This window comes from Muscardinus avellanarius (assembly GCF_963383645.1).
Source record: "Muscardinus avellanarius genome assembly, chromosome: 12".
Classification (NCBI taxonomy): Eukaryota; Metazoa; Chordata; class Mammalia; order Rodentia; family Gliridae; genus Muscardinus; species Muscardinus avellanarius.
Genome location: NC_137798.1, coordinates 12236137 through 12346122, shown reverse-complemented (window position 1 = coordinate 12346122; position 109986 = coordinate 12236137). Strand labels below are relative to the sequence as shown.

At 51.4% G+C, this 109986-nt stretch overlaps 3 protein-coding genes across 4 annotated transcripts in view; 2 read left to right on the top strand and 1 right to left on the bottom strand.

Annotated features, from left to right (window-relative positions):
- Positions 1-7923: 7923 nt before the first annotated feature.
- Positions 7924-46761, top strand: DUOX1 (dual oxidase 1; the record flags this gene model as incomplete). The annotated part of the gene is made up of 34 exons (XM_080707026.1): positions 7924-7970; positions 10199-10305; positions 12233-12316; positions 12478-12642; positions 13687-13874; positions 14101-14302; positions 14426-14592; positions 14975-15035; positions 15587-15683; positions 20244-20334; positions 21556-21658; positions 21898-22070; positions 22892-23067; positions 23180-23298; positions 24373-24510; positions 25120-25233; positions 26351-26550; positions 27409-27594; positions 30222-30447; positions 30709-30802; positions 31052-31227; positions 33653-33722; positions 33956-34081; positions 34481-34659; positions 35024-35254; positions 35704-35803; positions 36062-36111; positions 38139-38266; positions 42635-42788; positions 42911-43143; positions 43309-43467; positions 45687-45842; positions 45939-46067; positions 46639-46761. The coding sequence occupies 34 exons, from the start codon at positions 7924-7926 to the stop codon at positions 46759-46761; spliced, it is 4752 nt and encodes a 1583-aa protein (XP_080563152.1).
- A 2588-nt stretch (positions 46762-49349) lies between these two features.
- On the bottom strand, positions 49350-71636 carry SHF (Src homology 2 domain containing F; the record flags this gene model as incomplete). Of its 2 annotated transcripts, XM_080707971.1 has the most annotated exons (7): positions 49350-49536; positions 53158-53277; positions 53417-53588; positions 54596-54736; positions 56449-56655; positions 60074-60215; positions 71142-71636. In XM_080707971.1, 7 exons carry the CDS (start codon positions 71634-71636, stop codon positions 49350-49352), a joined length of 1464 nt encoding a protein of 487 aa, XP_080564097.1. The 2 variants fall into 2 exon arrangements, with proteins under 2 accessions (XP_080564097.1, XP_080564098.1); XM_080707972.1 differs by lacking the exon at positions 54596-54736.
- Positions 71637-96093: 24457 nt separating this feature from the next.
- SLC28A2 (solute carrier family 28 member 2) overlaps positions 96094-109986 on the top strand; it is a gene marked incomplete at both ends in the record, with an annotated part of 31634 nt that continues 17741 nt past the window's right edge. The window contains 3 exons of the mRNA XM_080707025.1: positions 96094-96110; positions 105946-106042; positions 106141-106229. Coding sequence (XP_080563151.1) covers positions 96094-96110; positions 105946-106042; positions 106141-106229 — 203 coding nt within the window. The remainder of the gene's footprint in view (positions 96111-105945; positions 106043-106140; positions 106230-109986) is intronic.

The window sequence follows — 109986 nt, the reverse complement described above, 5'->3', positions numbered from 1 at the left end:
CCTCATCCGCGAGTAGCTATGAGGATCCAGGTCCCTTTGAGTTCTAAGGCTGGGATTCCCCTCCCCCTCCCCTCCTGCCCTCTCCCAAGCTGGTCACCTCGCCATCTCTCAGGGGGAAGACTGGTGTCAGGCAAAGAGAGGGAAAGACAGCTTTAACGTTTCATCCTCTCTTTGGGGCAAGTCACACAACCTCTGAGTCTCAATTTTAGCATGAAATGTTTGCTTTTTAATTGAGCCTTCAACTCTCCCATCCCAAAGGAATACGCGTCAGTCTTCTCTCCATTCTGCAGGTCCATCCTCCTGGGCTCCACTGACCATCAACTGCTCCCCTCCGCCTCCCCACGACTCCCCAGGTCCTCTTTGCCTGCTGGTTCCTCCTTCCAAGGCTAGACTCATGTTTCTCCCATTTAAAAATGTACACGAAATAACCTTTCCGTTCTGCTCTTTGGGATTCTCTCCCAGCTACCATTTTATCCATTTCACATCCAGATTCTTTCAAAGAATAGTTTATGTTGCCATCACCATGGCCTCAACCGATGGCAGCCTAAGTTTTCCCCATCCTCGCCTTTTCCACGAGGGCACTATGCGATCCATCCAAAGAGACGGTCTCATTTCTCAACCTTCTTGAACTTTCTAGGCATTTGACACTGCAGGACACATCCTCTCTCTCCATACTTCTACCCATCGGCTCTCCGTAGCACCCGGATCCACTGCTCCCCCTGCCCTTGGTCATGCCTTTCTCGGCTAGTTCTTCATCCCCCTTAAGTGTTTACACTCCCCAGGAATCTGTCTTAACCCGCTTTTTTTTTTTTTTTAGCACTATTCAAGATGCCCTGGGCAAGCTCATCCATTCCCAAGACTGCTCATTCTCAAATGTCTCCCTGGGTTCCAAAGGCAAAGGGGCCAACTACTTTATGGATTTTTTTTTTTTTTTAATGTGGATGGATGTTCCTTTGATGCTCCAAACAAAACAGGCTCCAAGTGGAATTCACTGCCTCCACCCTGTTTTTAATTCTCTTTTCTTTGTCTCTTTGGCAGCATCACCACCCATTAATCAAATAAGCTAGAACCAGGACCACTCACCACTCACACTGTTCCTGAAATATCCAAGCGTTTCCTTCTTTACTGCCTCTACCCTTATTCAAGCCTCGTCTTGGCTCGCCTGGTGCCAGAATGATTTTTTTTGTGTGTGTGTGGGTCTGGGGATGGAACCCAGGAGCATTTGACTCCGAACTACACCCCCTGCCCTATTTTTTATTCTTTATTTTGAAACCGGGGCTCAATGAGTTGCAGAGGGCCTCACTAAGTAGCTGAGGCTGTCCGCGAACCGCGATCCTCCAGGTCTCAGCCTCCCAAATGCTGGGATTACAAGCTTGCACCACCACACCCAGCTCAGAATGATTTTTTTTTTTATGGTGGTACTGGGGTTCCTGGAAACCCTTCTACTTCCGGGCTACACTCCCAGACCTATTTTATACTTTTTTTTTTTTTTGTGGTACTAGGGGTGGAACCCAGAGGCTTTCTACCTTTGGGCTATACTCCCAGACCTATTTTATATTTTATTTGGAAACAGGGTCTCACTAAGTTGCTGAGAGCCTCACTCAGTAGCTGAGGCTGGCTTCGAACCTGCGCGATCCTCCTGTCTCAGCCTCCCAAGCACGGGGATTACAAGCATGTGCCACCACGCCCGGCCTTTTTATACTTTTTTTTAAAAAAATTGGAATCAGGGTCTCTTAAGCCAGCGAGGCTGGCTTCGAACGTGCACGATCCTCCTGTCTCGGCCTCCCAAGCCTGGGGATTACAAGCATGCGCCACCATACCCGGCCAGAATAATTTTTTGAATATTCAAATATAATAATTTCTCTTCTCTACTCCGGACAAAATTGAATCTTCTTACTGTCATATATAAAGTGCTCATGATTTCCCCTCCCCCTAGCCCCGTGCCATCTCTCCATCTCCGTCCAACTTGCCCAGCCTAATCTATGGCCAACTAAACTGACTCTAACAGGCTCTCTCAAGCCTTCCTGCCTTTGCAGATGCCTGGTATTCTCCCACCTCCTTGGCAAATACTTTTTGCAACCTTCAAGTTTCAGCTTGCTTTACCTACTCTGTGAAATTTCCTCTGATGCCACTGGGCTGATGTGGATATTTCCTACCCAAACATTCGGACTGCATTTTGAGCCTATCTCCACGATCGCGGCAACTACACTGTATCCTAATTGCTTAGACATCTGTCTCTCCATCAGACTCTAATCTCCTTTGTACCCCCAGCATGTAGCATATACTAACTGGGCTCTGGATCAAATGTCTGACTAGAGTTCCTCTTCCCACAGGTGGCTTCTGCTGGTTTCTTACACAAGGGGGAGCTATGCCATCACCCTATACTATCACCCTGAGTATCACTAATACAGGGCTGGGCAAGGAGGGATGACTAACCCTCTGAATTTTTAGTGTCTCGAAAAGTTTTCAGAAAACCTCTTCCAATATTGGAGTCCCCTAAACTAGCAAAGACCCAAACATGAATGTTCATGTTTAACTGAATCTGAAACATACATTTCAACCCTAGCTGAACATAAAGCAATTAAGAGAGGCCTGGCAAGGTGGCGCACATTTGTAATCCCAGCCCTCGGGAGGCGGAGACTGGAGGATCGTGGTTCTCAGACAGCCTCAGCTACTTAGTGAGGCTCTTTGTAACTCAGTGAGACCCTGTTTCAAAAAAAAAAAAATAAATAAAAATAAAAAATAGGGCTGGGAGTGTAGCTCAGAGGTAGAATGCCCCCCGGTTTCATCCCCAGTACAGCAAAATAAAAAAAAAAGAAAATAATAATAATAATAATAATAATAATAATAATAATTCTGAGTTGTTTTGTAAAATATGTAACATTGATTCTAAAGTAGATGTTTATTGGTATACAAATTTTTATTTATGATAGCTAGATTGAAGCCATTATATTTTTTTGAAAGGTTATAGAAGGAAGGGCTATAAAATGTAGACTGTCTTGATTTAAAAAATAGGAAGAAGCTGGGCGTGGTGGTGCACGCTTGTAATCCCCGCACTTGGGAGGCTGAGACAGGAGGATCGCACAGGTTCAAAACCAGCCTCAGCTGGTTTAAGAGACCCTGTTTCCAAATAAAATATAAAATAGGTCTGGGAGTGTAGCCCCTGGATTCCATCCCTAGTACCACCAAAAATAATAAATAAATAAATAAATAAATAAATAAATAAATAAATAAATATAGGAAGAAGCCGGGAGTGGTGGCGCATGCTTGTAATCCCAGCATTCTGGAAGGCTGAGACTGGAGGATCGGAGTTTGTGGACAGCCTCAGCTACTTAGTGAGGCCCTATCTCAAAATAAAGAATAAAAAAAAAAATAGGGTAGCTCAGAGGTCGAATGACCCTGGGTTCCATCCCCAGATTTGCAAAAAAAAAGAAAAAAAAAAAAGAGCCAGGCAGTGTCTCACGCTTGTAATCTCAGCGCTTGGGAGGCTGAGACAGGGTAGGGGGGATGTTGGGGGGGTGTTACACAGGTTCAAAGCCAACTTCAGCTACTTAGTGAGACCCTGTTTCCAAATAAACTATAAAATAGAACTGGGAGTATGGCCTGGAGGTAGAAAAGCCCCTGGGTTCCACCCCCAGTACCACAAAAATAAAAAATAAATAAAAAATAGGAAGAGAAAGCAAGATTGTTGATGGCAAAGTGCCCGTGTTACCTGATAGAATTTCAAAGACAAATATTTGCATTGTAAGCAGATAATAATGTTATGAAAAAATGAAAATACTGTTATGTCTATTCGTCAGGATCACATATAGTGTTATTCCTGCATTTATTTTAATGAGAGCTTATAAAAAGTTTTACAAGAATGGCTCATTTTTCTTAGTGTGATACTTCAAAGGAATACCAACAAAAGGTTTTCTGTACCTTAAATAGAGAAGGACATTGTTAACTTTTTTCCAGTTCTCCAAAATATCTATTAAAGATAATGACAGCAAAATGACAGTTGGCAAATAAAATTTGCATTGCTAATCTCTTTTGTTTCAATCTCACAATTTAGGTCTTCATTAATTTTATTTATATATATATATATATATATATATATATATATATATATATTTTTTTTTTTTTTGCAGTACTGGGATTAGAACCCAGGGGCATTCTACCTCTGAGCTACACCCCCAGCACTATTTTTTTATTCTTTATTTTGAAACAGGGTCTCACTGAGTTGCAAAGGGCCTCACTAAGTAGCTGAGGCTGGCTGCGAACCATGATCCTCCTGTCTCAGCCTCCTGAATGCTGGGATGACAAGCGTGCGCCACCACGCCTGGCTTCATTAATCTACATAGCATAGTTTAAAGTTAACTTTTCAAGACCTTGATCCTATTTAGTTTTATTATTATTATTATTATCATCATCATCATCATCGTGAGGTACTGAGGACTGAACCCAGAGGTGTTTTTGGAAACAGGGTCCTGCTAGATTGCCGAGGTTGGTCTCAAACCTGAATCCTCCTGTCTGTCTCAGCCTCCCAAGCACTGGGATTACAGGTGCACACCACCATGCCTGGCTGGTTTTCATTATTAAGCCAATAGGGTTTCTTCATGAAGAAGTGGGACTGAAATGAAAACCTCCCACACCCAGAAATCCTGCTTATTAATTATTATTATTATTATCATTATTATTATTATTATTATTAATTAGTGGTACTGGGGTTCCTGGAAACCCTTCTACCTCCAGGCTACACTCCCAGACACCTATTTTTTTTATTTGGAAACAGGGTCTCTTAAGCCAGTGCGGCTGGCTTTGAACATGCGAGATCCTCCTGTCTCCGCCTCCCAAGTGCGGGGATGACAAGCGTGCGCCACCACGCCCGGCCTCTGCTTTTTTTTTTTTTTTTTTTTTTTAAACAAAACTTGTGTTTCCACCTCTCTCCCTGGCCTGACAAGTAGGGTCTGACAGTAGAATTGGTCCTGGTCTGACCACAACTCATGTTTATAATATTAATTTGATCCACTTATCTCCTGGTTCACCACCAAGCCTGATATATATCCACAGTATACACTGATATAAATAATCAGACACAAGACACACTTATGTAAAGAGACGTAGGTGTAAGAAACGGCACCCAGACTGTCACACTCTGTCACATACACCCGTGTCACTTCATCAGAAGCCCTATTACAACAATCGGGGTGCTCCCTCCCTGGGATGGGTCAGTTCCCGCACTGTGGGGGAGGAGAGAGGCGCTGTTCTCCCTGCCTGGACCCCACTCCGGTGTTGAAGGCTTGGCTTGGCTTGCTTAGTTGTCCTTCAGACACGGTTGTCCGGGCCTCACCTACCCAAAGCGTGAAGCCGGGTTTGGGCGCATGTTTCAGGGCTGGGTACAAGATAAAATACAGTCTTGAAGAAAACTGCCCTTAGTTTCCTAACTAAGCCAGTACAAGCTGCAGTCTTCCTCCTTCAAAGGCCGCCTGCTCTAGGCCTGCCTTACAGCTCCATGGGACTTTCTTCCTGAAGTCTCTTCCTGGCCAGCAGAGAATAAGGACTATTGATCCCGTACCAAGGAGGAGTGCGTGGTACCTAAGGTCACCCAGAGCTCTGGGGTGAATAGCTCCTGGGATGTGATGGTTTAGATCTCTGGTTGTGGTAGAGCCCCATTAAAAGTTTACAGCTCCAGCTGACTAAGGGGGCCTTGTCAGGAGCTCCTGTCCTAGTCATAAGGAAGAGGCGTGTGTGTGAGTGTGTGTGTGTGTGGTGTGTGTGTGTGTAATGTATGTGTGTTGTTGCACTAAAGAAGCAGTTAAGTGTCAAAATAGAACAAGATGTGAACAGTGGGTGGAGGCAGTATTCCCCCGAAAGGGCTGATGTGGTAAGAAGTTCATGCAATGTAACCTATCCAAGCCGGGCATGATGGCGCATGCTTGTAGTCCCAGCATTTGGGAGGCTGAGACAGGAGGATACGGTTCCCGTCCAGCCTCGGCTACTACTTAGGCCCTCTGTTTCAAAATAACGAATAAAAAATGCGGCAGGGGTTGTAGCTCGGAGGTCGAATGCCCCTGGGTTCCATCCCCAGACCCGTAAATAAATAAATAAATAAATAAATAAATAAATAAAGAAAGAAAGAAAGAAAGAAAGAAAGAAAGAAAGAAAGAAAGAAAGAAAGAAAGAAATAAACGCCCACTTGCTCCGAATTTGGTTTGGGTGGACTCAAGGAGAGCGCCCCTAGGGGCGGGCGCGGGAGCAGCACTTCAAGGCCCTTCCCAAACCTCCGCGTCGCGCAGACCCAGGCCCAGGCTCCGGCTCCCACGCGCGGACCTTGTTCTCCGCTGTGTCCTATTCCAGATGGCGCCGCTCACCCCTCGCCGTGGTACCTCACCTCCGCGCTCCCTGGGCGACGCGGGCGCTCTGTCCCCCAAAGCGCGCGCCCTTTCTCCGGGCGGGGCCCCTTTCCAAGCCCCGCTCCTCTTCTAACTCAGAGGCCAGGGTGCGACTGAACAAACCAGGTATGGGGTGCTTCCCCAGCCCCCACCCCAAGTCCTCCGGACACTCGCAAGGCCACGCCCGATGCGTTGCCTCCAACCGGCTGGGCAGGGGAGGCGCGGCGCCCCGAGAACCGTGCAGCCGGCGGCGTCCCCTCCGCAGCCACCCCTTCCCCACTGCTCCCCCGCCCCAGGCCCCGCGCCCCAGCAGCCCCAAGGTCATCAGAGCCAGGCGACTCCGGGCTGGCGGGGCGCGGCAGAACCCCGAGCCCCCCCCCCTGCGAAGCCCAGGGGCGCGGGCACCACGGGGGCCGGGGGAGCGAGTGCCTTGCCTTGACCCCTGGCCTGATCCTCTGCGTCTTAGAACCCAGACCCGACGGGGCGGAGAGGATCTGGGGGCGGCCCTCCGCCCGCACCCCCGCTTCCTTCGCCGTCGGTGGCCCCTTACTTTGGAGAGACTCACGGCCCCTTGGGCCGCCCACTGGCCGCGCTCGCCGAGCCCTCGGGACACCCCCCACCCGAGCCCGGGAGCCCGCGCCGTCTCACCTGGAGCCCGGTCCCTGGGATGCGCCTCGGCGGGTCCTGGCGCTCGGCCTCCTTCCCGCCCCGCCCCGCCCCGCGCCGGGGTGCGGCGTCCCCTCGACACCCCAGCTCCGCCCGCCCGCCCAGGCTCGGGCTCAGAGCTCAGCGGCGCAGGACGCGAGCGGGCCGAAGCCCCAGCCCTCGGACTACGCCAAGGTCAGACCCTGGAGGGCTTCTTCTGGCCCCAGCGCCTGGGCGCCCCGGGGGAGGGAGGGAGCTTCTTGCGCGGTGTAGGGAGGGAGGGAGGGCGGGAGCCCCCCTCGGCCACGCTCTTAAGAGAAGGAGAACTCTTGCCCCTGCACCTCCCATCTTATTCTGGGGTTAAAATGGACCCTCTTAGGAGCTGTTCTCTGCCCCAGCAAAGTTTTGAGAGGCTGGGTCCTTCGGGACCTGGGAATGCTGGGTGACCTAGTTTGCTTGGGCCTAAAGGATCTCAGCCTGGCACCAGCACCCCACGACAGGAGGCAACGTGAGCTCTTGGGATCCAGGATTTCTCCTTTGGCCTCCCTAGGGTCCAGGTTGGGACTTCTGTGGCCTCATCTTCCACCCACCCCAGGGCCACCAGTGTCACCCTCTAAGACCTCCGGCTGGAAAGGTGGCCATGTGGAGCCAGACCCAGGAGGCCCGTGTTCTCTGCGGGTTCTGCTACTGCCTGGGCCTTCGCTGCCCTGTCCCAGGTTTGGGCCTTCACTGTAGAGAAGTTAGGACACCCACACTACTGTATAAATCCTAAGGGCTGCCCCACCACGAGGAGTGGTTACTAAGCATGCCCACCTCCTGTCCAGGCTCCCTCACACCCTGGCCTGAAAGCCTGCTTTATGCCCTTAGGGGTGTGAGGCACATTCCTGTTTAGAGTCCCGCAGATATGAGGGTAGGGGGCGACACAGCAGTGCCCGTTAGGGAAGGACCACGGTGGGTGGCTACTTCCAAGCGCCTGGCCACTAGCCAGAGCTCAGTTCCCCACGTCTATAAAAGGCCAGCACCGGGAAGACTGTCGCTAGAATGAGTGGAATAATGAACTTTTAGGCTGCAACAGGACCTAGGTTGTTTGTTTTAGTGGTACTGGGGGTGTAACCCAGGGGCTTTTCTACCTCAGGGCTACACTCCCAGACCTATTTTATACTTTTTTTGGAAACAGGGTCTCACTGAGTTGCAAAGGGCCTCACTAAGTAGCTGAGGCTGTCCTCGAACCTCGATCCTCCGGTCTCAGCCTCCCAAATGCTGGGATTACAAGCGTGTGCCACCACGCCTGGCTTGGTTGTTTTGTTTTGTTTTCGTGTGTTTAGTAGAAGATGGGGAGTGGGGACAGGCTGCGTCCTGGGTTCTCTCATCTGATTAGATAACAGAACAGGTGCCCTGAGTTTTGGCTGGAGTAGGGGCTCCTTTAGGAGGCTTTCACTGGCCTTAGGGTCTCCAAGTGCACTCCAGAGTCCCAGCCTGAGTCCCCTGCTGCCTCTGTTTCCCTGTTGTCCCTGGGTGGTTTGTTGGCCTGTGGAGGGAGAGCCGGAAGCCAGCGCTGGCGTGTGAGCACCCGGGGCTGTACCCCTTCTGTGTACCTGGCGGAGCCAGGCTCCAGCCCACTCTCTCTGCATCACATTTGCAAAACACCTGTCACTTCTCCTGCCTCCAACTCAACCTCACATCTGACCCTGGTACCATGCTGGGAAGCGAACAGTACAGGTAGACTTATCCCTATAGCTGGAAGAGGAATCTGATAGCTAAGTGTCTGGCCGAAGAGCCCACAGGGGCCCGCAGCAGCAGCACCGAGACCAAGCCCTGTCTCCCAGGACCTCAGCAAGGCTCCATCCAAGAAGTGCACTCTGTGGGCAGCGGGCCCAAAGCAAGGCTTTCTGATTAATCAGAATCCGAAGTCCTTAGGGTGGGGTTTTGTTTGCGTTGTTTCTCACTCTCCAGTGCCGACACTGAGTTCTGGCACATAGTGGGTGCTCATCAAATATGTGTTAAATAAAGCTGGGCATGATGGTGCACGCTTGTCATCCCAGCACTGGGGAGACTGAGACAGGAGGATCGCGTTCGTGGCCAGCCTCAGCTACATAGCGAGGTGTTTTGCAAATCAGTGAGACCCTGTTTCAAAATAAAGGATAAAAAACAGGGCTGGGGGTGTAGCTCAGAGGTAGAATGCCCCTGGGTTCCATCCCCAGTACCACACACAAAAAAATTGTTAAATGAAGCTGGGCATGGTGGCGCACGCTTGTAATCCCAGCATTTGGGAGGCTGAGACAGGAGGATCGTGGTTCACGGCCAGCCTCAGCTACTTAGTGAGGCCCTCTGCAACTCAGTAAGACCCTGTTTTAGAATAAAGAATAAAAAATACAGCTGGGGGTGTGGCTCAGAGGTAGAGTGCCCCTGGGTTCCATCCCCAGTACCACACAAAAAAAAATTGTTAAATGAAGCTGGGCGTGGTGGCGCACGCTTGTAATCCCAGCATTTGGGAGGCTGAGACCGGAGGATCGCGGCCAGCCTCAGCTACTTAGTGAGGCCCTGTGCAACTCAGTGAGACCCTGTTTCAGAATAAAGAATAAAAAATACAGCTGGGGGTGTGGCTCGGAGGTAGAGTGCCCCTGGGTTCCATCCCCAGTACCACCAAAAAAAAAAAAAAAAAAAAAAAAAGTTAAATGAATGAGCCTTGAGACAGAATGAGTCTCTTTTTCTTTGCTATCTACCCTGCTGTGTGTGTGTGTGTGTGTGTGTGTGTGTGTGTGTAATACTAGGGACAGAGCCCAGGGGCATTCTACCTCCATGCTCCACCCCCAGCCCTATTTTTTTTTATTCAAAAGTGACACTTATTCAAAGAAAAAGAAATGACATGATGTCCATCCCTTGGCTCCCTTCCCTGGTAGCAGGGCAGCCCCTTTCAGACGAGCTCAGCACCCAGCCCTATTTTTTATCGTTTATTTTAAAACTGGGCCTCACTGAGTTGCAAGGGGCCTCACTGAGTAGCTGAGGATGTCTGCGAACCGCGATCCTCCTGTCTCAGCCTCCCAAGTACTGGGATGTCAGCCTGTCCACCACCGCCCGGCTCTAGCCCCTGACCTTGATCCGAAGGGCCTGCAGAAGCCCTGTGGACAGGATTCTTCTGAACAGGTGGGCTCATTCTCTCTGTCGTCTCTTTTTTCTAGGGTCTCCATTTTGAGGTGCTCTACCACCGGGGGCCCAATGATCATGTTCGTCGTGGGTTTCAACGTGGCTCTTGCATGGACCTTGCTTGGGCCGTGGACTCCTCTGGGTACGTACAGGTTGGATGCGGGGCATCCTCTGGGGTCCCCCCAAAATAGCAGCTGTTATATTCATCTCCGTGTCCTCAGTCCCTAGCTGACACAGTGCCCTACACAGCAGGTGCTTGTTTCTAGCTATGAAATATACCTATGGATGATGGGATGAAAATCATCCCCAAATACACAGAACGGGGTACCTTCAACTTGGGTTAGCAATTTCTACTTCATTACTTGCATTTTGGGGGCTCTTTCTACTTTTATCTTCTCTCTTTTTTCGTAAAAGAAGGGCTTCTGACTCAAAATAGAAAAAGACTGAAATCAGACACCCAATACAATAAATGATCTTGGAGTCAGATTGGCCCCAGAACTCGAGGGTAATAACCGGTGTTTTAAAACAACATAACCAAAAGCCAATATACAGCATGATCTGGAAGAGTTTCATCTTGTTATCTTCCATTTTGAACAGTCTCCTACAATTGGAGGCCTCTCTCTCTGAGGTCTGGGTGTCTGAAAAGGCGAAGTGGGCTCAGGGTGCCACAAATTAGGTTAAAAAGAGCAAATCTCTTCCAGATACAGTGGCACAGGGCACGCCTATGATCCCAGTACTTGGGAGGCTAAGATAGGAAGATTGCAGATGTGAGGCCAGCCCCAGCAACTTAGGGAGACCGTCAGCAATTTAGCTCAGAGGGAGAATGCCCCTGGATTCAATCCCCAACCTTTCCCCCAAAAAAGCAGGTTCCTTCCTGATCATTAGGGATGGGAGATGCCAAAACAAGAAGCGGAGAAATTTTATGGAATAATTTGCCCTGGCTGGAGGCGACGAGATGGCAGCATGTCCCCTGCGATTCCTTTGCCAGAGACGCTCTCCTGTCTCCCTCCAATCTTCTTTCCTTGGCCTTGAGGTTCCTCTTCTCCCCAGACCTTGACCCTTATCCCCAAGATGAACTCTCCCCCAAAGGCTCTCTCCTTGCTTTGCTACCAGTTGGTCTTATTTTAGAGACCACAGGCATGTGGCTGTCCTATCCCTGCCCAAGTCCTGGGTCCTCAGCAGGTTCTTTGTTCAAACATCAGGGCCTGAGTCATTTTCCTTCCTTGACTCCATGGTGGGGGGTTGGTTTTCAGTGTGCTGTGGGCAGGAGGGGAGGTAGGAGCTCTTGCCCTTGTTTTGAGGACAGTCAGAGAATGGATCCCCCCACTGGCTGATAAGAGAGGCTTCTAATTTGGGAGAAAGAATGTGGCTGGACATCCATTCTACTGACCAGAAAGATCCCCACCCCACCTTTCCACTGCTCCCCTTCCTCTGCTCTGCCCAACAGCCAAGTGCTCCCTCCGGGATCCGAGTTTTTGGAGAGTACAATATCAAAAGCGGGAACTCTACAGTGGGACAAGATATCCCAGAGGGGGGAGGGCTGAGGTCATCCAGATGACTGGTCCAGTCCCAGGCCCCACCCAAGAAACTGGGAAAAAAAGACTGGAGTGCCAGCACCGCACCCCTGCCCTGGGCTGTGCTCAGCTGGAGAGGACCAGCCCCTAGACCGCCCCTGCCCAGGGACAGTCACAGCACGACTTGTCCTTCCCAGGTATGGGGTGTGGCTGGCTCTTCCTCTATTGTGATGTCCTAGGGCTGGAGATGGTTTTTGATGTGCTGTGACCACCAAGGATCTGAAGCCCCAAGGGAGCAGAAGGCCCCTGTATTCCCCCCCCCCACACACATTCTCCTGTATCCCGGCTTCCTCTCTGACACCATTGATCAGCAGCCGCTGAGCGGTGCCTTCCCCACTGAGCAGCCTTGCAACGGGGCTTTAGTTTGGACATGGTTTTGCCTTTATTTCTTTATCTGTGCTCCGTGTCCACCTTCTGCTGCCCCAGGTGCCGGGCCCACCTAATCTCTCAAGCGCAGCCTTGCCCAGCTGCCCTCTCCCCCACTTTCTCACACAGGAGCTCAGAACCCCATTTCCTGGGAGGTGCAGCGATTTGACGGGTGGTACAATAACCTGAAGGAGCACAGGTGGGGCAGCGCAGGTGAGTGAGCGCCAAGAGGGCCCAGGGCGAGCCGATGCTGGCAGTATCAGCACAGCCACCCATTTCTGCAGCTTTAGGATCCACGGTACAGGGGATCCCGGGAGAGAGGGAGTCAAGGGCTCTCCCCGAGGAGTCACCTTGTCCTCACCTTTCCCACCCAGGCTCCCGGCTGCAGCGTCTGGTCCCAGCTAGCTATGCGGACGGTGTGTACCAGCCCTTGGGGGAACCCCACCTGCCCAACCCCCGACGCCTCAGTAACACCGCCATGCAGGGCCCTGCGGGGCAGGCCTCTCTGCGGAACCGCACCGTGCTGGGCCTCTTCTTTGGTGAGGACCTCAGCCTCTGAGGAAGCGAGGCCAGCGGGCTCAGCCGGAGACCCCTGTCTGGGCAGGGTCTGGGAACAAGGGCAGCCATGGAGGCTCTGGGACCAGAGATGGAGGAGGAAATGGGATAGGGTGGGAATGGAAGCAGAGAGAGAGAGGACCCAAGCTGAGGTGAGGGCTCATAAATTGGGGGGGATACAAAGCTGACCCACGCAGAAAGAGGAGGGATGGAGAAATGGAAAGAGAGGATCCTTCCATACTGGGCTGAGGGGCTGGGAGTGGGGCCAGAGCAGGATAATAACTTGATGAGGACTCTTCGTAAAAGCATGTCTCTCCATTCACTCCTAGGCTAGGACGAGGAGGGCTGGGGGGAGGTCAGAACAGGGGAGCCAGGGTGGTCTGACTCCAGTGAGGCTGATAGCTAGCCCTGCAGGAACGCCTGCCGCCCGCCTGCCTACCTGAGGATGCCCATGCCTGCTCCCCTGTCTGGCTCCCTCGGAAGCTGGCAGGCCCTCCAGGGAGGCTCCCGGCTGTGCGTGTTGGAGCTGGTGCTGAGTGCCCGCCTGCCTAGGCACACTCACAGCACCTCCCAGTTACCAAGGAGAAGCCCAAACTGATGACAGGAGCTGGGATCAGGTGTAGGCACAGTGGGCCAGGAAAGACAAAGGAGAAGCACAGGTCAAGGCTTGGACATGCCTTGACGGCTACTGGCCTTTTTTTTTTTTTTTTTTTTTTTTTTTTTTTTTTTTTGGTACTGGGGGTGGAACCCAGGGGCATTCTGTCTCTGCGCTACACCCCCAGCCCAATTCCTTATTCTTTATTTTGAAACAGGGTCTCACTGAGTTGCAAAGGGTCTCACTAAGTAGCTGAGGCTGTCCAGAAACAGGATCCTCCTGTCTCAGCCTCCCGAATGCCGGCATTACAAGTGCCACCATGCCTGGCTGGCCCTTTTAAAGTTTCAAGAGAGGGAGGGGAGCTAGACACCTGGGTCAGGGGGAGACTTGGCTTAGCTGACCCCAGTACCCCTCCTTTCCACCTTGTGTGCAGGCTACCACGTGCTGTCGGACCTGGTGGCTGTGGAAACCTCCGGCTGCCCCGCCGAGTTCCTCAACATCCGCATCCCGCCAGGGGACCCCGTGTTCGACCCCGACGGGCGCGGGGACGTGGTGCTGCCCTTCCAGAGGAGCCACTGGGACCCCGAGACTGGAAAGAGCCCCAGCAACCCCCGGGACCTGGTGAGGCTGGCGCCTGAGGCAGGGGAGGGCTGCATCTACCTGGCAGGTGGCCCTGCGGCGTGGACCCGAGGCCAGGGGAGGGCTGCATCACACGGGAAGGTGGCCCTGAGGTCTGGGTTCCGCAGGAAAGACAGGATGCGCCCCCCTCCCCACCCACACCCCCGCCTGACCCTGACCCTCTAACCCCCGGGCCTCCGGACCCCCTGTCCCCTCCGGTGCCCCGCAGACCAACCAGGTGACCGGCTGGCTGGACGGCAGCGCCATCTACGGGTCCTCGCACTCCTGGAGCGACGCGCTGCGGAGCTTCTCCGGGGGGCAGCTGGCGTCGGGGCCCGACCCCGCCTTCCCGCGGGAGTCTCAGGACCCCCTGCTCATGTGGACGGCGCCCGCCCCCGCCACCGGGCAGCAGGGGCCGCAGGGGCTGTACGGTGAGGCCGCGGGAGGCGGCGCTGGGCTCGGGGTTTGGGGGTCAGCGCAGAGATCTGCGAGTCCGCCCCCCCCCCCCGGGTCACGCCAGCGCCTCTTCTCCCCTGCACCCCGCGTCTCTGCAGCCTTCGGGGCCCAGCGAGGAAACCGCGAGCCCTTCCTGCAGGCGCTGGGCCTGCTCTGGTTCCGCTACCACAACGTGTGGGCTCAGAGGCTGGCCCGGGAGCACCCGCACTGGGAGGACGAGGAGCTGTTCCAGCACGCGCGCAAGAGGGTCATCGCCACCTACCAGGTCTGCGGACCAGCCCCGGAGCGCCCACCTGCCGCCCGCCGCGCGTCCACGTCCGCGGGAGCCTGGGCCTGGGGCCCACCCTGGGCCTCCCCCACCCAAGGCCCCCCAGGAGGGCCCCTCCCCAGAGAGCTGACGCTAGGAGAAGCCCCTGCTCAGGAGGAGGATGAGGAGGAGGGAGTCACCTATGGGAGAAATGTTGCTGTGCTTATTATTGAAGGACCCCTCACACCTGTTCTTGGGATGGGGAGACAGGCCTCTGGTACCCCGGTTTGAGCTGCCTCTCCAGTGACTGTCCCTACCCAGTCCTCATCTGTTGGGTTCAGATCCCCCTGGCCCCGCCCTGGCCAACACTGCCTCCCCTCTCCCCTCTCTCTGACCCCAGAACATCGCCATGTATGAGTGGCTGCCCAGCTTTCTGCAGAAAACACCCCCGGAGTACACAGGTGAGGGGCTGCAAAGATAATGTAGGGGAAGGATGGATGTTTGTTTGTTTATTTATTTATTTATGTTTTTCGTGGTGCTGGGATGTAACCCAGGGGCTTTCTACTTCAGGGCTACACCCCCAGATCTATTTTATATTTTATTTGGAAACAGGGTCTCACTAAGTTCTGAGAGCCTCACTAAGTAGCTGAGGCTGGCTTCGAACCTGTGCGACCCTCCTGTCTCAGCCTCCCAAGCGTGGGGATTACAAGTGTGCACTGCCACTCCTGGTAGGATGGATGTTTTAAAAGCCAAATTCTAGTGCCGTGGTCATCATTGTCGCTGCCTCCTCCTCCTCCTCCTCCTCCTCCTCCCAGGGGCATTCTACCTTTAAACTATACTCCCAGCCCTATTTTTTATTCTTTATTTTGAAACAGAGTCTTATTGAGTTGTGGAGGGCCTCAGTAGCTGAGGCTGTACGCAGACCGCGATCCTTCTGTCCCAGCCTCCTGAATGCTGGGATTCCAAGCGTGTGCCACCATGCCCGGCTTCCTCTCTTCTTCCCTTGTCTCAGGATACCGTCCATTTCTGGACCCCAACATCTCTCCGGAGTTTGTGGCGGCCTCCCAGCAGTTCTTATCCACCATGGTGCCCCCTGGCGTCTACATGAGGTGAGAGGGGGCTCAGATGTTTGTGTTTGGGGAGGAGTGAGGTCGTCCATGGAGGAAAATCTACCCTCAGGAACACTCCGGACAGGGTTGTCGGTCTGAAGTGTACCCATTCCTTCAAGAAATGGTGAACCTAGAGGTGAAAGCTAAAAATAGTTTAAAGATACAGCCGGGTATGGTGGCGCACTCCTGTAATCCCAGTACCTGGGAGGCTGAGGCAGATGGATCGCAGGTTCGATGCCAGCCTCAGCTACTTAGACTCTCAGCAATTTAGCGAGACTCTGTTTCCAAACAAAAAATAAAACGGCTGGGGGTGTAGCTCGGAGACAGAATGCCCCTGAGCTCAATCCTCAGCACCAAAAATAAATTAATTAATATAAAAAAGTAAAGCCAGGCATGGTGGCACACACTTGTAATCCCAGTACTTGGGAGGCTGAGACAGAAAGATTCCAAGTTCGTGACCAGCCCCTGAACCTTGTGAGTCCCTCTGCAATTTAGTGAGACCCCGCTTTAAAATAAAGACTAAAATCAGGCTGAGGTTGCAGCTTGGAGATAGAATACTTCTGTGTTCAATCCCCACTACCACAAAATAAATAAATAAATAAATAAATAAATAAATAAATAAATAAATATTAAAATTAAAAATAAGTATTGTGTTTTAAAAGCACTTTATGTCCTTTATCCTATAGTTTATAAATATTTATCCCCCAATTAAAAGCAGAGTACTAGAGGCTCAGAGAGTGTCATAAACGCAGCATTCTGAGCCCCACTTCTTGGCACTCTTCTAGGGACGTTCTTAGCTAAAAGCACAGGGTGTGAGGTTTACAAGATTTTGGAAGGAGCTTTAAAAATATGTGCAATCTGCAGAAAAATATTGGCTCAAAAATGAATCCACAGGGAACTTTAAAATAAAAATATACACATTTAAGTAAATGTATGTAAAACATAGCTTGTTAATATACTGTATTCTTTTTGCAATTGCATTATAATTTAACACAATTCATAGGTTAGATTTTCTTACTCTATAACAATATCTGGATATATCTGATGATAGCCATAAAATCATAGACAATTGAATTATATATAGATAAGTATTTTTTCTTTTTTGTGGTACTGGGGATTGAACTCAGGGGTGTCCTACCTCTGAGCTACACCTCCCCCAGCCTAGTTATTTGTTATTTTGAAACAAGGTCTTGCTATATTGCTAAGGCTGGTCTTGAATCTGTAATCCTCCTGTCTCTGCCTCCCAGGTACTGGGATTACAAGCATGTACCACCATGCCTGGCTTAGATAAGTATTTTATTTTATTTTTACAGTACTGGGGATGAAACCCAGGGGCGATACCCCTAGCCCTATTTTTTTATTCTTTATTTGGAAACAGGATCTGACTGAGTTGCAAAGGGCATCACTGAGTAGCTGAGGCTGGCTTCGAACCTGCGCAATCCTCCTTTCTCAGCCTCCCGAATGCTGGGATTACAAGCGTGCGCCACCACGCCCAGCTGGATGAATATTTTATTTATTTATTTATTTATTTATTTATTTATTTATTTATTTATTTATTTATTTTTGGTGGTACTGGGGTTCCTGGAAGCCCTTCTACCTCTGGGCTACACTCCCAGACCTATTTTTACATTTTTATTTGGAAACAGGGTCTCCTAAGCCAGCGCGACTGGCTTCGAACCTGCACGATCCTCTCCTGTCTCTGCCTCCCAAGTGCGGGGATTACAAGCGTGCACCACCATGCCCGGCTTGGATGAATATTTTAAAAAGAGCAATTTTAAATATTTTAAAAACAAGCATATAATGTGAAGTGTAGTGGCTCATGCCCAGTTATTCAGGAGACTAAGGCAAGAGGATTACTTGATCCAGGAGTTTGAGATCAGTCTGAGCAAACTAGGGAAACCTCATCTCAAAGAAAAAAATTATATATAGCATATAGAAATATATATCATGTATGGTGCACACCTGTAATCCCAGTACTTTGGAGGCTGAGATAGAAGGATCATAGGTTGGAAGACAGCCTTACTTCCGCAAATAGTGAGACTCTCATCAACCCAGTGAGGCCCTGTTTCAAAATAAAATTAAAATAGGCTGGGGTATAGCTCCAATATAGACTGTCCCTGGGTTCAATCCCCAGCACCACACACACACACACACAAAAAAAGAAATATATACTATATATCATATATATAATACATAGAAATATATGTATACATGTACGCCCTCCCAACATAGAGTCAAAGAGTCAATCAACCTTGTACACAGACACATACATACACACACACACACACACACACACACACACACATATATATATATTTTAGAACTGGGATTGAACCCAGGGGCATTCTACCTCTGAGCCCCAACCTCAACCGTATTTTTTATTCTTTATTTTTAAAAATTTTCTTATTGGTACATTGTAGTCATCCATCTTAATGTAGTGCAAAAGGGTAGAGGCATACATTCACACATCACTCATTCAGTCCTGCCCCAATTCCCATCTCCTCACTCCCTCCCTCCCTCCCTCCCTCCTTCTCACGTTTGGCTTAGTGATTGACTCTGAGATGTCTGTGAATGCACATCGTGTACATTAGGGAGTCCCCTCTCCCCCCTCCCATCCCCCTCAGTTAAGTCGCCTTATTTGCTCATCTGTGGCTTCTCCTTCTTCGTCTAGACTTCCTCCCATGACCCATTCTCTCCCTAGCTTCCGCATATTAGGTAGAGCAGCCGATTTCTTATTTTTTGTGACTGACTGATCTCACTTAGCGTAATGTCCTCCAGAGCCATCCATTCCCTGTAGATGAAGTAACTGTGTTCTTCTTTATGGCTGAGTAAAATTCCATTGTGTACATATCCCACAGCTTTGTAATCCATTCATTTACTGATGGACAGCTTGTCTGGTTCCATAGTTTGACAATTGTTCATTTGTGGCTCTGAACATAGATACGCATGCATTGGCTTGGTAGTTTGGTTTCCATTCCTTTGGGTAGATACCCAGAAGTGGTATTGCTGGGTCATTTGGTATGCTCATTCCCATTCTTCTGAGAATACTCCATACTATTTTCCAAAGTGCTAGCTCTAATTTGCAAACCCACCAACTATGTCTTAGAGTTCCCACTTCTCCACATCCTCGCCAGCATTTGCTGTTGTTTGTGTTTTGAATGATGGCCATTCTAGTTGGAGTTAGGTGAAATCTCAGGATTGTTTTGATTTGCATCTTTCTGATTGCTAATGATGTTGAGCATTTTTTCATATATTTATTGGCCATTTGACTGTCTTCTTTTGTGAAGTGTCTATTTAGTTCACTTGCCCATGTTTTGATTGGGCTATTTGTTTTCTTAGTGCTGAGTTTCTGGAGTTCTCAGTATATTCTAGATATCAGTCCTCTGGTGGAGGAGTAGTTGGGAGAAATCTCCCATTCTGTCGGCTCTGTGCCGAGGTTCCTGACAGTTTCCTTTGCTGTACAGAAGCTCTTCAGTTTCATGCAATCCCACATACCGATCTGCCCTTTAGTTTCTTGTGCCTTTGGGGTCTTAAGAAAATTTTTACCTCACGATGGAATTTTACTCAGCCATAAAGAAAAACACAATTACGTCACTTACAGGGAAATGGATGGAACTGGAGGACGTTACGCTAAGTGAGATCAGTCAGTCACAAAAAAATAAGAAATCGGATGCTCTCTCTAATATGCGGAAGCTAGGGAGAAAATGGGTCATGGGAGGAACTCTAGACGAAAAAGGAGAAACCATAGATGAGCAAATAAGGCGACCTGAGGGGATGGGGGGGCATTCCTAATGTGCATGAGGGACATTCACAGACACATCAAAGTCCATCACTGAGCCAAACGTGAGCCGGAGGGAGGGGGAGGGGCTAAACGAGTGACGTGTGCACGTGCGCCTCCACCGTCTTGTACTCCATTAAGATGTATGACTACAATGTACCAATAAATTTTTTTTAAAGTAAATAAATTTTTTATTTTATTTTATTTTTATTTTTATTATTTTGGTGGTACTGGGGTTCCTGGAAACCCTTCTACCTCTGGGTTACACTCCCAGACCTATTTTTATATTTTTTTATTTGGAAACAGGGTCTCTTAAGCCAGCGAGACTGGCTTCGAACCTGCGGGATCCTCCCGTCTCCGCCTCCCAAGCGCGGGGATGACAAGCGTGCGCCACCACGCCCGGCTTTATTCTTTATTTTGAAACAGGCTCTCACTAAGTTGTAGAGGGCCTCACTAAGTAGCTGAGGCTGCCCATGAACCTGCGATCCTTCTGTGTTAACCTCCCAAGTACTAGGATTACAAGAGTGTGCCACCATGCCTGACAAAAAAAAATTATTTTTAAATTGCTTCTCTACAGAAAATGTACAGATTTTCTATGGCTGCATTTTTAGATGTTTGGTGGGATGTAGGGAGAGACCTTCCAAAAGTCAGATTGTCCAGGACACTGCGATCAGGTGGCCTGTCCACATTACCTCCGCAGGGAGGTGACGGCCTGGGTCTCTGGCTCCAGCCTCCAGAGCAGAGCTGACACCTGACGTTAGGACCCACTTCTTGCTTTTTAGGAATGCCAGCTGCCATTACCGGGAAATCCTTAATCAGAACTTGAGCGTCTCCACGGCTCTCCGAGTCTGCAACAGCTACTGGAGCCGAGAGGTCAGGGCTGGGGGCGCATTTGTGGGCGGGTGTGTTGTGTGTGTTTGTGTCTGAGTGCGTGGGTGAGTTGGGCAGTCTGGATGAGGCAGGCAGCTGGGGTTTCAGCCAATCATCAATTAATCAATCAACCAGGTTTGGGGATGTAACTTGGAGATAGAGTGCTCCTGGGTTCAATCCCCAGTATAACACACATAAAAAAGTCAACCCCAATGCTCTCCTCAAGGGTGTACGAGAAGCTGTGAGGCCCGCGCAGGCATGATGGTGCGCTCATGCTCCGTACTAGGTTTCCGTCTCCCTTGACAGCTCGCGGTCCCCAGAGGCCCTGGAGCGCACTGGCCATCCCACCCCCTTAGACACACCCAGGGCAGCGTGTGTGCACGGGAGGGGTGGGAGGGGAGAGGGTTCAGGCCAGTGTGGGTGAAGAGCATTCATCTAAAGAAAGTCAGATCCTCCGCATAAAGTGCCCACAAAGGCAGGGGAGAAGAGGAAGGCACGGAATCAGCCATGGGGCTAAGCTGATGGGAGGAGCTTCCATGTCCCACTAATCTCAGTTCCCTTTTGTTGCGTGGTGCTGGGGATCTAACCCAGAGCCTGGAGCACCCAGGTAACCCCTCTACCACCGAGATGCACCCTTAACCAGAGTCCCTTTTTACTAAGGGGAGTTCAGAGAGGTCCTGTGACTTGTCCAGGGATACACAGCTGATTAGTAATGGAACAAGGATAAAGACCTAGATATTCTAGTACTTTTGCCAACCAGTGTCAAATTTCTCAAGAGAACTATTAAGGTTTTTTGTTTGTTTGTTTGTTTGTTTGTTTTGTTTTTGCAGTACTGGGGATTGAACCCAGAGGCATTTTACCTCCGTGCTACACCCCCAGCCTGATTTTTTTATTCTTTATTTTGAAACACGGTCTCACTACGTTGCAGAGGGTCTTACTAAGTAGCTGAAGCTGGCTACGAACCCAGATCTTCCTGTCTCAGCCTCCCAAGTACTGGGATTACAAGCATGCACCACCATGCCTGGTTTAGAAGTTAAGTTTTGAGATCCCTGTGCTTGTAGACACCTGGATTCAGCAGCATGGGCTTTGGGTGGGGCCGTCACTCATCCCAATCACAGAGCTAAGCTGCAGGGGAGGTGTGGGGCTCCAGGAATAAACAACAGGCCTGGGTGGGCCCGAGGATGGCCTCGTTAAACACATCCCTCTCCTTCTCCCCACCCCAAGCATCCGAATCTGCAAAGTGCTGACGATGTGGCCGCGCTGCTGCTGGGCATGGCCTCGCAGATTGCTGAGAAAGAGGACCACGTGGTGGTTGAGGATGTGCGAGGTGAGCTGGTGCCTGTCCCTGCAGGCTGTGGACTTCTGGCCCTGGGAGGAGGCTCTGGACCTTCAGAGCCAGACAGGGAGGGGTGTCCCGGGCCGGGATCCTGCATTGCACTCGCTGCTGACCGGGCGCCCTTTCTGTGGCTCGGGCGCCCTGGGCTGGTGGGGGTGGTCTGGGATGGAGGCCACGTTGTTGGCCCTGACTCTTTCATTCCTTCTGACCCTCTGTTTTTTCATTCCCAGATTTCTGGCCTGGACCACTGAAGTTTTCCCGTACAGACTACCTAGCCAGCTGCCTGCAGCGGGGCCGGGACCTGGGCCTGCCATCTTACAGCAAGGCCAGGGCAGCGCTGGGCCTGCCTCCCGTAACCCGCTGGCAGGACATCAACCCTGCACTCTCCCAGAGCGATGGCACTGTGAGGAGGGGGCAGGACCTAGAGGTGGGGTGGGAGGGCCAGGGCAGAGACATGGGTAAAAAGAGACAATGTATGAACAGGATTTGATTTTTTTTTAATGTTTTTAGCCTGGCACAGTGACATACCCCTGTACTTGGGAGGCTGAGACCAGAGGATCACAGGTTCCAGGCCAGTGCACAGTAACTTTGAGAGACTCTGTTTCAAAATAAAAAATAAAATAAGTTGGGAGTATAGCTCAGAGATAGAATGCCCTTGGGTTCAATCTCTAGTACCATGCTCGCTCACACACACACACACACACACACACACACACACACACACACTTTTTTGGGTCTGGGATGGAACCCAGGGGCATTCTACCTCAGAGCTACACCCCTTCCCTATTTTTTTATTCTTTATTTTGAAACAGGGTCTCACTGAGTTGCTATGGGCCTCACTAAGTAGCTGAGGCTGTACATGAACTGTGATCCTTCGGTCTCGGCCTCCAGAATGCTGGGATGACAAGCGTGCACCGCCACGCCCAGCAATTTTGTACCTTCTGCTGTTGCCCTTTCAATTTTCATACCTTTTCAAGAATGGATTACGTATGGGATTGGCTGTTAGTTTTAATCCCAGTGCAGGGAATAGGCACTTAAGCCTGCCGAAGGTTCCCATAAACGAGTCAACTTATGTGCAGTACTCAGAGCGGTGCCCGCGGCATAATAAGCCCCCTCCAGGAGTTAGTTATGGCTGTTGTCATCCATCACGATTATTCCTGGGCGCCACCTCTTGGCCCAAGGCTGTGGGGTATCTTCACACACGCCTGCCCCTGTCGGTTCCAGGTGCTGGACGCCATAGCCACCCTGTACAACCGGGACCTGTCTCTGCTGGAGCTGCTCCCAGGGGGCCTCCTGGAGAGCCATGGGGACCCCGGGCCCCTGTTCAGCGCCATTGTCCTCGACCAGTTTGTGCGGCTGCGCGATGGTGACCGCTACTGGTTTGAGAACACCAGGAACGGGTAAGGCCCACCTTGGGCTAACCTTGTCTGGGCCGCAGCCTCACTGGGGCCCAGGACTTGGGGACCTGCACCTCTCTCCCACCGCCCCAGCACCCCGCCTATCCCACCCCAGGCTCTTCTCTGAGGAAGAGATCGCAAAAGTCAGGAACACTTCCCTGCGGGACGTGCTGGTAGCCGTCACCAGCGTGGACCCCAGCGCACTGCAGCCCAATGTCTTTGTCTGGCTTGCAGGTGAGTGGCCGGGCGTGGGGGTGGGTTTCGAGCCTCCTCCCTCCCCAGCTGTGGTCTGGGCTCTGCGAGGTGTGGCGCAGCGGGACAACAGCTGCAAGCTGGATGTCAGCTGTGGTCCCGCGCACTGCCGGGGCCCTGGCTCTGGGCGCGTGTGCAGACACCTGCAGCTGTCTGGGCTCCCTCTGCACAGCTCCAGGCTGAGGACAGGGCCTGGCGAGGACCTCACGTTCAGTTGGGAAGGAGTGGGACCGGGCGTAGCGGTAAGAGACAAGTGCAGATAGCTTACCCCACAACAGTGATGAAGGAAACTGTCTACGTGTGTGTGTGTGTGTGTGTGTGTGTGTGTGTGTGTTTATGTTCATTTCTTATCCTCACTTGTTTCTTTAGTAGACAAATGCCACAGGCATGCTGTAATGACACGGTTGAGCAGCCCCTTCCTCTCTGCTACCCAGAGCACCCCATTCCCCGTTTTTTGCGGTACTGGGGATGGAACCCAGGGGCATCCTACCTCTGAGCTATGCCCCCAGCCCTGTTTGTGTGTGTGTGTGTGGGGGGTGTCTCGGGATGGAACCTAGGTTCCGTGCTACACCCCCCTGCCCTATTTTATATTCTTTATTTTGAAACGAGGTCTCACTGAGTTGGGGAGGGCCTCACTAAGTAGCTGAGGCTGTCCGTGAACCGCGATCAACTGGGCTCAGCCTCCCGAATGCTGGGATTACAAGTGTGAGCCACCACACCCGGCCCCAGCCCTATTTTTTATTCTTTATTTTATTTTATTTGTGGTACTGGGGATGGAGCCCAAGGGCACCCGACCTCCAAGCTACACCCACAGCCCTGTTTGTTTGTTTTTTTTTATTCTTTATTTGGAAACATGGTCTCACTGAGTTGTGAAGGGCCTCACTAAGTAGCTGAGGCTGGCCGCAAACCCGCGATCCACCTGTCTCAGCCTCCCAAATGCTGGGATTATAAGTGTGCACCACCACGCCCGGCTTCCCCACCCCCTTTCTTCCACCCTGCCCTACTCAGTGACCCTGTGCCAGAGCCTCAGGGCTCTGACCTTTTCTGCCTCCCCAGGAGACCCCTGTCCGCAGCCAAGACAGCTCAGCACCGACGGCCTGCCGGCTTGTGTCCCGCTCGTGATTCGGGACTATTTTGAGGGCAGTGGATTTGGCTTTGGGCTCACCATTGGGACCCTGTGCTGCTTCCCCTTAGGTAAAAGCAATGGGGGGCCGGATGGGCTGGGTCAGGTGTGCCTGCTGGGGAGTGGGTTGGGGTGGTTCCACCTATGACAACAAGCCATACAGAATACTGTCCCTATGGGCAGGTAAAGAAAACGTTAGGGAAGGGGGCACAAGAGGCATTTGGCCTCCAGAGAAGTCGGGCTTCAGTCTCCTGGGATCCACCCAGACCTCTTCTTGGTCAGGAGCTTGAGCGGGGGATTCACAGTCCACAGCTATTTGCAGAAGTCTGGGCCTGGAAGCTGTCAGGGGCAAATTCTCACTTGTCAGCCCGAGCTGGGGCAAGTGGAGTTGCTCTGCAAAGGCTTGGGACTTAGTCTTGGGCAAGGCTGGGTCTGGGTGGACCAGCAGCCTGGTCCCCCGAGTCTAACCTATGACCTGAGGACTCTGGACTTAGCCGGTGGCTGGGGAAGGACTGAGAGGAGGAAGGGGGGAGGCAGGGCAGGTATTTGAGGTGCCACCCACACTCCCCAAGGGATGCAGAGCAGCTAGGAACGAGGACGGCAAGGGGCTCTTGCCACCGAAAGGAGGCGGGAAGGGAGCCTCCCCTCCCCTGAGCATCCTCCTGCCTCCGCCCTCCCAGTGAGCCTGCTCAGTGCCTGGATTGTGGCTCGGCTCCGGATGAGGAGCTTCAAGAGGCTCCAGGGCCAGGACCGCCAGAGCATCATGTCTGAGAAGCTCGTGGAGGGCGTGGAAGGTAGCCCGGGCCGGTCAGGGTGGTGCGGGGAGGACCAGCCCAGGGCCACATCCCCACTCCAGCCCCGGAGCCCAAGGAAACAGCCTCCTTGTTGGGCTGTAGGAAAGCGCGGGGCAGGTGGGCGCCATCACAGTGGCATTAGGCAGAAGTCGGACCTGCCAGTGATCCCAGCAGGGAGAGAACATGGCAGACTGGAGGAAGAGCCGTAGACCCGCCTCGCTCTCACAGGGTTGCTGTGACTCACAAATCCCTGGGCTGCTTTGTGGTGTCTGACACTGGAGCTGCAGGCAGCAGAGGAGTGATTAAGGGAGATCTGGAGGGAGACTGGGATTGGAATTTTTGGTTCCACCACTGCGGGCTGGTGGCCGTGGGACCTTAGGCAGACACTTTTAAAATTTATTTTATTTTTTATTTTTTGGCGGTACTAGGGATGGAACCCAGGGGCATTTTGCTTCTGAGCTATACACTTAGCTATGTTTTTAATATTTATTTATTTATTTGTTTGTTTGTTTGTTTGTTTATTTATTTTGCAGTACTTGGGTGGAACTCGGGCATTCTACCTCCGAGCTACACGCTTAGCTCTATTATTTATTTATTTATTTATTTATTTATTTATTTTTGCAGTACTGGGATGGAACTCAGGGGCATTCTACCTCTGAGCTACACCCCCTGCCCTATTTTTTTTAATTATTCTTTATTTGGAAACAGGGTCTCACTGAGTTGCGGAGGGCCTCACTAAGTAGTAGCTGAGGCGGGCCGCGAACCGCGATCCTCCTGTCTCAGCCTCCTAAGTACTGGGATCACAAGCGTGCGCCACCATGCCCGGCTTAGGCAGACATTGTAATCTCTCTAAGCCTTTCTGTAAAAACAGAACTAATAATAGCACCTACTTCAAAGGTTGGTGATGAAACGAAATAGTTGATGCAGAACACTAGGTCGCAACACACAGTAAGCATTCAGGAACTGGGAGCTACTATTCTCCTCTTGGGTTGGAAGCACAGTAGGACTGTCAGGGAGGGGGTGACGCTCAGTGCCCAGGGGGACACGAAGCCGCCGGGGACACCCCAGCCCTGAGCTCCTTCTGCCTCCCAGCCGACCCAGCCTCGTCTCTCCCCAGCTTTGGAATGGCAGGGCCACAAGGAGCCCAGCCGGCCTGTTCTGGTACACCTGCAGCCAGGACAGATCCGCGTGGTGGACGGCAGGCTCAACGTACTCCGCACCGTACAGCTGCGGCCCCCGCAGCGGGTCAACCTCATCCTGTCCAGCAACCGCGGGCGCCGCACCCTGCTGCTCAAGATCCCCAAGGAATACGACCTGGTATGGTCCAGGTGGCCTGTGAATCCTTGTCTGCGGCTGCAGCCAGGGAGGCTGTCAGGTGGAGGAAGAGGCACTGGGCCCAAAGATGGGGTTTCTGGTTTCCAGTCCCCGCTGTAGTATTGGATAGAGATGGACCTGCACACATATGGCATGCTCTGGGCTTGCCAGATGGCATGGCTTCCTCTTCTTACTCCAGCAACCACAGGAGGCCTCCTCCTTTTCTGAGGATGCCCTTGCAGGTCCTGGATGGGAGAACTTGGGAGAAGCTGAGCCCTCTCTCTTCGCCCACTATTTCAGGATCTAGTGAATTTCTAGGAATTTTGGAGGGGAGTTAAATCGGAGGCTAATTGTGGACTGTGATTCTGCCTGGCTCAGGTCTCCTTCATTCTCTTGCCTTCCTGCTTCCCCTCCCTCCTTCATGGAATCAAGAAAGGAGACAGTGGGGCATGGTGACACACACTTTTAATCCCAGCATTTGGGAGGCTGAAACAGGAGGATCAAGGTTGCGGCCCGCCTCAGCTACTTAGCGAGGCCCTTTGCAACTCAGTGAGACCCTGTTTCAAAATAAAGAATGAAAAGTGGGGCTGAAGGTGTAGCTGGGAGGTGGAATGTCCCTTCGTTCCATCCCCAGTACTGAAAAAAAAAAGAAGAAAGAAAAAAGTGGGCTTTGTACAGGAGCCTTCCAGTGCTAACCCTGCACCTGTAAGCAAGCCACTGTGTTCTCTTCTGTAAAAGGGGATATCAAATTCCTTCTGCAAGGCCACACCAGTTGCCCCGCAGACTAATGCATACAACTGCGAAGTGCCTGGCCTCAGAAGGTCTTGACAGCCATGGCTCTCACTCCGGCCGGCCCCACAGGTACTGCTGTTTAACCTGGAGGAAGAGCGGCAGGCGCTGGTGAACAGCCTCCGGGGGGCTCTGAAGGAGAACGGGCTGAGCTTCCAGGAGTGGGAGATGCGGGAACGGGAGCTGCTGCGGGCGGCCGTGACGCGGGAGCAGCGCAGCCACCTCCTCGAGACCTTTTTCAGGCACCTCTTCTCACAGGTGTGTACGCGGATCAGATCAGATCTGTCGTGGGCGTGCCTCAGGAGGCCACAGGGTAGCTCCAGGGGGAGCCAGGAGTTCTGAGTTCTCCGCTGAGGACCCACTCCGTTCGGATTCTGGGCGAGTCACCAGTCATTACTGAAAGGAGGCGTCCCTGCCCCATTGGCGTGCCGTCCCCAGCCGTGAGACTCCAGGGAGGCAGTGCCCAGGAATGAGGCAGGGCCAGACAGGCAGTGTGGGCACGGTAGCGGCGGCATGTATCCACGGGTTCTTGTTCTTAGCCGTGTGTAGAAAACAATAGCCAGAGCTCCTCTTTTTTTCTGTAAGCTTAAGCAATTTTATTATTACAAGGGTAGAGAAATAGGACAGGACTTAGATTAAAGCATTACGTCATAGAGAGTGACATAGTGGGGTGACTTGAGAATAAGTCACTGAAGTTTTTGGATACAGAACAGTTTTATACCAATCATCTTCTGACCCGACTAGATCTGCCCCTTCAGGGGCAGGTCTTTTGATGTGAGGCTTCATTCCTGTAGGCCCGCCCTGTCTCAGGTACAGACCCCAAGCCTTTTGTTACACCCAAAATGTGTTAATTGAGTCTGAGATTTCTTGAAGGCTTTATGGCATCCCCCCCCCCCACATCCTTGGGGAATTTTGCTTGTCTTTAAAATGTAAAAGGCCCTGGGTTCCCTCTCCTTTCTTGCTGATCACCCTTGGTCCCTGGAACTCAGCAGGGTCCCTTCCCTGAGTGCCTGCCTGCACCCAAGCTCTGACTTTCTAATTCCAAAGCTATTTTCAAATACATTTTGAAGCCATTTCCCAATACTGGTACAGGCACGTCACCCTGAGCACCCTGGTTCACCGTGCTTGAGGGTTGCAGATAGGCCACTGATGTCCACCTTGAGCACTTCTGAGAGATATTGGGAGGACAGGAAACAAGATTTTGGGGGGTACTAATGGTAGAACTTAGGGGCATTCTACCCCCAAGCTGCACCTTTAGTTTTAGTTTTTAGTTTGAAACAGGGTTTTGCTAAATTACTGACGGTCTCACTAGCATCCTGAGGCTGTGGTGTGTGGTGGTGAACACTTGTAATCTCAATATTTGGAAGGCTGAGACAGGAGGATCACAGGTTTGTGGGCAGCCTCGGCTACTTAGGCCCTCGGCAATTTAGTGAGACCCTGTTTCAAAATAAAAAAATAAATAAAATAGGGCTGGAAGTATCGCTTAGAGGTAGAATACCCCCGGGGTTCAATGCCCAGTTACTAATACACACACACACACACACACACACACACACACACACACACACGACACGGACACGGACACGGACACGGAATTGGGGATTTAGCTCACCCCTGGGTTTATGCCCCAGTACTGAGGGGAGAAAAAAAAAAAGAAGAAGAAAAAGAAAAAATGATTCAGGAAACATATGGTCTGGGAGTTCAGAAAAGATAGCAAGCCTTCAGGCTGGTATAAAGTCATGATGGAGGTGAGATTTGGAAGGAATCACAGTTGGAAAGGTTTGGGCTAAAAGCAAGTGGCAGGAGGAGCAGAGCCTCTCGTGGAAGGCGGCGTGTCCGAGGAGGAGCAGGTTTGGCTGGCTGGGGAGGACTCGTGTGGGAAGCCGCTGTTGCATGAGCCCCAGATTTAACCCTCGAACAAGTTGAATGCTGGGTATGCTCAAGGACACAGGAACTCCTGCCAGGGCCCTGGAGGGCCTGGGCACCTCCAGCGGGGCTGTACTGGAAGGTGGGGAGCTGCGGGATCCTGGGAGTGGCCCGATCTCTGATAGCGCCTCTTCCCGTGCAGCTTTCAAAGCATTTCCTCACAGCCTTTCTTGTGGACTCTCACAGTAGCCCTGTGAGATCCATAGACCAGGTGAGAAAAGGAATCCCAGACACGAGGAGCTGGCCTGAGGGCATGCAGCCGGCAGTGGGGACAGGAACGCAGGCCTCCTGCCTCCAGCCTCTTGGGTTCTTTCCATTCAAGAGCCTTGTTTGAAGCTGCAAAGTTTACCTTAGGGAACCGCAACCAGACTTGAACTACGCCGTCAGTTGATAGGCAGGAAAGACAGGTACCATGACCTGCGGCTCCCGTCCGTCAGTGTCTGCCCAGGGCAGCAGTAGATGACCTGGAATGGGAACCCTCCTTTCCCAAAGCCAGTGACGTCTTCTCCTAGTTAGCACAATTAGATGTAAGAGTCAGTTGACTCTGGGGGTCCAGGTCGGCTTAGGAATTCCAAAGGAAGAGCCTGGGAGAGGGAAGGCTGCCGGCGTACAAGACCACTCCCATCTTGGGCCGCCTCTGTTTTCTCTGCACCTCTGCTTTACCCTGTCTCCGAGCATTTGGAGAAGGGTAGTTCACATCATTCGCGTTTTCTTGGGCTCAGATGAAGACACATTTGGGAATTCTTAGCTCCAATTTCAGGTCGCCCACTTGGGTCAAGGGCACGCCCCTTGTTCCATCAGCGAAGGCCAAGGGCCAGATTCTGCAGTCCAGACATGGCCCCAGGGACCACCCACAGAGGTGCTCACCGAGGCTCACTGGACAGACCCCTCAGAAGGTGGCCTTCAAGTCAAGGAAGCTTTGTCTCCTTCTCTCTGTCCCTCCACTGTGGCCTGAGCAGGTGCTGGACATCAACCAGGCCGATGCGGGGGCCCTGCCCCTGGACTCATCCCAGAAGGTGCGGGAGGCCCTGACCTGCGAGCTGAGCAGGGCCGAGTTTGCCGAGTCCCTGGGTCTCAAGCCCCAGGACATGTTCGTGGAGTCCATGTTCTCTCTGGCTGACAAGGATGGCAATGGCTACCTGTCCTTCCGGGAGTTCCTGGACATCCTGGTGGTCTTCATGAAAGGTGAGAAAGGAAGAAATGATCACCCTGACTGGGCAGAGGCTGGGGACGGCGGCTGGAATGCGCTGAGCTGTTGGAGGTGAGAGGTCCTGGGGCCAGGTCTCCAGCCGTGGCAGGCACCTGGGCATGCCCAGGATGGGGTCAGGAAGCAGAGTGACCTGCTGCTACGTCCAGCATTGGTGGTTATCTGGTTCATGGTCCCGCTGGCTCTCCGGGGGTGTAGGCAGATGGGCCTCAGCCCTCACGGAGTCCCCCTCCTTCCAGGCTCTCCTGAGGAGAAATCCCGACTCATGTTCCGCATGTACGACTTTGACGGGAACGGCCTCATCTCCAAGGACGAGTTCATTCGGATGCTGAGGTAGGTCCTCTGGGACAGCCAGAAGAGTAAGCCGGGGAGGGGCTGCTGGGAAGTGAGGGGACATGAAAGGGGGAGCAGAAGCGTAAAGACGGGGGATCCTCTACCCTGGTAACCAGAGACGGTCAGAACTAGCAGGGAACTCCAGAGTCAGCCAGTCGGGGCCCCGGCAGGTGTGTGCCGAAGACCCGGTGGGATGGATGGCCACTGGGCCCTTGCGTCTGGGCCTCACGGCTCTCTTCCTGACCCCAGGTCCTTCATCGAGATCTCTAACAACTGCCTGTCCAAGGCCCAGCTGGCCGAGGTGGTGGAGTCCATGTTCCGGGAGTCGGGCTTCCAGGACAAGGAGGAGCTGACGTGGGAGGACTTCCACTTCATGCTGCGTGACCACGACAGCGAGCTGCGCTTCACACAGCTCTGCGTCAAAGGTGGGGCCGCTGGCAGGCGGGGCTCACTTAACCTATCAGGCACGATGCCCACATCCATTTAGGACTCCACAATAATGCTTTAATTTCTTTTAAAATCAGAAGTAAAAAAAAGTGAGTATCATAATGAAAAGGTAATAATGTATTCAGCCTAGCTTATATTCCTTTTTATACCAACACAATTATAAGATATATTTTTTTTTATGTAAAAGTGGCCCAAGGAGGTAAGAATGCCTAGGACCCATGACAGTGACTTGCTGGTGACCCATGACATGACAGCCTTGCTGGTGACGGGGCACCATCAGGAGATGGTGGCTGCAATTAAGCCTCCTGGGCCTACTGTCCAGGACAAGAAAGAGACAGTGTCTCCTGGTTACAGCCCTGCCAGGCCGGGCATGTCGTCCCGACTGGTGTGTCCGGCTGTGGGGGTAGGGTGGTGTCTCTTGGAATTTTACTTTATTTATTTATTTTTGACTGCCATATCCCCCGGCTAAGTGCTCGGTAAATGTTTGCTGAGTGCACCAAGACTCAGTTCTGTTGGCCTTTCCCCAACTCCCTGCCCCAGCAGTGTCGGCCTCAAGCAGACTGGGGCTGGAATTTTAAATTTCTTTTTAAGTCAGAATAAAAAATGAATATAATAACGAATAGGTAACCATGTATCCAGGATCCATTAGGAAGGCTGTGTGGCAGGCAGGGACTCTGTCTGTGACCTGCTCCTGCTTCCAGCTGCTCCGGTGACTTCTCTGTTTGACATTCTCACTGGGGCAAGTTGAGACCAAACCTAGTCGCTCCTGGAATTATGAGAACAGGGGCAGGGCAGCCTCCTGGGGGACTGGAGCAAGTTAGACAGGACCATGAGCCTCTGAATAGGCTCCCCTGAGCCTGGAGTGAGGGGGCTGAGGTAGCGGGGACCCAGTGCAGCTGATTCTTAAGCTCTCTCTGCCCCGGGCAGCCAGGGCAGCAGCACCTGAGCCTGGCCATAGGGGCGAGGGCGGGGCCTGGAAGTGAACCAGCCCAGAGTCCCCAGACAGCAGCCTGTATGACTAGGCTTGGGGCTGAGGAATAGGTACAAGGTTACCATTGCGTTTTATTCTTTCTTTCTTTCCCTCTTTCTTTCTTTCTTTCTTTCTTTCTTCTTTCTTTTCTTTTCATTTCTTTTTTTTTTTTTTTTACTGGGTATTGAACCCACATTCCACATCTGGGGTATACCCCTCCCCCTTTCTATTTTTTATTATTTTATTTATTTTTTAATTTTTTTTTTTTTGTGCGGTACTGGGGATGGAACCTAGGGGCATTGTACCTCCAAACTACACACCTAGCCCTATTTTTAGGTTTATTTATTTATTTATTTTGCAGTACTGGGGATGGAACTCAGGGGCATTCTACCTCCAAACTACATGCCCAGCCCTATTTTTTATTCTTTATTTTGAAGCAGGGTCTCACTGAGTTGCAGAGAGCCTCACTAAGTACCTGAGGCTGTCCACCGGTCTCAATCCTCAATCCTCCGGTCTTAGCCTCCTGAATGCTGGGATTACAAACGTGCGCCACCACATCTGGCCTAGTCTTTTTTTTTTTTTTCTTTCCAGTACTGGGCATGGAACCCAGGGAAATTCCATCTCCGAGCTACACGCCCAGCCCTATTTTTTATTCTTTATTTTGAATCTGGGTCTCACTGAGTTGCAAAGGGCCTCACTAAGTAGCTGAGCCTGTCCGTGAACCATGATCCTCCGGTCTCAGCTTCCTGAATGCTGGGATTACAAGCCTGCACTACCATTCCCAGCTTGTTATGAATATTTTGTTGTTGTTGTTTTTTGGTGGTACTGGGGTTCCTGGAAGCCCTTCTACCTCCGGGCTACACTCCCAGACCTATTTTGTATTTTTTTATTTGGAAACAGGGTCTCTTAAGCCAGCATGGCTGGCTTTGAACCTGCGCGATCCTCCTGTCTCTGCCTCCCAAGCGTCTCCCAAGCATGTGGTGGTGCACGCTTGTAACAATGGCCATTGTTATGAACATTTTTAAACATAGGAAAAATAGAATTCTAGAGACATCTCCCATATACCTACCACCAAGATTCTGCATTTAAGCCTCAGGAGATTTTAAGCTGGGGGGACTTAGGCAGTGTTTTGGGGGGAGAACTGGCTCCATCGGCAGGTTGTACACAGTTCTTGAACTCTACCTTGGTACCTGATGGCAGTCCAGGACGATTCTCAGAGAAGTCTGCCCGGCCACCTTCCTTTCCAGCTTCCTTTCTCTCTGCCCACCTATGGCTGGGTCCAGCTCCCACCGGGGACCGGGCTGAGTGTGGGCCCCTGGAGGCAGGGACCCTCTACAGTGTGTGGACATGGGAGGGTGGGGGTCCTGAGCACTGAGCTAGCCCTCCTGGGCTCTGGGCTCTGAGCTGCTCCCTGGCCTGGGTCTCCATTGCAGGGGTGGAGGTACCTGAAGTCATCAAGGATCTCTGTCGGCGAGCCTCCTACATCAGCGAGGAGAAGCTCTGGTGAGCCTCCACCTGGCAGTAAGGGCTGACCCCGGCAGTGTTGAAGGGAGGCACTGGGAAATTGCCATTTCTGTCTCTGTCTCTGTCTCTGTCTCATCTATGGGGATCCTGCTTCCCCCTTGCTGTGAGCTCTAATTCTTCCTGGACAGAGTAGGTTTTAAGGCAGACCAGGGGCAGTCGAGAATCAAATGGCCGTGGTGGCCAATGACCCATTTCTTGCCCTTTTTTCCTAGTCCCTCCCCCAGAGTGAGCAACCGCTGTTCCCGCAGTACCAAGGAGACTGAATCGACACCACAGAGGCTGCAGTGCCCCATGGACACAGACCCTCCCCAGGAGATTCGGCGAAGGTTTGGCAAGAAGTACGCCTGCCCCTGAGCCCAGGCAGGCAGCCCGATCCTTGGACACGTCGCCAGGCACTGCACTCAGCACCGGGTGCAGGCAGACAAGGAAGGAGTCTCGGCCGAGGCTGTGGCCGTGATAGTTGTTACAGTGTCCACCACTGAGTGCTCTAGTGGAGGCCAGGCCAGGGCTCGCTGGGAGGTCAGAGAAGCCTTCACGAGGCGTCCCTTTGAGCCTCCAGGAAGGGCGACCCGTGCCTGGTGGGAGCCGGAGCTGCAGGCTGGGAAGGGAGGGGGCTGTGTGGATGGGAATGGACACGGGAGTGGGTGGAGCGCATCCCCGGGGTGGAAGGAGCCTCTGGGGTCTCCCCCTGGGACGCGGGGGTCCACCAGCCCAGGCTCAGGCTAAGCGTCTCCCAGGGTAACGTCGTTCCAGCCCTTGCTGTTCACTGAAGCGCACCGAGAGAAATTCCAGCGCAGCCGTCGCCACCAGACTGTGCAGCAGTTCAAGCGCTTCATCGAGAACTACCGGCGCCACATCGGCTGCGTGGCGGTCTTCTACGCCATCGCGGGGGCGCTCTTCCTGGAGAGGGCCTACTGTGAGTGCCTGGGGTGCGAGCCCTGAGGGCAGGGCGTCGTAAGTGACAGACAGCCCCTGGGGCGGGGCCTGCGATGGATGACAGCTCCTGGGGCGGGGCCTGAGGCGAATGACAGCTCTTTGGGTGTAGCGTGCAGGTGAACAGTAGCACCTGGGGCGGGGCCTGCGATGAGTGACAGCCCCTGGGGCGGGGCCTGCGATGAGTGACAGCCCCTGGGGCGGGGCCTGCGATGAGTGACAGCCCCTGGGGAGGGGCGTGCGGGTGAGCAGCAGCCCCTGGGGCGGGGCCTGCGACGAGTGACAGCTCCTGGGGCGGGGCGTGCGGGTGATGACCTCCCTAACCAGTCTCTGCTCCCCCTCGGCAGACTACGCCTTTGCAGCGCACCACAGGGGCATCACGGACACCACGCGCGTGGGCATCATCCTGTCGCGGGGCACGGCGGCGAGCATCTCCTTCATGTTCTCCTACATCCTGCTCACCATGTGCCGCAACCTCATCACCTTCCTGCGGGAGACCTTCCTCAACCGCTACGTGCCCTTCGACGCGGCCGTGGACTTCCACCGCCTCATCGCGTCCACAGCCATCGTCCTCACAGGCAGGGCCCGCTCCGGGGTTCGCTCCCGGCCTCCCCTCCTTGGGGGCCGCCTCCATCCACCTGCGTTACTGTACCGTGAACCTGGATGCCCTCCTGAGGGTGGAGTTGACCCGCCCTGGGGTGCAGCATCCCAGGAGCCAGTCAGCCCTGAGGCCCCTTCCCACACTTTTGAGGGCACCTCCCCAGTCCCCAGCTGACAAGCCACCAGCCCCCAGAACCCCGTGCCTAGTGTATCTCTCCCAAACATCAGTCTGTGGGAAGGACCTTCTAATGGCATCATTTCAGACTCACGTGGTTGTCACGGGTGGTACGGGAGAAGGCCCAGGAGTTTGAGGACAGGTCAGAGGTCCAGACCCCCCAACTCTGGCAGCCCTTCCCCTCCGGGGCTGACAGTGATGAGTACCCCGCGGCCTGTCCCTGGGCTCACCACCCGGTCCTGTCCTCCCCAGTGCTGCACAGCGCAGGCCACGTGGTAAATGTGTACCTGTTCTCCATCAGCCCGCTCAGCGTTCTCTCCTGCCTCTTCCCTGGCCTCTTCCACGATGATGGGTGAGTGTGTGTGTGTGTGTGTGTGTGTGTGTGTGTGTGTGTGTGTTGGGGAGATTCCTTCAGGTGGACAGAGCAAATACTCTCAGCCCAGAGATTTTTGCCTTCCAGATTGTGAGGCCGATGGCGCCCAAGCCCCAACCCCACACGAGCAGAAGGGGAGGCTGTTGGCAGTGTTTGGGTGTCTCCTCTGGGGGATCCCTTCTGGAAGTCCCAGAGGACACCTCTCAGGAGTTCTCCCTTGCCGTCTCTCCCACACAGGTCTGAGTTCCCCCAGAAGTATTACTGGTGGTTCTTCCAGACTGTACCAGGTGAGAGCCCTCCCCACTCTGGGTTTCTCGACCTGACCGAGCTCCAGGCTCTGGGTTCTACCCGCCACAGGGCAGCCCAGGCTCACTCAGCTCTCAAGGTGAAGCAGGGTCTGCCCCTGGCCCCAAGGACACTCCTGGGCAGTAGGAGACTTAGAGGACTCTGTATTCAATACTGTACTCCATGGGACTAGCTCCTCCCTAGTAAGAGCTCCCTCCCCTGTTCCCCCAACTAGCTCTCAGTGGAAAGGGAGTGGACGCTCTCCCACAACACACACCCCTGCCATGACAGTCGGTTTGAGGAATGCTGTGCCCGGCGCTGTGGGGGAGACACCGAGCTCTTTGTCAAGCCAGACAGGTGTCCACCCCTCCTTTTAGGATGACTTGACAAGGGGCTGTTTAGGGGCATAGGCCTAACTCCCTGTAACCACGCATTTTAGAGCTATTAGCGGTGAATTTATTCAAACTCTTCTCAAACCTATTTGTATGTTCAGCCTGTTCCCTCCTTAGGGTAACACGTTTTCTCTACTCGCTCCACTCTGTGAGACACAGCATGGATTTTTTATTTATTTTAATCCTAAAACACTCCGCTTTGAACTTCAGAGGGTGCAGGCTAATTCCTGCACACTGATGGATAAGGCTGTGTTTGCGATCCCGGCTCCAATCGCAACTCTCCAGGCGCTGATTAGATCCCTTTTTAACCTTTGCTTTTCTACCCTGCAGGGCTCTAATCTCCCTAATTTCTGCCTCTCTCCTCTTGGATCACCCGAGGGACCATTCTCTGCCTCTCCTCTCCACCCCGGCTCTAGCAATTTTCTCCGGCATTTCTCTGGCGTGGCCTGGGGCCCCCCAGGAAAAGAGAGGCTTCCTACCAACCCTGGGCTGGACTCGGGGGCTCTAGTGAGGAGCAGGGATAGTGTGGCCCCACCCAAGCACTCATGGTGCTCCTGTTGAGTGCTCAATGGAGTGGTGTGGGGAGGAGGACCAAGCCTGGATTCCGTGAGAGCAGAGCCTGCGATTTCCAATGTCTGAGCTAGAGAGCCCAGACTAGACCCCCGTGCGTCCGGTCATTCGTTCCATGCACAGTGTTACAAGGCCTTTCGTAGACACCAGGAGGGATTCAGTGGTGAGCTAGACAGGGTGGCAGGCCCCGCAATAGACACTGAGATTTTTTTTTTTTTTTTTGCAGTACTGGGAATGGAACCCAGGGGCATTCTACCTCCAACCTACACCCTCAGCCCTATTTTTATTCTTTATTTTGAGACAGGGTCTCCCTGAGTTGCAAAGGGCCTCACTAAGTAGCTGAGGATGGCTGTGAACCACGATCCTCCTGTCTCAGCCTCACAAATGCTGGGATGACAAGCGTGCGCCACCATGCCCAGCTGACATTGGGATTTTGAGCTCGCCTAGCCCCCATTCTGTTCTTATGGGCCCAGGTGAACAATGGTTGTGGGGACCTGGGCTGGGGAGTGAATAGGATTTGTTTAAAAAAATATCTATAGTCAGGCATGGTGGAGTGTAACTATACTCTCCCGGGTTCAAGGCCAGTTTCAGCAACTTAGACCCTGTTTTAAAATAAACAATTAAGAGCCAGGCATGGAGGCGCATGCTTGTAATCCCAGTGCTTGGGAGGCTGAGACAGGAGGATCACACAGGTTCAAAGCCAGCCTCGGCTACTTAGTGAGCCTCTCAGCAACTTATTGAGACCCTGTTTCCAAATAAAGTATAAAATAGGTCTGGGAATATAGCCTGGAGGTAGAAGAGCCTCTGGATTCTATCCCCAGTACCACGAAAATAAAACAAACTATTAAAAAGAGGTGAGGGTAATAGCTCAAACATAGAATGTCCCTGGGTTTAATTCCCAGTGCCAAAGAAAGGAAGGAAGGAAGGAAGGAAGGCCTGCGATCACTGGAGGGAGAGGAAGAGGAGGATGTTGGATTTCCCACCCCCACTTTGGGTGATGGAGCAGAGGGGACCCTGGCCCTGGACATAGCCTCTCACCCCCCACACACCCTCCTGTTCCCTTGCAGGCCTCACAGGAGTCATGCTGCTCCTGGTCCTGGCCGTCATGTACGTCTTCGCCTCCCACCACTTCCGCCGCCGCAGCTTCCGGGGCTTCTGGCTGACCCACCACCTCTACGTCCTCTTCTACATCCTGGTGAGCTTTGGGCAGCAGGGTCTGGGCAGGATGCCCCCGGGGAGGCAGTGAGGGCTGGGACATTGTTCTCCATCCGCTGTGTTGTTTCAAGTATCCTCTTCATTCGTCAACACCCGTCTTCAAAGATGGGGATTAGAGTATGGGGCTCTGCAGTAGGCTGACCCCAATGGGCAGTACTTGGAGGACGGCCTCCCTGGTATGGACTCTGCAGTAGCAGCCCCGCCAGGCCGGTCCACATTCCTCGCGCACACCCCCACACTGCTTCTGCCCAGTGTTTCCTGCCTTTGGGTGGCTGGTTTTGGCCCCTGGGCTGGTTTTGGCATCACCCTTTTTAGAGGAACTTAAATGGGCTCTGCCGCTTCTGTTCTGATCCTGTTTGGGGACGCAATAGCTGTAGCACCAGGCTAGCTCAACCTGCAAAGGGAGTGGGCTTGCTCAGAACATCTTCAGTTGGACTGCTGGTGGGGTCTCCAGGTTCCCCGCAGCCCATGTCGTGCTCAGCCCACGCTTGCATTTTCTCCCTCCTTCCCTCCATCCTCCCCTGGGTTTCTCTCTGGCGGCCTCACCTGCTTGTTCCCAAGCTGACCACATCCCTGTATCATGTCTTTTCCTCCCTGTCTTTCTCAGAGACAGAAATTCCCCGAGGGGAGCCCTTAGGGTCTGCTGAGAAGCTCAGAGCCCTTATGACTATCCTCTTTATTTCTAGGCAGAACTGCACACAGGGGTCTCCTTTGTTCTGAGACACGCGGCAGGCTGGCTCCTGCTGTCTGACCGCCCCCCCACCCCCCGGTGCCCTCTCTCCCCGTGGGTAGCAGGGAGGAAGGTCTGTCTCCATCTCGCCTGTGGCTGAAGTAACTACACAGCCTTGGCTTAGGTTGTTTCTCCAAACTGATGATGTTTATTTCCAAAAAATTCAGTCCTTTCTTCTGGAACTGCTCATTTATTCCTCCCTCCTACTTTCCCAATAATGGGTAGAGCCCTAGTATCCCCTAGTAGGGATGGAGATTATGTTCTTGTTCTTGGTGATAAAACAGCTTCTTTGATCTCGGAGGGATAAACCAGAAGATGTACCCAGCTTGACTCTCGAAGACCAAAACTCTTTTCTGACGTATCCCTGGGTTGTAAGCATCACTGGAGTTCAGAGCCACCTTTTCTGCCAGCAGGAAAGTTGGGGGCCCAGAAATGCACAGGTCCCTCTGCTGGGTGGTCCTAGCTTAGCAACTCGGGAGCATCTCACCCAGCTGAGATCAGTGCCTGCACCTCCTTCCTCCCACCTAGCCCAGGTGTGGCTGCTTAGCTCCAGGCAGAAAAAGACACGTTCCAAGTAAGGGACCCCAATGTAGAGCGATCCCAAGGACTTTGTCTGGGCTTGTGATCCAGGCTGAAAAGGGTAGGGCTAGCATGTGAGAAGCTGAGCTGGCTCCTCCCACCCCACCTCTCACACAGACACCACTCCCAGGCCCCTCAGCCCAGGAAGCTGCAGCAGGTTTGTGGTTTAAAAGTAAAGCCAACACAAAACGGGGTGTATAAGCAGAGGGGTATGAGGTCACCCCACCATTGTACTCTGCCTGGTTGGATGCTTCAGAGCCTTGGGTTTGGGTGTGGGTTCTACAGCAAAAGAGGAACTCTGGAGAAGGCAGAGCCATTTCAGGGAAGAGCTGAGAGAGTTCATTGATGGGGAAAGGTTCAAGAACTTGGGAATGGGCCGGGCGGGCGTGCTGACGCACGCTTGTAAGACCCGCGCTTGGGAGGCGGAGACAGGAGGACCGCGCAGGTTTGAAGCCAGCCTCGCTGGCTTAAGAGACCCTGTTTCCAAATAAAAATATAAAATAGGTCTGGGAGTATAGTCCGGAGGGAGAAGGGTTTCCAGTAACCCCAGTACCACCAAAAAAAAAAAAAAAAGAACTTGGGAATGTTCAGCAGGGTGAAGAGTCCTGAATGAGAGACCCGAGTTCAATTGACCAGATATGAGTGTGAGGCCCAGCGGAGGCGGGAACTGTAACTCCCACCCTTAGAACTTAGGCTAAGCTGCGCGGCCCGGTGCCACATGCATAAACTGACCCAAAAGAACGTGCCCTGGGATTCTGAACAATTATAGGAAGTCATGGAAGAGAGGTGTTCTGGGGCCAAACTGGTTAGAGAGCTTGGGGAGAAGATGGGACGTGGGCCAAGGCTTCAGGAGAGATAAGCTCACCGTGACAGGGCCGAGGAGAAACTGAAGTGCCAGGTGAGAAGGAAGCCTGTGCACAGGTGCGGGGGCTGGGGACACAGCAGGACCCGCAGGGGACAGAGGAGACCGGCCTGGCTATGCAGGCCCTGCTGGCTGGCGCTGAAGCCAAGGGGCCACAGGGCAGAGCAGAGGGTGAGTAGCCAGGCTGGGGCAACAGCCCTGGCTGGGGTGGCAGAAGGAGCGGACAGTGCAGGTGGAGGAAAGGGAGCGGTCTCAGAGGCAAGAGGGACCCCGGAGGGCGTTGTTGTGGGTACCACTGCCGCCGACGGCCAAGAGTGGGGACAGACGTGGCCAGGGTGGCCACCTGTGGGCCGTGGGCCCTGGCTGCGCAGGTGCGGAGGAGAGGGAGCGGTGGCGCCAGGCCCGCCCAGAGTGAGGAGTGAGTGAGCGGGGAGAACGGGGAGCGGCAAGTAGCACCTGACTGTATTAGACAAATTATGAGGAAGGGCCAGAGCTGGACAATGGCTGTCAGTTATCTTGTCGAAAAGGGAGGACGGGGAAATTGACCTGGAGAAAGCCGGGTCAATTCAGAGAAGAGCTGAGAGCACAAATTAGTCCTGTGGGCAAGGGTTTGAGAGTTTGGGAACAAGCCAGGGAAAGGATTCCTAAAGAGAGACCAGAGTTCAGCTGCGCAGTGTTCTTAGACTCCAAAGGCAGGGGGAGGTAAATAGGGAAGACTTTTCCCAACAGTTATTTTACCAAGTGCTAAGAGCTGAGAGGATACTGACAAACAGACCAACCCCTTCAGTTCAGCAGGGGAAGCAACAGTAAATCTGCAAGAGAATGAACAAAAATGGTTTGGGAGCCAGGAGTGATGGCACACTTGTAATCCCAGCATTCGGGAGGCTGAGACAGGAGGATCGCGGTTTGCGGCCAGCCTCAGCTACTTAGTGAGGCCCTTTGCAATTCAGTGAGACCCTGTTTCAGAATAAAGAATAAAAAATAGGTCTGGGGGTGTCGCTCGGAGGTAGAATGCCCCTGGGTTCCATCCCCAGTACCGCCAAAAAGAAAGAAAGAAAGGAAAGGAAAGGAAAGTGCTAGAAAGCTTTCTTAGCTGAGGATAACACATTAAAATGAGCTTCAGAAAGTCACAGCGTTTGCCTCCAAGAGTCTGGGTGAAGTGGACAGGCCCAGTTAGGCTGCAGCGTGAGTCTGGGTGGGGGTCCACGTGCTTTGGTGTAGGGTGGAGGCAGGTGGTGGAAGACAGTCTCATTCCTAAGGAATGCTTGGAGGCTGGAGTTGGGAGCGGTTCAGTTTTAGAAACAGGAAGAAAGCCGGGCGTGGTGGCTCACGCTTGTAATCCCAGCGCTTGGGAGGCTGAGACAGGAGGATTGCGCAGGTTCGAAGCCAGCCTTAGCTATTGAGTGAGGCTCTCGGCAACTTAGTGAGACCCTATTTTCAAATAAAATAGAAAATAGGTCTGGGAGTGTAGCCTGGCTAAGCCCCTGGGTTCCACCCCGAGTACAAAACAAAAAACAAAACAAAAAAAAAACTGGAAGGAGTTTCCAGTTTCCCTCTTTCATCATGTTCAAAGACCTGGTTGGTATTCACGTCACCAGTCCTCTGCTTTCCACTAAATAACTGACATCTATTTTATTTTATTTACTACTGGAGATTGAACCCAGGGGCATTCCGCCTGCACGCCACTCCCCTAATCCTATTTTATTTAGAAACAGGGTCTTTCTCAAGTTGCTAAATTGCTGAGACTGCCTTTGAACCTGGGATCCTCCTGCCTCCACCTCCCAAGTACTGGGATTATAGGCATGTGCCATGGTGCCTACCTAATATTTGTTATTTTCTGCGGTATAGGGGGATGGAACCCAGGGGCATTCTACCTCCGAGCCCCACTCCCAGCCCTATTTTTTACTCTTTATTTTGAAACAGGCTCTCACTGAGTCGCAGAGGGCCTCACTGAGTAGTAGCTGAGGCTGCTGTGAACAGCCGTGCTCCTGTCTCAGCCTCCCAAATGCTGGGATTATAAGTGTGCGCCACCATGCCCGGCTCAATAGCTGACTTTTAGAAGCATGGCAAGGTGGGAGGGGGTGTACCAGCGTGGAGGGCTGCGGGGGCCGAGGCATGTGCCGGCCCGTGCCCTACTGGCGTACCCCTAGGTCTGAGCTCTGCTCGTCTCTCTTCAGCTCATCGTCCACGGCAGCTACGCACTGATCCAGCTGCCCCGTTTCCACATCTTCTTCCTGGTCCCAGCGCTCATCTATGTAGGGGACAAGCTGGTGAGCCTGAGCCGGAAGAAGGTGGAGATCAGCGTGGTGAAGGCGGAGCTGCTGCCCTCAGGTACCCATCTGGAGGCTGTCTGGGGGCCCTGTCCCCTCCCGAGGGTGGGTTTCGGGAAGCTCTTCAGAGGCCACATTAGCTGGGTTCAGGGCAGTGGCCTCGCTTCTCCCTTCTCTACCCAGGAGTGACCCACCTGCGGTTCCAGCGGCCCCAGGGCTTTGAGTACAAATCAGGGCAGTGGGTGCAGATCGCCTGCCTGGCTCTGGGGACCACAGAGTACCACCCCTTCACGCTGACCTCGGCGCCCCACGAGGACACGCTCAGCCTGCACATCCGGGCAGCGGGGCCCTGGACCACGCGCCTCAGGGAGATCTACTCACCCCCGACGGGCGACGGCCATGCCAGATACCCAAAGGTGCCCAGACCCAGGCCAGATAGGCCACACGCTCCCAGCCTGACCCCGCAGCCCCCCAGATGTCCCCTCTCACCCCCATCCTCCGCTTCAGCCCATATCCGCCGCCTTTCCCTGCCCTCCATTCCTGGCTTCCAAGCTGAAGCCCAGCCCCCTGCCTCCCTGCAGCTGTACCTCGACGGGCCATTTGGAGAGGGCCACCAGGAGTGGCATAAGTTTGAGGTGTCTGTGCTGGTGGGCGGGGGCATCGGGGTCACCCCCTTTGCCTCCATCCTCAAAGACCTGGTCTTCAAGTCATCAGTCAGCTGCCAAGTGTTCTGTAAGAAGGTGAGCGCCGCCCTCCCGCCAGCCGGGGCTCCCGTGTCTCTGTCTCTCTCCTGCCTCTCCCCTGACCAGGGCCAGTGGGCCTGAGACCCTGGGGTGGGTGCGGGTGGGAACACAAGTGGTTTGCTGATGAATGCAGGTTCCTGCCTGGTTTCTCTCAGTGAAGGGGGGCGCTCTACAGTAGAATTTGCTTCTGGGAGTCCCTCCTGGTAGGGTTGGGGGCAGGGATAAAGATATCCATTCAGATCCATTGTACATGCTTATAATCTCAGTATTCTGGAGACTGAGATAGGAGGATCGTGGTTCAAGGACAGCCTCAGCTACTTAGTGAGGCCCCTTGCAACTCAGTGAGACCCTGTTTAAAAATATAGAATAAAAAATAGGGCTGGGAGTGTAGCTAGAAGGTAGAATGTCCCTGGGTTCCATCCCCAGTACTGCAAAAAATATGTATATAAATATATTATATATTAATTAATTATATATAAAATATATAAATACGTATACCTATTCGGTGGCACAGGCTTGTTTGTAATCAATTCCAGCATTTGGGAGGCTGAGACAGGAGGATCGCAGTTTGAAGCCAGCCTCAGCTACTTAGTGAGGCCCTTTGCAACTCAGTGAGACCTATTTCCAAATAAAGAATAAAAAATAAAGTTGAAGGTGTATCTCGGAGGTAGAATGACTCTGGGTTCCAGCCCTAGTACTGAAAAAAAAAAAAAAAATCCATTCCCTCTCATCAAGGCATCCAGCCGTGGAGCACAGCTGGCCGGGACAGGGAAGGACACGCTTCAGGGCTAGGGCACAAGTGGACTGACTCAGCTCTTGGGAGGAAGGGGGTAGTGGAGAGGCAGGGCTGGGGGGCTGGGTTGGCCCAGGGTGTGCAGCCCAAGCCCTCAGGCCCCTCCACACAGGGCCCCTTCTCTTCAGCTTGGACCCAGTGGCAGGCAGGCTCCTGCTTGTCTGCCTGGGCCTGGCAGGTGAGTCAGGACTGCGGGAATGCGGAGGGCAGAGGCCCAGCCCGTGTGTTGTCAGCACTTAGAGAGTGACAGCTCCCTTCCTCTCCTCTGTCCCTGCCAGCTCAGACCCGCACTTCTAGCCCAGCTTCTCTCCTTCAGAAGCTGCTGGAGATGAGGGCCGGCGTGGTGGCACACGCTTGCGATCTCAGCATCTGGGAGGCTGAGACAGGAGGAGCGTGGTTCGTGCATAGCCTTAGCTATTTAGTGAGGCCCTTTGCAACTCAGCGAGACCCTGTTTCAAAAATAAAGAAAAAAAAATAGGGCTGGGGGTGGAGCTCAGAGGTAGAATGCCCCTGGGTTCCAGGGTTTCATCCCCAGTACCACCAAAAAAAAAAAAAAAAAAGCTGATGATGCGTGGGCATGGGGGCACATGCTTGTAATCCCAGTACTTGGGAGGCTGAGACAGGAGCGTCACAGATTCAAAGCCAGCATTGGCAACTTAGTGAGGCCTTCAGCAATTTAGCGAGACCCCCAAAAATAAAATAAATCTTTTTGGATGTAGCTCGGAGACAGAAGGCCACTGGTTTCCATCCCCAGTATGAAAGAAAGAAAGAATGAATGAATGAATGAATGAATGAAGAAAAGAAAGAAAAAGAAAAGAAAGAAAGGAAACGAAAAGCTGGAGATGGCTTCCCCTAGGCCGGTGGTCTCTCTCTGAGCTCATTTGCATAGGCTGTCCTGTGAAATTCCCCTCCGCCAGCAGCTCTGTGCCCAGGAAGCCTCTGGTGGGCTGGCTTCTGCAGATCCAGCTGAAGGGAGTGGTAGATGGGCTCAGCCCGAGGCTGCTGCTGCCCACCTCACAGACCTTCAGCTCTCCAAAACTGAAGCCCTGCCAGGCTTGGTGGGCACGCTTGTCATCCCAGCATTCGGGAGGCTGAGACAGGAGGATCGCGGTTCGCTGACGCCTCAGCTACTTAGTGAGGCCCTCTGCAACTCAGTGAGACCCTGTTTCAAAATAAAAAATAAAAGATAGGGTTGGGAGTGTAGCTTGGAAGTAGAATGCCTCTGGGTTCCATCTCCAGTACTGCAAACAAACAAACATACAAAATTAAGCCCCTTTATCCTGGCCCCAGGCAGCCTCCCATGCCCCGGGGCAACTCCATCTCTGACCTCTAGAACCCGGTTCCCCACACTTCAACTCCCAGGCACAAGCCGGCAAGGAGACCCCGGGATTGAAGGGGTCCCTGATCCCGCCTGTGTCCCCAGATCTACTTCATCTGGGTGACGCGGACACAGCGGCAGTTCGAGTGGCTGGCTGACATCATCCGGGAGGTGGAGGAGAACGACTGCCAGGACCTGGTGTCCGTGCACATCTACATCACCCAGCTGGCCGAGAAGTTCGACCTCAGGACCACCATGCTGGTAGGCCAGGGAGGCCAGCCAGGGCAGGTGGCCGCCGTTTGGGCTGGAGTGGAGCCCGCAGGCTGGCTGCGACCTTCCTGTCCCCCTCTCCCCAAGTACATCTGTGAGCGGCACTTCCAGAAGGTGCTGAACCGGAGCCTGTTCACGGGCCTGCGCTCCGTCACCCACTTTGGCCGCCCCCCGTTTGAGCCCTTCTTCAACTCCCTGCAGGAGGTCCACCCACAGGTCGGTCCAGCCCCTATCCAGGTTCTCTTCGCCTTTATTATGTGGGGTCTGAGCAAAGCTCCCAAACATACCCAATCAGGGAAGGCTGCTGACAGAATCTGCCTCTGGGAGATTGGTGGGCAATGCCCCTGGGCCAGGGGGGCGGCGGGTAACAGGGACTTACCAAATCTGAAGCCATGTCCAAAAGAAAGAACTCAAGAATCGGGCTAGACTTTGGCACTTGAGGGCTGCCCTTGACATTTGGGCCAGCCCTCTCCCCAGACACTCAGCTATCTTCATGGAGACACTGATTTATCCCTCAGTTTGAACATTGATTAGCCCAGTCCCTTTGAGAAACTGACCTAGCACTTACTAAAATCACGCTAAACTAACACACTGGACCAGCCTTCACCCTGCCTGGTACAGAGCAGACCGTCACCAGGCCCACTGGATGGGCTCTTGCTGGCCTTTAACACAAATAGGGAGCTAGCCTGCACCTCTGCGCTACAGCAGCAGTGCTTGCCCGTCGAACCCTGCGCTGACTTTGCCACTGAACAACAAAGCTGGTCTTCACCGCTTCCTCCTGCAACAGGTCCGGAAGATCGGGGTGTTCAGCTGCGGCCCGCCTGGCATGACCAAGAACGTGGAAAAGGCTTGTCAGCTCATCAACAGGCAGGACCGGACTCATTTCTCCCACCATTACGAGAACTTCTAGGCCTGCTGCCCAGGCCTCTGCCCACTGTAGCGCACGGAGGTCCAGACTTTCTACTTCTGGCCGTCCACCCTCTCCTCCTTCCACCTCCCAACTTGGTTCCAGGAGGCCATGCTCAGTCATCAAGTGTGGGCAAAGTTTTTTCCCTAGGCCTAGAATGTGTCTCAGTCTGGAGAAGTGGGGGGCACTGCCTAGGGACCAGAGGTTGAGAAAAAGGGGAGCTATTGGCTTGGGGCCAAAGGAAGCCTCGCCTTCCAGCCTAAAGGAAGAGGAAAAAAAAAAAACCTAAGACAAACTGACAAGTAGTGTGTGTGTGTGTGTGTGTGTGTGTGTGTGTGTGTGTGTGTGAGGGGGGGGAGAGGGGGGGAATAGAGACAGACTGTGCACTAAGGATGAAGTGGATACAGATGCTGCTTCTTGGGACCCCCCCCCTTGGCCTTCCCTGCCGATGCCTGGGGGAGGTAGATGCCTGGGGGAGGTAGATGCCTGGGGGAGGTAGAGGCCGATCCATAGCCGGCAGTTGTGGAAGCGTCCTCAGCGCCCCAGTCCAGTGGCACAATGGACCTATTCTCCCACATTTTGAAACATGCAGTGTAGCCAGCGTAACCCCGGTCTATGCAGGGTCCCTCACCCCTCTCCTCTCTGCTTCAGCATCCTCTTTTACAAATAAATCACTTGACCACCTGCAGGGTTTCTTTATTTCACTCCAGGACAGGGCGAGGCACAGGCAGAGTGAACCACTCACCCAGCCGGCTGGCCAGGCTTCTCCTCTGAGCTCCAGCTCAAGCTTGCTGGTGTGTACTGAATAAAGGGACCTGCCTGAGGCCAAGTACCCAGCGGGAGACCCCTCTCTCAGCCCAGAGGTCCCTCCCTGATGCAGGGCTCTTCGGGTGGCTTGTGTGAGGCCTCTGCAATCTGGTGGAGTGGAGCAGAGGGAGGTTTGGGGGATTCTGGAGGAGGTGCGCTGGGCAGAGTGAACAGGACCAGGGCTGGGACCCGAGTTGGCCTAGCTTGCCGAGGCCCTCGTTTTCCCAGCCCCTCTGAGCACTGGGTGGGTCGGGCTCCTGTGCCTCTGGGGTCTTCCAGACAGTGAGATGACAGGTGAGCTCATCTGCAAAATGGCTGGATACTTGCCAGTCTAAAGACAGGGCTCATCTTCAAGTGATGGCCCATTCTTTCTTTCTTTTTTTTTTTGTACTGGACATTTTACCTCTGAGCTACACTCCCAGCCCTATTTTTTTTATTCTTTATTTTGAAACAGGGTCTCACTGAGGTGCAAAGGGCCTCACTAAATAGCTGAGGCTGTCCTGGAACTGAGATCCTCTTGTCTCAGCCTCTCAAATGCTGGGATTACAAGCATGCGCACTACGCCCAGTTTGTAATTGTTCATTTTTAAGAGATTCTTTTGTCCCCATGTAAAACCTATACTTGTCAGATCAAAGGGACTAGAAACTCCCAAATCCTGGGGTTCACAACGCACTTGGGGCTGCCCGTTTGGGTGGTGGTAGAGGTCCTCGGCCTGAGCTCCCGGGTGGCTGTCCCTTAGGGTGCTTGTCCAGCGGTCGGGGAGCATCCCTGTGGGGGCCCAGGGCGGGTCTGGGGCGAGGGCCAGCAACTCTGCCCTGCCTGGCCCCGGGTGGGCTCCTAGCGTCTTGGAGGCGCGGCCGCCAGGGGGCGCACGCGGCCAGCGGAGGGAGGGATGCTCGGCCTTGGGCGCGGGCGCCATCCCCAGTCTGGGGCTGGGGCCAGCTCCGGGTGGGAAGAAGGGGGAGGGCGCCATCCGCCATCCGCGTGGCAGGCCGCCGCCTCTGGGCCCAGCGCGCCGCCTCTTTGTCTCCGCGGCTCCCCTCCTCCCAGACGCAGGCTGTAGGCAGGAAATTGGCTGCGCTCCGGGCGCCGCGTGGCTGCCCTGGCCCAGGCGGGGGATGTTGTGACATCTCTTCAGAGAAGGGAACTTGATGCTTCCGAGCGCGCTTTTCACAGGCGGCCGGTGTCTGCTCCGGAGCTGATTTAAACAGAATCTGCTCCTCCCAGCCAGGCCGGGGTGGATGCACGCACGCACGCGCGGGGCAGAGCCTGTTTGTTTATTGCCTCTGGCCCGGGAATGCACGAGTTCCCTCCGGCCCTAGCCCTTCCCCAGCCTCCCCACCCCACAGACATCTCCATCCCCCGGTCTGCCTTCCCCAAGCCCCGCACCAGACTCTGGGCCGAGCCCTAGGGCGGCTTGGGAGTGGGGGGGGAGAAGGAGGCGGAGACATGGTCCGGCCTCTTCAGGCCTGCCTCACCCCGCACTGACCCAGTAGGGAGGGGTGCTTGTGATGGCAGTGGCCACCTTGTCCCTAGGGCCAGCAGTGGCTGGGCTGAACACTCCCCAGAGACAGGGACTCCGGGCCCCTCCTCCAGGGGCTGTCACTTCTCTCCAGGATTTCAACTCCAGCCACTTATTCAAAAGCCCCAGTAGGCCTTCCCCTGTACAATAAATTAAAGAATCTCCGCAGTCTACTAGATCCCAGGGGAAGGGGAGGAGGTTTGTGAAATGAGGTCCCAGGGAGGAGCCGGGCTGGGTCCATGGCAGCGCCCCGGCCTCCCATCTACAGAGTCCGGATGGCCACAGGGTAGAGCAGGGACATGTGCTCAGCCCCCTTAATGGGCAGCTTGCGGCTGGCGTAGTGGTGCACGATCTCAGGCACGCTGCTGAAGGGCGGGCTGTTCTGGCCCAGGACGTACTTGTGTTCCTTGGTCCGCGACAGCTTCATGTGCATAAAGCCCTGACTGCTCCTGGGAAGAGAAAGAGACCCAGGTTAGCGGGGGTCTCCTCGGTCCCCCACCTGGCCATCCAGCACCCTCCCCACTCCCACAGCAGATCTGAGGTTAGAGGTCCGCCCAGAACGCAGAGGGTAGCTCAGTGTCTTAAGCAGCATTAGGTATTTGTGGCGAGGATACTGGGTATACACGGTGAGTGTACACGGGTGGAAAGCTGAGCGGCATGCACCCCCAGCCCTTGGGACCCCAGCACCCCGCCTTCAGCCTAGGTAGTGGCCTGGTCTCTCTTTACCCCTCCTGAGCTGGGACAGGGTGGGACATCTCATCTCGCGTGGAGCCCTTTGGCCAGGGGGTGGGTGGGCACATGTGACAGCCAAGCTGGTCTCTCTCCCCCTTGCAATGACTGGGGGAGCCAGCAAGCTGACCTGGAAGTTCCCCCCACCCAAATCTGGGAATGCGCGACAGCCCCCTCCTAGGAACATCCCCTCCCTCCCCTATCTGCTGTCCGGGCCTTGGGCCAAGCCCTGGCTCATCCACCAGCCCTCCCCTGGCCTGGGATGACGTCACCTCCCGGCTTCAGCTCCAGGAGAAGAGGCTCTGCCCTCCCCGCACCCCCTCCCCGCACATCCAGGAAACCAGGGCTGCTGCTGCCTTAGAGCACTCGGGTGGGTAGTAAAAACCCAGGCTTGGTCTGAAACTCGCCCATGGGCAACAGGTAAGGAGAGTCTGGGGGAGCCCTGAAGCCTGGCTGCTGACCACAGCCCACTTGGAGACAAGGACAGGGCTAAGAGGCCAGTGCAGGAAGCAGGGCCTTCCCCCTGAGGCCCCACCCTTGAAAGGTGGGGCTGAAAACCCCAGGGCTCCCTCTCCTGCCTGGACCCCTTCACTAGGTCCCAGGTGAGAAGCAGGAAAGGCAGGCCGGGAGGCTGAAGCCAGGAAAGGAAGCCAGGGTTCTAACTCCATCCCTGCCCCTGCCCAGCGGCCCAGACCACAGAGCCTGCTAGGAGAAGGCTGGGCCCCCGGGCCGGGTGTGTGCCAGGGTGTGGAACCTCCAGCAGGACTGAGATAATGCCCGTGCTGACAGTGACCACACTGCCCTGGGGAAGGAGCCCAGGACCCCGCGGCGCATACAGCCCCGTGGGCAGTGGAGAGGGAGGGGGAGCGGAGGCTGTGGGCAGCAGCAACAGACCCGCCTCCCTTCACCTTCTCCCAGTTTAGGAACGGCCCCTCCCCCACAGTCCATGTAGGGGAACTGACTTCCAGAAAGCTGCACATTGTATTTGGCCAGGGTGCCCTCCTATCTTCATAACTGACCTCCAGTTCTATGGGTCCATTAGGACACAGCAAGGCCCTGGCCAGACCCTCGGGAGGCTGGGGTGGGACCAGCTGGGCCGCAGAGCCAGGGCTGGCAGGCTTTCTCTAAGCAAGCTGTTTAATTACCAGTGAAAGGCCTTCCATTAGGGAGAGAAGAGAAACCATAATTGTATTTCAGAGAAGCCATTTATATGCAAACGAAGCTGTGCCAGACAGATGCTGGAGAGGCCAGATCAGCCTGGGCTGGAGCAGGCCGGTTTCACTCCCCAGGCTAAGGCAGAGCCTGCTGGGCTCCACTCCTGCACAACCTGGTGTCTGCTCAAGTGTATGCCACCACACCCAGCCAAAAGTAAATAATTAACTAGCCTGTAATCCTAGTACCTGGGAGGCTGAGACAGGAGGATCTGAGTTCATGGCCAGCCCCAGCTATTTAGCGAACCCCCCCCCTCCACAACTTAGACGCTGTTTCAAAATAAAAATTAGGAAGCTGGGCGTGTTGGCGCACACTTATAATCCCAGCATTTGGGAGGCTGAGACAGGAGAATCACGGTTTGCTGACAGCCTCAGCTACTACTTTGCAACTCAGTGAGGCTGTTTCAAGATTAAGAATAAAAAATAAAGCTGGGCATGGTGGCACACACTGTAGTCCCAGCGCTTGGGAGGCTAAGACAGGAGGATCGCACAGGTTCAAAGCCAGCCTCAGCTACTGAGTGAGGCTCTGTTTCAAAATAAAATATATTTTTAAAAAATAGGTCTGGGAATATAGCCAGAGGTAGAAGGCCCTTGGGTTCCATCCCCAGTACAAAATAATAATAATAATTAATAATAATAATAATAATAATAAGGCTGGGAATGTACCTCAGAGATAGAATGCCCCTGGGTTCCATCCCCAGGGCTGGGGGTGGAGCTCAGAGATAGAATGCTCCTGGGTTCAACCCCCAGCACCACACACACACACACACACACACACACACACACACACACACATTTACCTGGCTGGGGTGGTTGGTTTGGAGCTACTTGGAATGCTCCATGAATTGTAACCATACTTTTAAAAGCCATATCCCACCTAAAGTTATGTAAATTTAAAAAAAAAAACTTTTTTGTGGTACTGAGAATTGAACCCAGAGGCATTCTACCTCCAAGTTATATTCCCAGCCCACTTTTATTTCTTATTTGGAAACAGAGTTTCACTAAGTTGCTGAGAGCCTCACTAAATTGCTGAGGCTGTCCTTGAACCTGTGTGATCCTCCTGTGTCTGCCTCCCAAGAGCTGGGACTATAAGCGTGTGCCACCACACCTGGTCCGCACTCGACTTTAAATCAAATTTTTGACAAATTGATTTTTCCAAAATGCTCCTTTGATTCTATGATCTGTGGATTCCTCAAACATAAAAGCCGAGCCGGGCGTGGTGGCACACTCTTGTAATCCCAGTATTTGGGAGGCTGAGACAGGAGGATCCTGGTTCAAGGCCAGCCTCAGCTACTCAGTGAGGCCCTCTGCAACTCAGTGAGACCCTGTTTCAAAATAAAAAATAGGAGCCGGGCGTGGTGGCGCACGCTTATAATCCCAGCATTTGGGAGGCTGAGACTGGAGTATCATGGTTCGCGGACAGCCTCAGCTATTTAGTGAGGCCCTTCACAACTCAGTGAGACCCTGTTTCAAAATAAAGAATAAAACATAGGGCTGGGGGTGGAGCTCAGAGGTCAAATGCCCCTGGGTTCCATCGCCAGACCCGCAAAAAACAAACAAATAAAATAAAAAATGGGGCTGGGGGTGTAGCTCGGAGGTAGAATGCCCCTAGTTCCATCCCCAGTACTGCAAACAAAACAAAACAAAAAGAAAAAAAAAAAAAAAGCTGGAAGAAATCTACAAGATAGCTTATTTTTTTTTTAGGGGGTCTTTTTTTTGTTTGTTTGTTTGGTCTTTCTTAACTGGGGATTGAACCCAGGGTGGTGCACTTGCCAGGCAAGTGCTTTGCCACTGAGCTACATCCCAGCCCAACCTACAATGACTCTTTCAGCAAAGGAAGAAGCTGAGGCCAGAGGGGTTAAGTGGCTTGCCTAGAGCATGCAGTCTAATCAAACCCCAAAATGGAACTCAAGTTAACTAATAATGGGCGGAAATTGAGATTAAAGGGGTCCCAGGCCACATGGATAGAAAGTGAGAGGGCCCTCCGTCCTTGAGCGGGGGCTGAGGCTCAGACCCCGTGCCCAGCAGTTACTTAGGGGGGGCGTGGACGTCCAGCCTGGCTGCGCACAAGGAGGGCAGGGTGGCCTCCTGCCCTGATGGCCGCTCCCACCCGCAGCCATCCCCACTCACTTGAGGGAGAGAGAGAAGTCATTCTTGCTGGTCTCGCTGTTGCGTACCAGGTAGCTGGCTTCTTTGCACAGCCGGAGCAGGTTCTCCGCGTCTGTTCGGCTGATGGCCCCGTGGTACCAGCTGAGGACGAGAAAGAGGAAGGGGGCATCTCTGCTGGGTCCCTCGCCGTCCGGGCCCACCCATTCTGGGTGCTCCCTGCAGGGACGCCAGTGCTGGAGGGCCAGGGAGCGAGGAGGTTCCCAGTTGGACAGACACTCACACCTGGTTTTCTAGAGGCAGTGCTGGATCTGTCCACTCCCCCAAGGGGCTGCTGGGCTCCAGGCCTAGGGGCTTGGCTGACTTGGGGTTCCCTGCAGAGAGTCGGGGAGGTAGCCGCCCCTTCTCCTCCCGGCCAGGTGACAGGCAGCTCTTCTCCGATCCTTCAAACTGGGCTGTAGAGAATGCAGTGGTCACACTCTGAGGACAGCACTGAGAGCCCTGCCCACTTCCTCCAGCCCCCAAAGGGATTCAAGGTCTGTTCTACGACAGGCTCTGGGCACGTGATCCTGGGTCTGTCCTGGGTGGTGGGGTGGGGTGCAGCCTCTAGGGCCACACGGGCCCACAAAAACCACTTCCCTCCCCCTCCCATCCCCCGCTGGTGGACGGCCTCGGCGTTGATAATATTGTTTCTTTCTCCTCCTCAGAGTTCATTACCGGTCTCCCCATCACCCTGCCAAGCCATTCTGCAGAAATGACTTATCGATCTGAGAACAATTATCCGATTCCCCCTGGTGCCATCCTGACAGGCTAATCCTGCCCGAACCGCCAGACAGCCGGCCCTCCCTTCCTGCCCCAAGGTCGCTGCCCACTGGCTCCCCTCCCCCACCCACAGGAGCCCAGGGGGTGGCGCTGCCCCCCCCCACCAGGCAGTCTGACAGCAGAGCCTGCTGACCACACGCACGCGTGACAGATGCCCTCCACCTGCATTCACAAGATACCCACAACTCCCGCATATAGGTACGGAGAGCTGCCCACCCCTGGGCACCACAGATGCCCACATGCGTACCTTGGGTGCCCGCCTCGCTCTCAGTTTGGGCTTTCTCCTTGGAGTACCTTTCAAGCCCTTATTGTCCTTCAGCCCCCAGATGCCAGCCCCCACCCAGGGGGACCTGCACCGCCAGGCAAGCTCTACCCAAGGAAGTGAATGGAAATTGTGAGTTTGGGTGGCCTGGTGGAAAATATGTTAGGAGGGGGTCTCCCTCCGGAGGTACCTTCCCCACGGCCTGGGGAGGGAGGGAACCTTGCCCCCTTCCCGGGGCCCTTATTTTGCCTGTTCCTGCTCCCTCCAAGGCAAGAGGGATTCCTCCTGGGTTGTCCAAACCTGCCCCAGCTCTTGGGAACTCCAGCCCAAGCCCACAGGGCTACAAGGAGAGGACGTCCCCCTGGCCCCAGGACCCACCGCTGCCATCCTCCAAGCCGGGCTCAGGGAGGGGCGAGGCTGGATCGGAGACGTCCCTGTCCCCGTCAGGCAGGGAGGGGCTGCTGTCCAGCTGTCCCACAGGCGGAGGCCAAGGTAGGTCTTTGATGACCTTAATGTCAACTGGAGCCAGCAGCAGAAGGAAGGAGAGAAACAGACGGCGACAGAGACAGAAAGAAGCAAGGTTGAGACATCAAAACCAGAGCTAGGATCTAGAACGGCCTAGAGCGGCAGAGGGGCAGGAGCAGAGGCAAGGGCGGCCAGCCAGGGGACAGGAGGCTCGCTCAGAGGGCTGGCTGGCAGAGAGGGAGGCCAGCCGGGGGCCCCTCTCAGGCTCAGGAAAAGAGGGAGAGTGGGATTAGGAGCTACCCCTCCCCCGCCTTCTCCCAGCCTGAGAATTCTTGGGTGGTGGGAATAAGGGACAATCTAGCCCCAAGTTCTCAAGAAAACTCATACTTGGGGGCAAATTTATTTTTATTGCTATACTGAGGATTGAACCCAGGGCCATTCTACCTCTGAGCTACACCCCTAGCCCTCTTTTTTCTTTCTTTTTTTTTTTTTTTTTTTTTTTTTTGGTGGTACTGGAGGTGGAACCCAGAGGCTTTCTACCTCCGGGCTATACCCCCAGACCTATTTTCTATTTTATTTGGAAACAGGGTCTCACTAAGTTGCTGAGAGCCTCAATAAGTAGCTGAGGCTGGCTTCGAACCTGCGCGATCCTCCTGTCTCAGCCTCCCAAGCACGGGGATTACAAGCGTGTGCCACCACGCCCGGCTCCTATTTTTTATTCTTTATATTGAAAAAGGGTCTCACTGAGTTGCAAAGGGCCTGAGTAGCTGAGGCTGTCCGCGAACCATGATCCTCCTGTCTCAGCCTCCCAAGTCCTGGGACTGCAAGTATGCGCCACCACACCTGGCTGTCTTTTGAAATTTAATACCCCCCCCCAAGCCCCACAGAGAGGGGTGCCAGCGGCAGCGGCTGCAGGGCTGCTAACGAGGTTTCCTAATGACGAGCATAGATTTTCCCATTAAGCAATCCAAACGCTATCGATTCTCCAAGGAGACTTCTGGAGATAAACGGCCCATCCTCGGTGGCGTATGCTTTACACGAAGCAAATGAGAGACCGTGGTTTTCCAGTCTGGCCGCCAGGGTGGGGAGGGCAGAGTGGAGGGCTTTGTCCAGCTCACGGAGGGGCATGGGGACCGGGGAGCAGGCGGAGCTCCAACGGCTCTGAGGAAATGAAAGCTCCCACCCTGCCTTGGGCTCCTGCTCTGCCCGCCTCGCGGGCAGCAAGCACTTTCCCTGGCAGACTTGGGCAGGGCGAGTGAGTGGTGAGGTGTGGCCAGGGAAGCCTGATCCTCATCTGGTGATTAGGAAATGTCTCCCTGTACATCTCCCCGAGGCCAGACATCTGGCTCTGACAAGTGCTGGGAGCCAAGGCCCTAGAATTCAGGCTACATACATATCTATTTTTATTGTTTGAAGTATTTAATGCCCTCTTTTGTTAAATGTATTTCACATATGCCACAAGGTTCATCAAATTTTGCATTGGAATCTCTTTATTTTTAAAGATACACAGTCCCCCAAGAAGGAAGTGGTCCAAGCCTCTTTCGTGGTCTCTGAGAGGCGGTGCTGCTGGGAATGCCTTCTTCTGTGCCCTGCGCCCACTCCCTGGCCTGCACAGTCCAGGTCCCCACGTTCTGTGGTATAGACTCTGCCCTGCCCGGGAGGCTCACTCCACCTCCCTGGGTTCCTGGGGCCTGCTCCTTCCATCCTGCGGAGCCCGGGGAGCTGTGCAGAGGCCCCAGTAGATCTGCCCTTTTGCCAAGACCCACCTGCGAAAGCTTTGGAAATGTGTTCCTTCTTCCACTCCCAGGGCTGGTCGTATTCCTCAGGGGGCCTCTCATCATCCTCTGGCAGGCGGGACTCTCGGGGCCAGGAGGCTCCTTCACCCTCTGGGGTTGCCCCTTCCTCCTCTGGCTCATAGGGTGTGTCATACAGAGGCAGGGGCTGAGACGCTGGCTCTTTGGAGCCTCGGATCTCTGCCAAGGAGAGCGGGAGAAGAGAGGTGTGAGCTGAGCCCCGTTGGCCAGGCCCACTCCGCCAGCAGCGCTCCTCCACCCTCAACCAAGCCTCCTTCGGAAGAGATGCTCTGGCTCTGGGGAACCTCGGGAGCCCTGCATCCTGGGTCCCTCACCCTCAAAACACTTCTGGGATGCTTGAGGCCTTGGGTTCAAACTCTGGAGCAAAAAGGAAAAAAGAAAGAAAGAAAGAAAGAAAGAAAGAAAGAAAGAAAGAAAGAAAGAAAGAAAGAAAGAAAGAAAAAGGGGGAACTCCCCCAAACCAAACAGTTCTAGGATTCTGTGTGTGTGTGTTACTGGGGGTGGAACCCAGGGGCTTTTCTACCTCCGGGCTATACTCCCAGACCTATTTTATACTTTATTTGGAAACAGGGTCTCACTGAGTTGCTGAGAGCCTCACTCAGTAGCTGAGGCTGGCTTCGAACCTGTGCGCTCCTCCTGCCTCTGCCTCCTAAGAGCTGGGATTACATAAGCGTGTGCCCACGCCCGGCTTATGTATCTCCTTTTCATTGTCCAGCTCTTTTTATTTCCTCTTGTCCCAGATGATGTGGTTTCACCATCAGGGAATCTTTCTTTGTTGCTTGGACGCTGCTGACCAAGCCCTCTGTGAAACTTTCCCCTTTAGCAAGTCAGCTTCATGGACCATCTTCTCCCGAGTGGCCCCCCTTGGACTCACTCTTCTGGATCCTCTCTTGGCCTCCATTCCCCATGGCCAGGTCTTACTTTTTTCTCCCTACCCTTCTTCTTCAACTACTTGGTTCGTCTCACAGCACCCACTGCATCTGTATTCCCAGTCATGTTCCCATGACATGTTTCCCTTTGACATCATTGTTTCAAATTCACCATCTTCTAAGCCGGGCGTGGTGGCGCACACTTGTAATCCCAGCATTCGGGAGGCTGAGACAGGAGGATCACAGTTTGCGGCCAGCCTCAGCTACTTAGTGAGGCCCTTTGCAATTCAGTGAGACTCTGTTTCAGAATAAAGAATAAAAAGTAGGGCTGAGAGTGTAGCTCGGAGGTAGAATGCCCCTGGGTTCCATCCCCAGACCCGCAAAAAACAAACAACAGAAACAAAAAAATTCACCACCTTCTCCAAAACTTAGCGGTCCTCTTTGAGGGACTGCCGACCCCTCGGAAAAATCTGATTTTAACTGCTATGAAGCTACTCTCCAGGAAAATGTGCACTTACATTTTCACATGTAAATCCCCAGCATTCGTGCTCACACCCTTATCACCTGAAAGGGGAGCCGCCCTCTTACTTTCTCCATTTCCAGCCACTACACTATTTGCCTTGGACCTGACCCTACTTCGTTCTCCGAGCAGCATCTGTTCATGGCTGATAGCTGCTCTCACCCTCATCTCTGCATCTGCAGACTGCGGTCAGGGCAAATCTCCCCTTCACAGGCTCATGTTTCCAGGGCTCTGTGGAATAAGGCTCCGGGGAGACCACCCTGAGGGCTCTCCATCACCTCGGTCCTTCTCTTCCAAGGAGCAGCCTATCTGATTGGCCAGCACGGGCTCACCCTCCTTCTCAGATCTGCCTTCTTGCAGAGACAACATTCTGGCTCTTTCTCCTCCATGCAGCATATGGCATGGCCTGCCCTGGTGCAAAGGCTACAGATGCCCTGTGTTTCCCAGGTCAGAGTGGGGAAGTTTCACTCTGTGGTAAAGCACTAAGAAGCCCATGGTAGTGACATGGCTAAGACTCTGTCAGCAATGAACTTTATCAGTAATACAGTTGACATTTTAATCTCCATCTGTCCACTTCCTTATTTGACAATTATTTCCAAGTTCAGGAAAGGAAGAAAAAAAAAAACCATAATTATTGGCTTCTTAAAACCCCAACAAGCTGGGCGTGGTGGGCACGCTTGTAATTCCAACATTTGGGAGGCTGAGACAGGAGGATTGTGGTTCATGGACAGCCTCGGCTACTCAGTGAGGCCCTCTGCAACTCAGTGAGACCCTGTTTCAAAATAAAGAATAACAAATAGGGCTGGGAGTGTCACTTGGAGGTAGAAGGCCTCTGGGTTCCCTTCCTAGTACTGGAAAAAAAAAAACCAATTTCCACAACAGCCTGGCTAACTCAACTTCCTGATGTCCAGCTCCTCTAGTCCATTCTGCACATCAAAGCTTCAGTAATCCTTTTAAACGCCATGTTTAAAACTGGGCGTGGTGTCACACACTTGTAATCCCAGCATTTGGAAGGATCACAGGTTTGCAGCCAGCCTCAGCTACTACTTAGCGAGACCCTGTTTCAAAGTAAAGAATAAAAATAGGACTTGGAGTATATCTCAGAGGTAAAATACTGCTGGGGTCAAGCCCCAGTACCCCCCCCCCCCGCACACACACAAAAGAAAAAGAAAAAAAAAAAGAAAAGAAAAGAAAGAAAGAAAAAAACTCTGGGAATAAGGACCAGAAATCTGTATGTTGACAGAAGCCAAAATAATTTTGATGTACACTGAAATTTAGGGCCCACTGTCAAAGTAATTTACATACCATACAATTTATCCATAAGTGTACAACTCAAGCCAGGCGTGGTGGCGCACGCTTGTAATCCCAGCATTCAGGAGGCTGAAGCTGGAGGATTGCGGTTCGCGGACAGCCTCAGCTACTTAGTGAGGCCCTCTGCAACTCAGTGAGACCCGGTTTCAAAATAAAGAATAAAAAATAGGGCAGGAGGTGTAGCTCGGAGGTAGAATGCCCCTGGGTTCAATTCTCAGTACCCCCCCCCTAAAAAAATGCCGTATTTATTCTGTTTCCTGCTTAAGAATTTATAATGACTATCCTCCTCCGATTGGATCAAGTGTGAACACCTCGTCCCACCCTGAAGCACTGCACTATCCCCTGCCGTCTCTCTTGCCATCTCTGCCTGCCTGGGCCTTGGCTGAGACTGGGTTGCCCCGTCCTTCTCCCTGGTCACTCCCGCCCAGACTCCTCCCCGGGGTCCTCTCTCGCCCTCTGCTCCCCACGGCCAGGCGTGACTCATCTCTCCCTACCCTAACTCTGAGAACCACTCATCCAGCCTCAGGACTCTATCTCCCCTCCCAGTCACTTTTCTAATTGTCATAGAGACGTTTCAATTTGATACAGCGTTGCTTCATACTCAACCTCTTCCCCAGCTCTGGATTTCTGTTTTTGGATCCTTGCCCTGGCCTACACCACCTTGTATTCCTATTTTGGATGTTTCGATTTGGCCTTCCTTGTCACGACCTTCTGGGGCAAGTGATACCGCTCCTTCTCCAAGACACTGTTTTGGTGGCCGTGGCCATCCTCCCGGGGACCTGGCTTTCTCCCTATTTTCTAGGAACCAGGGACTCAGTCCTCAGGGCCTGGTCTGCAGAGCCAGGCCGCGGGAGCACCTCCTCTCCCCATCACTCACCTGCCATCATCTTTTGGGCCTCATAGGGCTCCATGTAGCCATCATTCTCAGGGGCCTTCTCGGGGACTCCTGAAGCTCCTGCTGAACCTTCACCGGTTTCCTGAATGTCAAATGGGTCCGCGTAGTCTTCTAGGATCGCCAGCTGTGAGAGAGGGGGACGGAGAGGGGCTACAGACACCCGGGAGGCGGCCGGCTTCTCCACACGCGTCCTCCTAGCTGTCAAGGTGGTAGGTCTCCCTTTTCTGCTGATTGTGCCCTAAACCGGCAGGGATGAGGTTACTGGGCCTTGGGGCCTGCCTCCGGGTCCAAGAACCCACAGCAGGTGGTTCAACAGAAGGAAGCGATTCAGAGAACTGGTTCTGAAGGTGTGGCAAGACTTTAAAGAGCAAGCAGGGAACAATGAGCTAGTCAATGGCCCCTGCTACGCCCGCACTTCCAGATGCTGAGCAAATAGAGGCCGCCAGCCCGAGGAGGGAAGGCCAAGCCTCACTCTGCCAGGGTGCTGCTGCTTGAATCTTCACAAGGTCTCCCTCACGCGAGCACTACTGCTCCATGCGAGGAAGGAACCGGAGGCCCTGGGCAGGTAGGGAGCATCATGCCGACCCTGCCCTTGGAACCGGAACCCATCCCCTTAGTTCAAAAGAGCCGCCAACCTGACACCAGGGGCATCTCACCTGACCCCGGAAAGGGGACGCCTTGGGGCAGTCCCAAAGCTCTGCTGAAATGCCCTTGGCTCCTGGAGGAGAGGGACAGGAGAGGCCGCACCTTAGCCTCCGTCCCATGACACCCCTCCCCCACACAAGTGGCTCATGGCCACCCCTGTCCCTGCTCCCCATTGAAGCGGAGGGAACCACAAGCCACACACCCTGCCGAGGCGCCCAAGTGCTCAGGGTGGGGCGCAGCTGAGGACAATGGATCCTTTCTCCATCCTGGGCACAGGGTTTTCCCAGGGGACCTGGGAGGTGGCCCTGGGGCCTGCGGTGGAGCCAGTCCCGCCTCTCCCCACATCACAGTCCAGGCTTCGCTTCCGAGCTGGAGGAGGGCCATGGGAGCCAGCTGGGCTGGGAGGCCATAGGGTGACTGCCCGGCCCTGGGTGCAGGGATCTGGGAATGGGGAGCTCGCAAGGCAGAGATGGAGAGGAAACACCCCACCTCAGGGATCCTGTGGGCCCGGTCCCCTGGCCCTCCAGCAGGTGTGTCCCCGCGAGGACGTCCCCTCCAGTCATCCTCGGGTCTCCTGCCTCTATCTCATTCCAGTGAAGCACCCCCTCTTTTTGGCAGTACTGAGGGTTGAACCCAGGGCTGTTGTACCTCCAAGCTATACCCTCAGCCCTATTTTTGTGTGTGTATGTGTGGGTGGTGCTGGGGATTGAACCCAGAGGCATTCTACCTCCAAGGTATGCACGCCCAGCCCAATTCTTTATTCTTTATTTTGAAACTGGGTCTCATTAAATTGTGAAGGGCCTCACTAAGCAGCTGAGGCTGGCCACGAACCTGTGATCCTCCTGTCTCAGCCCCCCAAGTACTGGGATTACAAGCGTGCACCACCATGCCCAGCTCCCAGCCCTATTTTTAATTCTTGATTTTGAAACAGGGCCTCACTAAGTTGCAGAGGGCCTCACTAAGTTGCAGAGGGCCTCACTTAAGCAGCTGAGACCGGCTGAGAACCTGTGATCCTCCTGTCTCAGCCTCCCAAGTACTGGGATTACAATCGAGCGCCACCACGCCCGGCCTCAGTCAAGCCCATCCTGACCTCCCTTGAGCTCCCACCGGCTGTGGGCAGCCACCCTCTCACATCACCCATCACCACCGCTGGACCATCCGCTGGCCTGAGCCCTCTACCACCTTTCTCTCTGGCTCCAATGAACACCTGGCACACGGCAGGCCCTAGGGAAATGTTTCCACTCCATCACTACCCCTCTCCCTCTCAGCCCTTCACCCCTAAGTTCTCCAGAAAGTAGAGGAAAAAAATCCACTTCACCCCCACCCTTCCCCTTGACCAAGGGGGCTCTGAGCCAGCCCACGGTTGAACCCTCCAGCCAGCACCCGGCCTCACGGCAAAGCAGCAGCTACTCAACAGTGCCAGCCGCCTGACGCGTCATCCTCCAAGCTTACAACAGCTCTCTGGTGCGTTAGGAAAAAGTCCAAAGCTAAGGGAGGTTGAAAGAGGCTGAACACTCCACTTCTCTCTCTGTTTTCTCTCTACCCACCTTGGATGTAGTCTCTGAAAGATCTGTGCTTTTTCTTTCTTTTTCTTCTTCTTTTTTTTTTTTTTTTCCAGTACTGGGATGGAACCCAGGGACATTCTACCTCTGAGCTACACCCTCAGCCCCATTTTATTTTTATTTCATTTGTTGCAGTACCAGGGATTGAACCCAGGGCATTCTATCTCCAAGCTGCACCCCCCAGCCCTATATTTTATTCTTTATTTTGAAACAGGGTCTCACTGAGTTGCGGAGGGCCTCACTAAGTAGCTGAGGCTGTCCTTGAACCGCGATCCTCCTGTCTCAGCCTCCTGAATGCTGGGATCACACGCGTGTGCCACCACGTCCAGCTAACTCGGCTTTTTCTTTAGGCTCGATCACCTTCCCGTTCCTTCTGGGGTGGCCAATTCTTACTCCTTTTCTTTCTTCAGAAAGCCCTTCCATATGCCCCTGGTCTGCTGCGGTGTCTGCTGGACTATTATACTGCGGGATAACTTTATTGGATGTGTTCCTGAAGACGGGGAGCTTCCTGAGGGCAGGACCCATGTTTTACTGCTAAATGCCAGTGCCTGAGAACTCTTAGTAATGGTCTGTTAAACCCATTCACATAAAACAGGAAGAACGGACAATGGGACACTCTTCCTTGTTCTTCCAGAAAGGAGAGGAAGCATGCTTGGGGTGGGGGCACAGAGGAGGACTGAGTCTTTCCAAGCAAGGTTGCATCCTTAGAAGCTGCTCAGTGAGCAGAGGCCCCTAGTCCAAGCCCCAGGGCCCCTCCCGCACCTCTGCAGGGCCCCTCTCCCCTCCCTCAGCGAGCCCAGCCAGGCTACAGCACGGAGCCCTGGGCTGGAGCCTGCAGCTGGGACCCCTCCCTGGCCAGCGTGGGCCTGCCCAGCGCCAGCCCACAGTGCCTGTGGCAACCAGGTGGCGGCTCAATGGCTCCTCTGTTCCCCGCCTGGCTCCACACCTTGTTCCAGGAAAGCCCCAGCCCCCCACCCTGGGCTGGGGTGCCCGGAGGAGCTGCCCACAGGGCTCAGAAAGGGGAGTGATGGGTGCCCACCCAGAGTGCTGAGGCTCCAGGCAGAGCCCAGGCCGGCTTTCCCAGTGCTTCTGGGCCTGTGCCGAAGACAAAGTGCTCAGCCAGAGCTGCCCCTAAGGACTTCTGACACCTCTGACCTCCCACAATTTCTTGTTTGTGGTCCCTCCGGTGGGCCCACATTCAACCCAAGGCTGGGCACACAGTATCTTTTTTTTTGGTGGTACTGGGGATGGAACCCAGGGGCATTCTACCTCTGAGCTACACCTCCAGCCCTATTTTTTAGTCTTTTTGTTTTTGAAACAGTCTCACTGAGTTGCAGAGGGCCTCACTAAGTAGCTGAGGCTGCCTGTGAACCGTGATCCTCCAGTCTCAGCCTCCCGAGTGCTGGGATGACAAGCATGCACCACCACGCCTGGCTTCACGGGTGCATACTTCCTGACCTCTGGAGGGACACCAACTTTCAGGGCCCCATTCACTTGGACTTCTGACAGATGGCAGTGTCCGCAGCACAGGGCTCTCCGGTGAATGTGCGAAGCTTCTGGCTCCAGAGCAAATGGGCAGAACTGTCAGCCAAGGGCTTCGGGAAAGGGCCCTGACACTGCACTCATGTTTACTTAGCCATATCCTCAGGTACAGACAGAAGGTTGCTGAAATAGTTCCAAGCTCTTAGGTGAAGTCTCTGCTCCCTAAGAGCCCCGATCCCCCGGCCTCCCACCTCCGGCAGGCTGTCTCCAAGAGCCTGCTGCTTGTCTGCCCTTCCCCAGCAGCCCACGCCTCTCCTGGGGTAGCTAGCAGGCCCGCCATCTGGCTTGCCTTCCACTCTGTAGCTGGTCCAGCAACATGTTCTGGCCCCGACCCTTAGGGATGCAGGGCTGAGTCCAAGGTTGAACAAGCCGGACATTTATTTTGGGGTGATGACTCTGTAAAGTCCTGCAACTCATTTCCTCCATTTCTTTATTTTTTTATGACACTTTCACTTTATTTTATTTACTTATTTACTTATTTACTTATTTACTTATTTTTGCAGTACTGGGTATAGAACCCAGGGCCATTCTACCGCCAAGCCACACTCTCAGCCCTTTTTTTTTTTTTGCGGTATTTGGGATGGAACCTTGGTCATTCTACCTCCGAGCTACACCCTCAGCCCTATATTTTTAATTTTTTGGTGGTACTGGGGTTCCTGGAAACCCTTTTACCTCCAGGCTACACTCCCAGACCTATTTTTTATATTTTTATTTGGAAACAGGGTCTCTTAAGCCAGCACGGCTGGCTTCGAACCTGCTTGATCCTCCTGTGGGGGTTACAAGCATGCACCACCACGCCCGGCTAAACCCTCTTTTTTATTCTTTATTTTGAAAGAGTCTCACTGGGTTGCAGAGGACCTCACTAAGTAGCTGAGGCTGTCAGCAAACTGCAATCCCCGTCTCATCCTCCCAAATGCTGGGATTACAAGCGTGCGCCACCACCCCTGGCTTTCATTCTTTATTTTGAAACCGTTTCTGAGTTGCAAAGGGCCCCACTAAATAACTGAGTCTGGCTGCGAACTCCGATCCTCCGGTCTCAGCCTCCCGAATGCTGGGATTATAAACATGCACCACCATGTTGGGCCTCCTCCACTTCTTTGGCTTACATTTCATGTCTGAAAACCTCTGTGGTTTTCAGTTGTTTGATGAGTGTGGTAAGATAGTACCTATCGATCTCTGAGGATAGGGAAGGCGGAAATAAACTTGTGATAGTTCATGCCCACCTTGGGCTGGCATGAGGTGAGTGGTGAACGTGAGTTCTGATGACAGCCTTTCATATTCAGGTGTTAAGGCCTCCGTCTAGGTGCCGTGCAGGGTGCTCAGCTTGACAGCAGCAGAGCAAGACTGGCACCCTGATCTCCTGACTCCCAGGGCCTGGCCACAGACTTTCCAAAAACCTGAGAAATGCAGCATGTACTCTTCCCTACCTATAGACGTATTTACTTGTTTACTTATTTATTTTTGCAGTACTGGGGACTGAACCAGGAGCATTCTACCTCCAAGCCATACCCTCAGCCCAATTTTATTCTTTTATTTTCAAACAGGGTCTCACTGAGTTGCAGAGGGCTTCACTTAGTAGCTGAGGCTGGCCGCGAACCTGTGATCCTCCTGTCTCAGCCTCCCAAGTACTGGGATCACGAGCATGAGCCACCATATCCGGCTTAAACTTTAATTTAAAATTTAGGGGCTGGGCATAGCACAATGTAGAGTACTTGCCTAGCATTGCAAGGCCCCAGGTTCAATTTTAGCTTTGAGAAACCGGTTTAATTTTGTTGAATCCAGTATTTCCCTCAAGCGTTTAACCATGGAAGCCCTCTGTCACTGAAAATCTCTTAACCAATCAATTTGGTTACCTCTCCCTAAATCAAACTTTTTGTACCCAACATCTCTACTTCTTGGAATGCCCTCTTCTATATTACCTTTCGGGGAAACAAACTCCTTCAACACAAAACCAGTTTGTTATTTTCTCTTTCTTGTAATTACAAGAACAAAGCCATGCCTATTAAACATGCAAACATCACAGGTGTATGGCCAAGGCCACCCTCTTGTAAGACCTCACACATGGGCGGCCAGTGATGATCCTCAGCATTCAGGAAATGGTGAATTTGGCAAAAATATGGCCCTCACACGTTTTCTAAACATCTCTCTTCTCTTGCTCAGGAAATGTTTTAGGAACACTTCCTCCCGCTAGGAACCTGGTGGTACCTGCGGAAGGCCCAGGATTAGCAATCTGTCTGGAATCAGACTGCCAGGCTATGAACTTCGCTTCTGCCTGTCTGTCTGTCTGTCTTTGTGTGTGTGTGTGTGTGTGTGTGTGTGTGTGTGTGTGTGTGTGTGTGTGTTACTGGGAAGGGAACCCAGGGACATTCTACCTCTGAGCTACACCCCCAGCCCTATTTTTTATTCTTCACATTGAAACAGGGTCTCACTAGGTTGCAGAGGCCTTGCTAAGTAGCTGAGGCTGGCTGCGACCCTGCGACCCTCCTGTCTCAGCCTCCCTAGTACTGGGATTACAAGTGTGCACCACCAGACCCGGCTCCTTGTTCTCTACTTTCTAACTGAAAAATAATGCACTCAACCTTCCTGCGGTTCAGTTTCCCCGTATATAACCCCGGGCCAGTAACAAAAGCTTCCTTACAAGGTTGTTGTAAGGATCCCTTAGCCTAACACATATGCGCTGCTTCAAAAATGGCACCAGGCCCACGACAGGTGCTCAGAAAATTCAGCCGTGATATTATTGAAGATGAAAAGAGCTGGGTGTGGTGGTGCATGCTTGCAATCCCAGTACTTGTGAGGCTTGTGGCGGGAGGATTATAGGTTCAACGTCAGCTTCAGCAACTTAGTGAGGCCCTCTACAACTTACTGAGGCCCTCCACAACTTAGGGAGACCCTGTTTCCAAATATAAAATAAGATAGGGCTTGGGGTGTAGTCCAGAGGTAGCAGCCCATAAGTTTTGTTCCTACTACCACAAAAAATAAAATAAAATTAAATAAATAAATAAAACTTTTAGAAGCCAGGTGTGGTAGCGCACGCTTGTAATCCCAGCATTCGGGAGATTGAGACCAGAGATCGCGGTTCGCGGACAGCCTCAGCTACTCGGTGAGGCTCTCTGCAACTTAGTGAGACCCTGTTTCAGAATAAAGAATAAAAAACAGGGCAGGGGGTATAGCTTGGAGGTAAAATGCCCCCGAGTTCCATCCCAAGACCAGGAAAAAAAAAAGGAAAACAACTTTTGGGACCTCTGGGAGCTCACACTGAGAGACACACGTCAAACCTAACAAAGTGAGGTGCTTGGTGGTGCTCTGGGGAGAGCCCAGAGGCCCCCAGCATGCAGAGTTTTGGCCCCACCTTTGCTTTCACACATGTTTGGCTGGTTCTGGGAGGTTGAGGGTAACTGGAGTATGCGGCAGGTTCTCTTCTAAGCCACTGACCCCAGCCAGAGCATGCTCAGCCTACCAGCTCCCCACACCCCTTCCGGCTCGCCAAGGTCCCAGCTGCTCCTAGCTCCCAAGAGGCAGAGCCAGGGCTGAGGTGTGACTGCCTCACTCACTGGCCAGGCCAGCCAGTGCAGATGTCTTCCAGACAGACGGAGGGCTACGGCATGAGGTAGGGGTACTGGGTAGAGTCACAGGTCAGCCACACCAGGTCCCTGTAGCCCAAAGGCCTCAGTCCTCCTCCAAGCACCAATAGCATAGACATCTGGTCATGACCATAGAGAGCTGTGTAAGCAGTCCAAAAGGTTCCTCAACCCAGTCCCCTTCCTTCTCTTCCCTTCCCATGACTTTTCTCTTCCCTCTATCTCCATGAGAGAAGCCTGCAAGGTAAGCAGATCAGACCTCCAGACTGTGGATTCCATACGGAAGTTAATTAAAAGCCAGGCATGGTGGTGCAAGCCTGGAATCCCAGTACTTGGAGGCTGAGACAGGAGGGTTGTGGGTTGGAGGCCAGCTCAGCAATTTAGCAAGACTCCGTTTCAAAAAAGGAAGGGAGGGGACTGGGGTGTATTTCAGAGGTAAAATACTGCTGGGCTCAATCCCCAGTACCAAAAAACAAAGAGCCGGGCGTGTTGGCACACACTTGTCATCCCAGTACTTGGGAGGCTGAGACAGGAGGACCGCAGGTTCGTGGCCAGCCTCAGCTACTTAGTGAGGCCTTCTGCAACTTAGTGAGACCCTGCTTCAAAATAAAGAATAAAATAAATAGGGCTGGGGGGGGGTAGTTCAGAGGTAGAATGCCCCTGGGTTCCATCTCCAGCACTACAAAAAAACAAAACAAACAAACAAACAAAATCAAACTTGAAAAAGGCAAGGGCCAGGTGTTCTGGGCACTGTGTCCAGTATCACCTAATGTGACTAAGGTTCCTCCACCTGCCTGTTCGCTCTTCTCCAAAGGGTCCTAGAGGACCCAAGTCCATGGCTATCTTCTGTGAGGTACATCTCAAGGTTCCTGGGAGAGGGCTATAAATTCTAACCAGAATCTGAAAACTGCCAACCTTTCCCTCAGTAAAATGGGAAATATTTGCAAACAATTTCGGGAAGTCCCCAAACCCGGGTCCTCCTCCAGCACCTAAGGATAAGAGCCCTGGCTCCCGTCCAGGGCCTAACTGTCTAACTGCCATGCTACTCCCCCACCAACCCAGACATCTTGGCATCACGGAGGACACCGTGCAGCTGGTCATGGGCAGCTCCATCCAATCAGGGCGCCGTTCCTCTATCCTTCCCCTTCCCTAATTTTGCCAGAGCGCAGCCTAGAGGCAGGACAGGGCCGCCCCGTGTGAGAGTGAACACTTCCTGGCCAGATGGTGAGCTGGCCTGCCCAGTGCAGGGTGCCTCTCCTGCTGCTCCCACACCTGCCTCGCAGGTTTGCCCAGATGGCCACCCTGGCACCCCTGCCAACTGCCACAGTGGGTCTCAGGGTGGTCGGCCGGCAGTCAGAGCCCCGCGCACAGAGGAAGAGGGCTAATGGCTCTGAGCCCCTGGATTTCGCAGAGTCCTGTCCAGGTCCCTGTTTTCTCAGGCCCAGACACTCACCGGGCTCCTTTCTCCTCTGCTTCTCTGGTCTGTCACATAAACACCTCCCGCTTCATCAGACCTCACAGTCCAGCCCCTCTCTGGGGTTCTGCTCCCTCCCCACCCCCAACCAGTCAGTGGACACTGGGCTTTGGGAGGGGAGAAGCGGGTCAATCCAGTGTAGTCTCTATCTCTGCCCTGGAGACCCTGAAGCAACAAGCCACGGGGCCCTGCAGAGTAGAGAAGGAGAAAGCAGCTACCCCACAGAAACACCGGCTCCTCAGGGGCAGCACACCATCCAGAGCCAGCATCCTGCATGAGCTGGGTGGGTTGTATCCCCTGGGAGGCCCAAGGGGTGCCTGGACACCTGGCTTTAGGGCTTGGACACCTTGTTTGGGCTTTCCTAGGGGAAGACTCTGAGATCCCCTGAACTCTGTTCCTAAAGGAATGGGAGCTGTTTTCTCTGAATGGTGAGAAGCCCTAGGTCAGGACCCAGGCAGCTCCAATGGCACCCTGGATCCTTCTCCTCACACCCACTAAAGAAACCAGAGATCGTGTGACTCCTGGGAGAGCCTGCTGGGTTTCATTCCTGTCCCTACAAGTTGACAAAGGAGTCAGACACCCACATCCCCCAGAGATGGACAGTCCACAGACCCCAGAGCTGACCCAAGCTGAGGTGCCAAGGAGCAACTCCGGGTCTGTCCGTATGGCTGCGTGGTGCAGCCCCTCCTTGCGAGTCTTTGGGAACCTGTGCAAGGCCTTGACTCTCAGGACACCTCCATCACCATTCAGGACACATTCACTGTGTCAGACACTCGGACATTAGGTAGGGGGACACTGTCCATGTCCTGGAGGAACCGCAGCTCAGCGGGCAGCCTGTTAGGTCATTCTAAGCCACTGCGGAGAGGAGATGGGCCAAGGGCTGCCTGGGCCCCTGTGCCAACAGGCAGTGGTCAGAGAGGAGGAGACTAAGAAGTGATCGGTGGTGAAAACAAGGCCTAGCACTCTCTTCTGCCTGCCTCACCGCCACCAGCAGCACCACCACATCCCACAGCAGAGAGATAATTAGGAAGGAGACACTGCCGGAGAAGGCCCCTGGAACCTTCCTCTGCAGATGGCTGGGCCCCATGGCAGGAGAACACTATTCACCTTTTATTCACCTTTAGGTATCTCTCTCTCTCTCTCTCTCTCTCTCTCTCTCTCTCTCTCTCTCTCCCTTAAAGCCTCAATCCTGGAGCCAGTGGATTCAGACAGCAACTTTGCGCTCCAATTAAATGAAAATGTTCTCCTCCGCTAAGAAAAGGGGACTGTGTCCCAGAGCTGAGTTCTGGGCTGCAGGAAGGGCAACAGGACCCCCCTGGGGGCGGGGGGCTTGCTCTCAGAATGTCCCAGGATTTAGGGGTAGAGGGGCCTGGCTTTCAGCTGTCACTCAGCCAGGAGGGATGAGGCTGCCCGGCGCTGGGGGGGGGGAGGGGCGCTGAGACTGGGGATGCCCAGGAGAACAGCGACGCCCCCTCCTCCTCCTCCGAGTGCCTGCAGACCCACGAAATGCTGGAATCGCTCTCAGAATGGGCTGGGTAAAGGGGGGCCAAGAGGGGGAGGAATGATCTCAATCTCAGCCCCACCTGGGCAACAGGTCTTGACTGCAGACTGTCTGTCCTAGGGTAAGCCTGGACTCCGGAGGTTCACATCCTTGGGGCACCATGCCTGACCTGGCCTCCCCCACTCGGCTTCAAGCCCACCGCAAAGGGAAAGGGAAAGGCCCCTCTGGCTGTGTTCACAAGGAGAAACCCCAGCCCTCACCCCGTTTCGGGGGCTCCAGCACCTGCAAGGATGCTAGTAGCTGGGGCTCGGGAGGGCGCGAGGCGGGGCGGGAGGAGGCCGGCTGGGGACGCTTTGTGCGGGTCCTGCTCCAGGGGAAGTGTCAGAGATCAAAGGGCAGTGCGCGCTGCTCGCAGAGGGCAGAGAGGCCGTAGGCCAGCGAGGGGGAGGGTGTGCTCCCCAATTCCCGTTAGAGAAAAGGCTTCTGGATCGGGAGGGGGGGCTGCGAAGCCAAGCACGGAACCCAGGAGGGGGGAAAGCCAGGATCCAGGCGGAGAGTTGGGGCTCTCGCCTCAAGATTAGTCGGTCGGAAATCTAAACAAAGGTGGGCTAAGATTCTGGGCGCCCGAGGTCAAGGAATAAGCTTGCGTCCCCAGGAACCGTGACAGCGGGACGCCCGGCCGGGTCACCTTTGTCCGTCTCGCAACCTCCAGACCCCCGACCACCTCCCCTCGCGGCCAGGTACTCACCCTATCGCTGCTGGCTGGGGGTCCCGAGATCCCCTCCGGCGGGGGCGCCGGGGGCCCGGGGGTCTCGACCCGAATGAGGCGGTGCGGGGGCGAGCCGTGGCGCGGGGGCGGCGTGGGGCCCGGGGCTGCCGGGGCGGCCAGGGCGGCCGAGCCCGACGACCCCCCGGAGTAGGGGTCTTCAAAGTCGCGCTCCCGCTGCAGCCGGTAGGCGGCCAGGATGTCCGGGGGCGGCGCGGGGGGCGCGGCCGGGGAGGGCGCCGGGGGGCGGTAGTCGGGCTCCGGGGGCGCCGGCTTGCCGCCCCCTCCTCCGCCGCCCCCTCCGCGGAAGCCCAGATGCTCCCGGAGCCACTTGGCGACCCCACCGCTGCCGCCGCCGCCGGGGCCGGCTCCCGCGCTTCCCGCGCCCCGGCGGGAGCCCCCCGGGCCGCCCCCAGCGCCGCCCTGCGCCCGCGGCCCGGGGCCGGAGCCCGCGGGAGGAGCTCCGCTCAGCAGCATGGGGCCCGCCGGACTGAGCGGGGCGCGCCGCGGCCGGCGGGGGCGTGGCTTCCTCGGGGGCGTGGCTACGCCGCGGCGGGGCGGGGCTAGGCTGTAACAAGGGAGGGGCGGGGCTCCGCGGTCTTTGGGCTCGCCGTCCCTCGGCCCAGAGCACAGGTTGGGGTGCCGGCTCCCCGCCTCTGGGTGCGCGGGAAGTGCAGTGGGCGACCGCGGGGCCGGGACCGACTCGCGCCGAGGGCGGATCGTCCCCGTGTGCACCCCACTGTGCCCTCTGGGGCGCGCACCCACCCCCGTCGGTGCCCCTTCCCCCGCTCCCAGCTGGTGCAGCAGCCTCCAGCCCCTCGGACCCCTGCGTTCCTCACCCACCTCCCCCTAAAGCCTCACCAACTGCGGAACCACGTTCCGGAAAGAAAATCTAGGGCGGGGTAGCGAACAGGCTGCCCCCCCCCCACCGGGATCCCCAGGTACGTGGTCCTAGGACATTGCTCCAAACGCACAAACCCGAATCTACGATGCTTTCCGACCCACAGACTGCTCACCTGACGTCCAGTCAGCTCCCCAGTGACAGACACCCGCTTCTCCGGCGTGGTGTCGACACATGCCCTCCCCACGTGCAAACGCCCCCCACCACCCCCAGGCGCACCTGCGGGGAGCGGGCCCACCCGCCCGACGCCGGCGCGCACCCGCTGCAATCCTGCAGCCACATCCCGGGTTCCATTGTCAATCAGATCCGTGACGGAATGGAAACAGACAAGTCAATAAATCAAGTCTAGAAGCAGTTCCAATGTTGTCTATCACAAACCCGGGATCCTCCCGAGGCTCGGATGCCCAAGTGCTAGGCATTTTCATCTTAGGAATGAAGCCAAGTCCTCACCAGCCCCAGGAGTGTTGTACTCTGAAAATAACATGTTCTTTCTTTCTTTTTTTCTTTTCCCCTCAACATTTGCTTTTGCCTCTGCGAGTCTGCCCTTTGGGGGAGCGAGGAGCCAGGTGCGGCCCCGAGGGAAGAGACTCGGAAGTGGAGGGCGAAGGCTAGGATGGGAAAACCGCGAATCTCCTAGGATCCCCAGGGCCATGGGTCTCAAAATATTTGTTAAATTCCTACTTTGTCCTGTGCGTGTGTGTGTGTGTGTGTGTGTGTGTGTGTGTGTGTGTGTGTGCACGCATGCACACGCGTGCGTATATGCTTCTCAAACTTCAATGTGAGCCCGAGTCTCCTGGGATCTTGTTAAATTGCAGGTTCCGATTCTGTAGATGTGCTGGGGCACAATCCCAGACTTGGCAGTTCTAAGGGGCTCCCACGTGATACAAATGTGCTGCCCCCCCCCCCTAAGTACACTGTGAGTAGCAGGGCTATAAAAAGATACTGAAAAGTCTGATATCCTGCCTGGTTAATGAAGTACGATGGAAAATATGTGTCTGCTGTCTTTCGCTCGTCCTTCTTTCCTTCCTTTTTTCGTTTCTTTGTTTCTTTCTCTTTTTCTCCATTCAGTACTGGGATTGAACTCAGAGGCATTCTACCTCTATGCTGTATCCGCAGTCCCTCCCTCCCTTTCTTCTTTCTTTCTTTTTCTTTCTTTCTGCAGTACTGGGGATGGAACCCAGGGGCATTCTATCTCCAATCTACACCCCCAGCCCTATTTTTTATTCTTTGTTTTGAAATAGGGTCTCACTGAATTGCAAAGGGCCTCACTAAGTAGCTGAGGCTGTCTGGGAACCACAATCCTCCTGTCTCAGCCTCTCAAATGCTGGGATTACAAGCGTGCGCCACCACGCCCAGCTAGCACATTTCTTAAATATGTGTGTGTGTGTGTGTGTATACATTTATATATAATGCATCAATATATATATATATATATATATATATATATATATATAATAGCTGGGCGTGGTGGTGCACACTTGTAATCCCCGCACTTGGGAGGCTCAGACAGGAGGATCACACAGGTTCAAGCCAGCCTCAGCTACTTAGTGAGGCTGTCAGCAACTTAGTGACACCCTGTTTCCAAATAAAGTATAAAATAGGTCTAGGAGTATATATATATAAATATAAAATTTTTTTGAGCTGGCTGTAGTGGCCAGGCTCGTAATCCCAGTACTTGGGAGGCTAAGACTAGAGGATAGCAGGTTTGTGCCAGCCTCAGCTACTTAGTGAGGCCCTCCACAACTTAATGAGACCCTGTTTCAAAATAAGGAATAAAAACTAGAATTGAGGGTGTATCTCAGAGTTAGAATGCCCCTGGGTTTAATCCGTATACCACACAAAAAAAGAAAAAGTAATAAAATATTTTTTGTGTCACTGGGATTAAAAGGATGCACCACCACACCCGATTTGCAGCTTAAAATAGCAACTAATAATGTAAAGCAGGACGTGGAAATGATACCAGAAAAACAGTCTAGTCTACTTAATCTATGCCAGATACTTGGGCAATGCCACCGACCATTTCCTGAAGAGGAAATACTGATCACTGCATGAGGAGTAAAGGACATGGTGGATATAAACTAGCTGTGTGTGTGTGTGTGTGTGTGTGTGTGTGTGTGTGTGTGTGTTACTGGGGATGGAACCCAGGGGCACTCAACCTCCGAGCTACACCCCAGCCATAGTTTTTATTCATTATTTTGAAACAGGGTCTCACTGAGTTGTAGAGGGCCTCACTAAGTAGCCGAGGTTGGCTGAGAATCTTCCATCCTCCTGTCTCAGCCAGGTCACGAATGTGCGCCACCACGCCCAGCTAAGCCACAAGTTAAGTAGCAGTGTGGAATTCGGCTGATGCTAGCTCATTAGAATGGGATTAAGTCTGCTCGCTTTGTCCAGGGGATACACAGGATCTGGACTGTCAGAGCAAAGGGGTTAAAAGTCAGAGGTCAGGTGGTGTACTCATTCGAGTCACCCCTCCAGGCCAGACTGGTATGGAGCTGTACCTATCCTCTGTATTTATATCTTTCAATAAACTTCATTAAAAAAAAAAAGTCAGAGGTCAGTGGGAGCTGAGCAAGGCTTAGAGATGGGACTAGCAAACTCTGAGGAAGAGAAGAATTCGTGGTGGGCAAGAATAGGAATAAAGTCAGATTATTTAGGAAGGAGGGAGGATGTCCTAATGGTAGGGTTTGTTTGTATTATTATTTTTGTTGTTGTCATTTTGGTTTTTTTGCGGGTCTGGGAATGGAACCCAGAGGCATTCGACCTCCGAGCTACACCCTCTGCCCTATTTTTATTCTTTATTTTGAAACAGGGTCTCACTGAGTTGCAAAGAGACTCACTAAGTAGTTGAGGCCGTCCAAGAACTGCGATCCTCCCGAATGATGGGAATACAAGCATGCGCCACCACGCCAGGACTGAGGGGGAAATTTCAAACCTACAGAAAAGACACATACACAACATATACATATGGTACAGCAGAAACCTGTATATCCTTCTGCAAGATTCACCAAGTTTAGACACTTGCCATATTTACTCTAACCTTTCTCCCCTCTTCTTCCTCCACTTTATCCTCCTCCTCGTCTTTCTCTTCTTCCTTTTTCTTCTTGTTCTCTTTTCTTTTTTTTTTTTTTTTGGTATTCCATTGTGATGTATGACTACAATGCACCAAATATATATATATATAGCTGGGCGTGGTGGCGCACACTTGTAATCCCCGCACTTGGGAGGCTGAGAGGAGGATCACACAGGTTCGAAGCCAGCCTCAGCTACTTAATGAGGCTGTGAGCAACTTAGTAAGACCATGTTTCCAAATAAATGTATAAAATAGGTCTAAGAGTATAGCCTGGAGGTAGAAAGCCCCTGGGTCCCACCCCCAGTAGCACCAAAATAAAACAAAATTTAAAAAATTAAAAATAAATTTTTAAAAAAACAGTGTCTCACTAAGTTGCTGATTGCCGAGGGCTTCACTAAGATGCTGAGGCTGGCTTAAAACCTGTGATCTTACTGTCTCAGCCTCCCAAGCACTGGGATTATAAGCGTTCACCACCATACCCAGCTAACTTAATACTTTTTAAAAATTTTCTTGCGATACTGGGACTGAAACTCAGGGGCATTCTACCTCCGAGCTACACCCCAGCCCTATTATTTATTCTTTATTTTGAAACAGGATCTTACTGAGTTGCAAAGGGCCTCACTAAGTAGCTGAGGCTGGCTTATACTCCCAGACCTATTTTATACTTTATTTGGAAACAGGATCTCACTAAATTTCTGAGAGCTTCACTAAGTAGCTGAGGCTGGCTTCAAACCTGTGCGGATTTCCTGTCTCAGCCTCTCAAGCGCTGGATTTACAAGCGTGAGCTACCACAGCCAGCTATATGCCTGGCTTCTAATGAGCATTTTTATACAAATAACATTCCTAGTGTAGGACTATTTCATTTGTGGAGATCCTGGAAGGTAGAATTTTGGGGGCAAAGAATGTATTTTAGCTGGGTGTGGTGGCACACTTCTGTAATCCCAGTACTTTGGAGGCTGAGACAGGAGTATCACTGTTTGCAGCCAGCCTCAGGTACTTAGTGATGCCCTCCGCAATTCAGTGAGACCCTGTTTCAAAATAAAGAATAAAAAATATTCTGAGTTCCTTCCCAGTACTGGGGGAATGGGTGCAGGCTAGAGGTATAGCTCAGAGTTAGAATACTCCTGCGTTCAATCACTACCCTCTTTATCTCCCCCCACACACTTGAATTAGTTGGGAATATTTAAAAAATTGGGAGATTTCCACAAAACTCCAGATGAGGCCTTATCTCCAAAGAATATCCCGGGGTCTACACTTTCACGGAAGCTCCAAGTGAGTTGCTTTCACCACTAACTTTCACTATTTTTTTTTCTTACTATAGAGTTGAGAGAAAAGGGAAATATTTATCTAGGAACAGGTCATGTCTTTGTCAAGGAAAGGAAAAAAGGAAAGAGGAAAAGACAGGGAAGGAAGGAAGGAAAGAACACATTTAGAGGGCTATGTGTTACTAGAAACTATAGTAACTCTGTTACTAGGAGAGCAGTGTTTCTTTTAGTGGAATCACAGGATATTTCTATTTGATACAGAAACAACATGAGTCTGTTTTGTTGTTGTTGTTTTGGTGGTACAACCCAGGGGCTTTCTACCTCCGGGCTATACTCCCAGACCTTTTTAATGTTTTATTTGGAAACAGGGTCTCACTAAGTTGCTGAGATCCTCACTAAGTAGCTGAGGCTCGCTTCAAACCCATGCGATCCTCCTGTCTCAGCCTCCCAAGCGCGGGGATTACAAGTGTGCCCACCACACCCGGCTCATGAGTCTGTTTTGAAAGAGTACATTTGTGTGTGTGGTGAACTGGAACCCAAAAGCATTCTACCTCCAACCTAGACCCCCAGCCCTATTTTTTATCTTTATTTTCAAACAGTCTTGCTAGGTTAATGAAGGCTGAGGCTGTCCTTGAACCTTCAATCCTCCTATCTCAGCCTTTTGAGTACTGAGATTATAAACTTGTGCCAGTACACCCAGTTAAAAAAAAAGTAGTGTTTTTTTTTTGGGTGTTTTTTTTTTGGGGGGGGGGTTGCTGGAGATTAAATCCAGGGGAATTTTCTCTCCAAGTTACATCCTCAGACCTAGTTTCTATTCTTTATTTTGAAACAGGGTCTCACTAAGTTGCAGAGGGCCTCCCTAAATTAATGAGGCTGGTTTTGAATCTGTGATCCTCTGGTCTCAGCCTCCCAAGTACTGGGATTACAAGGATGGACCATCATGCCCGCCCAAGAATACAGTTTAATATACAATCATAAAGCAAATCTGGCCACTTATTTCTATACTCCAAATTCAGGCTACTTCTCTGTCCCTCTAACCTGAAATCAAAATAGTGCTGCTTCTCTAGAGGGCCCAAGCTCCCATCCAAAAGCTTTTTAAGGGTGAAAAATCTTTTTCTTTTATTATTTTTTCTTTCTTCTATTTTATCAATCCAAATTGTCCTCCACTTTCCCCAGCCAGGTGCCTGGGAAGGCCAGGGAGGAACCCAGGATGGGCGGAGAGTCCTGGGGTTTGTGTACTCCTGATAAAAGGAGTACACTCCTGATAAAGGGAGATTCAAATCTATGTCCTTGAGCTCTGTTCCAATCACACCATTTGAGTTTAAGAGACAATTTGTATTTTAAGCAAGAACCAGAGAGGAATGTGTTTACACAAACACACACACCCATGTTTGTTTATAGGAGAACGCTGGTGGAAAGATACTGGAACAGGAATTGCCTGGAAAACTAGAAGCCGTATTTTTCATCTGACTTGAGCACATGTATTCTCTACTTAAAACCGAACAACCTGGTTTAAAAAAAAAAAATGCACGAAAGGAGGGGGGAAAAAACCCACAAGGTCATGAGGGCGCTGTTTTGCCAGTACCGAATAACTTGGACACGAATTTTCCGGAAGGAAGGGATTAAGAGCATCTGAAGCCGTATTCAGAGGATTAAATGAGAATTACTGGATGTGGCGATCTTCGCGTCTGCTCAGATTTCAAAGGAAGAGAACCGGCGGTTCCTTTCCAGAAAGTGAGCGGTGGTTTATAAAACTGCTGTGTGATTCTAAGAAAAAGAAGGTGAACCCCTTGCCGTGCCATTGTTCCCACAATGCCGTGACTCGGATTCGAACCGAGGTTGCTGCGGCCACAACGCAGAGTACTAACCACTATACGATCACGGCGAGCTACCGGGGACCTGTCAGCCTGGCTTTCTCATTATCCTCTTCAACAGCTATAGGCCCGCCCCGTCCGTGCGTCACCGCAGGGCCCGCCCATGGGCGGGGCTTCGAGCTGCGCCGACAATTGCGCAGGCGCATCGCTCCAGCCTTGCTTGGGCTTCGGTACCCGGGCCGGGCGCGGAGGTGAAGATGGGCTGGGCTCCCTGTGAGTGGGATGGGAGTTTGGAGGAGACAGACACCTGGGCATCCAGAGACGGGGCTGAGCGGAGCTCATGCTGTCCTTGAGGAGGCTCAGCTCCGGTGCCTAGGAGGACCTGCCAGCGAGCCCTGCAGGGGGCGATCCTCGCGGGTTCTCCTGGCTGCAGAACCCCGCGCAGTGACCCAGCGCCACCTTTGCGGAGTCTGCACAGACCCAACTCGACGAAAACATGGCATCCTCCCAGTTCTCCCGCGCCCCAGTACTCACTGTCTTCCGGCGCCCTTACCTCCGACTCCCGCCTGGCTCTGACTCCTCCCTCCACTCGACTCCCGCGTTGCCAGGCACCCACCTCCATGGGTCGCTGGGCGCCAGCAGGGACCCGGTCCGGTTTTTCTTCTTGTCCATCAGCGCTGCCGCCCCCGCGAGACCTGGAGGCAGGCCGGGTACAGTTGCTAAATTGAGAAGATGCCAGTGTTTTATTTTATTTATTTATTTATTTATTTATTTATTTATTTATTTATTTTTGCAGTCCTGGAGATTGAATCCAGGAACATTCTACCTCCGAGCTGCACCCCCAGCCCGCTTTCTTATTCTTTATTTTGAAACAAGGGTCTCACCAAGTTGCAGAGGCCTTCACTGAGTAGCTGAGGCTGGCTGTGAACCTGCGATCCTCCAGCCTCAGCCTCCCAAGTCCTGCGATTAGAAACGTGAGCGTGCCGGGGATTTCTGATAAAGGAATTCAGAGACCTCTGCAGGTCATCAGCCTCTGCAGGTCATCCGCCCCTGGCCACTTCTGCAGAGCCGTCAGAGGGATCTTGATGAAGACGGATTGAAAGCTTTCACCACCCTGACCCATTCTGGAGACTTCGGGAAATTCACCTGCACTTCCGGCTCCTCCCTTGCCCTTCCTTGGGGTCGGTTCCCATTCCTTCCTTACTTCCATTCATTCACTCAACAGGTGCGTAAGGGGCACTGACGGGTCAGGCCGGCGCCTGTGAATAAATACATAGATAGGAATTAGGATAATATCTTTTCAAGATTTCCTTCAAGCCCTGGCTGCCTGACGAATCCCTATCCTGCTTTTAAGAGCCGCGTCAAAGGTCGCCTCCTCCGCAAAGCCTTCCTGGCCTTTGGCGCCCACTCTAGTGCTCTGATGGAAATTTGCGCAGAAGTCTATTTCTCTTTTTTTCCAGCGCTCCATCTACGCTTTGCGTCGGAAGCTGCGCAGTCGCATCAGAGCCGGAGCTCTGACGTCCCTCTGCAGGCCGATTTAGCCAGAGCTGGTATAAATATGTTCTGAACTGTCACAAGGGGGCCAGGATATCGTGTCCAGAACTCAAAAAAATGGAGGCGAGTAACAAAATTATAGTCCCCTTGCCGGGCCATTGTTTCACACAATGCCGTGACTCGGATTCGAACCGAGGTTGCTGCGGCCACAACGCAGAGTACTAACCACTATACGATCACGGCGAGCTACCGGGGACTCTGGGCCGAGTCTCCTTCCCTGAACTCTTGTCTATGAAAAGCCCCGCCCCTTTGTCACGTCACTGGCTTGTCACTGCTGGCTCCTGCAGATCTCCCCGCCCGGCCCACACCAGTGCCCGGCCGCTGCTCTGCCGGCCGGCGAGGGCCGGGGACCCCGTGCGCGGTGGACGCTGCGCCCCGGAGCCCTTTATTCTCAGGAAGCCAAAGGGGTGGATCAGAATCCCCCGCGGTGGAATTTAAGAGGCCACTCCAGCCCTAACCCGAGCTCCTTCGGCTTGCATAACAATGCGGGCACCGCAGGCGTGAGAGGGACCCCGGCCATGTTCGAGGGACTCAGAATTGAGCAAGCAGCCGCGTAGTAACCCGAAACTTGGGGTTTCACGCAGCACCCTGGACCCGGGTTGTAGGAAGCCTTCAGTTTGCAGGACGCTTTCACGCTCCGTCTTTGGCGATGCAAGCTGGAAGTCCAGGGCGCTGGGACTCCTCTTTGGGGTCAGAGTGAAGCTGGCGTCGAGCAGAAGTAGCAAGCAGCCACAGGAGAGGTGGAGCCGCGGCCAGGTAGACTAGAAGGGCGATATTCGGCAGGCCCAGGCTCGTGGCGTCCCGGTAGCTCGCCGTGATCGTATAGTGGTTAGTACTCTGCGTTGTGGCCGCAGCAACCTCGGTTCGAATCCGAGTCACGGCATTGTGGGAACAATGGCGCGGCAAGGGGCGTCCTTTTTAGAGCCACAAGTCCTTTCTTCTGAGACGCTAATTCCACCGAGGCCATTAAGGATTCCTCCGGGGCAATCGTGTGTCCAAAAACCTCGATGGGTTCCTTGCGGTGCTCCTTTTAAATTCTGCTAATGAACCAGCCAGACCCATCTTCCCCATTACACAGTTATTTTTGGATCTGTTCTCCGTGGTACTTTCTCTTTCCTTGCGCCAATCAATGGTCAAATAATATACTGGGGCCGGGTGTGGTGGTGAACTCAGAAGGCTGAGACAGGAGGGTCACGGTTCCCGGGCAGCCTCAGCTACTTAGGCCCTTTGCAACTCAGTGAGACCCTGTTTCAAATTAAAGAATAAAAAATACAACTGGGGGTGTAGCTTAGAGATAGAATGCCCCTGGGTTCTATCCCCAGTACCCCCCCCCCAAAAAAAAAGCTTCATGCTAGTTAAAACACAAACATTTCGGGGGAGCATAGGCATTATAGGAATAATCTGCAAGCATTGATGGGGTTAGAAGAATGCAGATTAAAGCCCTGCGTGGTGGCACTCGCTTGTAATCCCAGTACTTGGGAGGTTGAGATAGGAGGCTTGTGCAGATTTGAGGCCGGCCCCAGCTACTTAGTGAGGCACTCTGCAATTTAGTGAGACCCTGTTTAAATAAAGAATAAAAAAAAATAGGGCTGAGATGCAGCTCGGAGGTAGAACCTGCATGGCTTCAATCCTCAGTACTGAAACAAAAAAAAAAGGATGCAAATTAGACAACACACACGGCATGGACGTTTTTTGGTTGGAACCCTGTGACAAGTGAAGACTGTCACCCCACTGGAGGCCCTGGTTTGTGACAGGTGTTTTCTCCTGGATCCCCGCCCCCACCCCAGCTTTGTTGTGTGGCTTTAAATTCACCAGACCTAGCCAGGCTAGTGGCGCAGGCTTGTAATCCCAGCATTCAGGAGACAGGAGGATCACGGGTTTATAGACAGCTTACATTTAAAGCAAATTTTATTTGTTCTTGTGCTTTATGTGCACCTACAAAACCCAGACCTAACAAATTCAGGTCTGTCACTGGGCATTAGGCAAAATGAAAGTGAGCTTTGGAGTCGGATCTCGGCGGCTGCATCACTGTCAAGGGGAAAATGGGAGGGGACCGAGAGAAGATAAGCCTTTCCCGCCTTCCCCGGGGCCGGGGCCGGGGCTGGCACAGCCATCGGCAGCACTCCTGGGAGAGGTGGGCAGTATAATGGGGTCGCATCCCTCATACCCACCATCTATTAACAAAAACATACTGAAAAGTGCATAAAAGACACCACTGCAGGCTGGAATTTCCCTGGGCCGCCTAGCTCCCATTTTCATAGGTTTGGTGAATTTATTTATGTATTTATTTATCTATTCATTTTCCAGTACTGGGGATGGAACCCAGGGGCAGTCTACCTCCGAGCCACACCCCCAGCCCTATTTTTTAGTCTTTTTATTTTTTATTTTTTTTATGGTTAATCACACTAACCTTTGATAAAATATTGATTGCAATTAGATGAAAATGACCCTCGGTTCTTCTTCCTGGCCTGCACTAGTACCTATACCCAGATAGATACCGTTGCCTTATCAACCCTTACCCCAGAGGATAACTTGTCAAAATCTCAGCTTATAATAACCTTAGTTTTCCTCTCTTTTTTCTTATGATTAAAGAGTCCAGCAAAGCAATTGAGCTGTATATTAATAATAGGTGGTCAACTTAAGGATTCTCTTCACTTATGCCCATTACTCTAGAAAAAAGCCTGCCATGTATGCCTCTACCATTTTGTACTCCATTACGATGTATGACTATGATACATCGACCTATTTATTTATTTAGATAAATTTTTATTGGTGCATTTTAGACATACATCTCAATGGGATATAAATCTTGTGGAGATATGCATGCACACACACCCAATCAGCCCCTACCCAACCCCTAACCCCTTCCCCCCCCACCCCTGATTGAATTGACTTTGATATGTTTAAGTACATCATGTGCTTTAAAGAGTTTCCCTTATCCTCCCTCTTATCCCCTCAGAGAGGTCACCTTTATTGCTCCTCTATAGGGTCCTTTCTTCATCTAGAGTTCCTCCTGTTACCCATTTCTCCCTAGTTTTCGCACACTAGGGAAAGCATCTGATTTCTTATTTTTTGTGACATTTCACCCTAAATGTCATGATTTTGTTCTCCTTTAAGGATGGGCAAAATTCCATTGTGTACACATCCCCTAGTTTTGAAATCCACTCATCCGTTGAAGGCCATCTTGGCTGGTTCCGCAGTTTGGCAATGGTGAACTGTGCAGCTATGAACATGGTCGCTCATACATTAGTTGGTATTTTGGTTTTCATTCTTTTTGGTAGATACCCAGAGGTATAGGTATTGCTGGATCATATGGTAAGTTCGTTTTCCTTCTTCTGGGGATCTTCCATACTGTTTTCCAAAGTGGTTGCATTAGTTTGCAATCCCACCTCAGTAACTTTGACAAGATGATCCACTCACAATTTTTTTAAAATTATTTATTTATTTATTATTTCCAATTATTCATTTATTTATTTATTTCTTGGGCGGTACTGGGGTTCCTGGAAACCCTTCTACCTCTGGGCTACACTTCCAGACCTATTTTATATTTTATTTGGAAACAGGGTCTCTTAAGCCAGCGAGGCCGGCTTCGAACCCGCGCGATCCTCCTGTCTCCGCCTCCCAAGCGCGGGGATTACAAATGTGCGCCACCACGCCTGGCACAACCAATTTTTTTTTTTAATAGAAGTCACTTGAATCTGGGAATCCGCTGAGAGATGAGGTGAAGCAGTGGCAGCTTCTAGTGCTTCCTGGCCGAACGGTTACAGGGACCTGCTGGCCCTTTGCTGTGGAGCAGGCCCCTGTCCCGGCCTCTCTGGCTCCAGTCTCACTAGCTCCAGACCTGACCTTGCCGTGCAGCAGGCTCTGGGCCCGGCCTCTGTGGCTCCAGGCCGGCCTCGCCGTGGTCATTTTATTTATTTATTTATTTATTTATTTATTTATTTATTTATTTATTTTGGTGGTACTGGGGGTGGAACCCAGAGGCTTTCTACCTCTGGGCTATACTCCCAGACCTTTTTTGTATTTTATTTGGAAACAGGGTCTCACTAAGTTGCTGAAAGCCTCACTAAGTAGCTGAGGCTGGCTTTGAACCTGTGCGATCCTCCTGTCTCAGCCTCCCAAGCACCGGGATTACAAGCCTGCGTCACCACGCCCGGCTGTCATTTTATTTTTGAAATGGGGTCTCAGTGATTTGCGAAGGCCTCACTAAGTAGTAGCTGAGGCTGTCCACGAACCACGATCTTCCTGTATCAACCTCCCAAATGCTGGGATTACAAGGGTAACTACAACTCCAGGCTGGTGTAGACTCTTAAGACTGGTTGAGCCGGGCATGATGGTGCACGCTTGTAATCCCAGCATTCAGGAGGCTGAGACAGGAGGATCGCAGTTTGTGGACAGCCTCAGCTACTTAGTGAGGCCCTTTGCAACTCAGTGAGACACTGTTTCCAAATAAATAATAATGGGGTTGGGGCTATAACTCAGAGGTAGAATGACCCTGGGTTCCATCCCCAGTACTGAAAAAAAAGAAAGACTGGTTCGTTGATATGATTCGCTGTCCTTGAGCCTGCCAATCTCCCCGTGCACTGCCAACAGTGGTTTCTGGGCTGACACAGCTGCGAGCTGGAGACCCTGAGAGCCCGGTCTGGGTTCACCTCACCCTGCTGCCCTGGCAGCCATTCTGAGCTGCCAGCCAGCACTTCCCTCACCGCGGCCTCTTGCTTTTACAATTCTTTTGTGATTTCTGATTCTGGGACTGGAGTTTCCCCTCCCCTCCATTTCCAGCTCGAGGTAGGAGCGTCCCCCACGTGTCAGTCCAGCAAAAGGCTGGAGAAGAGCTCTGTGCATGCATTCCAGCTGTTTGCGCTGGGCTGTGTTCGCTGCTTTCTGCAGGGCTCTAGTCTCCACTCCCAGTCGCTCTGGCTTCCTTTTCCCTTTCCCCTGGTAGACCCCGAGGGCCTTCAGCTGACACCTAGAGGCTAGCCTTAACCCTCCTTCAGGGGCAGCGTAGCTTCAGGATGGAGTCTCTGAAGCCTGGTAGGCTGCCTAGGGTTTGAATCCCGGTACATCCTCTAACTGGCTTAGTGACGAGCAAACAACATGCTTTCTCCTTGGTAAACGTAGGGTTGTGCTTCGGTTTGTAAACGGAGGGTGCAGAGACACGCTATAGGAATTAAATGACCAGATATTTGTAAAGCAATAGCGCCCGGCACTTACGAATGAATTCCTATTAAAGTTACTTAAATAAAATAGTAGGTGGACATATTACATAATGAAGCTAACTTTTTCAAAGTGAGTGCAGAGGAACGTAAACCCATAGCTTGCATTCTTTTTTTGTTTTGATTTGTTTTGTTTTTCTTTTCGGCACTGGGGATGGAACCCAGAGACATTCTACCTCCAAGCTACACTCCCAGCCCTATTTTTTATTCTTTATTTTGAAACAGGGTCTCACTGAGTTGCAAAGGGCCTCACTAAGTAGCCGAGGCTGTCCAGGAACCAAGATCATCCTGTCTCAGCCTCCCGAATACTGGGATTACAAGCGTGTGCCACCACGCCCGGCTTGGTTGCTTTCTATTTATTTATTTATTTATTTATTTTGGGGTGCTGGATGCTAGGAGTAACCAAGAAGCTATGGAGTCGATTGCTTAAGAAAGCAACCCACTTCAACCCACCCCATAGCTTCTTGGTTATCCCTAGCTTTCCAGGGAGATGCCACTCCTGTAGCCGCTGACCACCACAGGGTTCAGTGATCTGGGCGGGAGGGAGCCATTCCCACCCTGTCTGGAGGTGGGGGGGAACTTAGGAAGGAGGAATCAGACCTGAATTTCCACTAGGAGGCGCTGCACACCCAGGAAGTGGGTAAGAAAGGCTGAGGCTGGAAAAGTTTCATTAATTTGGAAGACAGGGCCGCACATGCTTGTAATCCTAGTACTTGGGAGGCTGAGACAGGAGGATCACAGCTTTGCGGCCAGCCACAGAAACTTATCCAGGCCCTCCGCAACTTAGTGAGACCCCGTTTCAAAGAAATAAAATAATGCTGGGGGTGTAACTCAGAGGTAGAATGCCCCTGGGTTCAGGCCCCAGTACCTCTCCTCCCCCCACATACACAGAATCATCTGTCTCTCCATCCGTCCTATAAGTAAACATGTTTTTCTGCAAAGGTGTGTAAGATACTACTTGCCCAAAGTAGTTTATTTTCTGGCTGAGCTTGTCACCTGAGATGTTCACCAAGGCCCCTGATAAGCGCAGGGTGGTACGGGTGCCGGGATTGGACAGGGGCATCCATTCTGAGCTACACCTCCAACTATTTTTTATTTTATTTTGTTTTTCAAAACAGGGTCTCACTAGGTTTTCGACAGTCTCACTACATTGCTGTCTTCAAACCTGTGATCCTCCTGGTTTAGCCTCTCAAGTACTGGAATTACAGGCATGAACCACTGTGCCCTTCCCTCCCTTCCTTCTTTCCTTCCTCCCTTCCTTCCTCCCTCCCTTCCTTCTTTCCTTCCTCCCTCCCTCCCTTCCTTTCCTTCCTTCCTCCCTCCCTTCCTTCCTTCCTCCCTTCCTTCCTTCCTCCCTTCCTTCTTCCCTCCCTCCCCCCTCCCTTCCTTCCTCCCTTCCTTCTTTCCTTCCTTCCTCCCTCCCTTCCTTCCTTCTTCCCTCCCTTCCTTCCTCCCTTCCTCCCTCCCTTCCTCCCTCCCTTCCTTCCTTCCTTCCTCCCTCCCTTCCTCCCTTCCTTCCTTCTTTCCTTCCTCCCTCCTTCCCTCCCTTCCTTCCTCCCTCCCTCCCTTCCTCCCTCCCTCCCTTCCTCCCTCCCTCCCTCCCTTCCTCCCTTCCTTCCCTCCTTCCTTTGAGTCTTGCTAAATTGTTGGGGCTGGCCTGGAACCTGTGACTCTTTTGACTCCGCCTCTAGAATCACTGGGATTACAGGCAGGTGCCAGAGCACCTGGCTATAGACCCATTTTTACTGATTAATTTTTAGTCTGGTTATGATTTCTATTTTTCCACTTCCTTAACATACCTGGTAATTTTTTTATCGGGTGCCAGACCCTGGTTTTTTTTTTTTTTTTTGGTGGTACTGGGGTTCCTGGAAGCCCTTCTACCTCCGGGCTACACTCCCAGACCTATTTTTTACATTTTCATTTTAGAAACAGGGTCTCCTAAACCAGCACGCGCGGCTGGCTTCGAACCTGCGCGATCCTCCTGTCTCTGCCTCCCAAGCGCGGGGATTACAAGCGTGCGCCACCACGCCCGGCGACCCTGGTTTTTATATTATTAGAAGTGGATTTTGGAGCTGGGCATAGTGGCACATGCTTGTAATCCCAGTACTTGGGAGGCTGAGATAGGAGAATTACAGGTTCGAAGCCAGCCTCAGCTACTTAGTGAGGCCCTTTGAAACTTAGTGAGACCCTGTTTCAAAACAAAGAGTAAAAAATAGGGCTGAGGGTGTAGCTCAAAGGTAGAATGCCCTGGGTTCCATCCCCAGTATTAAAAAAAAAAAAAGAGTGGATTTTGTTGTGTTTCTTTATTTTTATTTATTTATTTATTTTTGGTGGTACTGGGGTTCCTGGAAACCCTCTTACCTCTGGGCTGCACTCCCAGACCTATTTTTTTTTAATATATTTTTATTTGGAATCAGGGTCTCTTAAGCCAGTAAGGCTGGCTTGGAACCTGTGCGCCACCACGCCCAGCCTCTATTTTCTATTCTTTATTTTGAAACAGGGTCTCACTGAGTTACGAAGGGCCTCACTAAGTAGCTGAGGCTGTCCGCGAACCGTGATCCTCCTGTCTCAACCTCCCAAGTGCTGGGATTACAAGCGTGCACCACCACAGCAGGCTCTTTCTTTCCCAGTTTTTAAATGCTGTTGATAGACTTACCTTATTCACGGTTCATCTTTGTCTGTGGCTTTGCCCCTAGCCTTGTTCACATCTCCTGAAACTCACAGACCTGCCTACTGCTATGAGCATAATAGAAACTGCACACTAGCCGGGTGTGATGGCGCACGCTTGTAATCCCAGCACTTGGGAGGCTGAGACAGGAGGATCACAGGTTTGAAGCCAGCTTTAGCTACTTAGGCTCTCAGCAACTTAGTGAGACCCTGTTTCCAAATAAAGTATAAAATAGGTTTGGGAGTGTAGCCTCTGGTAGGATACCCCTGGGTTTCATCCCCAGTAACACAAAAGAAGAAGAAGAAAAACCCTTTCTTCCCTTCTGTTCTCCAAATATCATGCCAGTGAGGAGGTAAAGAAGAAGTAGGCAAGCCGGCATAGTGGTGCACACTTGTCATCCCAGCATTCGGGAGGCTGAGACAGGAGGATCGCGGTTCGCAGACAGCCTCAGCTACTTAGCGAGGCCCTTTGCAACTCAGTGAGACCCTGTTTCAAAATAAAGAATAGAAAATAGGGCTGGGGGTGTAGCTCGGAGGTAGAATGCCCCTGGGGTCCATCCTCAGTACTGCAAAATTAATAATAATAATAATAATAATAAGGAGGAGGAGGAAGAAGAGGAGAAGGAGGAGGAAGAGGAGGAGGAGGAAGAGGAGGAGGAGGAGGAGGAGGAAGAGGAGGAGGAGGAGGAGGAGGAGGAGACAATGGCAGGTAGTGCCAAGGGCCATGGTAGATAAACCTCATTCCCTGACAGGTGACAAGTGCTAACTTCCAAAGCTTCTGAAAAAGAACCGAACCTCTCAAATGTTAAGTGATAATGAAGTTTGAAGATAATGAAATTAATCCGGGCGTGGTGGCCCATGCTTGTAATCCCCGCGCTTGGGAGGCTGAGACAGGAGGATCGCACAGGTTCGAAGCCAGCCTCAGCTACTTGGTGAGGCTCTCAGCAACTTAGTGAGACCCTGTTTCCAAATAGAAGTATAAAAAAGGTTTGGGAGTATAGCCCGGAGGTAGAAAGCCTCTGGGTTCCACCCCCAGTACCACCAAAATAAATAAATAAATAAATAAATAAATAAATAAATAAATAAGTAAAAAGAAAGGAAGAAAGAAAGAAGTTAAGAGATAATAAAGATCAGAAGCTTCCTGACAGTGACCAGAGCTTCACAGAGCGCCACCTCTTTTGCTGATCAACAATCCCAGGAGAGACTGGAGGATTGGACAGCCTCAGTTACTTAGTGAGGCTCTTGGCAACTCAGTGAGACCCTGCTTCAAACTAAATAATAATAATAATAATAATAATAATAATAATAATGATGATGATGATAATAATAGGGCTGGGGGTATAGCTCAGAGGTGGAATGCCCCTAGGTTCCATCTCTAGTACTGCTAAAAAAATAAATAAATAAAATGAAATAAAAATTTTAAGAAATGAAGGAGGAGGAGGAGGAGGAGGGATTCAGACTACCATCAGCCATTTTTCTTCTTTTTATGACTGTATTTCTTCTTTGGTCATGATCTTGCTTGGATGGCCTGTGACCTAAAAGTTATAAGACTAACTGTTATCAACTCACTCCTCAATACGAAATAATAGAGGACAGAGAGGAAGAAATTAACCAACAAATAGAAATATATGCATAAGTCAAGGGAAAAATATGCCTAGCTCCTAAAAATATCATTTTTAAAGTCTCATTTCTTTTCTTTTTCTTTCTTTCTTTCTTTTTTTTTTTTTTTTTTGGTGGTCCTGGGGTTCCTGTAAACCCTTTCTACTTCCGGGCTACACTCCCAGATCCATTTTTATACTTTTTTTATTTGGAAACAGGGCTCTTAAGCCAGCCGGGCTGGCTTTGAACCTGTGCGATCCTCCTGTCTCAGCCTCCCAAGCGCAGGGATTACAAGCGTGCGCCACCACGCCTGGCTAAGTCTCATTTCTTAAATGATAAAGAGTCAGTAGTTGTTGTTTGTGATTTTGTTTTCTCCCCTCTCTATTTCATATTCCCCATACCCTTGGCAAATACTTCGGCTACCAATGCCTTTTTCTTTTTTTTTTTTTTAACCTGATTGTATGACTTAAACTAATCTTTCTTTCTTCCTTTTTTTTTTTTTTTTTTTCGGTACTAGGGATGAAACCCAGGGGCATTCTGGCTCCAAACTACACCTCCAGCCCCAGCCCTAGTTTTTATTCTTTATTTTGAAACAGGATCTTACCAAGTTGTGGAGGGCTTCACTAAGTAGCTGAGGCTGGATTTGAACCTGTGATCCTCCTATCTCAGCCTCCCAGCACTGGGATCACAAGTGTTCACCATCACACCCAGGTCTTTCTTTCCTTTTCTTTCCTTGCCATTTCATTTTTATTTATTTATTTATTTATTTATTTATTTATTTGGTGGTACTGGGGTTCCTGGAAACCCTTCTACCTCCAGGCTACACTCCCAGACCTACTTTTACATTTTTTTGTTTGGAAACAGGGTCTCCTAAGCCAGCGCGCGCGGCTGGCTTCGAACCTGCGCGATCCTCCTGTCTCTGCCTCCCAAGTGCAGGGATTACAAGCGTGCGCCACCACGCCCGGCTTTTCATTTTTATTTTTATTTTTCTTATAGTGCTAGGGAATTGAACCCAGTGGGTTCTACCACTGAGCCACACCCCTAGTGCTTTTGATTTTCTTTTTATTTTGAAACAGTCTCAGTTACCACACTAGCCTCCGACTTTTGCCTCCCAACTGCCGGGATTACAGGCCTGCACCGCTCGTAAGCAGATGAACCATCCGTGGTCCTGACTGGACTGGACTGCTACAGTCTTCCCTTATCATTCGCTATGGGATGCCAAAGCACTGAGGCACCAGATCCAGAATAAGTGTTAAGTGTGTTAAGGCACCACTCCACAGTGTAATGCAAACAGCCTGCCTGGGGAAGGGCGCTGTACTCGGCCCTGGTTTCTGCGCAGTGTCCATAGAGTGGCCCAGTTAGCCTTGGGGAGAAGAAGTCTTTAATGTACAGCCCATGCCTGACCTCCATCCCTGCATTTATGGCCGCTTTATTGATGAGTCCATTGAGCAGGCTTTGGTGTATCTGGGGAAATAAGGCTGAAACATATAAGTCTCTTGCCAGTGCCTACCTACCATTGGCCAAAGCCAACCAGAGCCGGAGGGCGGTGCGGCCTCTGACACAGCACGCAGGTGAGCGCAGGGTGGAGGAGAGGGGAGAGAACAATCTGGAGGAGGCAAGGGAGCACCCTGCGGACTGCTTCTTGCAGCGCCTCCGTGAGGTCTCTGCTCATCAGAGCAAGATTTTTTCCAACGTGGCTTTTAGTGGTGCTCGGTGTTTTGATCCTCGGGAAACCAATGAACACTAAGGTTGTGACGGCACTGTGGGTTCTTTTCCTCAATTCAACGAGAATTTGTTGAATAGGGAAATTGAAACTAATAGCTCGGTGCAGCTTTAACAATTCTTTATTACAAAACCAGTAGGAAATAGAAAGGAAGAGAAGAAAGAGCAGCGTGCCTGGAGAGCCTGAACAAGGAACTCTGCCCCCTTCTCTGTCCCCAGCCTTTAAATACAGATTTGTATGGTATGCTCTTATTAGCATTACCAAGGCAACAGGACAGGCTAGTAACTTCTTTTCCCCCAGGTGGTGCCTCTTTGTCTCCAGAAAGGCACTTACTAAGTGCAGGGATCAATAATCTACCTTATTTTCACCTCTATTGTATTGGGCTGTATTGGATGCTCAAGTATGGGTGCTTTATTTTTATTTATATTTATTATTATTTTTTTTTTGTGGTACTGGGGTTCCTGGAAGCCCTTCTACCTCCGGGCTACACTCCCAGACCTATTTTTACATTTTTTTAAATTTGGAAACAGAGTCTCCTAAGCCAGCGCACACGGCTGGCTTCGAACCTGCACGATCCTCCTGTCTCTGCCTCCAAAGCAAGGGGATTACAAGCGTGCACCACCACGCCTGGCAGTATGGGTGCTTTAAAGCAGCCCACGGAGTTTACCTTTCCTATACCCAGACCAGGTCACAAAGAAGAGGAGGTAAACAGAGGCGCTGATTGCTTCTATATCTTTTTCTTTTTCTTTTTTTTTTTTTTTTGTGGTACTGGGGGTGGAACCCAGAGGCTTTGTACCTCCGGGCTCTACTCCCAGCCCTATTTTTTAAATATTTTATTTGGAAACAGGGTCTCACTAAGTTGCTGAGAGCCTCACTAAGTAGCTGAGGCTCGCTTCGAACCTGCGCGATCCCCCTTCTCAGCCTCCCAAGCGTGGGGATTACAGGCCTGAGTCACCACACCAGGCGCCTCTACATATTTTTAGAGTCTAAAGCTTCAGTGGTCTCTAGGGCTTCTAAGGCTAACCGTCTTAATTTCTTTTACATTCTTACTATAGATTAAGCATTGGAACAAAGGACGGAGGGAGGGGGAGCTCTTCAGTGTAACAGCTGCTGCCCCTCCCTGCCTGAGGGCCAGGGCAGCACCAGACACTGACTGCCTTTTACAGTTTGGAAATTAATACCAGAGCAACGCTAATGACAAGGATGCTTACAGTTCAAACCATTCTGATGGCCAAAATAGCCCCCATATCCCACTCTCATACAGTGTGGTATTTATGAATTCATTTCACCTCTGCCACCTGGAGGACCCATTATTTCTACTGAGATTAAAAAAAAAAAGGCTCAGAAGAAAGCTGAGCATGGTGGTGCATGCCTATAAATCCCAGTCCTTGGGAAGCTGAGACAATTAGATCGTAGGTTCAAGAACAGCCTCGGCAATTTTAGCGAGACCCTGTTTCAACATAAAGAGAGGAGAGGGTCTTGTGGGTATAGCCCAGAGGTAGAGCGTCCCTGGGTTCAATTGTCATGTAAGAAAGAAAAACAGTCTTTTCTATCAAAGTTTCAAGATCACGTAGAAACTAGCAGGCTCTAGGTATAACTAGAGCCGAGGCAGCCTTTCTGTAACTTCCGTACAGGAGCCTGTACGTTCCACTCCTGGGTAGACGGGTCTCATGCTTCTCCTTATGTAAAATTTGCCCGGTAAAAACTAGCCAACCAGCCTGGCCCTTTGCAACTCAGTGAGACCCTGTTTCAAAATAAAAGATTAAAAAATAGGGCTGGGGGTGTCATTCGAAGGTAGAACGACCCTGTGTTCTATCCCCAGTACCGCAAAAACAAACAACAACAACGACAACAAAAAAACTAGCCAACCATATTAAATTGTAAAAGCCATCCTCTAGCCAGTGGGCATGGCATGGTGGCCTTTGATTTAGCAGATAAAAGGCTGACTAGATCGCCCGCCCAGGGCACATGTACCCTTCTGCGCAGAAGGAAATGGCCTGGCATACTTACTTTTAATTTCATGAGTTTTTAAAATTTTTTTATTTGTGACTTCCCTAACCAGTTTCTAACAACCTGTACCAAATAATAATAATAATAATAATAATAATAATAATAATAACAATAATAAGAAGAAGCAGCGGCTTAGAAGAATGCCTAGCACACAGTGCATGCCCAATAGAGCTTGCAGAGTGCACGCACACCTGGCCAGTTACACAACGTTATCTTGTAGGCAGGTTTAGCGAGAAATGAGAGACTCCAGAGTCGAAGGGAAAGTGCCAATTGAAGCCTTTATTAGCTGGCCAGCGGCGCTGCCCTCAGTCCAGAAATCTGACTGGAGGGGCGCACCATCTGCCCGGGAGAGGAGCGGATATAGGGGAGGAAGAAGAGAGAAAAACCCACACACAGGTGGCCTTGAGATGAGCCAGAGCAAGCCATCTTGCAGAGGCAGAACGGGCGGTTGTCTATGTCTTATTCTGCAAGAGCTTAATGTCCCAGCCTGGAGCAGCACAATTTACTTTTGCGTGGTGGGAAAGAAAGGGAGGGGGTGGTAATGAAAGCCTGTAGAATGGCTGACAGAAACAAAATGAGGTTACTTTTCTATTACAACCTACTCTATTTGTGGGGTTCAACCTGAGATAGAATAGAAGAAATGGCCAGTTGTGGGGGCGCACGCGTGTCATCCCAGCATTTGGGAGGCTGAGACAGGAGGATTGCGGTCCAAGGACAGCCTCGGCTACTACTTTAGTGAGGCCCTTTGCAACTCAGTGAGACCCTGTTTCAAAATAAAAAGTAGGGCTGGGGTGTAGCTTGGAGGTAGAATGCCCCTGGGTTGGAGGTAGGATGCTCCCAGTACCGCAAAAATAAATAAATAAATAAATAAATAAATAACATAATAGAAGAAATAAAATTTAGATAGAATGGAGATGAATTGGGAAGGAAAGGAAAAATATAGTTTTAAAATCTGAAAAACTTCATATTTGTTTATTCTTAAAAAAAAAAAAGCCAGGACCATAGCTTTAAATTATAATGGGCTGGCTCCATATTGGAAACTCCTAAGATGATTAAACCTAAGAAAGCTTCACCTATTGGCAGAGTTCCATTTACCTCTACCTCAAGGAAGACAGCCCAGAAAAATTGACACCATTTGCTAAAAAGCCCTGCACCCCCTTCATGTCTCCACTCCCCGGGATTTTTTCTTTTCTTTTCTTGCTGTACTTGGGATGGGACTCGGGGGCATTCTACCTTTGAGCTACACCCCTAGCCCTATTTTTATTCTTTATTTTGAAACAGGGTCTCACTGAGTTGCATGGGCCTCACTAAGCTGAGGCTGGCTGTGAACCGAATCCTCTTGTCTCTGCCTCCCAGTGCTGGGATTACAAGGGCGTGCCACCACGCCTGCCTTCAGGATGATTTTATTTTGAGACCATTATTTTCATTATATCTTCAAAGATCCTTTTTTTTCCAAATAAGATCCTGATCAGGGATAAGGGTCACAGTAGGACTTTTTTAGGGCCACTATTTGATTCTCTACAGGGAAGTCATATCCATGCCTGGGCCTCAGTTTCCCCATCTGTAACATAAAGTGGTTGCACTAGATAAATCCTAAACATTTTATAGTTCTCTTAATCTTCACTTCATCTGACCCTGGTTATACAAATAATGTCACCTGACACGAAGTTGTATATAGGAGACAACTGATCGCTGCAGTTTCCTGTGGGACAGAATCACAGCATCGTCAAGGGGTCTTGTCTCTGGCTCCACGCTCAGGAAACCGAAACTGGCTATCACTTAACAGACATCTAATTCCTCCTCCTCCTCCTCCTCCTCCTCCTCCTCCTCCTCCTCCTCCTCCTCCTCCTTTTACAGTACTGGGGATGGAATTCAGGGGCATTCTACCTCTGAGCTATACCTCTAGCCCTGTTTTTTATTCTTTATTTTGAAACAGGGTCTCACCATGTAGCCTAGGCCATCCATGAACCGTGATCATCCTGCCTCAGAGTTGTGTATTTTCTAACATTCTGTACCCTATTATGATATAAATTTACAATGCACCCAATTAAAAAAAAAAAGTTCATGGCCCAGGCATCTTTTTCTGCTTTATTAGATCACCCCATGCCTCTCCCCAAAAGTAGGGGTTTATGATTTTTTTTTATAATAGGGATTGAACCCAGGTATACCCCCTGTCTTTTTTTTTGGGGGGGGGAGTGGAACCCAGGGGTTTTTCTACCTCCAGGCTATACTCCTAGACCTTGTTAGGTTGAAAATAGGGTTAGGGGGTTTAGGAGGGAGGCAAAAACACCAACCGGGTTATCAGAGACCGCTGATTCGGACAGGCCGCTCTGGAGAGTCAGCCGGCCGTGGGGGAAGGGGCCGACGGGCCTCGCGTCTGGAGAGTTGGCACAGTCCTGATGGGCCGGCTGAGTATGGCTGCACCGCTGTTTTATGGGCATGCTGGTTCTCTCACGACATCTGCAGCATCACGATGTTTGGAGTCTAGAGGAACCTGGAGTCTCGCGATATCTCCGCCTCTGACTTCCACTGCGAGATCACGTAGGGGAGGGACCCAACTTATCAGACCTCTGTTATATTTTATTTGGAAACAGAGTCTCACTAAGTAGCTGAGGCTGGCTTCGAATGTGTGCGATCCTCCTGTCTCAGCCTCCCAAGTGAGGGGATTAAAAGCGCGCACCACCACGCCCGGCAACACCAGCAATTTTTAAAATATGGAACCAACCTAGGCGTCCATCATCGGATGGATGGGTTACAAAATAATGAGAAATACACACAATGGAATTCTACTCAGCAATAAAGAAGAACAAAATTTTATCATTTGTAAGAAGATGGAAAGACCTGGAGAACATTATGTTAAGTGACATCAGCCGAGCACAGAAAGAGACGGGACATGTGTTTTCTCTAATATGCTCAAGCTGGGGAGCATTAGGGATACCAGAGGGACCCCAGATAATGGCGGGGAAACCTCAGCAAAGCTAAAAAAGAAAGGTAGGGGAGGAAGAAGGCTGAGGTTCATTAATGGAAATTGAATTACATGCGACTATGTGATATGAATATAATATTGTTAACCTGGACACTCAGGATCGGGAGGGAGGGAAATGCCACTGCCAACATGATCCACAGCATGCTGTGAGATGACATGCACCAATAAAATAAAATAAATAAAATAAAATAAAAAACCCATAGGGAAAAAATGCTCTAAAAAATAAGTTGTTGAGTCTGTGCCAAGTTATCTAAGAGCTTGTTTTCCTGAAACCATCAAGGTTAAAGGTTCAGCCACTAGACAAAGACACAGAGCCATCCAGTTATTCCACAGAACATAACTGGAACAGTTTCAAAAGGCCAGCATTTCAATGAGTTTCAATTAGTTAGTACACAAGCTGGGCGTGGTGGCGCACGCTCGTAATCCCAGCACTTGGGAGGCTGATACGGGAAGATCTCGGCGACTTAGGGGGGCCCTCTGCAACTTAGTGAGACTCTGTTTCAAAATAAAGAATAAAAAATAGGGCTGGGAGTGTAGCTAAGAGGTAGAATGCCCTGAGTTTAATCCCCAGTACTGCCAAAAAAAAAAAAAAAAAAAGATTAGATAGTACACAGAATGCAAGTCTGGTAATGCTTCGGAGAGGTTTCAAAGGACCACCCTTCCAATCTCAATGGTCTCTTTCTAATCTCCATTCCCAGTTTGCTATGTATACCAGCGAGAAAAGCCTCAGGTGCTGCTAAACATACAATTGTCAATCAGTAGAGCCTGCAGCCTCCGTTTCTGGATATGGTCTGCACCCGTCCAGCCAGGTCCAACAGGCTTCTTTCCGCTCAGCCTCCATAGCTAACTCTCCCCACCCTGGCCCCACCCTACACATGTTTAACTTATCTGATCAGGTCTTGAAACCCTGGGGCTCTGTTCTTAAATTTGAAATATAATCTGTTAATCATTGAAGGTTTTATCTTAAATGTGTTATATAATTGCATATTAACCTTTGCTAAGGTTTATGCTGCGCCAGCATCAAGTACTGTATTGTCATTTTCTATGGGAGATGCTCGAAAAACCATCAGGTCAGCAAATTTGGTCTGCTGATTTCAGCTTCACAGTATACTTGTAGAGACCAGCTCTGGTCCCTAAAGGCCCCTCCACACCCCTGAAACTTTTTTTTTTTTGGTGCTGGGAATGGAACCCAGGGGCATTCTACCTCTGAGCTACACCCCCAGCCCTATTTTTTTATTCTTTATTTGGAAACAGGGTCTCATTGAGTTGCAAAGGGCCTCACTAAGTAGCTGAGGCTGTCCGAGAACTGTGATCCTCCTTGTCTCAGCCTCCCGAATGCTGGAATTAGTGGAGCTTTTTTTTTAATGATATATAATTTTTTAATTTTCAAACAGGGTCTCACTAAGTTGCAGAGGGCCTTGATAAATTGCTGAGGCTGGTTGCAAACATGGAATCCTCCCAAGTATTGGGATTACAAGTGAGCTCCTGAACTTTCTTTTTCCTATTAAATATATCTCTTTAGTCAGTTCCACTCAGAAGGAAAAAGCTAACTTGCTAACCTCTTAAAGGATGTTAAATATTACCCTCCATCCCAAAGCAATATGATCACTTTAATGGAGATCCTTCAAGACGACCTCCCTCATGGTGACGTCATGGGCCAGCATGATAATTTCTGTGGGTTCTTGGCTTCCTTAGTGAAAAGAATTTCAACACCGGCCAATCAGAGACAAAGGCAGAGGTTTAATTCAAGAAAAGCAAAGAAACACATTCAGAGGGAAAGGCGGGCCATTTAAGAGAGCGTGAGAGTAGCCAGGATGTGGCGAAGCGCTGCCCAAGATGGGCGTGGTGGCGCACGCTTGTAATCCCAGCATTTGGGAGGCTGACACGGGAGGATCATGGTTCACGGATGGCCTCAGCTACTCAGTGAGGCCCTGTTTCAAAAATAAAGAACAAAAAATAGGGCTGGGCGTGTAGCTTGGAGGTAGAACGCCCCTGGGTTCCATCCCTAGACCTACAAATAAATAAACAAACAAACAAACAAAAAACCACCCAAAGAGCCTCTCAGATTTATCCTTTTTTTACAAGACCCACTAAAGAGGGTGGTCAGGGGCACATGGAATGGTGGGCTCCTTCTTTGAAGCTTTAGGGTAACAAAAGGTGGGAATTCCTTTTAGATTAGAATCCCAGGGAGTGGAGACATGAACCCAGGTGCAGGGCTCTTTAACAAAAGGCAAACAGTAAACCTGACTCTGACAATGGGTGAAGTTCTCTTGGGTTTAATCTCCTCAGAATTTCTGATATGAAGCCAGCCCATTATGATTTAAAGATATGGGCCTGGCCTTTTGAGAATAACCAAGCTCTGTTAAAAACAAAACCAAAGGCTGAAACAGGGTCCCACTGAGTTGCAAAGGGCCTCACTAAGTAGCCGAGGCTGTCCACGAAGCGTGATCCTCCAGTCTCAGCCTCCCGAATGCTGGGATGACAAGCGAGCGCCATCACGCCCGGCTCAATCACCTCTATTTTGCAGAAGCGCAATCGAGGTTCAATATGGTAGACGTTTCTCAGAGAACTTGGACTCCAAGTCTTTTCATTCCTGCCTTAATAGTAAATAAATAGATAAGTAAATAAAACAACCCTAAGAGGAATTAAGTCCCGAAATGCTAAATAACAAATAGTTATTATTTGACTAAGGATGACTTCCTTATCATTGATTTTCTGACCTAGGGTAGACTTTCGTTGATGGAATACAGTCAGAGCACTTCGGGGGAAGATTCGGAGTGGAAAATCAAAACCAATCTTCTTAGACTTTGTCCCCCTCACAATTTAGCCATGAAAATAATTAGCCAACTAGAAATCAATAAGGAATTCTAGACGTCAGGCTTTGAAAATCCCAGCAACTAGGGAGTCAAGACCCTAATCAGCAGCCCAGTAAGACTGTGATTAAGAGAGGTTGTTGAGAGCTTCTAGAGACCGGCCTGGTGCTCCTCCAGCTCCTCGCGTGACCCAGTGACTTACCAGAAGCCTCAGTTCCCATCACAAAGGTGGGTCCGCCCTCCCCACATGGCATCGCCCTCAGCGCTCTCTGCCAAGGTCACCAGCTCAGCTCTGCAAGAACTCAGGTGGCCCACAGGCATGCCGGAGGAGGTCTTTTTCCTCCAGTTCTTTCTAGCACAGCTCCAAAGAAGGAGAGATGAGAAACAGAGAGGAGGAAACGTAAGGGACTGAGAGGGGAGAGAGAAGGAGGTACATGCAGGAAAGGAGATAGAAGCTGGGCGTGGTGGCGCACGCTTGTAGTCCCAGCGTTCAGGAGGCTGAGACAGGAGGACCACAAGTTTGAGGCCAGCCTGTGGTGACTTAGTGAGGCCCTGTTTCAAGGTAAAAATAAAATATGGCTGGAGGTTGAATGACCCTGAGTTCAATCCCAGGAATATGCACACACACACACTCATACCCTATGCAGTGATAATAAATTATATAAAAATTATAAAATAATGGGGTCCTTAGAAAACACCTGTCACTACCACCCCTTTAAACCTACTATTTTACTTTGTTTGTGTGTGTGGTGCTGGGGATGGAACCCAGAGGCATCCTACTTCTGAGCTATACCCCCAGCCCTATTTTTAAATTGTTCTTTTTTTTTTTTTTTTTTTTTTTTTGTGGTACTGGGGGTGGAACCAGGGGCTTTTCTACCTCCGGGCTATACTCCCAGACCTATTTTATACTTTATTTGGAAACAGGGTCTCACTAAGTTGCTGAGAGCCTCACTAGGTAGCTGAGGCTGGTTTCAAACCTGTGAGATCCTCTTGTCTCAGCCTCCCAGGTGATGGGAATACAAGTGTGGGCCACCATGTCTGGCTCTATTTTTTTATTTTTTGGTACTGGGGATGGAACCCAGGGGCATTCTACCTCCGAGCTACACCCCCAGCCCTATTTATTCTTTATTTGGAAACAGGGTCTCACTGAGTTGCAAAGGGCCTCACTAAGTAGCTGAGGCTGCCCGTAAACCGCGATCCTCCGGTCTCAGCCTTTCAAATGCTGGTATGACAAGTGTGCGCCACCACGCCTGGCAACAGTAAGTTCTTGTTTAGAAAATATTGACTGCACATTACTTCTAGCCAGTGGTGTCAGCAGGAAGGTCCATACCTGCAGATTACAGCTATTTTATGAGACCAGCTGGCGCCAGATCAGAAAGCTTCCTTGTTCGGTGTGTTGCTGGAGAGTGGAAGGAGGAAGGGACAGGCTGGGCCTCCAGAGTCCTCCCCGGTGCCCTGATTTTCTGAATCATCCTTTGGGAAATAGGATGGTTTTCAAATCTGTTCTCTTTCCTAGCTGATAACAAGCTAATCCAGGATAATACAGCTGCTTAACTGTAGTTTGGCCTTTGATAAGAAAGTTGGACTCTCTAGTTGGCTAATTCTCTTCCCGCTCAATACAGTTCTTCCGTTTTAAAGAAAATTTCTTTCTTTCTTTCTTCTTATCCAAAGACTGCCAAGTGGCATCATTAGCACGGCATTCCCACTGCCAGAGCCAGATTTAGCGTTTCAGAACGGGTCTCTCCCACGTAGAGAGACTTCAGAGATGGCAGGAAAGTTCTGGTGTCCAGAGACCCCTAGCTCCTGTCCTTTGGGATAGACCATGATTCCTTCTGTCTTGGTACTCCTGACCCGTGGTAGAGCCCGGAGCCGCTCCACTGAGTTGCGGGTGGCCAGCCTTTTGGCTGGTTGGCTTGTGTGTTCCTGGGGATGCTGACAAGGCTTTCTGTGTCACAGATGGCTGAGGTCACCACAGAAGAGCCTGGAACTGCCCTGGAGGTGAGAAGGGTCAGGAACCACGTCCAGGCCGTATGACCTGGCTGTCATACACGGCCTCTTAGAAGGGCTGTGCTTGGCTTAATGCTCTGTTGATGAGGTCTTGAATTTTCGTTTTGTTTTGTTTTGCGGTACGAGGGATTGAACCAAGCCAGGGGCATTCTACCTCCGAGCTATACTACCCCCCCAAACCAGTCCTATTTTTTATTCTTTATTTTGAAACAGGGTCTCCTCACTAAGTAGCTGAGGCTGGCCGTGAACCATGATCCTCCTGTCTCAGCCTCCCAAATGCTGGGATTACAAGTGTGTGTCACCACACCCGGCTCTCAGCCGCATTTTAAGAAAAATAATAAAAATATATATATATATATATATATATATGGGTCTTGTTATGTTGCCCAGGCTGGTCATAAGCTCTTGGGCTCCAGTCATCCTCCCATCCCCGCCCCTCTGGATGCTGGGGCCACAGACCTGAGCCCTCCCTCGCTGACCTCCCGAGACTCCAGGCTCAGAGCAAGTGTTACCAGCTCTGTGAAGCTTTCCTTGACGCATCTGTCCTTCCTGCATGGATTCTAAGTTCCTCGGTGACAGAGACATTGTCTTGTTCATTCTCGGCTTCCAAAACGGTTGCCCAGGTAACGGTGGGTACTTCATAAGTATTCACTGAATGGGTTAATAAAAGAATTTCTTGCAGCAGTTTGGCACCGGATCAGGTACAGTCCTGCTTTGGACTGTTTTTGAGGAAGTGTCTTTCCAGCACAAAGTGTTGTCATACTTTTTTTCCTCCCTCCCTTCCTTCGTTCTCTCTTCTCTCTCTCTCTCTCTCTCTCTCTCTCTCTCTCTCTCTCTCTCTCTCTCTCCTTTTATTTCTTCTTTTCTCTTGAATTAAGCATTGAACCAGGGGCATCCTACCTCAGAGTTACACTCTCAGTCCTTTTTGCATTTTTTAATTTTTTTTTTTTTTTTGGTGGTACTGGGGGTGGAACCCAGAGGCTTTCTACCTCCGGGCTATACTCCCAGACCTTTTTTATATTTTATTTGGAAACAGGGTCTCAAGAAGTTGCTGAGAGCCTCACTAAGTAGCTGAGGCTGGCTTCGAACCCGTGCCATCCTCCTGTCTCAGCCTCCCAAGCGCAGGGATTACAAGCGTGCGCCACCACGCCCGGCATATTTTTTATTTTTTTAAAAATATGCTTTTTTTGCCAGGCGTAGTGGCGCACGCTTGTAATCCCAGCATTAGGGAGGCTGAGTCAGGAGGATCGCAGTACCAGGACAGCCTCAGCTACTTAGTGAGGCCCTCCACAACTTAGTGAGACTCTGTTTCAAAATAAAGAATAATAAAAAAAAAAATAGGGCGGGGGTGTAGCTCGGAGGTTGAATACCCCTCGGTTCCATCCCCATACCCTAAAAACAAAAAACAAAAAACAAAAAAACAAAACAAATAAAAAACATGCTTTTATTGGCCTTTTTACTTTTTATTTTGAGACAGGGTCTCATTATGTTTCCAAGACTGGCCTCAAACCTGCAGTCCTCCTGTCTCAGCCTCCCAAATTCTGAGATCACAGATCCGGAATCCCACCGAGCCTAGAGCCTGGGAAATGCTTCCCCAGATGTGCCGATTCGAAGTTCCTCAGGAGTCCTAGGCCTGTAAAATAGTCTTTTAAAGCCTATAAATATTTAACCTCAGTCACGCTCCTCCTCTGCAAAGAGCTGGGGCCGGCACCCTGGAAGAGGGCGAAGACCTAACGCCAACCAATGGCGGGAGCTTACAGCTGAAGCGTCCTTTTAATCATCCCCGAGGAGCCGCCAGAATCCTACAGGTGGGGGTAAGCGGGGGTGCTGGGGGGAGGCCAGGAGCTCGGCTTGCTAAATTTCTTAACGGATCACTTTTAGACACGATTCAGGTAGCTCTGTGCCTGTCCGGAAAGGCCATAATTTACATAATAAAAGCCATCTATGTTTAATGAAATCAGATGGAAAATGCTTCAAGAGATCACATTTTAAGAAGCAATGCTGAGAGGAAGAAAATTTTCCCTGAAGTAAGGAAACATATGACAATGAGATTTCTGTTGTAACTGTGGCTTTTCACTTCTGAGGTCTGCTTATTCCGAGGTTCAGCGTTCCCAGGCTTGGGGAGGGGACTCACACTGGGGCCTGCGGGGTCCTTGGCTTCAGTGGCTGAAAAGAATTTCAGCGGACTGAGACAAAGACGGAGGTTTATTTAGGAAAGTGGGAGATATACTTCAAGGGAGAATAAAGGCTGACAGAGTGAGGGAGAGAGCCGGACGCTTGTCATCCCAGCATTCGGGAGGCTGAGACAGGAGGATCGCGGTTCGCGGCCAGCCTCAGCTACTTAGTGAGGCCCTCAGCAACTCAGTGAGACCCTGTTTCAAAATAAAGAATAAAAACTAGGACTGGGGGGTGTAGCTCGGAGGTTGAATGGCCCTGGGTTCCATCCCCAGTACTGATAAAAATAAAAAAAAAAGAGTGAGGTAAGCTTTGGGGCGCCTCACAGTTCTTCTCCTGTAAGAGAAGACCTTGCGGGTGGGTGGGATGGATGCACAGCCGGGAGGGAGGGAGGTCTAGTTTTCCTCCGAATCCTCAGGTTCCACATCAGGATGGTGGTGCCGGGTTCTGACTCAGAGTCAGACCTTCCTTAGGGATCTTTTGTTTACCAAACATCTTAGAAACTTTTGGTGGGGAGATAGGCCTTTTAGGGTTAAAGGTGAAGGCTGTTGGGGGATGTTTGTTTAAGGAAAATTGGACTCCCTAGGGTAAAGAAGATAAGGATTATCGTGGAGCTTTTAGATTTAAAGCTACAGTCTTTCTTTTCTTCTTTTTCTTTTTTTATTGGTGCATTGTGGTCATACTTTCTTTTCTTTTTCTTTCTTTTTTTTTTTTTGCGGGTCTGGGGATGGAACCCAGGGGCATTTGACTTCCGAGCTACACCCCCTGCCCTATTTTTTATTCTTTATTTTGAAACAGAGTCTTACTACGTTTTGGAGAGCCTCACTAAATAGCTGAGGCTGTCTGCTCCAGCCTCCGTTCTCAGCCTCCCAAATGCTGGGATTACAAGTGTGCGCCCCCAGCCCCAGCCCCGGCCGTAGTCATACATCTTAATGGAGTACAAGATGGTAAAGGCATATGTGCACACATACAGCATTCAGTTAGCTCTGTTTTCTTTCTACCTATTAGGGGTTTTTTTTGGGTTGTTTTTTTTTTTTTTTTGTACTGGGGATGAAATTCAGGGGCTTCCTACCTCTGGTCTACACTCCCAGACCTACTTTTTTTAATATCTATTTTATTTGGAAACAGGGTCTCACTAAGTTGCTGAGAGCCTCACTAAGCTGCTGAGGCTGGCTTCGAACCTACGTGATCCTTCTGTCTCAGCCTCCCAAGTACTGGGATTATAAGCGTGCGCCACCACGCCCGGCTTCTCCCTAGTACTTTTATTTCTCTATTCTATTTCAACATACTTGCTTAAGTTTCTTGATTCTTTCATTTAAAATTTTTCCTTAATTGGGGTCACCAACATTCCTACGGAGCGAAGCCAGGTTTGGTGGCGCACACCTGTAATCTCGGTACTCGGGAGGCTGAGACAGGAGGATTGCAGGTTTGAGACCAGCCTCGGCAATTTAACAAGATTCTCAGCAACCTAGCAAGACCCCGTTTTTTGTTTTTAATACTTTTATTTGTGCATTATAGTCTCACATCATAATGTCGTTCGCACTGATAGTGACGTGCACGCAGCGCTCGGTGAGCTCTCTCCAGCACCCCCCCTCCCCGCCCCTTCCTCCCTGTGCAGGGAACTGAGCCGGACACTGGCATCCTCTCAGTGTCTGTGATGTTAACGAAAGTGCTTTATCCTCCCAGCCCTAGTGAGATCTTGTTTCAAAACAAAAAATAAAAAAAGGAGCCGGGCGTGGTGGCGCACGCTTGTAATCCCCGCGCTTGGGAGGCTGAGACAGGAGGATCATATGGGTTCGAAGCCAGCCTCAGCTACTTAGTGAGGCTCTCGGCAACTTAGTGAGACCCTGTTTCCAAATAAAATATAAAATAGGTCTGGGAGTATAGCCGGAGGTAGAAAGCCCCTGGGTTCCACCCCCAGTACCACCAAAAAAAAAAAAAAAAAAAAAAAAAGGGCTGTAGCTCAGAGGTGGAATGTCCCTGGGTTACACACACACACACACACACACACACACACACACACACACACACTGCCAATTATCCTTTTTTTTTTTTTTCAGTACTGGGATGGAACCCAGGGGCTTTCTACCTCCTCAGCCCTATTTTTTCTTCTTTATTTTGAAACAGGACCTCACTAAGTAGCTGAGGCTGGCCGCGAACCCTGCCCGGCTATGCCAGTTATTCCAAATGCTGGCTTCCTTCAATTGACCAGGAGCTCTCTCTGATATCCCAAAAACTATTCATATCTACATCATACTCCCTAACTTGAAGGCCTGGCTATCTCAGTGTTTCCAGCAGCATTTGGGATCTGGGGTTTCCTAAGATTTCCTATTCCTGTCTCCTTATTCACACAGTTCAGAGGGGCCTCTCCTAGGTAAAAAGGAGCAGTCACCATAGGACCCTTTCTTTGAGGGATTAAACAGGGTCTTTTTTAGCCAAGCTTCCCTGGGTGGCCCCTGGGTTCCATCCCCAGTATGGCAAAAAAAAAAAAAAAAAAAAAAAGAATAAAATATAGGGCTGGGCGTGTAGCTTGGAGGTAGAATACCCCTGGGTTCCATCCCCAGTATAAAATAATAATAATAATAATAGTAAATAATCTACACCTAATCTTCCTGATTTTTATTCTTTAAAAGAAATCAGTTAACTCTCTAACGGATTTTAGTTTTGTGTGTGCTGTGAGTAACTGGCTTTATTAAAGACTCCCCCCAGCCCTCCATGACAGAATGACAAAATTTTTTTTTTTGTTGTGGGTCTGGGGATGGAACCCAGGGGCATTCTACCTCTGAGCTACACACCCTGCCCTATTTTATATTCTTTATTTGGAAACAGGGTCTCACTGAGTTGCAAAGGGCCTCACTAAGTAGCTGAGGCTGTCCACGAACCCAGATCTTCCTGTCTCAGCCTCCCAAATGCTGGGATTACAAGCGTGCGCCACCATACCCGGCTTGACGAATCTTTTAGATGTGGCCTTGAGTTTGTTTTTCAGCCGAGGAGGACAGCAGATGGAGAAAGCAGGTGGACGAGAGTCCGTCGCTCCGTACGTACTGGAGACCGGCGTGGAGAACCCTGGGCTGGAGCTGCAGGTAATGACTGTCTCACTGCTCCGTGCTGGGCTGCGGCGGGACCTCCTGCAAGGTCTCCGTCACCTCTGTGACTCACCCAGGTCTACCTGTGCTCGCAGGAAACAGGAGGAAACCAGGAGGGAACCACGAAGACCGAAGGGCACAGACGCAGCCTCAGGGATGGCGTGAAGTCTCCCCCTCACCCAAGGTACAGGAGTTCTAGAATTCACTTCAGTTAGGACCTAGGGGCCTCGGATGGGCTAGGAAAGGAGTCATCAAGCCCGGCCTCCTGGTACACCCCTGCAATCCCAGTGCTTGGGAGGCCGAGACAGGAGGATCACAGTCTCAAGGCCAGTCTCAGCTGGCCTTTTTCTGTTTTGTTTCAAAACAACAACAACAACAAAAATTATATAAAGGGTTGCTGGGGTGTAGATGGAGGTAGAATGCCCCTGGGTTCAATCCCCAGTACCAATAAAGTAAAATAAAGCTACCTCGTTTTCAGAGAGCTTGTCTTATAGTGGAAATAAGACCTCAACCATCTCACATTACCACTTGCACATAAACATATTTTATGTAATTTATTTTGCAGTACCAGGGACATTCTACCTCCGACCTATACCCCCAGCCCTATTTTTTTTTTAATCTTTTTATTTCTGAAACAGGGTCTCGCTGAGTTGCAAAGGGCCTCTCTAAGTAGCTGAGGCTGTCCGCAAACCGTGATCCTTCAGTCTCTGCCTCCCGATTGCTGGGATTATAAGGTGCGCCACCACGGCCAGCTGTATTTTATGTAATTAATTATGACATCAGTCTGTGCCATAAACCAGTTCATCAGCGTTGGCTAGGCTGAACGCAACGATACCAGCAACAAGGATCGCATTAAGGCTATCAGTGTTCGAGTACCCACTACTGCGCAGAGTGCCTTCTAGAGCTAATTTAATGTTCACAGCAGGGGATACTAATTTAATACTTTTCTTTAAATTACAAATATTGAGGCTTTGAGATTAACTTATTCATCATTAAAAAGAAAAAAAGCTTTTTTGGGATACTTAGGTTTAGAGATGGGGAGGAAGAGAAAGGCTAATAATATTAGGGTTTAGATGAAAGGATTGTTTTATTTTGCTAGGTTGTGCTTGACACCTTAAATTGTTTCATGTATATTTATTTCTTGTTCCTGTCATATCTCATCAACTTTACATATTCTCATATAAAAATGTTAACTAGCTAGAGCCGGGCGTGGTGGCGCACGCTTGTCATCCCAGCATTCGGGCGGCTGAGACAGGAGGATCGCGGTTCACGGACAGCCTCAGATACTTAGTGAGGCCCTCTGCAACTCAGTGAGACCCTGTTTCGAAATAAAGAATAAAAAATAGGACAGGGGGTGTAGCTCGGAGGTCGAATGCCTCTGGGCTCAATCTCCAGTTGCACAAAAAAAGAAAAGAAAAGAAAAGAAAAAAATGTTAACAAGCTATATAGAATATAAATTCATGCCCTAAAATTGCGATTCACATTTCCTTAAATTTTAGTACAGCCACATGATTTTTCCCCATTTGGCTTCCTCTCCGTGTTTCAGTATGTGCTCCACTTTTCTTTATCAACTCTGGTAGATTCTTCTTTTGAAATTCATCTTCTCTTTCCGTAGGTGGCTAAGCAGCTTCCAATTCCCTCCACCTCCCGCCAGCCTAAAAGCAGAACTCCCTATCAGGCCTCTGTGGCGCCCACTGATCTTTGAACAAGCCCTACCCCACAGCCTGCCTTTCAAGTCTCCCCTGGCCTCTGCCCCCAACTAGGATTCGTAGCCAATTTCATTTTCCAACATTAACTCTTACAATTCCCTTCCTCAGGGCCCTAGGCGCTAGTGAAAGTCCAAGGCAAACAGTTCCTTACATATAACTCCTAATTTCCAGTCTCTTTGTTATGCTTTGCAGCAACACTACTGAATGAATTGTCCTCAGTTTACTGTGTGTGGTACTGGGGATTTAGCCCAGGGGCATTCTACCTCCTAGCTACACCCGCAGCCCTATTTTTTATTCTTAATTTTGAAACAAGGGCTCACTGAGTTGCAAAGGGCCTTACTTAGCAGATAAGGCTGGCTGCAAACTGCAATCCTCCTGTCTCAGCCTCCAATGGGTGCACCACCACGCCCTTTTTAAGACTCAAGTCTTCTGGGGTCATGCTGGCGTCTTATCAGAAGGGGCACAGGTCATGTTTGAGCCTTCCTTGTTCTTATCCAGAACCACAGGTGCCACAGATGACTGCGTCCATCAATAAACAGACAATGTTACTTGTTTACAGGAGGCGAAGGAAAGAGGGAAGACAAAGGCGGAAAATGTCAGCTCCATTTATTTATTTATGTATTTATTTATTTTTGCAGTACTGGGGATGGCTTTGGAACAGGCCGTCTATAGCTGCCAGGGTCAGAAGAAGGCCCAGTAACATTTTCCCTACTGTCAGTATCTATTATTTACATCTCTGAAATGGGTACCCAAAGGAACTTTTATATTTATTTATTTATTTATTTATTTATTTATTTATTTATTTATTTTACAGTACTGAGGATGATACCCAGGGGCATTCTACCCCCAGGCTACATCCTCAGCCCTTTTTTTTTTTTTTTAATTATTCTTGTTTTTATGTTGAAACTGGGTCTCACTGAATTGCGAAGGGCCTAGCTCAGTAGCTGAGGCTGTCTGCGAACCGCGATCCTCTGGTCTCAGCCTCCTGAATGCTGGGATTACAAGTGTGCGCCACCATGCCCGGCTATTTATTTATTTATTTATTTTTGCGGTACTGGGGATGGAAACCAGGGGCATTCTACCTCCGAGCCACACCCCCCAGCCCTATTATTATTTATTTATTTATTTATTTATTCATTTATTTTGTGATACTGGGGGTGGAACCCAGAGGCTTTCTACCTCCGGGCTATACTCCCAGACCTATTTTATATTTTATTTGGAAACAGGGTCTCTTAAGCCAGAGAGGCTGGTTTCAAACCTGTGTGATCTTCCTGTCTCTGCCTCCCAAGCATGGGGATTATAAGTCTGTGCCACCACGCCTGGCTTTCATTCTTTATTTTTTTTGTGTGTGGGGTGTTTTTTTTTTTTTTTGTGTGTGTGTGTGTGGTGGTATTGGGGTTCCTGGAAACCCTTATACCTCCAGGCTATACTCCCAGACCTATTTTTATATTTTTATTTGGAAACAGGGTCTCTTAAGCCAGAGAGGCTGGCTACGAACCTGCATGATCCTCCTGTCTCCGCCTCCCAAGCGCGGGGATTACAAGCGTGCACCACCACACCAGGCTATTATTTATTTGTTTGTTTGTTTGTTTTTGGTGGTACTGGGGTTCCTGGAAGCCCTTCTACCTCCGGGCTACACTCCCAGACCTATTTTATATTTTTGAAACAGGGTGTCTTACGCCAGCGCGGCTGGCTTTGAACCTGCGCGATCCTCCTGTCTCCACCTCCCAAGCGCGAGGATTACAAGCGTGCACCACCACACCTGGCTTTTTTAAAATTTTGAAACAGGGTTTCACTCAGTTGCCAATAGCCTCACTGAATTGCTGAGGCTGGCTGTGAACCTGCAATCCTCCTGTCTCAGCCTCCCAAGTACTGGGATTAGAAGCAAGTTCCATCAAGCCCAGCTTATTTTTTATTTTGAAATAGGGTCTTGGCTAGACTACTGAGGCTGGTCTTGAACCTGTGATCTTCTTGTCTCAGTCTGCCAGGCACTGGCATTGCGGGCCTGTGCCACCATGCCCAGCACGGTATCCTTCTGTTTCCAAGACTCAGATGTCATTCTCCCTTAGACACTTTCGATAATTGTTCTCTAGTTCCTATACAGCTTTCCTCTAGTTCAAACTAGCTTAGAGTTAACTTTGACTCTGGTAAAATAGTACCTAGTATACTATCCAATGACCAATTTTCTTTTATGCCATCATCAAAATAAAACCTTCGCCCTCTTGAAAAACC